General features: G+C 46.1%; 3 protein-coding genes across 6 annotated transcripts; 1 reads left to right on the top strand and 2 right to left on the bottom strand.

Annotated features, from left to right (window-relative positions):
• Positions 1 to 29996: 29996 nt before the first annotated feature.
• Positions 29997 to 76153, bottom strand: cylda (cylindromatosis (turban tumor syndrome), a). Its single transcript, XM_055648418.1, has 17 exons — positions 76072 to 76153; positions 72175 to 72837; positions 63825 to 64124; positions 60528 to 60627; positions 58540 to 58635; positions 55505 to 55630; positions 53460 to 53833; positions 51189 to 51354; positions 50208 to 50349; positions 49290 to 49412; positions 48491 to 48582; positions 46013 to 46079; positions 44615 to 44747; positions 39410 to 39518; positions 33778 to 33896; positions 32013 to 32229; positions 29997 to 31432 (listed from the first exon to the last, which is right to left on the bottom strand). Exons 2-17 carry the CDS (start codon positions 72676 to 72678, stop codon positions 31248 to 31250), a joined length of 2853 nt encoding a protein of 950 aa, XP_055504393.1. The 5' UTR covers positions 72679 to 72837; positions 76072 to 76153; the 3' UTR covers positions 29997 to 31247.
• Positions 76154 to 79683: 3530 nt separating this feature from the next.
• On the bottom strand, positions 79684 to 105807 carry nod2 (nucleotide-binding oligomerization domain containing 2). 2 transcript variants are annotated; one of them, XM_055648416.1, is made up of 12 exons: positions 105744 to 105807; positions 101065 to 101593; positions 98561 to 98663; positions 94317 to 96144; positions 92643 to 92726; positions 91205 to 91288; positions 88483 to 88566; positions 85223 to 85306; positions 85051 to 85134; positions 84192 to 84275; positions 82674 to 82757; positions 79684 to 80107 (listed from the first exon to the last, which is right to left on the bottom strand). In XM_055648416.1, exons 2-12 carry the CDS (start codon positions 101560 to 101562, stop codon positions 80035 to 80037), a joined length of 3090 nt encoding a protein of 1029 aa, XP_055504391.1. In that variant the 5' UTR covers positions 101563 to 101593; positions 105744 to 105807; the 3' UTR covers positions 79684 to 80034. The 2 variants fall into 2 exon arrangements, with proteins under 2 accessions (XP_055504391.1, XP_055504392.1); XM_055648417.1 differs by lacking the exon at positions 85051 to 85134.
• Positions 105808 to 109540: 3733 nt separating this feature from the next.
• LOC129705033 (sorting nexin-20-like) lies at positions 109541 to 129080 on the top strand. 3 transcript variants are annotated; one of them, XM_055648413.1, is made up of 4 exons: positions 109541 to 109662; positions 115632 to 115827; positions 119895 to 120046; positions 126295 to 129080. In XM_055648413.1, the coding sequence occupies exons 2-4, from the start codon at positions 115644 to 115646 to the stop codon at positions 126970 to 126972; spliced, it is 1014 nt and encodes a 337-aa protein (XP_055504388.1). In that variant the 5' UTR covers positions 109541 to 109662; positions 115632 to 115643; the 3' UTR covers positions 126973 to 129080. The 3 variants fall into 3 exon arrangements, with proteins under 3 accessions (XP_055504388.1, XP_055504390.1, XP_055504389.1); XM_055648415.1 differs by having other exon boundaries at positions 109558 to 109662; positions 115632 to 115731; XM_055648414.1 differs by lacking the exon at positions 109541 to 109662 and having other exon boundaries at positions 115472 to 115827.
• Positions 129081 to 144179: the final 15099 nt, after the last annotated feature.

Genomic DNA, 144179 nt, shown 5'->3' with positions numbered 1-144179 from the left:
TGGCAATTCAGACCGGGGCCCTAACTCAGGTCTGAAGAAGGGTCGCCACCTGAAACGTCACCTATCCATGTTCTCCGGAGATGCTGCCTGTCCTGCTGAGTTAAGAGCCTGTCCCACTTGCCCACGTGGTCGCTTGAGGCTTACGGGCACTGTATGGCCGCGCGGGCCGGTCCCACTTAGAAGCGCAGAGTTGTGCGGGGCTGGTCCCGACATCGCGCGGGGCTCCGAAAATCTGACAGTGTCCGAAATCTTCGCGCGCCAACGGCCTGTCGGCACGCAGGCGCATTGTGGTCGTACGCAGCGTCTTGATGGCGTACGCAGCGTCTTGACGGCGTCCGCCTAGCACGTGGCGTTGCGCGATGACGTCACCGCCCGACGCCGTGCGGCGCCCAAATTCAGTCGGCCCGCCTCCTGCCCAGCTGATTGGTCAGCATGACGCAAATAATGCCACGCGCAAACTTAGCGGTACTTAGCGCGAACTTCGCGTGATCTCCGCTTCCGTTTGATCGCGCCAAACGCATGCAATCGCATGCAAGTGGGACAGGCCCTTTACTCCGGCACTCTGTGTGTCCTTTCTTGTAAACCGGCATCTGCAGTTCCATGGTTCTACAAATAACAGGCGGTGTTGGCGGTGTCAACACAGGATTGGACTTGCAGCTGAACAACCCAATCAAATTGATTTACTACCTTGAGGGACACAGTGCCAGGAAGCTGAAGATGGATCTCCTTAGGATGGCAAAATAGCAGCAGTAGGTGCTGTAACTCTGAAGTGAAGACACACACCAGCTGAAATAAACAGCAGGACTAGCTGCGTACGAAAGGCATAAGTCAAAATAAAAATTTAGCCCATGACGTTCTGGCTGCACGGAATTCAATACATCGATTAACTAAACATCAGGTTATGGACGTGAATGAAATCATTCCCTTTTAGCAGTGCTGATTCTGCCTGTAAAATCCTTCCAAGTCTTTGCTGTTCACTCGTACTTAGTTAATGTGTAGGAAGGAACCGCAGGTGCTGCATGTTCCATCTGCTCCACTGCGAAATCTCCTCAAGGTGTGCCTACTATGAAGATGTTCACCTCGTCTCTCCGATTAGAGAGTCCTCCGACAACCCTCACTCGCTGCTCCACCTCTGTGATTCCAGCTCCACCATCTTTCCTCCATTTGTTCTATATCTCTCTACATCACCGCCTCTATCTCCCGCTTCCCTCTCCCCCCGACTCTCAGTCTGAAGGAGGGTCTCGACCCAAAATGTCACCTACTCCTTTTCTCCAGAGGTGCTGCCTGACCCGCTGAGTTACTGCAGCTTCTTGTGTCTCTCTTCATACTTAAGCAGTCACGGTGGCGCAGCGGTAGAGAATTGCTGCTCTGCAGCAAAATGCAGCGCCGGAGACCCGGGTTTGATCCCGACTACAGGTGCTGTCTGTAGGGAGTTTGTACGTTCTCCCCGTGATCTGCGTGGGTTTTCTCCGAGAACTTCTCCGAGATCTTCGATTTTCCTCCCACACTCTAAAGACGTACAGGTTTGTAGGTTAATCGGCTTGGTATATCTGTAAAAGTTCAGATTCAATTTTAATTGTTATTGTCAGTGTACAGTACAGAGACAAGTTGTCCCTCGTAAAGGACAGGGTTAATGTGAGGGGGTCGCTGGTCGGTGCGGGCTCGGTTAGGCCGAAGGGCCTGTTTCCGGGCTGTATCTCTAAACAAAACTAAACCAATTTGGCAATGGGTTAACCTTGTAAATGCATCGACTGGTGAAATCAGCAATCTGTCTTGTCTGACCTTAAGTTTGTTTGATAATACAATTTCTGTAGTGTTGCCACCATCATACAAGGGGCTGTCAAAAGAGAAATCTAGTCATTTCTTCGCCAATCAATAGTACATTTCTTTTTGTTAATTGTGGTTATATTGTAAGTTAATGTAAAATGTTTTTTTTCCCCCCCTTCAGATCTTTATTCCTATCCTCATTTCAAGTAGTCTGCTGTCAGGTAGACCTTTAATTTGCTGCCTTTGTATTGCGCTGATCAAAGTGACCTTTGCTTAAGAGCAGACACAAATCAATTTACTCTTACAAAACATTTGACAGATAGCAGATCAACATATAATAAATGACAAACCAGCACCAGCATTGGGAGAATCGAACTGCCAGCTGCATTTCATACCATCAATTCTAGACATATTTATTTGCCCATCTAGTAACACGAATAATAAATGTTCTTTTCTTGCACAAAAAGATAGAAACATGGAAAATTGGTGCAGGAGTAGGCCATTCAGCCCTTCGAGACAGCATCGCCATTCAACATGGTTATGGCTGATCATCCAAAATCAGTACCCCGTTCCTGCTTTCTCCCCATATCCCTTGATTCCGTCAGCCACAAGAGATAAATCTAACTCTCTCTTGAAAACATCCATTGAATTGGCCTCCACTGCCTTCTGTGGCAGAGAATTCCACAGGTGTTAGAAGATCTACAAGATTTAGGACTTTGCTGGAGTTTAGTTTTGTTTAGAGATACAGCGCGGAAACAGGCCTTTCGGCCCACCGAGTCCGCGCCGACCAGCGATCCCCGCGCACTAACACTACGAGCCACACACAAGGGACAATTTACATTTATACCAAGGCAATTAAGCTACGAACCTGCACGTCTTTGGAGTGTGGGAGGAAACCGAAGTTCTCGTAGAAAACCCACGCAGGTCACGGGGAGGAGAACGTACAAACTCCATACAGACAGCACACGTAGTCGGGATCGAACCCGGGCCTCCAGCGCTGCAAAGGCTGTAAGGCTGCAACTCTACCACTGTGCCACCGTGATGTGTACGTGGAGTTTGTACGTTCTCCCTGCGACTGTGTGGGTTTCCTCCGGGTGCTCTGAGTTCCTCCTGCAGCCCGAAGACATGCGAGTTTGTAGGTTAATTGGCCCTCTGTGGGTGAGAAAGTGGGATCACATAGAACCAGTGATGGAAGAAAATTTACCAATTCCTTTGAGGCATAGAGAGTTGTGTTCAATGGAATGCAAATGTTTAAATAGGAAACCTTTGGTCCACTAATATCGAGACAGTGGATTAGGCAGAGATTAAAGGGCCTGTCCCACTTAGGAGACACGTTCGGTGACTGCCAGCGACTGTCATATTTGTGGCAGGTTGCCAACAAACCGGCCACTGGACCCCCCTACAACAATGTCCACCTACGACAAGCTACCAACAACCAGCAACTCATTAGGACGTCCACCTACGACCACACCTACGACAACTGACGTCCACCCGTGACGAGCTACGACCCTGTCGGCGACAACTGAAGACATAGAAACATGGACATTTGGTGCAGGAGTAGGCCATTCGGCCCTTTGAGCCTGCACCGTCATTCAATATGATCATGGCTGATCATCCAACTCAGTATCCCGTACCTGCCTTCTCTACATACCCTCTAATCCCCTTAGCCACAAAGGCCACATCTAACTCCCTCTTAAATATAGCCAATGAACTGTGGCCTCGACTACCCTCTGTGGCAGAGAGTTCCAGAGATTCACCACGCTCTGTGTGAAAAAGGTTTTTCTCATCTCGTTTTTAAAGGATTTCCCCCTTAGCCTTAAGCTGTGACCCCGTGTCCTGGACTTCCCCAACATCGGGAGCAATCTTCCTGCATCTAGCCTGTCCAACCCCTTAAGATTTTTGTAAGTTTCTATAAGATCCACTCTCAGTCTCCTAAATTCTAGAGAGTACAAACCAAGTCTATCCAGTCTTTCTTCATAAGACAGTCCTGACATCCCAGGAATCAGTCTGGTGAACCGTCTCTGCACTCCCTCAATGGCAATAAAGTCCTTCAGTTGCCATTCAGTTGCCGGTGCCTGTCGCTGGTTGACGTAGGTAGTCGCCAATGGAATTCACCAAAGTCAGCATCGGCGGCAATCTATGTCACTTGGCGACAAGGTACTTCAACCTACGACAGCCCCTACGTCAGGAGAAGTCAAGCTACGCTCATTGGCATCAAGCCATCTGTCGGCGACTGTCATCGTGAACATTTCTAAATCTAGTGACGACCAGAAAGACGCCACGACTCTTTGGGCGACTGAGGAGACGACTCACGACACCCCGGCCTAGTCGCCTGTAGTCACCTAACAAATCACCTAAGTGGAACAGGCAAGTGGGACAAGTTGCATTATTGGTGAAATAAACACGTTGATTGGTGGACATAGTCAACAGGCCAGACCCACATCTGTGAGGGGAGAAGAATATAGTGCGCATTGCAGAGTGATGAGCTTTTCATCAGAGCTAACCAGGCCGGGATGCTTCATCGTCTGGTACAGCAACTGGAACAAAGGGAGTTGTGGAGGCTGCCCGCTCCATCACGGGTACTGACCTCGCCACCATCGCAGGGATCTACAGGAGGAGTTGCCTCAATAAAGGCAACCGGCATCGACAGAGACCCACACCGCCCTGGCCAAGCACTCATCTCATCTCACACCAGGAAGTAGGTACAGGGGCCAGAAAACTGTGAACACCAGGCAGCATCATAGGCGGCACGGTGGCGCAGCAGTAGAGTTGCGGCCTTACAGCGAATGCAGCGCCGAAGACCCGGGTTCGATCCCGACCACGTGTGCTGTCTGTACGGAGTTTGTACGTTCTCCCCGCGACCTGCGTGGGTTTTCTCCGAGATCTTCGGATTCCTCCCACACTCCAAAGACGTACAGGTTTGTAGGTTAATTGGCTTGGTAAATGTAAACATTGTCCCTGGCGGGTGTAGGATAGTGTTAGTGAGCGGGGATCGCTGGTCGGCGCGGACCCGGTGGGCCGAAGGGCCTGTTCCGCGCTGTATCCCTAAAAAAAACTAAAAGGCCATTGTTAGCTGTTTGTTGGGTTGAAATGAGAAGCTGGTGTGACTTGGGTGGGGGAGGGATGGAGAGAAAGGGAATACCGGGGCTACCTGATGTGTGATAAATCAATATTCATACCACTAGGCTGAAAGCCCACTATCTTGGGGACCCTTGGACTATCCTTGATCGGATTGCAGGCTTCGGATATCCTTTACCTTGCATTAAACGTTATTCCCTTATCATGTATCTACACACAGTAAATGGCTCGATTGTAAACATGTATTGTCTTTCCACTGACTGGTTAGCACGCAACAAAAGCTTTTCACTGTACCTTGGTGCACGTGACAATAAGCTAAACTGAACTGATGCTTGTACTGAACTGTGTACAAAATGAATTTGACTGTACCTCAGTATACGTGACAATAACGCACCATTGAGTCACTAGTTACTGGTCACTAACATACACATGGCCCGGCATCTATAGATACTTAACCATAGATGTTGTTAGGAATTCTTCTTGCATTTAGTTCAGATGATAACGGTTCAGATCGGTCGGTGGATGCTTTCAAGAGAGAGCCAAATAGGGCTCTTAAAGATAGCGGAGTCAGGGGATATGGGGAGAAGGCAGGAACGGGGTACTGATTGGGGATGATCAGCCATGATCACATTGAATGGTGGTGCTGGCTCGAAGGGCCGAATGGCCTACTCCTGCACTTATTGTCTACTATTCAAGAAGGAACTGCAGATGCTGGAAAATCGAAGGTAGACAAAATTGCTGGAGAAACTCAGGGGTGCGCAGCGGGTGCAGCAGCATCTCATGGAGAGAAGGAAAAGGAAATAGGCAACGTTTCAGGCCGAAACCCTTCTTCAGACTGATGCAGGGTGGGGGGGAGAGGAGGCGACAATAGACTATTGGCTATTGTCTATTGATTAAGGTTCCTGAATAACCCAAGGGGATTTTAATGTCTATTTACTTTAGGCACTGCCTGATTTCACGGCATGGACTAACTTGCGTAACTAAGAGCTTCTTACAATAGCAGCATGTCAAATTCATACCAGCAATTTATACCAGCACGCACAACATTGCAGGAGGGAGCCACCTATTGGTATACAAAACACTAGTCAGGAGGGCCATGCATAGACTGAGACGGGGAACAGACAGGCCTGAGTGAAGCTGATGTGAATATGATGGGATGGGGTCACAAAATAGGAGGAACTCGAGATCGTTCATCTCTCCACAAAGTCCTAAAAACCCAAAGTCCCAAAGCCCCGAAGATCATTTTTCATCAAATGGGAAAGGGGTGGCACGGTGGCGCAGTGCTACGGTCAGGCAAACGCCTCCGCTGTCATGCTGTGTAAACAGAGAGGATGAGACAGAGTTTCTTCCCACAGGCCATCAGGGCTGTAAACTCCTATCTCACCAGGGACTCATTTACTGTTGTGTTGTGTCTTTTTAAAATTGCTGGGGTTTTTTTCTAATATGTAAATACTGATTCTGTTCTGTTCTATTCTGTTCTGTAGTATTTTGCACAATCCGCAGGCACTGCCACTTTTATTTCACATCTTGCATGTGTATGTGACAAATAAAGTTGACTTGACGACTCTCAGCGCCAGAGACCAGGGTTCGATCCTGACCACGGGTGCTGTCTGTACGGAGTTTGTACATTCTTCCCATGACCTGTGTGGGTTTTCTCCGGGTGCTCCGGTTTCCTCCCACACTCCAAGGACTTACACGTTTGTAGGTTAATCGACTTCGGGAAAAATTGTAAATTGGCCAAAGTGTGTGTAGTGTGCGCTAGTGTAATGGGGATCGCTGGTCGGCACGGACTTGGTGGGCCAAAGGGCCTGTTTCCGTGCTGTATCTCTAAATTAAGCTAAACTAAACACATCCGTACCATTCATTTTTCATCAAATGGAAAATGGTGGCACAGTGGCAGAGCAGTAGAGTTGCAGCCTTACAGGGCCAGAGTCGCAGGTTCGATCCTGACTAAGGGTTCTGTCTGTACGGAGTCAACTAATTTAAAATATATATTTAAAGTATTTCAGGTCAATTCTATTCAAAGAAAAATCTGAAATCTTTCTTGCACCCGAAATAAATTAATATTGACCATCCTGTCTATAAACATGAAAAATTAATAACTAATAACATTTTAGGCTGTAAATTGAGAAGGATCCCAACCTGAAACGTTGCCTGTCCATTCCCTCCTCAGATGCTACCTGATGGGCCTGTCCCACTTAGGTGATTTTTTAGGCAACTACAGGCAACTAGTTTGTCACCACATGTTCGCCGGGAGTCGGTCGGGCAAAAAGTCGTAGCGTCTTTCTGGTCGCCACTAAATTTTCAACGTTGAAAATGTTTCAGCGACAGTGGGTTTGACACCAATGAGCGTAGCTTGACTTCTCCTGATGTAGGTGATGTCGTAGGTTGTCGCCAGGATGATGTAGAATCAATTGCCAGTCTATCTTGGCCCACCGAGTCCGCACCGACCAGCGATCTCCGCACACTAACACTATCCTACACACACACTGGGGACAATTTACAATTATACCAAGCCAATTAACCTAAAAAACCTGTCCGTCTTTGAAGTGTGGGAGGAGTGTATCACGGAGAGAACGTACAAACTCCGTACAGACAGCACCCGTAGTCGGGAACCCAAACCTATTGGCGCTGTGAGGCTGCAACTCTACCGCTGTGCCACCATGCCGGCTTAACTGCATAACAGAAATCAGTATATATATATGTGTGCGTGTGTGTGTGTGTGTGTATATGTGTGTGTGTGTGTGTATATATGTATATATATGTGTGTAGATATATATGTGTGTGTGTGTATATATATATATATGTGTGTGTATATGTGTGTATGTGTCTGTGTGTGTGTATGTGTGTGTGTGTGTGTATATATATATTGTGTATGTGTGTGTGTGTGTATGTGTGTGTGTGTGTGTGTATATGTGTGTGTGTGTGTGTGTGTGTGTGTGTGTGTGTGTGTGTGTGTGTGTGTGTGTGTGTGTGTGTGTGTGTGTGTGTGTGTGTATGTGTGTGTGTGTGTGTGTGTACGTGTGTGTGTGTATGTGTGCGTGTGTATATATATGTGTGTGTGCGTGTGTGTGTGTATGTGTGTGTGTGTGTGTATGTATGTGTGTGTGTGTGTGTGTGTGTATGTGTGTGTGTGTGTGTGTGTGTGTGTGTGTGTGTGTGTGTGTGTGTGTGTGTGTGTGTGTGTGTGTGTGTTTGTATGTGTAAACTCTATATAGCGCGGTTTCTCTGTAAGGTTACAGAAATATAAGTTGCTTAAAATTCTTTGCTTGGTCAGACTCTGTTGTTATATGGCAAATAAGCATACACAGTGAAATAATGACTCAAGGAGTGATATTTGATATTGTGGGGACATGATGAATTACGTTTGTGGTGCTCTTCATCCCATCCACTATAATCGTTCGATAAATATGTTTATTCAGTGTTGCTCCAGCCTCATCCATTAGAAATATTGTTTTTTCCAAACATGACATTGATTTAATTTAACACGAATCAATTTAAAATGGTTCTGACAATTAACAAAGCTTCAAATATGACCTTAAAGCAATACGATTCATTAACTATGATTAGGATTAAACTTTTCGTAATGGGACCATTTTTCTTCCGAGTATATTTTTCCAGGGACACTGTTGGTCAGTCAAAATGCAATCAATTATTATAAATTATACATGCAGTATCTGATTCCCCGGTACGCACTAATTTGTGTAATTAATAGCCTTTTACAACAGCAACAATGTATTCATAACTCTCGAACTACAGGCTGCATGCATATCTGCCATCTTTGTGTTACGGGAGTAAGGTCATCGGCTTGCCATGTTATATCATAATCAGTGGTGCCAAGCAAGTATGCTAATGAATCCACAAATTAAATGGACCAGTTATAATTAAAATCAACATTCTGTCAAGCCCCTCGTCCTATTATTCATGGCAATCCACAGGTTCAAAAGGCAGTTCTAATTAACAATTCATACGCTAGTTTATGGCTGATAATCTAACTGAGTGGCTGTGACCAGCTGCTCTCCCGGCCCGTCGGTCTAAGCAGGCAAGGACAGCACTACAACCTATCTGGCTTCATTCAGGCTTTTTGTCATCCTCTTTGGACTATGTCACCATGTTATTTCCCTCTTGAATACAGTTAAATGTTGTCATCTAGATCTGGATCAGCTGGATATGGGAGCCTGAAAACTGTAATATCCAGCTTCTTATGCCCCTGTCCCACTTAGGAAACCTGAACGGAAACCTCTAGAGACTTTGCACCCCACCCAAAGGTTTCCGTGCGGTTCCCGGAGGTTTTTGTCAGTCTCCTGACCGGCTTCCACTACCTGCAACCTCCGGCAACCATCTGCAACCTCCGGGAACCACACGGAAACCTTGGGTGGGGCGCAAAGTCTCCAGAGGTTTCCGTTCAGGTTTCCTAAGTGGGACAGGGGCTTTAGAGTCATAGAGTATATATCGTGGAAACAGGCCCTTCGGCCCACACCAGCTAGTATGGCTTCCCAAAAGCCAACAGCTATTAAACACCACAACCTCCAAATTGATAGAATTGATATAATTTATTTGCCACACAACCAGGGTCGGTGGAATTTTGGGTTGTCAGCAGCGGTACAATAATAAGGAACACACAACCACAATAAAAATGTAACACAAACATCCACCACAGCATTCATCACTGTGGTGGAAGGCACAGAACTTGGCCAGACCGCCTCCATTTCCTCCCGTGGTCGGGACCTCCACCCTCCGCAGCCGTTGCTGCGGGCGTCCAGATGATAAGGGACAAAGTCAAAGTCAAAGTCAAGGTAAGTCCAGGATCGACTCTTCCCCACCGGAGAACGCGGCTTCAGGCTGGTGTAGGCCGCAGGCCGGCGGTCGAAGATTTAAGGTTCCCGCCACAGCCAGAAGCACCGCAGACCGCAGGGCCGGCGGTCGAAGCTCCCCTCCAGGGGTGATGGTAAATCCATGCCACACCTGCGGTAGAAGTTGGCCTTGGGCCAGCAGTGATGGCTTCTTCTTACCCCGGGTCCCCCACGAGGGATCCCGGGCTGCAGACGCCGCGCCATCTGGAGCTCTGCAGACCGCGCGCGGCTTCAGGCTGCCGGCTGCCGCGGGCCAGCAAAACGGAGCGCTCCCCTCCAGCGAGGGCTCACCTGCTCCACGCCGAGAGTCCACGCTGCGCCTGCCGCTGAAGCCCCGGGCACGTCTCCGGGAAAGGCCGCGCCGATCCATGCTGTTAGGCCACGGGGGAGGCGACCTGGAAAAAGTCGCCTCTCCGTGGAGGAGGCGACTAAAGCGGTTTCCCCCTCACCCACCCACCCACACCACACACAAAACACACCGAGAAACATCAAACACATACTTTAAAACATACTAAAAAAACTAACACGCTGCTGACTGGGCTGCTGACACTGCAGCGCCCCCTACCTATCCACATAAGCTCCAAACCACGTAGACTTGGGGGCATTGGTTCTGCCTTTTTGCACTATTATTGTTTGTTTGTTTATTTTTATCTGCGTGCGTGTGTGAGTGTGAGTGTGAGTGTGTGTGTGTGTGTGTGTGTGTGTGTGTGTGTGTGTGTGTGTGTGTGTGTGTGTGTGTGTGTGTGTGTGTGTCAAGTCAAGTTTATTTGTCACATACACATACGAGACGTGCAGTGAAATGAAAGTGGCAATGCTCGCGGACTTTTGTGCAAAAGACAAACAACCAAACAAACTACAAACACAATCATAACACACATATTCTTTACATAATAAATAATGGAAGGAAAAACGTTCAGTAGAGTTAGTCCCTGGTGAGATAGGCGTTTACAGTCCGAATGGCCTTGGGAAGAAACTCCTCCTCAACCTCTCCGTTCTCACCGCATGGCAACGGAGGCGTTTGCCTGACCGTAGCAGCTGGAACAGTCTGTTGCAGGGGTGGAAGGGGTCTCCCATGATTTTATTTGCTCTGGAGTTGCACCTCCTGTTGTATAGTTCCTGCAGGGGGGCGAGTGAAGTTCCCATAGTGCATTCGGCCGAACGACTCTCTGCAGAGCCTTCTTGTCCTTGGCAGAGCAATTCCCAAACCAGATGGTAATGTTGCCGGACAAGATGCTTTCCACCGCCGCTGCGTAGAAGCACTGGAGGATCCTTGGAGACACTCTGAATTTCCTCAATTGCCTGAGGTGGTAAAGGCGCTGCCTTGCCTTACTCATGAGTGCTGAGGCGCGTGATGCCCATGTCATATCCTCGGAGATGTGGACTCCCAGATATTTAAAACAGTTCACCCTATCCACAGGATCCCCATTTATCCTCAATGGAGTGTACGTCCTCGGATGGTGTGCCCTCCTAAAGTCCATGATCAGCTCCTTCGTTGTGTGTGTGCTGCTGCAAGTAAGAATTTCATTGTTCTATCCGGCACACATGACAACAAAACACTCCTGGCTCCGACAGAATTTCTACAGAAAGTTCATTAACAACTGTTCAATTATTATCACCGTTAGTGGCCCGATGATTTGTGAGTCTGAATGAGATTAGAGTCATAATTTTGATGCAAGGATTTGACTTGAAATGAATCAATGTATTTACCCGAGGGTGAGAATTTCATATTGACGAGCGAACCATGTGTTTGCACTGCCAATGTTCACATTTAGAATCCTATCCCCCCCCCCCCCCCCCCCCCCCATCCAAATGATTAACTATGGAAAATAAACAATGAATGTTGATTTAGCCAATAGTTAATGTTAATTCCAATTTCCATTTGCGTTAAGTTAATTAGAACATAAAACTGCTGGCAGTTTATTTAAATCGATGTTACTTTTTAAAATAGTTTTAACTGGAAGCCATGGTTATATGGCACGGAAAATAAATATCAGTGGATATTTTTAAGGACAAGATACGAGGTTAGTACTGGTGTCAGGGGTTATGGGGAGAAGCCAGGAGAATTGGGGTTAGGCTTGATGGGCCGAATGGCCTAATTCTACTCCTATCACTTAAGGGCCTGTCCTATTTGGCGATTTTTTTCAGCGACTGCTGGCATCTTTGAGTGACGTATCTGGTCACTGAAAAAGTCGGGGCGTGGCGCAGCGTGACGCGGCGTGATGGCGTATTGACGAGCGGCGTTTCCTCAAGTGTTGCAACGTTTTTTTTTGTCGCCGCTGGATTTTGAAATGTTCAAAATCTTTCGGCGACGCTGACACGTCAGTCAATGACGCCGGCAGTCGCTGAAAATATCGCCAAGTGGGACAGGCCCTTTATGACCTTATGAACACCCTGGTAGAAGCTTTACGTTCAAAATGCTTAATAGAGAAAGGCCAACGAGCTTGATCAAATTAGCTAACCCGCTTATTGCCAAGTAACGCAAGGATCACCTCCCATACATTTTTAATTTAATTCAGGGCCGCACAGTGGTGCAGCGGTAGAGTTGCTGCCTCACGGTGCCAGAGACCCAGGTTCGATCCTGACCACGGGTGCTGCCTGACTGCAGCATCTTTGGAGAGAAGGATTCCCTCCATGTCCATATGCATCCCACTAAAAATAAATATGAGAGAAGGAATCCTTCTCTCCAGAGATGCTGCATGTCACGCTGAGTTACTCCAGCATTTTGTGTCTATCTTTGCTTTAAACCAGCACCTGCAGTCCCTTCATGCACATTATGTAGCCCTTAGCGCTTTAGAAAATGTCATATCCTCTTCTGGACGCATGCAGGTCATTTTCATAAGAAATGTTTCTCAGATAAAAGGTAGTTTACACCCCAGCGGTATGAACACTGACTTCTCCAATTTCAGGTAGTCCTTGCTTTCTCCTTCCTTCCCCTCCCCTTCCCAGCTCCCCCACAGCCTACTATCTCCGCCTCCTCCTTTCTTTTTCCTGCCCCCCCCACACCCCACCCCACCCGACATAAGTCTGAAGACCCGAAACGTTGCCTATTCCTTCGCTCCATAGACGCTGCCTCATCCGCTGAGTTTCTCCAGCATTTTTGTCCACCTTAAATATTTGACATGTATTTTGCTTACATTTATTTTTAGAGGGAAGCATATGGACATTGATTTCCATTGATAGCTTTGCAGATATTTTGTAGCTGAGCTGTGCTGCTATCAACGATTTAGAAGAATCATTTTATTAACATTACACCAAGCTGCTTCAGAATTTATTGATGCCTGTTCCCCCACTTGACTGATGGAACCCAGTTAACATTCTCAAAGCTTATTTTAGTTTAGTTTACATTAATTTAATTTTGTTTACTTTAGTTTAGTTAACTTTAATTATGAGACACAATGCGATAACAAGTCCTTTAGCCCGTGCCACCCAGCGATCACCCCGCACACTAGCACGATCCTAGATTCAAGGGACAATTGAATGGATTCTCACAGAGAGTGGTGAGTCTGTGGAATTCTCTGCCTCAGAGGGCGGTGGAGGCAGGTTCTCTGGATGCTTTCAAGAGAGAGCTAGATAGGGCTCTTAAAGATAGCGGAGTCAGGGGATATGGGGAGACGGCAGGAACGGGGTACTGATTGGGGATGATTAGCCATGATCACATTGAATGGCGGTGTTGGCTCGAAGGGCCAAATGGCCTACTCCTGCACCTATTGTCTAATTTACAATCTTTACCGAAGCCAATTAACCTGCAAACCTGTACGTCTTTGGAATGTGGGAAAGAACTGGAGATCCCGGAGAAAACCCACGCAGTCACAGGGAGAACGTTCAAACTCCGTACGGACAGCACCAGTAGTCAGGATCTGGTGCTGTCGGGCAGCAACTCTACCGCTGCGCCACCGTGCCACCCTTATGTATATATATATATATGTATATATATATATATGTATGCATATATATATGTGTATATGTATATGTATATATGTATATATATATATATGTGTGTGTGTGTGTGCATGTGTGTGTGTGTGTGTGTGTGTGTGTGTGTATATATATATATATATATACCATTTATATATATACACACACACATTTTTTTAAAAATTATATATATATATATATAGTTCAGAACCTAATTGGAAGTTGTCGTGTTTAGAGCCTGATGGTTGTAGGGAAGAAGCTGCTCCTGAACCTGGCCGTTACAGTTCTCAGGCAGTAAGGTCAGTGTTTACTCTGTGTTACCTTAACTCTAATTTCACACATCGTCAGTCCATGCACTGTGTTCTTAGCCTGCATTGAAACGGAAGAGAATGGCAGCACGGTGGCGCAGCGGTAGTGTTGCTGCCTGACAGCGCAAGAGCCCCAGGTTCGATCCTGACAACGGGCGCTGTCTGTACGGAGTTTGTACTTTCTCCCCGTGACCCGCGTGTGTTTTCTCCCCGAAATCTACGGTTTCCTCCCACACTCCAAAGACGTGCAGGCTTGTAGGTTAATTGGCTTGGTGCAAATGTAAACTGTCCCTATAGTGGGTGTAGGATAGTGTTAGTCATGGACTCGGTGGGCCGAAGGATGTGTTTCTGCGCTGTATCTTTAAACTAAACTAAATTGTAAATGGTGCACTTAGAATGCTGCAGTAAGTGCAGCAATGTGCTCTTAGTCTGATAATGACATTGGAAGGTTGTGCTGAAACAGTTCCAACGTCGCATGTGAAGACATTCCCTGAAGGAGAACAACATACAACTGAAGACGTTTCCTGTGAAAATCTTTTTTTTTTTTTTTTTTTTAAATCAAAACTAATTTATTAAATTATGATGCAAAATAATACTTTCAACAGAAAACAGTGGCAACGCAGAACCCACCACCTTAATACAAAATCACCAAATGATCTAAACACCTGATTTTCAAATAACTATATTACAATCCCTATTGAGGATACATTCACACAGAGAGTGGTGAATCTGTGGAATTCTCTGCCACAGAAGGTAGTTGAGGCCAGTTCATTGGCTATATTTAAGAGGGAGTTAGATGGGATGTCAGGACTGTCTTATGAAGAAAGACTGGATAGACTTGATTTATACTCTCTAGAATTTAGGAGATTGAGAGGGGATCTTATAGAAACTTACAAAATTCTTAAGAGGTTGGACAGGCTAGATGCAGGAAGATTGTTCCCGATGTTGGGGAAGTCCAGGACAAGCGGTCACAGCTTAAGGATAAGGGGGAAATCCTTTAAAACCCAGATGAGAAGAACTTTTTTCACACAGAGAGTGGTGAATCTCTGGAACTCTCTGCCACAGAGGGTAGTTGAGGCCAGTTCATTGGCTATATTTAAGAGGGAGTTAGATGTGGCCCTTGTGGCTAAGGGGATCAGGGGGGATGGAGAGAAGGCAGGTACGGGATACTGAGTTGGATGAGCAGCCATGATCATATTGAATGGCGGTGCAGGCTCGAAGGGCCGAATGGCCTACTCCTGCACCTATTTTCTATGTTTCTATGTTTCCACCCCCCCCCGCGGTGCCCAGCGGTCCCGGAAATCCCCCAGGGCGCCCGTGGACAGCGCGTAGTCCCTCTCTAACACCACCCGGGCACGGACGTAACCCTCGAAATGGGGCAGGCAGCCAGCTCGGGCAGAGCCCTCTTCCGCCTGGCTCCATGACTCGCGGATGGCCAGCTTGGCCAGGCCCAGGAGCAACTGGGCCAGGACATCGTCAGCCCTCTCCCCTCTCCCCTCCGCACAGGGTGTCCGAAGATGTGGGCGGTGGGTGTGAGGTGCAGCCAGAGAATCTCCGAGCAATGATTGACACGAGGGGGAGCCCAGGCTAGAGCCCGTCTAGGCACCCTCTCCGTTTTGCTCCCGTCTCGCACCCCACCACGTACTCCCTCCATCAGAAGCAGAGGACAGTTTTAGATGGAGCATTCGCTGATCAATGGGACAAAGTTAAAATTAACTTTGTCCCACTGTTCAAGAAGGAACTGCAGATGCTGGAAAATCGAAGGTACACAAAATTTTAAAATCGAAGGTACACAAAATTTTAAAATCGAAGGTACACAAAAATGCTGGAGAAACTCAGCGGGTGCAGTAGCACCCGCTGAGTTTCTCCAGCATTTTTGTGTACCTTCGATTTTCCAGCATCTGCAGTTCCTTCTTGAACAGTGGGACAAAGTTAATGACTCACTGAAAAGTATTTGTTGGCACAGGAGTTGACTGACAGCACTATTTTTTTTATTAACATCTTTATATGGCAACATATGCCAGCTACTCAGAGCATGTGAGAAACTGAGCAGGGCTGATAATGCACCAGCAGATGGGATGAAACATTGTTATTTGCACTCGAGCTCTAAACCCTAGAGGGATCACCCGATAAAAATCAAAGCATATGGACCATTACAAGCTCATTTGTGCTCGTGCCAAGCACCTTGCTCTACAATTTTAATAAACTGTAACACCTTTCTATCGAATAACATGGATGGTAACATGACTCTCTAGACAACATTGTCCCCCCATTATCAAACAACCTGGCAAGCCACTAAATATTGCACTTGCTGCAAGCATTTCTTCTGGCTCCTGAAAGCGATACTGTTGATTTTGTTTTTGTCACGGGTGTACAAACAAAACATACGAGTTGTAGTTTCCGCAGGCGACGTTAAGTTTGCGTTGGGTTCCACGTTCAGTCACACAGTAAGCACATCTACCACCAGGTGGCGCCGTGATGGCAGCCTCGCCAACAGTCTGTCTGTCTTTTCATCTTTTTTGTTATTTTTAGTGTGCTTTAAAAGTTTGTGTTAATGTTCTCTTGTTTGTTTTATGTGGGGTGGGGGCGGGGAAAACTTTTTTCAATCTCTTACCTTGTCGGAGACGCGATTGTTTTCCGGATCGTATCTCCGGTTGCTCTGCGGCCTAACATCATGGCGCTGGAGGCCTGGCTCGAGACTGACTTTGAGCCCCACCGCGGGGCCGTGGATTTACCATCGGAGCCCGCTATCCCTTGCCTGGGATCGACGCTCCAACCACGGTCTGCGGATTTCACCATCGAGGAGCTCGCAGCCTCGGGTAGAGACCGATGTCGGGAAGCTCCAAACGACAAAGAAAGTTTGAACCAGCCCCGACCTGGGGTCAGATCGCCCGGCGTGGGGGAGCTGACATCCCCCCGATGCAGGAGCTTGATCGCCCCGACCGCGGAAGGCCCGAGGCCCTCGACCGCGGGACAACAAAGAAGGGAAGAGATTGAACTTTGTTTCGCCTTCCATCACAGTGAGGAATGTGGAGGAGTCACTGTGGTGGATGTTTATGTTAAAATCTATTTTGTGTCTTGTTGCTTTTTATTGATATGACTGTACGGCAAATCAAATTCCTTGTCGGTTGCAAAACATACTTGGCTAATAAAGTATGATTATGATGCGTCTTGCACAGTGGTGAAGGATCCTCAAGTGGCAGACATACTGGGTGTGTTGAAGCCAGCCAGCATTTACTAATGTTTGCGTTGATCTGGTCATAAAAAGCAAAAAGGAATGAGGGTTGTTTTTAATCACTGGCGCTTTACAGTACAGGTCCACCATCGATTTTTTCCCGCAGGCAAAATTACGAGACCGCCTGGAAGTCCCCCCCGAAAATGTGGCACCCAGGCCGGGTGAGGCTGCCGATCTCGACCTCATTGGGACTTCCGCGACCGATCGAATTGGTGCCCCTGCTGCCGGGGCTCTGGAACTGCGGCCGGCAGATCCATTCACATGGCCGACTTCCAAGGCCGACTCTCGGCCCCGCTGTTAGTCCGGAAAAATGTGCTACTCCGGCAAGGCTCAGGAACCAACGGTGCCGGAAAATGGGTGGTGGACCTGCACTTCATATTTCACAAAGAATTAAACTCTGAGAGTGCTGGAATATATGGGGAATGCCGCAGTGCTGTCACAAAGTTCAAAACGACCACAAATTGCATTTGACCACACACAGGAAATGTTTTTTTCACGTTTCAATCATAAGTGCTTCATGGTGTTTTGGAAACGTTAATCCCTTGATCCTGTATCTGTACACCGTGGACCACTCAATTATGATCAATGTACAGTCTTTCCGCTGACTGGATAGCACGCAACACAAAATCTTTTCACTGTATCTCAGTAAACGTAACAATAAACTAAACTGGAGAATGTCTGTACAGAGTTTGTATGCTCTCGCTGTGACTGCGTGGGTTTTCTCCGGGTGCCCTGGTTTCCTCCCACACTCCAAAGACGTAGGTGAATTGGCTTCTGCAAATTATAAATTGTCCGTAGTGTGTAAGATAGTGCTAGTATATAGTGATCACTGGTGGGCTGAAAGGCCTGTTTCCTAAAGTCTCTAAAGTTAAAATAAAAGGTTTGGGGAGATATGGGCCAAGCGTGGGCAGGTGAGGATAGCATAGCTGGGGCATCTCAGACAGCATGAGAAAGTTGGGCCGAAGGGTCTGCTTCCATGCTGTATCTCTCGTCTAAAGAAAAGCTTCAGAAGATATGGGCGTAATGTGGGCAGGTGGGACATCTCAGACAAGTCGGGCCAAAGGGCCTGCTTCTGTACTGTATGACTATGAGTCTGGAGTCTTTAAAGGATATTTGTTTGGGCACCTTCAACAAGTTATCCCATGCAGCTTCTAGAGGCTTGCTGAAGACACCCAGTCGCTCCTCACCATTGTCATCTATCAAAACCCCTCCACAACCTTCACATTGCTAAACCACAGGCCTCATTCAGTCCTTAAACCCCAGTCCCACGGTACGAGTTCATTCCAAGAGTTCTCCCGAGTTAGATCTGATTCAAACTCGGAGATTTACGGTAATGGCCACTCGTCGGCACTCGGGGCTCTCGTGGACATTTTTCATCATGTTGAAAAAACTTCACGAGTCTTCCCGAGCTTACCTGCCGTTAGCGAATCTTCCCGAGTACCTGCCGTTAGCGCTAAGAGACATCCCGAGCTCCGACGAACCCGCTACGTTCATTCTCCGTGCTTACCACGAGTTTGATTTTTTTTTTTAAACTCGACAGAGCTCTTGGAATGAACTTGCACCGTGGGACAGGGCTATGACGACAATGCCATGTACGACAGTGATCGCAACTTCTACTGAAGTGTGGATGGCCGCTGGTTCGGTATGAGCTCACCCGCCCTTTGACAGGTCTTGTTTTTGGTCCTGCTGGGGGACCACAGCCCACTCCTCACCCGGCAAACCAGGTGGGGAAGACGGTTTAATCGCCGACTATCCGACCCTGGAGCAGGTAGCACGGGATAACATGGTACCCGTGGCGGGGGGGAACTCCCCCCGACCTGACCTGATCATTCAGTCCTGCATGAATCAAATACACTGTTCTGAGAGGTTTGCAAAGGGTGCAAGAGACAAATTATCTTTCTGCTCCGTAACATCTTACTGAATGTACAAGGGGAATAATTCATGTAGATACAACGAACTGCAGATGCTGGTTTATACCAAAGATAGACACAAAGTGCTGGAGTAACTTAGCGGGCCAGGCAGCATCTCAGGAGAAAGTGTCCCGACCCGAAATGTCAGTCAACCTTTACCTCCAGGGATGCTGCCCGAGCCACTGAGTTACTCCAGAACTATGTTTCTATCTTTGGAGTAATTCTCAGTCCATTTATAACAGCACAACATGATCAGAGGATACAAGGTATTGGAGTGGCTCAGTGGATCAGTTCAGCATCTCCAGAGAACATGGATAGATGATGAGAACATAGATAGTTGCAGATCAGGACCCTTCTTCAGGGCTGAGTCAAACAAGCAGTCTGACAAAGCATCCCTACCCAAAACGTCACCCATCCATGTTCTCCAGAGACGCTGCCTGACGCTCTGAGTTACTCCAGCATTTTTCATCCTTTTGGGTAAAGCAGCTTTTGCAATTCCTTGTTTCTACATGATCAGAGGGTTGAGAAGGGTCTCGACCTGAAACGTCACCCATTCCTTCTCTCCAGAGATGCTGCCTGTCCCACTGAGTTGCTCCAGCATTGTGTCTGCCTTCGTTGTCATTTCAATTTACATGCAACCAGAACCTTGGAGTAAAACGTGCAAATGGACACCACAGGAGAACCAGCCGATCTGAGCAGTGGTATAATGTCAGGATTGGAAGTCAAGTGTGGCTTGCCCCAATGCCACATACCTGCAGCGTCAATGTATTCTCGGTCTGTTTCATGTTTGTACCTTCTCCCCGTGACCTGCGTGGGTTTTCTCCACTATCTCCAAGTTTCCCCCCACTCTCCAAAGACCTACAGGGTTATTGGCTTCTGTACATAGTGCGCAGGATAGTCCAAGTGTACGCGGTGATCACTTGTCAACGCGGACCCAGTGGGCTCAAGGGCCTGTTTCCATGTTGCATCTCTAAAGTATAAAATCTACACAAAGTGTGGTGGGTATATGGACCAAACTGTCACAGCAGGTAGTTAAGGCAGGTACAATAACAATACTTAAGACACAAAATGCTGGAGTAACTCAGAGGGACAGGCTGCATCTCTCGAGAGAAGGAATGGGTGACGTTTCGGGTCGAGACCCTTCTTCAGAATTCTTGACCCGAAACGTCACCATTCCTTCTCTCCAGAGATGCTGCCTGTCCCGCAGTTACTCCAGCATTTTGTGTCTATCTTTGCGGTAAACCGGCATCTGCAGTTCCTTCCTGAACATTTAAGACATTTGGACAGGTACATGGATAGGAAAGGTTTAGCGGAATACGGGCCAAACGCAGGTAAACTTTGATGGGGCACCTTGGTCTACGTGAAAGAGTTGGGATGAGGGGCCTGTTTCCGAGCTGTAAGACTCCATGGCTATTTCCCCAGCAGTCATATCATTATTGGTGTGTTTTTAAGCAGTAATGGCTGGAGTGGTTGATACATTGAATTAAACCAGAGTACCCCACAAAGTGTTTTTGTAGCTTTATGAAAAACCTGACTACAAATTCTGCTGAATGTTAATTAAGCAATATATATTCAAAGCAAATTAGAAGATGGTCCATGTTACATACTTGATGAAAAGCTGCAATGATGTATTTATCCAAATGAAGGCACGGGTAAAATATTAAATGCTACAGAGGTTACAAGACTGCAATGTTTCAAACTCTTTTCTGATTCAATCCCGCTCTTAGATATCCTTCCCCTTCACGTCCAAGCAATTGAGATAAGTTACTTTGAAAGTAATGCTGTCTTTGAATAAGGATAGATTTTATGTTTACAACGAGCTTATGCCAGCTCCAGGAGCCCTGGAGAGCAATATTTACAACAAATAGATTCTTGTGGCACTGGAAATAGGGAAGAGGGAACAGCTATTACCCAGTATGCAGGCCGACAGGTTCTTAAAAAGAAAATCTGGCTCACAACCAAAGCAATAATCCTTTTCTTTCAGTTGCTGATGAGTGAATGTAGTCACGTCAAATTTACAAAATAATCAAAAGTTATGGCTATGTAAAGCATTCAGTCCACCATGTCCACTCCAGCAAACAATTACTAGAACATTAATCCCACTTGCAGATTGCCTGCTTAGAGACACAGCTTGCAAACAACCTTATGGCTCATTGAGTCCATACCACCATCGATCACCCATATGCTTGTTCCATCCCACACACTTGGGACAATTTGACAAACCTGCACGTCTTTAGAATGTGGGAGGAAACCAGAGTACCCGGAGAAAACCCACGGGGTCACAGGGAGAACGTGCAAACTCCGTACAGACAGCACCCGTAGTCAGGATCGAACCCGGGTCTCTGGCGCTGTAGGGCAGTAACTGTGTTACCCAACTTTCGCATCTCACACACTAGGGGCAGTTTGCCGAAGCCAATGAGCCTACAAAACCTGCTCGACAGTGGAATGTGGGAGGAGAGCGGAGCATCCAGAAGAGAACCCACGTGGTCACGGGCAGAAGGCGTAAACTCCACACGGACCTTCAAAGAATTAGAGTTGATTTATTATCAAATCTAATCTAAGTATTGACACCGAGGTTGAGGATTATTATTGCCATGTGTACCGAGGTACAGTGAAAAGTTTGGTTTTTGTACGTTCTAGGAGCAGATTTAGACCATTCGGCTCATCAATAAATAGGTGCAGGAGGCCATTCGGCCCTTCGAGCCAGCACCGCCATTCAATGTGATCATGGCTGATCATCCCCAATCAGTACCCCGTTCCTGCCTTCTCCCCATATCCCCGGACTCCGCTATTTTTAAGAGCCCTATCTGGCTCTCTCTTGAAAGCATCCAGAGAACCTGCCTCCACCGCCCTCTGAGGCAGAGAATTCCACAGACTGGAATTCCACCATCAAGTCTACTCCGCCATTCAATCACGGTACTAGGTATTAAGTGCTAAGAACGTTTGAAACTTTGTCGGTGGCAGGAACATGTCGACTCTTTGCACACTGCCCTGGTGAGGTCTGCTGTTTGATTTTACCAGTTTGTGTGGGGAAAAACACAGAATTTCACTGTACCTAGGTACATGTGACAATAAAGTATCATTGAAATGTATTTAAACTGATGTTTCATGGTTGATAACCCATTATTTTGTTTAAGGGTGGGACCCTTTTATTCAGAATGCTTTATTTATAAACTTAGAGTAACTTTCATTTTTAATTGGATGCATTCAGTGGATGCGAGGCTCGGACGGGAATGTTTAATGATCTACAGTACAGGTTTTGATGACATTTCTCATCAACACATTGGTCGTAGGCCTTTATACAATAACTCGGCACGTGCAACTTGACAACAAATAATTTATTGAGTTCAAATAATAATTTAAAAAAACAAAACATTCCTAGCATTTGCAGGAAATGCTGAAAATACTCAACAGGTCAGGCAGCATCCGTGGCAAGAGGAACAGAAGGTAGACAAAATTGCTGGAGAAACTCAACAGGTCAGGCAGCATCTATGGAGCGGAGGAAATAGGCAACGTTTCGGGCCGAAACCCTTCTTCAGACAGAAAACAGAAACAGTTATGCTTTCAGGTCGAAGGGCTTGGCCTTCTTATCTATCTCTGCCTTACCTTCTCTGCAACCTAACCATCTACCTATCAAATACCCCCCCTCCTTTCACCTGTACCCACCTATCACTCAGACACCAAATGCTGGAGTAATTCAGCAGGTCGGGCAGCTCATATTTCACTTGGGCAGCCCACCACCCAGTGGTATGAACGTTGATTCCTCTCATTTCAAGTAACCCGGTTACCCTGTTCCTTCTCCCACCCCACTCTAGTCATCCCACCAGTGTCAAGCTTCACACCCTTGTATCCTTTGTGTTATCACACCTTCCCCTGCCAACAATGGGTCATTACTATCTCCACACTTCCTGAGGTCATCTGTTGCTGGCCCTGATTTGTTCTGGCCTTTTCTCATGAGGATTCCGACCCAAAACATCACCTATTCTTTCTCTTCAGAGATGCTGCCTTTTGTGTCTGTCTTTCAGTATAAACCAGCATCTGCAGTTCCTTCCTCACCTATCGCTATCCTTCCCCCTCCTCTCTCCCACCTCAATCAGTCTGAAAGAAGGGTCCATGCTGCCAGACCTGCTGAGTTACTCCAATAGACAATAGGTGCAGGAGTAGGCCATTCGAGCCAGCACCGCCATTCAATGTGATCATGGCTGATCATCCACAATCAGTATCCTGTTCCTGCCTTCTCCCCATATCCCCTGACTCCGCTACCTTCAAGAGCCCTATCTAGCTCTCTTGAAAGCGTCCAGAAAACCGGCCTCCACCGCCCTCTGAGGCAGAGAATTCCACAGACTCACAACCCTCTGTGAGAAAAAGTATTTCCTCATCTCCGTTCTAAATGTCTTACCCCCTTATTCTTAAACTGTGGCCCCTGGTTCTGGACTCCCCCAACATCGGGAACATGTTTCCTGCCTCTAGCGTGTCCAAACCCTTTGCAATCTTATATGTTTCAATAAGATCCCCTCTCATCCTTCTAAACTCCAACACTTTGTATTATTTTTGCTTTTCCCTTCCCAGTTCTGAAGAAGTCTTTGACCTGAAACATGAACTCAGTTTCTCGTTCCACAGATGCCGCTTGGCCTACTAAGTTTTTCAGGAATTCTCTGCCTTTATTACGTACACACTGAGCCGCCAATCGTCTGATATTTATGTGAGAAAAACGTTTAAAATCAAAAAGCGCGGCTAAATCTAACAGTAGCTCATTCTCAAAATAAAAAAGATGTAATTCAAGTAAAACCCTTAAGATGGAGCCACGGGTCAAACTACCACAAGTAAATGTACAAATTTGACAACGTCCATTCTTCAAGGATGCCATTTCCTAAGGGAAACTATTCTCTTAAAAGAGTTTTAATTATAACTTTCTAGATAAACAATATATTCGACAAGTAACTGCAGTAATTGCAAACTTTGCTTTGGATTTGATATAAATATGGTGCTCACACAGAATTATAATTCAAGGAACGCACTGCAAGTCAAATGCAAGATTATATTTGACGCAAGCATCGCGACTGTTTTGGAGACCAAAAAAATGTAGACACCTTTAACCTGTTCAATGCAACCTCCCAGTATACTCAGGTCATGGCCAATAGTGGAAAAAACACACTTGGCAGTGAACAGGTTAATACAACATACCTGTGAATTGTCCAGAAAACAAAATACTGCCATTTAACACATTTTAGAGGTGCCAGTACCCTGTAGCATCCCAAAACAAGCATTGGATGCAAGCAACAATAACAACATTCTAAAGTGCTGAAAAGACATTGTCTATTTTTCAGTAAATCAGCATTGTGGTGTTTAATTTGAACAAAGTACCAAAGCATACATTTAATGAAGAACTTCCCTTCATAATCAGTCTAACAATGATGTACAAAACTTACCAACAGGCTTCTATTTAAAACTGTTCCAATGATTAGTGCACCTGTATTATCAAAGCACAGGTGCACTAATCAGAGTCAAAACTGAGCTGTACAATTGTACAGCGCGACCCGCTTCAAGCCTTTTTCTTGCCCTGAGTATAGGCATACAGCATGGAAAAGGCCCTTTGGCCCAACTTGCCCACACCGATCAACATGCCCCATCTGCCTGCGTTTGGCCCATTTACCTCTAAACGTACCTTATCCACACACCTGTCCAAAGAATCTTGGTGCCTCTGCATATTTGTATCATTAGCAATACTGAGTTCATAGTGATATAAAAAAAAAGTGTATGCTTTTCTTCCTGGTAATTTATACACCTCTAAATTCTATTTATTTTACATTTATACACCTATAAATTACCAATAGCTAGTTTGCCAAGCAAAACTATTTCAATTAAGCTCATGTGCTCAAAATAATTCTGAAAGGAAACAAAATAAGTGAGGCAGGATTAGTAGCTCAGTTTAAATAAAACGTATCTTGTTTTGGTGAAAGAAAGGTTAGAAAATTGCAAAGTTAATGCTAATTTGCCTATGGTAGCTTGTTTGGTCAGTAATAAGAATTTGATACAGGTAATATTCATAGTACTGATTTACATCACGTTCATAAGTAGGCCATTTGGCCCATCAAGTCTTGTCTGCCATTCAATCATGGCTGATCTACCTCACCCTCTTAACCCCATTCTCCTGCCCTCTCCCCATAACACCTGAACTAATCAAGAATGTATCTATCTCTGCCATTGACTTGGCCTCCACAGCCTTCTGTGGCAAAGAACTCCACAGATTCACATGATGACATGGGCTTGGCGGGCACAATGGAGATACAAGGAACTGCAGATGCTGGGTTTTTTAAGACACAAAGTACTGGAGTAACTCAGAGAGTCAGCATCATCTCTGGAGAACATGGATAAGTGACGTTTTGGGCCGGGACCCTTCTTCAGACCAAAGACCTGTTTCTATCTTTTAGAAGCCAGACTCAAGGTAAATTTTCAGATTATTAACTCAAGGCCTAGAGTAAGTGGTAACCTTTAGGAGATTCAAACAAGCATTAAAGTTTGTTCAAACACGGTTCTTCATTGACTGATCCAGGCCAGTCATGTTTGAGCCGTGAATTATTGAAAACATTACAGAGAAAAAGTTAACCGGTGCATCAGTAATATTGAAAAATGTCAACAAGTTCTGTATTTGACAAAACATCCTTCACATGCACTCAGTCACGAAGAATGTCATCTATGTTATAATAAATTAATTTTGTTAGTTTTGCACAAGATAATACATGTTACAACCCAGAGGTCAATTTTACAACATGTGTAAAAGCAGCTGAATGGTTGCAAACACGATTGAACAAAACGCTGTTTGGTTTTGGTTAGACAAAAATGCTGGAGAAACTCAGCGGGTGAGGCAGCATCTGTGGAGCGAAGGAAATAGGCAACGTTTCGGGTCGAAACACTTCTTCTAACCCTTGGTTAGTTTTGAGATACAGTGCGGCAACAGGACCTTTTCCCACCGAATCCGCGCTGACCAGTGATTCCCGTACACTAACACTATCCTACACAAACTAGGAACAATTTACAATTTTGCCAATTAACCTACATACCTGCACGTCATTGGAGTGTGGGAGGAAACCAGAGCGCCTAGAGGAAACCCACACAGGTCACGGGGAGAAAGTACAAACTCCGTACAGACAGCAGCCGTAGTCAGGATCGAACCCGAGTCTCTGGTGTGGTAATGCGGCTGTCCCACTGTACGAGCTAATTCAAGAGTTCTCCCGAGTTTCCCCTGATTCGAACTCGGAGAATTACAGTAATAGCCGCTCGTAGGTACTCGGGGCTCTCATGGACATTTTTCAACATGTTGAAAAATCTTCATGAGCTTAGCGCGTTTCCCGAGTACCTGCCGTTAGCGTTACGAGCCGCTAAGAAACGTCCCGAGCTCTGACGTACCCGCCACGTACATTCTACGTGCTTACCACGAGTTTGTTTTGTTTTTTTAAACTCAAGAGAGCTCTTGAATTAGCTCGTACAGTGGGACAGCACCTTAAGGCAGCAACTCTACCGCTGAGCCACCGTTCCACCTCAGAAAATGCAGCTTTGCATATTTCAGTGGTGCAGCAGTGTTACATTATGTCAGCAATTTGAAGTTAACGATTTAAACAGAATGCAAGATGAATGGACTCCAAGGCCAACAATACTGGGTGACCAATTTGAGTTTTGGAAGTTAGAAAGTCAATTCCATGGCAGCAACACCTAATTTATACTAATGGAAAATCTAGCAATATATAAAGTGGCCACAAGATCACATTTTAAATGTAGACTGGCATCAAACTGGAATTACATGCCACAAGGTGTCAAGGCCAAGTGAAGCGAGAAAATTTCTCCCACGGGTTTTTACACAACTAAATCAGTTTGACTGTGAACAAGATCAAATTATGCTGCCAGTCTTGTACTGCTACAAGAAGTGGAACTTTACAGAGCACCAAGTTACACTGTTTTCATCAAGAAAAGGAAGCAGTATTTTTCATTACTTTTTAGTGTGCATTCAATTTAAACTTTAGAGATACAACGTGGAAATAGGCCCTTCAGCCCACCGAGCACTCCTTCATGCCCTCCACATCTAAGAGGCTTTTCGATAGGCAGGTGGATAGAATTTTAGAGATACAGTGCGGAAACAGGCCCTGTTGTATGGAATAAAAACGGAAAACCCTCATCACAACAGACCATGGGGGGGGAAATGGTGTCCATTATTGCCGATTATCCGTTAAAAGGTAAGGAAATACTAACGGCTGTTTGTTAGTTACATTGTTAAGCGGCGATTGAAGGGATTGCCTGTCAATAACAATGCCTTGCCAATTTTAATAACCTCCACAGTGTAACAAGTAGCCTGTGTTTTTACGAGGCAGTCCGCTATAACAGATATCTGTTATAAACATGTCTGCAATAGCCAGAGATTACTGTACTGAGCTTTGTGGACACAAACATAACGGCAACTAATAAAAGACATTGCACCAAATCGCGAACACACCAACGATCCTTGAAAATAAAAAGGCAGAAAGTGCACGGATGCGTGACTGGTTTATTCAAACAAGAAGCATGTTGTTTTAAAGAGTTAATACAAATTAGCGGAGCAGGTAGGAACTGATGAAGTATCAAATGACAGGTGCAAAAGAGTAAGTGCAAGGAAGGACCCTAGATACATCATGTCTTTGCACTTCCGACAGTCAGCTTGGTTTTTTTTTGTTTCAAGCTCCTGTTAATTTGTCACGACCTGTCAGAATGCTGATGGCGCAGCTAGTTTGATCAAGTTCTCAGAGTTTGGAGTATCGCTTACCTTTTCACTTCCTGAACTGTGAAAAGATAGATTTAACTCCACGAGTTGCGGCTGGCCGCAGCATTGCTTGAAATGAACGCGTTGCCTTTAGTAGACGGAGACACACGTGCTGGAAGTTAGTGCAAGCTCCCAAAATAAGACAGAACATCGAACGTGCCCTTCTGCCCACAATGTTTGTGCTGAACATGATGATGCCAAGTTAATTTCAACCTGGCCTCTGAAGGAGCGATGCAGAAATACCAGCAATTCTCCGCTTAATGAAAAAACGTTTGTACACTGAGAGGAATTGCTGCGATTAGGACTCAGGCATGAATGAACAGTCACATGCGCTGGGGTTTGGATGAGAGAGGGGAGAAACGGATAGGAGAGGAAACTACAAGTTTTTTTCCAATGGTGTGTCTTTGACAATAGCAACCGCATCACAATTTGAAACTAGCAGCTACATTTAAGAAATGCTTAATCTTGGCGTATGAAAGAAAAGATGCTAAATTGCTAGGCTAGTTTTCAGAGGTCTAGAAACAACGCCAAAGTCATGAGTTTAAATGCCATCACTATTGTTGGTAAATTTGGGACAAGTTCATTAAATCTGGAGTTCAGGGAAAAAACATGGAAACAGGCCCTTCGGCCCACCGAGTCCGTTCCGACCAGCAAACACCCACACACTTGTACATGGAACAGTACAGCACAACAGCAGGCCCTTTGGCCCACAAAGTCTGTGCCAAACAAGACAAGACCGACTCCGATCCACCTGCACATAACACATATTCCACCATATCCATGTGCCTATCCAAGTCTCTTAAACGCCACTATCATATCTGCCTCGACCACCACCCCTGGCAGCATGGCGCAAACACGCACCACTCTCTGTGTAAAAAAACCTGCCCCGCACATCTCCTTTCAACTTCACCTCTCTCACCTTAAAGATATGCCCTCTGGTATTTGATCTTTCCATCCTGAATAAAAAGGTTCTGACGGTCTACCCTATCTATGCCTTCCATAATATTAAATACAGTGCCCTCCATAATTTTTACTACAGGCCCTTTGGCCCAACTTTCCTACATGTCCCAGCTACACTAGTCCCACCTGCCTGTGTTCGGTCCATATCCCTCCAAACCTGTCCTATCCATGTCCCTGTCTAACTGTTTTTTAAACGTTGTGATAGTCCCTGCCTTTACTACCTCCTCTGCCAGCTTGTTCCATTCATCCACCACCCTTTGTGTGAAGAATTTACCCCTCAGATTCCTATTAATTCCTTTCCGCTTCACCTTTAACCTATGTCCTCTGGTCCTTGATTCCCCTATTCTGGGCATCTACCCGATCTATTCCTCTCATGATTTTATACACCTCTATAAGATCACCCCTCATCCTCCTGCACTCCAGGGCATAGAGACCCAGCCTGCACAGCCTCTCTTCCTGTAGTTCAGACCCTTGAGCCCTGGCAACATTCTCGTAAATCTTCTCTGTACCAATCTGTGCCCTTTCCAGCTTGACAACGTGAGACAAGTCACATTGACAAGTCAGACTACCATTATCCACAGATCTTCAATACTGCGTTCTACACAGCTCAACAAACAACATGCAAACTCGGACAGATAGACATAGCAAAGAGTGCAATCATACTGTTGGGGAAACACAGATCCCTAAAGAAAGTTCCAGTGCCCATTTTCTCAGGGCTAGAAACAACGCTACATTTTCTAACAGTGTGTTTAGCAGCTAAACCAAACATGGCTGGAACACTAATCATGAAGGCCATGGGCTAATATCATATTCCACCTTAAAAAGTCATTACATTAATCTAAGGGATGTTTTGTTAATTCGTTATTTCTTTTCAAGTAGTATGTCAATATAAAAGTATGCCAAAAATACTAATTAAACATTCTCATCTGGAGTCGGGCTAAAAGCCTTTTAGACGAATGGCGTCATATATATATAGTTGATTTTCAAAGTTAATGCATTACAGTACAATGAACATTCTAATATACATATTTAATTAATGGTGCCTCATTTACTTTGGTTTTCTGAATTCACATATCTGCTGTTATCCTGTGGATCAATAAGTCAGATAACGTTTGCATTCTCCCCCCCCCCCCCCCCCCCCCCCCCCCCCCCCCCCCCCCCCTCCCTCTCTCACCCACCCGTCCGTTCTACTAGTTCCACTGTTCGCATGCCTGTATCTCTCTCGTTAGCACATCTTCCCCAGCCAACAATGGGCCATTGTGGACTCCACCCTTCCTAAGGCCATCTGTTGCTGGCCCTGATTTTTTCCGGCCTTCTCTATCTTTTCAGTCTGAAGAAGGGTCCAGACCTCGAAACGTCACCCATTCCTTTTCTCCAGAGATGCTGCCTGACCCATCTTCGGGATAAACCAGCACCTGCAGTTCCTTCCTACACCCGCTTAAGAAATACGATTCTATAACCTTAGGAAAGGTAAAATTATGCGAGCCAAGTCACCCTTAATTTTTCCTCCACTTTCCTTCAGTCAGTTTGTCCTTCAGATGTCCTGACATATCACAATAGTACACAAAAGGAAAAGTGCTTTCTGCACAGCAAAGATTCAGACGATTATAATTTAAAAGCCAAGATCAGCCTTACCACTGAAATTTGCTGCATTAGTAAATTTAAGGATTCAATTTGTTAAGCGTCAAGTATAAATGACAAGGCCAAAATATAAAACTATACCAAAAATATATACTTAGGTCAGTGCTGTTATGGGCCCTAATTTTCACACAACTATTTCTTTTCCCTCAAAGCTCAAGATTACAAAAATACAATCAACTTTCAAACAAAGCACATTTGCAGTTTTATCAAGTTTTCTGGATATATAATATTTTTAAGGGCCAAAAAAAAAAAAAAAAAAAAATTCAGACATTCATAAAACAGGAAGAATCAGGAAACAAAGGAGATTCAAATGAGACAAAAGAAAAGCTCTTGGGAGTGAAACAAAATCAAGCCGTCAGTCTGGCAGTAAAGTGAACGCATTTGCTGAAATGCCAGATTCATACCGAGCGACATTTGTCACATAGACAACAGGCAAGGTCAGCATTTCAATGACACAAGCAGCTAACACTATTCCAAATGACATGTGGGTGATAAAAGTGTTTCCAACGGTAGATCTTACAGAGCAATAAATGAGTGGGATTCATTAACAGGTTAGTATCCAGAGACATTTCCAAAACTAAAATGAAATAAAATTATTTACACATTGTCACTTTGTCTTTAAAAGAACTCCTACTTTTACGTTCAGCTGGTGGACATTTTAAGAAATGGCAGACATACTCTACAGTGAAAAGTTATTGCCATGCTCCCACTTTATTTTATGCAACTCAAACATTCTTTAAACATAATAAATTAGATGATGGGGTTGCTTCCAAGACTTAAAAGGTTGGCAGACTATTTGTACAAACTCATCGCCGGACTTTGGTACATGCACATGTACGCATCGCAAAGCAGCCTCCTCGCAAACCCTTGGATGCTTTTCGGATCCAATCCGTGCAGCTTTTCTGGTGACATTTTCAAGTACTCCCCTATCTCAGGGCACTGAATCACCTGAGGGATATTGTAACCATTCTGCCCACCTGTGAACAAACAAAAAACTGATTAAACATTCAAGATTTCCAAATCTATTTTGGATTTTGTAAAATGAATAATGTGAAACTCACTTGCAGACTGCTCTTAACTCAAATATATATATCACTTGCTACTAAACTGCCTATTTATGGCGTGCAAAAGAGCTCAGGATAAACTCAGCTTCTAGCACAAGATAAAAGACCCTGATAGTTCTATCCAGGATGTCTTTGGAAATGGGAGTTCTATACAGGACATACCTTTAGAAATTAGACAGAATTTCTTTAGTCAGAGGGTGGCGAATCTGTGGAATTCATTGCACAGACGACTGTGGAGTCCAAGTCTTTGGATATTTTTAATGCAGAGATTGACAGGTTCTTGATTAGTAAGGGTGTCAAAGGTTACTGGGAGAAGACAGGAGGATGGGATTGAGAGGGAATATGGGTCAGCCATGATCGAATGGCAGAGCAGACACGATGGGTCACATGGCCAAATTCTGCTCCTATGACTAATGAACACAACAGTAGCTAACAAGCAGCGTGAAAGTTCAACGGGGCAAACATGGCAGAGATGATGGAAGTTTTGCCGTACCGTCCCGGTCAGCCATGCTGTCAAAAAACAACCAAGCCGAGTCATCCGGGCCATATTTGACAAATGCCACATAGTGACTGGTTTCTATGCAGAGCACTGCAAACAGTTTCATCTTCTGCCTGGGCATGCAGCACTGCCTCCAGGAGTAGTCCGCCATCTGCTCGGGCAGAGTCACTTTCCTCTGCTCGTGTCCTTGTCTCTTTGGATGGAGATGTACCTGGAACAAAGCAAACTGCGTAAACGGCGACTCGAGAACCGGCAAATTGTGCAGGGAAGCTCCCGGCGAGGCGCGCAGGAGCGGCACGGGCGGCTGGCCGGGGAAGAGCCGCGGAGAGGAGAGGCGGTCGGGCCAAGGAACGGCTGCGGAGAGGCAATTGGTCCGAGGATCGGCCGAGGACAGCGTGATTGGGTTGCGCCACCGAGAACAAAGGTGGGAGGGGGGGCGGGGGAGGCACCGAGAACAACGAGGTACCGGGCGGACGATGGGCAGTCGAGAATGAAGGGGAACTTTAACGAGAACTTCTGTCACTTTGTCTGCACCACCAATCATTGATGTATTCAAGAAAGTTAGATGTAGCTCTTAGGACTCTCAGGAATCAAGGGATAGGGCGAGAAACAGGACCGGGGTACTGATTTTGGATGATCAGCCATGATCATAGTGAATGGCGGTGCTGGCTAAAAAGGGCTGAATGGCCTACGTCTGCACCTATTTTCTATGTTTCTAAACGTGGCGACTGTGTACAGCACGGTGGCACAGTGGTAGAGTTGATGCCATAACAGCGGCAGAAACATGGGTTCGACCCTGACTATAGGCGCTGTCAGTATGGAGTTTGTACGTTCTCCCCATGACCACGTAAAACGTCTCTGGTTTCCTCCCACACTCCAAAGACGTACAGTGTGCAGGATAGTGCTAGTGCACGGGGTGATCGCTGGTCGGCGTGGACTAGGTGGGCCGAAGACCCTGTTTCCGTGCGGTATCTCTAAACTAAACTAATAATTTCATTGTACCTAGGTACGTGTGACGATAATAATAATAATGAGAATAATTGAAACTAATGCAAACATCTTCATGCCAAGCATTAGAGAGGGAGGAAGTTTAACGGTCAATTCCTATTTTCCATATTAATTAACTTAATAATTAGTGATTATATTATAAATAAATGCATTATAATAAATTAGAATAATAAATAATGAATAACTGATTTTAACTTAATCAGAGCATCACTGGTGAGACAGTAAATATCCAACTTTCATCTCAACCTTCATAGTGCGGTCATGGTGGCACAGCGGCAGAGTTGCTGCCTTACAGCGCCGGAGACCCGGGGTGGATCCCGACCATGGACGCTGTCTGTACGATCTGCCACCTGCGCGGGTTTTTCTCCAAGATCTTCGGTTTCCTCTCACACTCCAAAGACGTACAGGTATGTAGGTTAATTGCTTGGTGTACGTGCAAATTGTCCCTAGTGTGTGTCGGATAGTGTTAATGTGCAGGGTGATCGCTGGTCGGCGTGGGCCAAAGGGCCCGTTTCCTCACTGTATCTATAAAACTAAAATAAATCCATGCAAACAAGGGGCTCATCAGTCCTCGAAAGAGGAACCGTTCAGTCAATTATGTTGACATGGGACTGGTGTCGCATTTAGGTAGATGGGTAAGGAAGAGATTCATTTTCTAAAGAACATTAACAAAATCACTGAAAAAAAAAATCAAGAGAAAATTCAATTCTATCCTTAAATAGAATTTTTAAATTTAATGAAAAATATGTACCTGGGTTGTGCAAGCTTTGCAGAATTGCTTAATTTTTCCAGCAGTTATATCAATGTCATTATAACATTCTTTGCATTCATAAAGTGCCAGACCTCCACAGATTCTACAGTCTCGCGGAGCTAAAATATAAAAAGGCAATATTATCAACCTTCTTATTTTTAAACCATTTTGTTACAATTAATGGGTGCAAATCCTTCCCCAGGGTTTCCCATCAATCCTTCCACCTACCTGGCACACTAGTAGAGCAACTAATCTCACTAGGTCCTCCTATGAATGCCAAATCAATATGGAAATCATGCCTTCAAATCAATGTAGATTTCGTAATTCAAAATGTAGATTTCAAAATTCAAATCAATGTAGAATTCATAATTCAACTCATTGTCAAGTCCATAATTGAAATCAATGTAGAATTTGCAATTCAAATCAACACAAAATTCATAACACGGTCAAATTCTTAATTCAAATCAGCCAAGAATTCATAATTCAAATCAATATGGAATTCATAAATATAATGAACTATTCATAATTCGAATCATTATGAATGAATAAGTTTATAGGCCAAGTATGTACACATACAAGGAATTTGCCTTGGTGTGCAGCTCGCAAGTAACAACACGACATACAGTAAACAATTAATAAAACATTACAGTTTAAACATGTGAAAGGAATAAAATACCAGAGCAAAATGAGGCGACAGACTTTTAGTTATTGAGTAGAGCTACTGCTCGTGGAAAAAAAGTTGTTTTTATGTCTGGCTGTGGCAGCTTTGACAGTCCGGAGTCGCCTTCCAGAGGGAAGTGATTCAAAAAGTTTGTGGCCAAGGTGAGAGGGGTCAGAGTTGATCTTGCCCGCTCGATTCCTGGCCCTTGCAGTGGTGGGAAGGTTGCAGCCCATGGGTGATAAGGTTGCTGGTTTAAGAGACTAACTTTAGATGGCAGCACAGTGCGATGTTCAGAGGTTCAAGTGGACACTGACCTCTAGAATATGTTCACTTTTAATGGGGAAAATGATTTACTAATTTGAAAACAATTATAACCTTAGAGCATTTAAAGAAATCAATTTAAAAAAGAGAGGGAGGAAGAGTTGATAGTCCACCTTCTCTGTGGGATATAATGAGGGCTTTCATCGTTGAAGAGCAAAGCTTCACTCCCTCTAGTGGCTGTCAATAATACTACAGCTGCAACCGCTTATGAATAAATTTAAATTGCTTTCATCGCCTCCAAGAGCCCTCTGTTTTATACAAGAAATGTCAACTCTATCTCAAAACCTGGTACACAACAGATTATCTCCGTCACCAAAGGATCCAAACCACGGTTAAAAATGATTGACCACAAAAAAAATGACAGTCACACAATCAACTTTAAAATATAGTATTTAAGAGGGAACTGCAGATGCTGGAGAATCGAAGGTTACACAAAAAAGCTGGAGAAACTCAGCGGGTGCAGCAGCATCTATGGAGCGAAGGAAATAGGCAACGTTTCGGGCCGAAACGTTGCCTATTTCCTTCGCTCCATAGATGCTGCTGCACCCGCTGAGTTTTCTCCAGCTTTTTTGTGTAACCTTTAAAATATAGTAACTAACTCAAAGGGACATCCGTAATGTCAAGTGTGTTTAAATGTCATTTGTACCGAAACAGAACAATTAAATTCTTACTTACAGCATTATAACAGATTTATAGATAACATAATAAGCAAAAAAAGTTCAATAATGTTTTTTTTTTAAAGCCCAAAGACTCCAGTGCAAGCAAGTTCATTGGCTATATTTAAGAGGGAGTTAGATGTGGCCCTTGTGGCTAAGGGGATCAGGGGGTATGGAGAGAAGGCATGTACGGGATACTGAGTTGGATGATCAGCCATGATCATATTGAATGGCGGTGCAGGCTCGAAGGGCCGAATGGCCTACTCCTGCACCTAATTTCTATGTTTCTATGTTTCTAAGACAATTTATAGTTCATAGTTTAACTGGCAACTAGAGTGCAGTCCTGAGCTACTGTCTACCTCATAGGAGATCTTTAATCAGACTTACTGTACTTCATCTTGCATTAAATGTTATTCCCTTTATCATGCATCTGTACACTGCGGATGGCTCAATTGTAATCATTTATTTATCTTACCAGACTGGTTAGCACGCAACAAAAGTTTTTCACTGTACCTTGGTACATGTGACAATAAACTAAACAAAAGGCCCTGTCCCACTGTACGAGCTAATTCAAGAGCTCTCCCGAGTTAAAAAAAAAATCAAACTCGTGGTAAGCAGGTAGAATGAACGTAGCGGGTACGTCGGAGCTCGGGGACGTCTCTTAGCGGCTCGTAACGCTAACGGCAGGTACTCGGGAAACGCGGTAAGCTCGGGAAGACTCGTGAAGATTTTTCAACGTGTTGAAACATGTCCACGAGAGCCCCGAGTACCTACGAGCGGCCATTACCGTAAATCTCCGAGTTGAATCAGGGGAAAACTCGGGAGAACTCTTGAATGAACTCGTACAGTGGGACAGGGCTTTAAAACTAAACTAATGTTGTGTAGTATTCAATAGGCTGATCAATGTTGAGCAGAAGCTGTTCCTGAACTTGGAGGTCACGGTTTTCAGATGCTCATGCCTTCTTCCCAATGGCAGGAGTGAAATGAGAGCGTTGGTCCTTGATGATACTGGTTGTCTTGGAGGCAACTCCTCCTATTGATCCCTTCGATGGTGGGGAGGTCAGTACTCGTGGTAGAGTTTTTGATGTCCCAAATGAAAATTTAATAGCCAGTAATGTTGTATTGGCTTGATCCCATTGTTTTAGTGGTGATGTTTGGGGTCAAGGAAAGAGCATTCACGTCGCGGCCCTGTTTCCATCAATCTTTCCACCACCACACACAAGAAGCACAAGACAGACACCATTGTATGCAGATGACGAGAAGTGTGTTCAGCTCTGGCTGTGTGTGAACTCGATAAGAAGAAGTGGTGGTGATGCTGCTGAACACAAGTTGAACAAGACTGTGACAATAACTATAGGAAAGAACTGCAGATGCTGGTTTACATCGAAGATAGACACAAAATGCTGGAGTAACTCAGCGGGTCACAGAAAAAGTCACCTTGTTTCGGTCCATGGGGGTTAGGCCACTCCTTGGGTCATCGCCCTCGGCTCTTGAGGAACAGGGACGATTGTCTGCCCACGGGGTTTCCCGGATTCTGCTCACGGAGTTCTGTGTGTTTTCCTGACCTCATCCAGGCCACTACAACTGGTGACCCCGACGTTCATCACGCATCGTGATGGAAAGCAACGCCGTTGCTCTGAAGCTCCCGACTTTGTGGACCGAAGAGCCCGATATCTGATTCCAGTATTCCAGGTCGACCGCGTCTCCGCTGCTCCCCGCGGCGGTGAAATCCGGCCGCAATCGGGCATTCCAGCGCAGGCTCGTCGCTCCAGCGCGGCCCGCCGGCAGTTCCATCCGACGCCAGCAGAGGTCGTTGTGGTTCATCTCAGCCAACTTCATCTGCTATTTCACCAGACGCCAGCAGAGGGGTTGGTGCTATTATCGCCGACGTGGGGAGCTGCAGCCAGGCAATGTCGCCCATCCTGCGCGTTCCCGGGAAACGCAGTGGCCGGTCGTCAGTGATTCCTTTGACAACGGCCATATTCATCGTGTCTTCGCCTGGTATCACCACACCGGGGGTCGGTTCCTCGTGGACACCGGGGCAGAGGCGAGTGTGCTGCCTCCCCCCATCCGTGCGGGCAAACGCGGCCCCCTGCTCACCGCGGCAAACGGGAGTACTATTCGCACCTACGGAGTTCGCACCATCTCCCTCAACTCTGGCCGCAGCTGCGTTTCGTGGGAGTTTGCCATCGCCAATGTTTCCCAGCCGCTGCTGGGCGCCGCCTTCCTTCGAGCCCATTCACTCCCCGTGGATGTCAAGCGGCAGCGCCTGGTGTACTCCGTCACGCTGGAGCCGGTCTTCCTCCGCATTGGTGATCTGGTTGCACGTCCTGATGGTCACCTGTCGTACGTGGATGCGACTTCCGCGCGCATCTTGGCGGATATTCCGGACATCCTCTTCCGCTCCTCCGCCCCCAAGCACGGGGTGGAACACCATATTCTGACTACTGGCCCGCCCGTGCACGTCGTCTCACGCCGGACAAGCCCCGTCTAGCTCGGGAGGAGTTCCGCCTGATGGAGGCAATGGGCATCTGAATGATGTGACCGTCGCCGACAGGCACCCGGCCCCGCACATTCAGGACTTCAAATCCCATCTGGCCGGAGCATCAGTGTTCTCCAAGGTGGACCTCGTACAAGGGTACAACCAGATTCCGGTCCACCCCGACAATATCCCTAAGACAGCAATTATTATACCGTTTGGACTGATTGAATTTTTGCGGATGTCGTTTGGGTTGAAGAACGCCGCACAGGCCTTCCAGCGGCTTATGGACTGTGTGCGGTGGCCTGGACTTTGTATTCGTCTACTTGGATGACATACTTGTGGCCAGCCGCTAGCGGCAGGAGCACTGCATCCACCTCCGTCAGCTGTGTAGGCGCCTCAGTGATTGTGGATTGGCTATCAACTCGGCCAAGTGCCGTTTTGGGGTGAAGACTTCCTTGGCCACCACGTAACTCAACAAGAGGTGGTGCCTCTGCCGGCCAGGGTGGACGCTGTCCACAGTTAAGGGCCTCCAGGAATTCGTGGGGATGGTTGCGTTTTATCACCGTTTCTTGCCGACCGCTTTTGAACCTGCCTGGCGTATGGCCTTTTCCTGACCTCACCCAGGCCACTACAACCCATCCTTTCTCTCCAGAAATGCTGCCTGCCCCGCTGAGTTACTCCAGCATTTTGTGTCTATCTTCGACTATAGATATGTATTGTCCAGACCCCTGGATATAAAGGGAATTCAGAGGTTAAGAAGTGAGAAATGTTCTGTGCATCTTTTAAGTCCAATTAACACAGAGCTGTGGGGTTAAAATAGGAAAGTGGGCCCAGTGAGAATAAATAATCAGGGCTGCACGGCAACACAGCCGTAGAGTTGCTGCCTTATAGCACCACAGACCCGAGTTCGATCGTGACCTCAGGTGCTGCCTGTACGGAGTTTGTACGTTCTCCCTGTGACCCATGCGTTTTCTCAGGTTGCTCTGATTTTCTACCACACTCCAAAGGCATGCAGGCTTGTAGGTTAATTGGCTTCTGTAAATTGCCTCTACTATTCAGGATAGAACTAGTGAATGGGTGATTGCTGGTTGGCACAGACTCGGCGGGCCAAAGGGCCTGTTTCCACGCTGTATCTCGAAACGGAAACAAACTGAAAAAGCCAAACTGCAAAACTACAAGATACAAATCTGTGTCTCAAAGGTCAGAGCTTTCTTTAGATTATTGATTCTAATCAGCCAAACTATTATGCAATGGAAAATACTGAGGCCATCTTTCCGTAATGGTTAGGCTTCTTCAAAGCTTACAACACTTAAAAAAAGTCATAAATGTCAACATCACATTAAATATGACATATTCAAGAGTTATATTCAGAAACATTGTCTGACTAATATAAAAATAGCACAGACAGTTCTAAGTTTAAACATAAACAGGACAATCTAAAAAGGGCACTTCCTGGTTCATAATAATAAATGAATTTGGAAAGCAAACAGAAATAGAATAAATATTACTCACTGTCTTCTAATAAATCAGTGATATCCAATTCCAAAGTTGGAAATATCTTCTTGAACATCTTGAAATCTTTACCAAATCGTGGCATCTGAACTATGAGACATGAAGGCGCCTTAAAGAAAAAATGAATCTTATCAAGTTTTCGTATTATTTATGCTAACCTTCAAAATCCTCAAATAAACTTAATTTCCATTAAATTGACAATCCTGTTGGCGCGTGGTCAGGTCATTCAAAAACGTTCAATTTCCTCAGGAAGAGACAAGCTGCTGGAGTGACTCAGCGGGTCAGGCAGCATCTCTGGAGGGAGACACAAGGAGCTGTAGATGCTGGTTCACAAAAAAAGACATAAAGCGCTGGAGTAACTCAGCGTGTCAGGCAGCATCTCTGGAGAACATGGATAGGTGACGCTTCGGGTCAGGGCCCTTTCTTCGAGACGATCAGTTCAAATTTCCTCACTTTAATTTCTACGTGCCTTCTTTTCACTCACTGAAAAAGTTCCGTTTTTATACAAGAAGAGATGTAAATGATTGCTTTAATTCTGTTTAAAATTCATAAAGGAGAATGAGATTTCTCTCCGAAGATATTTTATTTTATACAGGTGCTGGATAACAATTTTCACGAGGAAGCAACTCCTGTCCTTACCAAAGACAGATACAGAGTACTGGAATAACCCCGTGATCAAGGCAGTAAATCTGGAGAAAAAACCCTGGGCAACATATTGGGTCAGGACCCTTCTTCAATCTGCAGTTTAGTGTAGTTTAGTTTCATATTGTCACGTGGACCGAGATACAGCAAAAAGATTTTGTTTGCGTGCTATCCAGTCAAAGAAAAGGACTCCACTTGAATACAATCAAGCCATCCCCAGTGCACAGGTAAAGGATAAAGGGCACAGCAAAGATACAACATTGGAGTCATGTGTAGGAAGGAACTGCAGATGCTGGTTTTAAACCAAAGATAGACACAAAAAGCTGGAGTAACTCAGCAGGTCAGGCAGTTCTGAAGAAGGGTCTCAACCAGAAACATCACCTATTCCTTATCTCCAGAGATGCTGCCTGACCTGCTGAGTTACTCCAGCTTTATTATGTCTAACATTGGAGCAATATGGGTCACAAACCAAAGAGAGCTATGGGTTTTGCCAAAGGTCACCCTGTGAGCAACCACTAGAAACATAGAACATAGAGACATAGAAATTAGGTGCAGGAGTAGGCCATTCGGCCCTTCGAGCCTGCACCGCCATTCAATATGATCCTGGCTGATCATCCAACTCAGTATCCCGTACCTGCCTTCTCTCCATACCCCTGATCCCCTTAGCCACAAGGGCCACATCTAACTCCCTCTTAAATATATAGCCAATGAACTGGCCTCAACTACCCTCTGTGGCAGAGAGTTCCAGAGATTCACCACTCTCTGCGTGAAAAAAAAGTTCTTCTCATCTCAGTTTTAAAGGATTTCCCCTTTATCCTTAAGCTGTGACCCCTTGTCCTGGACTTCCCCAACATCGGGAACAATCTTCCTGCATCTAGCCTGTCCAACCCCTTAAGAATTTTGTAAGTTTCTATAAGATCCCCTCTCAATCTTCTAAATTCTAGAGAGTATAAACCAAGTCTATCCAGTCTTTCCTCATAAGACAGTCCTGACATCCCAGGAATCAGTCTGGTGAACCGTCTCTGCACTCCCTCTATGGCAATAATGTCCTTCCTCAGATTTGGAGACCAAAACTGTACGCAATACTCCAGGTGTGGTCTCACCAAGACCCTGTACAACTGCAGTAGAACCTCTCTGCTCCTATACTCAAATCCTTTTGCAATGAAAGCTAACATACCATTTGCTTTCTTTACTGCCTGCTGCACCTGCATGCCTACCTTCAATGACTGGTGTACCATGACACCCAGGTCTTGCTGCATCTCCCCCTTTCCCAATCGGCCACCATTTAGATAATAGTCTGCTTTCCTATTTTTGCCACCAAAATGGATAACCTCACATTTATCCACATTATACTGCATCTGCCAAACATTTGCCCACTCACCCAGCCTATCCAAGTCACCCTGCAGTCTCCTAGCATCCTCCTCACAGCTAACACTGCCCCCCGGCTTAGTGTCATCCGCAAACTTGGAGATATTGCCTTCAATTCCCTCATCCAGATCATTAATATATATTGTAAATAGCTGGGGTCCCAGTACTGAGCCTTGGGGTACCCCACTAGTCACTGCCTGCCATTGTGAAAAGGACCCGTTTACTCCTACTCTTTGCTTCCTGTTTGCCAGCCAGTTCTCTATCCACATCAATACTGAACCCCCAATGCCTTGTGCTTTAAGTTTGTATACTAGCATCATGTTCACTGTGTCCACTACACTGAGCAGCCAGAACTAGGCAGGGTTTTTTTTCGGTAGGAAAGCCCAGTTTGGGTTCTGGTGGAGTGGGGCAAGAGGAAGACTTGTGTTCCCAGGTCTTGGCCATTGAGACGAGTGGAAGAGTTGCAGTGAGAGGGTGTGTAGCAAAAAAGCATTAAGGTCAACGGGAAGCATAGAAAATAGGTGCAGGAGTAGGCCATTCGGCCCTTCGAGCCTGCACCGCCATTCAATATGATCATGGCTGATCATCCAACTCAATACCCTCTGATCCCATTAGCCACAAGGGCTACATCTAAATATAGTTCAAGTAAAGGGATTGGAATGCGAAAAGAGAAATAAGGCAGGAACTGAGGGAGGGAGAGACCACTGTAGGTGTGAGGGATTGTGGTCAGACTGCGAGAGCACAGACAGCCCACAATTTCCACAGACCTCGAATCAGAGTTCACGCCGAATGCACGACACAAGTGCTGAAAGGAGCCAATGGATCTAATTATTCACCATATTAACAATGTAGTTAATTGCAACCAGCAGGCATAGAATAAGTGGACCAGGAGATCACTATTACATCAAACAGAGGACATGTCTAAAGAACGAGCCATAGTCACAGAGTCATCCAGCACAGAAACATGTCCTTCGGCTCAATTTGCTCGTGCCAACTTAGATGACCCAGCAACACTGTCCCACCTGCTCATGTTTGGCCAATATCCCTTTAAACCTATTCAGTCCATGTCCAAAAGTTTTTGTAAATGCTGCTATAGTACCTGCCCCAACTGCCTCCTCTGGCAGTGAGCCAATGATTCTAGGTCATGATGGACAAAAGTTCCTGATTACTGTTCCTGAAAGGCTGTACTTGAACGCCAACTTTCAGTGACTAGTGTACAAGGACTCAGGTCTCTCTGTACCTCCCATTTACCTAACTTAACCCCATTGAGATAATAATCTGCCCCCTTGTTTTTGCCGCCAAAGTGGATAACCTCACATATCTATATTATACTGTATCTGCCACGCATCTGCCCACTCACTCAACCTATCCAGGTCACACTGCAACCTCCTAACATCCTCTTCACAGTTCACACTGCCACCCAGCTTTGTATCACCCGCAAACATGCTAGTGTTGCTCATAATTCCCTCTTCCAAATCATTAATATATATGGTAAACAGTTGCGGCCCCAACACCGAGCCTAGCGGCACTCCACTCGCCACTGCCTGCCATTCTGAGAAGGACCCGTTCACTCCTACTCTTTGCTTCCTGTCTGACAAACAATTTTCTATCCACATCAACACCCTTCCCCCATACAATGTGCTCGAATTTTAGTCATCAGTCTCCCGTGCGGGACCTTATCAAAGGATTTCTGAAAGTCTAGATACACTACATCCACTGACTCCCCTTCATCCATTTTACTTGTCACATCCTCAAAAAATTCCAGATTAGTCAAGCATGATTTTCCTTTCATAAATCCATGTTGCCTTGGACTAATCCTTTTACTGCTATCCAAATGCCCCATTATTACATCTTTAATAATTGACTCCAGCATCTTTCCCACCACCGAAGTCAGGCTAACTGGTCTGTAATTCCCCGTTTTTCTCTCTCGCTCCTTTCTTGAAAAGTGGGATAACATTAGCTATCCTCCAATCCACAGGAACTGATCCTGAATCTATTGAACATTGAAAAATGATCACCAATGCGTCCACTATTTCTAGAGCCACCTCCCTGAGGACCCTGGGATGCAGACCATCAAACCCAGGGGATTTATCGTCCTTCAGTCCCATTAGCCTACCCAATACTATTTCTCGCCTAATGACTATTTATTTCAGTTCCTCTACCCCCTTAGATCCTCTGTCCTCCAGTACTTCTGGGAGATTGTTTGTGTCTTCCTTAGTGAAGACAGATCCGACATACCTGTTCAACTCTTCTGCCATTTCCTTGTTCCCCATAATAATTTCACCTGTGTCTGCCTTCAAGGGACCCACATTTGACTTTGCTATTCTTTTTCTCTTAACATATCTAAAGAAGCTTTTACTGTCCTTCTTTATATTCCTGGCCAGCTTCCCCTCGTACTTCATCTTTTTAGCCCGAATTGCCCGTTTTGTTTCCTTCTGTTGTCCTAAGAAAGTTTCCTAATCCTCTGGTTTCCGGCTACTCTTTGCTGTGTTATACATCTTTTCTGTTAGTTTTATTATATCCCCAACTTCTCCTGTCAGCCACAGTTGCCTCCTACTCCCCTTAGAATCTTTCTTCCTTTTTGGAATGAAATGATCCTGCGTCTTCCGGATTATGCCCAGAAATTCCTGCCATTGCTGTTTCACCGTCATTCTTGCTAGGATCCCTTTCCAGTCTACCTTGGCCAGCTCCTCCCTCATGCCTTCATAGTCCCCTTTGTTCAACTGCATCACTGACACTTCCGATTTAACGTTCTCCTTCTCAAATTGCAGATTAAAACTAATCATATTATGATCACTACCTCCAAGCGGTTCCTTTATCTCTAGTTCTCTTATCCAATCTGGAAGTATCTTTCTGAAAGTAATCCAGAAAGGCTCTGGAATCGAGGGTGCCATAAAATCGGTGGTAATATGAGTCACAAACCTAAGTGGGCTATGGGTTTTGCCAGAGGTCATTCTGTGGGTAACATGACTCTCACAACATTGAGCAACTGGAACTAGGCAGGAAGCATGGGATAATAAGTTACAATTATCCCTCTGACTAACAGCGTGCAACTCCATGGACTGAATACTCGCCTCTGGCTTGGTGATCTTTGGCTTATGATCACTTTATAACCTCGATACATCCCAAATTACAACTGCATTCCGAGTCAGACATTACGAGTTGTTTTTTAAAAAAAAATTAAACATGTTTCACCTCAGCAAATTTAAGATCACTGGTAATAAACGACCACTCAAGCAACTGCTGAATTGTAGGAACACCGACATCTTCGTTTTTATCCATGAATATTTGGTAAAAGAAACAGTCTTGTACTTTTTGCCCTGCCGATCTATTGGGAAAGAAATAGGAAAAAAAAAAAAATCAATGACCACTTCAAAAATGGGATCTGTTGGCGATTTTAATTATGTAGATAGCTGCAATTTCAGTGATTTTGCCCAAAATACCTGTGATCTTTAGGCGAAGTTAGTATTTAACTCCATTATAATGTATGATGTTGGACTATCCATTAGTTACTTTGCAATCTTCTACACTGCCTGTAGTGTCATCACAACAAAGGGAACAAGAAGCAGGGGTGGCACGGAGGCACAGGGGTAGATTTACTGCCTCACAGCGCCAGAGACCCGGGTTCTATGTCTGTACGGAGTTTGTATGTTCTCCATGTGACCTACAAACCCACATGTTTTTTGGGCTGTGGAAGCTGACCCGGAAGAACTCTCGGCGGTCACAGGATGAACATGCAAACTCCCAACCGACAGCAGCCGAGGTCTGGATCGAACCCGGGTCACTGGTGCTGTGAGGCAGCAGCTCCACCACTGAGCTCCAGTCTATACAGCTGCTCCTCGACCTACCATGGGGTTACATTCCGATAAAACCCAGCGTAAACGGAAAATATCGCAAGCCAAAAACGCATTGCGATATATTGCGATCGCGTGACCGGACGTGACGTGACGCGCGGCTCGCTGCCGTTGCCGAGCGTCTGCCGATCGTAAAGTCGAAATATCGCAAGTGGAAGCATCGTATATGCGAGGAGCACCTGTATTGGTATATCGCTCCCTATAATCTCCAGCTTCCACGTCCTTCTCCCTGGTAAATACCAAATGAGACTATTCCTTTAGGATTTCATTCTTAATTCCGAGACCCAAACATTTGAACTGCCTTTCAAATTTGTTGACACATTTGCCAAGTGATGAAATGGTTACAGCCTGGGGAACAGTACAGCACAGGAACAGGCCCTTTGGCCCACAATGTTTGCGCTGTACATGTGGCCAAGTTTCATCAGACATGTTTAGACATTTGGAATATGAAAACACTGCAGACAAGTACATTTGCTTACTTTTTTTTAATCAAATACACCTGAATACGAGAAAGGGAAGAGAAAAACTCAACCAATGTGCTGCTATAATAGCTGGTCAAAACATTAAGCTTATCTACTTATCTACTCCAAACATAGACTGTTTCTGTTCTGAGCAAATTAACATCATCCTTTTGTTTAGGCTGAAGCAATTTAGCTTAATGTTTTGTATCAAAAATGGTTAAACTGTGGGTGGAGGAGTGGATGAATCCAAGGTTTGATACAGATACAAATGTGCCTACCTGATTTTTAACAAAGGCTCGACTTTCAATATATGATGAAACAGGATGTTGAGAAATTCTTCAGGATCTATAAAACATGTTGCAAAGTAGTTGAGGTAATCAAAACCCATTATTTAGTTGGCATCTTATAATGCAAGTAGACTCTGCAATTCAGTAATTACCCAAACGACCATCACATAAATATTTATAGTGTCATGGAGTCATACAGCATGGAAACAGGACTTTTGGCCCAACTTGCCCACGCCGACCAACTTTTGGCCCAACTTGCCCACGCCGACCATCTCCACTCGTCCCACCTGCCTGCTTTGGATCCATATCGCTCTAAACCTGTCCTATCCATGTACCTGCCTAAATGTTTCTTAAATGTTGCTATAGCAGTTGCTAATAAGTTGCAATAATACTTGCTAATGTACCTCCAGGGATGCTGCCTGACCCGCTGAGGTACTCTGGCACTTTGTGGCATTCTATCTCTACAGATGCTGCCTGACCCGCTGAGTTACTGCAACACTTTATGGCATTCTATTTCTACAGATGCTGCCTGACCCGCTGAGTTACTGCAACACTTTGTGGCCGTCTATATTTGTAGGGCAGTTTGAATCAAATTTTGACTTTGATGGAAATACTTAAAATTTTAAATATCTCAACCAAAAGTGCCTAGTGAATAAATTCAAATCACAAAGCTGCAGGAGTACAGTAGATTGCACCACAGGAAGACCTCCAAGATTTATTCTGACCAACAAAGATACAGGCAAATCATGGAAGTTTTACTGTAAGTCTGAATTACAATGACTGGCACATTGTGAATCCTAAATGTGTTCTTTAAGCAAAAATCCAATGGATTGAAAAATGAGTTTTGGATGTCTCATTCTTCATTGTATCTATAACATTTATTCCGGGTACTCTATGAGTTTCATGAGAACAAGGAATTTCATTGCACCCTGGTGTATGTGACAATTAACTCATCTGGCTCTAGAACCAGGGGCCACAGGTTAAAAATAAGGGGTAAGCCATTTAGAACGGTGATGAGGAAACACTTTTTCACACAGAGAGTTGCGAGTCAGTGGAATTCTCTGCCTCAGCGGTGGAGGCCGGTTCTCTAGATACTTTCAAGAGAGAGTTAGATAGGGCTCTTAAAGATAGCAGAGTCAGGGGATTTGGGGAGAAAGCAGGAACCAGGTACTGATTGGGAATGATCAGCCATGATCACATTGAATGGCGGTGCTAGCTCGATGGACCGAATGACCTACTCCTGCTCCTATTGTCTATAGGATGCAAGGAAATACTTTCAAAGATAATAGCAAAATCACAATACAATGTATAAAACGTTACATAATAGTTTCATAACAGTTTAACAAACTACTTAAAATATTGTGAATCTTATATCTAATGGGAAAAAATTAATAGAATTCAAAGAAAAACTCAAAATGCTGGAGGAACTCAGCGGGTCAGGCAGCATCTGCAGAGGGCGAAGACTGATGACGTTGGAACCCTTCTTCAGACTGACGGAGCAGGGGGGGGGGGGGGGGGGGTGAGAGCAGGATTTCTCCCCCATACTCCGTCAGTCATGTGTCTATTCCCTCCACGGATATTCTGACCTGCCGAGTTCCTCCGGCACTTTGTGTTTTGCTCAAGATTCCAGCATCTGCAGTTCCTTGTGAATTCTTTATCGAATTCAACACTGCTGCAATGCAGAGGTGGTCCTTTGAAAATGTGTAGAAAGGAACTGCAGATGCTAGTTTACACCAAAGATGGACACAAAATGCTGGAGTAAATCAGTGGGTCAGGCAGCATCTCTGGAGAAAACGAGTAGGTGATATATTGGGTCGTCTGAGTCTGAAGGGTTTCGACCTGAAACCTTCCTTATTCCTTTTCTCCAGAGATGCTGCCTGACGCTCTGAGTTACCACCACAGCATTCTGTGCCTAACTTTGAAAATGTCATCTATTTTAAAATTGCTCCTTAGTTGCAAAAGTATAGAATACACACAATGAATCCTTGAGATATACAAAAATGCTGGAGAAACTCAGAAGATGCAGCAGCATCTACGGAGCGTAGGAAATAGGCAACTTTTCAGGTCAAAACCCTTCTTCAGACCTAGAGATTACTGTAACACCTCTCATTTTAAACAATGGTGTCCCCCCCCCTGCCACAGGTACCATGTAACCCCGTGCTACCTGCTCCATGGTCGGATAGTCGGTGCCTAAACCATCTCCCCCACCTGGTTTGCCAGGTGAGGAGGGGGCTCTGGATCCCCAGCAGGACCAAAAAACAAGACCTGTCAAAGGGCCGATGAGCTTCTAGCGAGCCAACGGCCATCCACACTTCAGTAGAAGTTGGGATCACTGTCGTACATAGCATTGTAAGGTGTGAAGAAAATCCTGAAATATAATTCTTCCCTCTCCTTGCATCTCAAAAGAGAAGTTGTTGTTGTTGTTGTATAGACACAGACACACATCATTAAAATACAAAACGGACACACCTTTCTCTTCTGAGGTAAATCCTGAAGCTGCCTCAACCTTTTCAAGAATTCTTCGAAGCTTCATTATTTTAGTAGCAGACACATAGCCATGACTGAGAGAGAAGATAAATTTTCAGGTATCAATTAAGGACTGCAGCACGCCATACCACACGGCAAAAAAGAAAACAAACATTTTCTTCAAATAATCCAAATCCTACATGATTTTTAACAAGTTAAAAAAGTCTTTGATAATTTAGAAATCACATTCTCCGACAGAAACTGTCACTCTACTAGACATTTTTTACTTTCCCCAAGGAACAAAAACATCTTTTCAAGTTAACATTCCTCAGCAATTTGCATTTGCTTGTGACTCCATGTCAATGAAGACTTGGGATTTAGTTTAGAGGCACAGAATGGAAACAGGCCATTTGGCCCGGCGAATCCACGCCGACCATCGATCACCCGGATACGAGTTATCCCAAATTTCGCAAACTACACACTGGGAGCAATTTGCAGAATCCAATTAACTTACAAACCAGCACGTCTGTACAATGCAGGAAGAAGCCAGAGAAACCGAGAAACCCCCAGGGTGTACGTACAAAATCCGCACAGACCAGGATCGAACCTGGATCTCTTGGGCTGTAAGGCAGCAGCTCTATTGCTGTGCCACTGTGCTGTCCCCAAACATGCCTTCCCAAGACATACAATTCTGTTTTAGGCTTCAATTATTTCTGGAATGCAAAGTAGTTCAATTAGGTTTCTATAAATATTTCTATATTAAGTGTAAGACACGAAGGGCATGAAGATACGCTGCACTTACTTTCTTAAAGGATTGACTATTTCTGTCCTCAGCAGATCCTGAGTTTCAGTGTAAAATTCAACATCATCCTTTTCTTTAGGCCTAAGCAGTACAGTATCCAATACCGAACTAAAAGCAAACATACTGTGGGGAAAAGAAATATTACGCCATGAGGAAGTATTTACGATTTTCGCATCACTCCATACTGTTTCAGCTATGAATGTGTCACATATTACTGAGATTCATCTATTTCCCCACATGTACAATAACCAGTATCTATGCCTCTGCCACCCCACCATCGCAATGATCTTTGGTTAATGTTCTTCCAATCTGAGGACCTGGACAGAAGGGTGGTGACTATAAAGATGTTATATTTGCCCATGCCGTCTCAGAATGGTTGGGTTACTATATGATGAGCGTTTAACGGCACTGGGCCTGCGCTCACTGATGTTTAGAAAGATGAGGGGGAGGGAAACCTCTGAAACTTACGGAATAGTGGGAGGCCCGGATAGAGCGGATGTGGAGAGGATGTTTCCACTAGTGGGAGAGTCTGGGACCAGAGGGCATAGCCTCGGAACAAAAGGATGTACCTTTAGAATGGAGATCGAGGAGGAATTTCATTAGTCAGAGGGTGGTGAATCTGTGGAATTCATTGCTGCAGACGGCTGTGGAGGCCAAGTCAGTTGGATATGTTTAAGGCGGAGATTGACAGATTCTTCATTAGTACGGGTGTCGAGGGTTATGGGAAGAAGGCTGAGGAAGGGGGTTGAGAGGGAACAACAAATGATCAGCCACGATTGAATAGAGGAGCAGACTTGATGATGGAAATGGCCAAATTCTGCTCTTATAACTTATGAGCATGAATGCGAAACTAGGTTAGGAGGAAGTCGCACTTCGAGTTCAGAACCGCATACTGCAAATGTGATTGCAAATGCTTACCAGAACAAAGTGGAGTCTAAATAACAAGAATTGTAATGCCCTTGAATGCCCTTTTTCTTTCCAACCATTATGGCTAAACCTTCCTTCTCCATCTTTGGAGGAGTGTTTTCTTTAACCACTTCACTTCGATATCCACCAAATGCTGAAACAAAAACAAGCAAGCAATTTTTTTCAGCATCACTGATTGACAAGAAATACATAGCATGGAATTTAGTGAATTTAAAGAACAGAGTGTAGAAGCAAGGAACTGCAGATGCTGGTTCAAACACAAAAGGGCACAGTGTTTAGTTTAGTTTAGTTTAGTTTAGTTTACTGAGGTACAGTGAAAAGCTTTTTTTGTTGGAGTAACTCAGCATCTCTGGAGAACAAGGATAGGTCATGTTTTGGGCCAAGACCATTCTCCAGGCTGAAGCAGGGTCTCAACGCAAACCTTGCCTATCCATGTTCTCCAGAGATGCCGCCTGACCCGCTGAGTTACTCCAGCACCTTGTGCCCTTTTGCGAATTCAAAGAACAATTTTGTGTGCAGATATAGTTAAACGATTGCAAATTGGACGCGAGGAGCAAGGGCTGGTAGGAGGGTGAACTGGGGTAATGCCTCCAGGTAGGCTGCACGAGGCGCCCCGGGATACAAAGTTGGCCAGGAGATGGCGTTGGTTTGCGGGAACTGTTCCAGTATATCGAGCACGCGGGCCGACCGGACTTTGAATAATGCCGCCAAAAATGGCGGTGCCCTCAAGTATAATATAGACAAAATGAATTTCACTCTGCAGTTGCATATGTGACAAATAAAGCACTATTGTCTATTCAACGGTGCGTTTAAAAAAAAAATTAACATGAAAAATAACTTTAAATTAATCTAGTCAGGAAGCTTGATCGGGATCAGTGAGAGACAATGCGGCATTATAGAAAGCACACAGAAGAAACATTGACAGGAAAAACTTGCTCAATGGAAAGGCAAAATAACATCCCAAAACAATACCAATTGAATTGCATCTTTCAATTTGATTGGAGTGATGAGGCAACGATGCAAATCTTGAGTCAGGTCGGCAGCTTTTAAGCTTGACAAATAACGCCTTCTTTGAAGCACATGCAAAGTACCGCACTCCTTTGAAGGTGCCGTCTGTGCAGCCTGCACTTTCCTCTTCCTGAATGAAGACAAGAATTTCGAACCATCATTTGTTAAATTAAGGACAGCAGTAGCTCTACTCTTATAACTGTGAGAGTTGTATTTATCGACTGCTGACAATTGGTTGAATAGGAATTCTCACCAATTTTCTGTTCAAAAATATGGAGTTCACTCGGTGAAAATTGCCTCAACTCTCAGTCAGAAGGCTGTTGATCCATGTCCCACTCTGGTGCCTTACGCATAAAAATCTAGATTGTCACTCCCATGCAAAGGAAACAAAGTACTTAAGTAGACAAAAATGCTGGAGAAACTCAGCGGGTGAGGCAGCATCTATGGAGCAAAGGAATAGGTGACGTTTCGTGTCAAGACCCTTCAGTTTATCCCTCAGCTAAGGCTAGTCTTTATCAGATAGCTATTTGTAGAAGGTTTGAACTGAATACCTTGCTTCCCTGTTTTACAACAGTCACTAGAATAGTTTTTAACAAAAGGACTTAATGGGCTGCACAGGACTTGGACATCCTGGCATAGTTGACATTGATGCAATTAAATACATTTGTTTTCTCTTTACAGAGGGGATAATTAAACAATGGCCTTTCACCTCTGCGATCAATGCATTAACTTCAGTGCATCGAGATTAATTAATTTAAGGAGACACTAAGTGCTGGAGTTACTCAAGGGGTCAGGTAACATCTCTGGAGAACATGGGTCGGTGACATTTTGGTCAGAACCTTCTTCAGACTAATTATGGTGGGAGGAGAAAGCTGGAATAGAGAAGGTGCAGGACAAAGTCTGGCGAGTGATAGGTGGATCCTGACTGAGGACACGCGTTTCATCCTACACACTGGGGATAATTTGCAAAAGATGCATTTTCCCTTTAGTCCGTCAATATTAAAGCAGGGATGAATGGCATGCAAATGGAGCCACTGTCACTGTGGAAGGGGATCCTAGTCATTTCACTTCAAGTCAAGTCAAGCCAAGTTTATTCGTCACATACACATACGAGATGTGCAGTGAAATGAAAGTGGCAATGCTCGTGGACTTTGTGCAAAAGACAAACAAACAAACAACCAAACAAACTACAATCATGTTTTTAATTAATTAATATCTAATAAACGGAGCGGAGGAGGAGGACATCGTCACATTGCCAAGCCAGGCTGACCCCTGCAACTTTGAGGCAGTGCTGCTGTCATGGCAGCGGGCCTTTATGGCCAAGCTAAGACTCAACATTTATTTTTAATTTTGGACTTGTAAGGTACAAGATGGCACCTAAAACATGGCTCAGTTGTATTCTACTACCGTGCTCACTGTTATGCCCAATGTACAGTAGGATTGTCACTGAACTGTATGCAAAAAGAGAATTTCACTTGGGTACACATGACAATAAAGTACCATTGAACAATAGACAATAGGTGCAGGAGTAGAGGCCATTCGGCCCTTCGAGCCAGCACCGCCGTTCAATGTGATCATAGCTGATCATCCCCACTCAGTACCCCGTTCCTGCCTTCTCCCCATATCCCTTGACTCTGCTATCTTTAAGAGCCCTATCTAGCTCTCTCTTGAAAAAATCGAGAGAACCTGCCTCCACTGCCCTCCGAGGCAGAGAATTCCACAGACTCACCACTCTCTGGGAGAGAAAGTGTTTCCTCGTCTCCGTTCTAAATGGCTTACTCCTTATCCTTAAACTGTGGCCCCTGGTTCTGGACTCCCCCAACATCGGGAACATGTTTCCTGCCTCTAGCGAGTCCAAGCCCTTAACAATCTTATATGTTTCAATGAGATAGCCTCTCATCCTTCTAAACTCCAGAGTGTACAAGCCCAGCTGCTCCATTCTCTCAGCATATGACAGTCCCGCCATCCCAGGAATTAACCTTGTAAACCTACGCTGCACTCCCTCAATAGCATGACGAACCATTGACAATGTTGAGCAGTTAATAGCCACCAGGTCAAGTTCCACAGTAAAGCCCAATGCCCGAGCCTCAGTCACTACCAAGAGCCATTCTGCCATGCAGACTGCCTCTTGGGTGCAGAGGGTGGGTTTGTGCAATCCTTCCAAGATAGCAGGTCCAGGCTAGAGCATGATCTGCCTCACCAATTTTACAATAAGATTATGTCCATTCTACTTACAAGTTCAAGTCCAGCAATCTGCTCATTAACTCCAAGAGGCTGACCGATCCAGCGAATCACTCCATACAGAGGGGGATTTTCCTTTACTTGTACCAACGAGCCCTCCTCCAAGCCGGGCTGTTCTTTGAACGGCGCTCTAACGATTTCAGTATCTTGACTTGCACCTTGACTTGCATTCATGTCCATCATTACTGACTGAACAGACAAGGAGAGGGGATGGCCAATGCTTCCATTTACACTTGGCTTCTTGGTGAGGCTGAAGGGCAAGGAATGAAATTTATTTTCATTTGAAAGCGAGGCTTGAAGCGATGATGTGGGTGGCGACTGACTCAAGTTTGGCTGCGTATCCACTAGTGATTTTGCTGAATCTTCACCTGAAAAAGATGAAAGAAAATTACCTTACAATGTATTCTAATGTATTTTCAATAACAGCTGTGAACAATTGTGAAATATGGATTGGACATGAATCAGTCTTTAGTTGGAGTGCAGAAAATGTGAAGAATTGCAAAGATCAGTAAAGGAAATAAACGGCAGATGCTGGTTTGTGCTAAAAAGACACAAAGTGCAGCAGTACCTCAGCGGGGCAGGCAACATCTCTGGAGAGGAATAGGTGACGTTTTGTGTTGGAAAGTGTCAAGAGGGGTTCCGATCTTATAAACGTCAGCTATTCCTTCTCTCTAGAGATGCTGGCTGACCCGCAGAGTTACTCCAGCATTTTGTGTCCATCTTCGATAAGGATGACATACGCCTTCAACTGCCTGAACAAAAATCCTGAGATTTTTGGTGATGGTGGCGCAGCGGTAGAGTTGCTGCCATACGGCGGCGGAGACCCGGGTTGGATCCCGACTACGGGTGCCGTCTGTACGGACTCCCCCCGTGACCTGCGTGGATTTTCTCCGAGATCTTCGGTTTCCTCCCACATCCCAAAGACATACAGGTTTGTAGGTTAATCGGCTTGGCAAATGTAAAAATTGTCTCTAGTGGGTGCAGGATAGTGTTAATGTGTGGGGATCGCTGGGCGGCGCGGACCCGGTGGGCCGAAGGGCCTGTTTCCGCGCTGTATCTCTAAACTAAACTAAAAAAAAAACACAGAAATGCCAGCAAATCATGTTAATACAAAAGAACCAGGAGCTAGCACAACACAAAAAAAATCTATTAATACTTTGTTATTGTGATCTGAGCTGCATTGTTAAACAAGTGATGAAAGCCAATTTGATAGCAGCCTTCACAAAAGTGAATATGAAAGTACGTCAGAAAAATACATTTGGAAGATGTGATACTGTGAGAATAATTGTCAACATTATGGGACACCTCTCCCAGTTGTTGACAGGTACTCGATGTAAATGGCTATCATGGGTTGAATTGGCCAGGTGGCCCTTTGTCAAGCTAGGAGCCTAAGTTAATGCCAGATTGTCCCCTGTATTTTTATTTATGTTTTGAATAAAACATCAGCAGCTTGCTTAGGCGGTTAAGGATCAATCGCATTGATGTGAATCCTGAGCCGTGTGTAAACTGGATAATTGATGCTAAGAACAACTGATTTCCTCTCCAAAGGGTCCATTTAAACTACCAACCAGCATTTATCTTTGTTTATGTTTAGAGAGACAGTGTGGATACTGGCCCTTTGGCCCACCAAGTCCACACCGACCATCGGTCACCCGCAAACTAGTTCCACGTCATACACACCGGGAGCAATTTATAGAAGCCAATTAACCAACAAATCCGCGAGTCTTTGGAATGTGGGAGGAAACCGGAGCATCGGAAGAAAACCTACACGGCCACAGGGAGAACGCACAAACTCCGCACATACAGCACCCGTGGTCAGGATCGAACCCGGGTCTCTGGCGCGGAAAGTCAGCAACTCTACCGCTGCGCCACCCTGCACTGGGATGAAATCTGAGCACCCAGACGAAATAGACACACCGACTCCACAGAGGTCAAGATCTAACCTAGGTCACCGGAGAGTTGCTACGGCAGCACATAATTGTTTGCTACTGTTCCACCCCCAATGTGCAGATAAAATCTGGTGGTGCTATGTTCAGTACCTTCATCGATATACCATGTACTTTTGGATTTTGTTTGTGCATCAACCGATGTGCCATTTAACGTGCAGCGTAACTCTGACCGGCTCAGATTATGGGCTGGAGATTTTCCCGGTTGTGAAACAAGCCCTGCCGATGACAAAGTTAAATCCTATATTAAAGATCAATACATTTCCAACTGTGGGTAATGTGTAGAACAATGATAAAAAAATCACAAATAATCAGTAACGATTTACTGGATGTAGTTGACTTTGGAAGAAACAAGGTAGAAAAAACAGAGGACATAGGTTTAAAGCAGTGGTTCTTAACTCGGGACGGGACCCACATGGGGGTCATTTGGGGCTTTACTGGGTGACATGTAGGAGTCATAAATAACACATCCATTTGTTGAGCCCATTTTTAGGAACCTAACAAAGGTACATACCACATACGGTGTTTTGTTCGCGTATATGCGTACGTATGCCATTCCAAATGCTCCGTGCAGGAAGGAGCTGCACTTCACGAAATGGAACTATGCCGTTTCGCAGAGACAAAGCGACAGCACCGTAAGGAGAGAGAGAGAAGGGGCCTGACGGCTACCAACCACCGCCAGTCTCCACTGCCCACGTTACACCAAGGTGTGTGGATCGCGGATCGGCCTCAACAGGCATCTGCAGACCCACAAGTAGACGACCCTATGGAGAGGAGAGAACAGTCGTTTCGAGGGACCGCCGATGATGATGCCAAAAAGGTTAAGAACCACTGGTTTAAAGTGAGTTGGGAAAGATTCAATAGGAACCCGTGGGGGAACTGATTTTACACAAAGGTTAATGGATGTGTGGAACAAGCTGCCAGAGGAAGTAGATGAGGCAGGTACTATTGCAATATTTATGAAACATTTAGACAGATGCATGGATAGGATAGGTTTAGAGGAATATAGGCTAAACACAGGCATGTGGGACCAGTGTAGATGGGGCATGTGGTCAGTGTGGACGTTGTTGGAACAAAGGGCCTGTTTCCATGCTGTATGACTCAAACTGCCAAAAATGGAAGGGGAATTGGAAAAACATACTGAAGCCATTGATTATAAATGTGCTATATTAACATAGGTGAACAAAACGATGATCATTCTATAGCAATGCCAATCTAATTAAATGATTCATTTGATTATAAATTTTAAAAACATTATGCAATTTTATTTAAGTGCTTAAATTAGTAGACTAATTTTATATTGTTAATGAGTATAGATCTGTTGATTCCCTTTTTAAATATAGAGCCATTGATTCACTCATTATTAACACATTTACACCTGTTAACCTTTTTTGAAAACATTTGAACATTTTGTAAATGCTTTGTGCACCTACTAAGTTTAAAGAGTCTGCACCCAGCCAGTCAAAAGAGACACTACATATATTGACAAACCACTGGGATTTGCAGAAAACTGAACGATAAACTATCAGAGAATAGAAACAAATAACTGCAGATACTCAAATTCAAACAAATGCCTCAAAACTTATTGGCCGGCGGTTCATTCTACAGCAAGACAATGATCCCAAACATACTGCAAAAGCAACAAAGGAGTTTTACAAAGCTAAAAAATGGTCAATTCTTGAGTGGCCAAGTCAATCACCCGATCTGAACCCAATTGAGCATGCCTTTTATATGCTGAAGGGAAAACTGAAGGGGACTAGCCCCAAAACAAGCATGTCTGAAGAAGGGTTTTGGCCCGAAACGTTGCCTTTTTCCTTCGCTCCATAGATGCTGCTGCACCCGCTGAGTTTCTCCAGCTTTTTTGTGTACCAAGCATAAGCTTGGCTGCAATACAGACCTGGCAGAGCATCACCAGAGAAGACACCCAGCAACTGGTGATATCTTTGAATCGCAGACTTCAAGCAGTCGTTGCATGCAATGGATATGCAACAAAATACTAAACATGACTACCTTCATTTACATGACATTGTTTTGTCCCAAACATTATGGTGCCCTGGCATGGGGGGGGAGGGGGGGCTATGTATAAACACGGCTGTAATTTCTACATGGTGAAACCAAAATGTACAAAAATGGCCTTTATTATCTGACAATGTGCACTTTAACCACATGTGATATTTTTTCTATTACAAATCTCAAATTGTAGAGTACAGAGGCAAATAAATAAATGATGGATCTTTGTCCCAAACAATATGGAGGGCACTGTAGGTGCGTTTTGGGTCAGAAACCTCCGCAGACTCCGATCCGACCCAAACATCACCTATTCCATTTCATAGACACAAAAAGCTGGAGTAACTCAACTGGGCAGGCAGCAACTCTGGTGAGAAGGAATGGGTGACGTTTTAGTTCCGAGACCCGTCTTCAAATCCGAAACATCACCCATTCCTTCTCACAAGTGATGCTGCCTGCCCCATTCCTGCTTTTTGTGTCTATCTTCGGTGTAAACCAGCATCAGTAGTTCCTTCCTGCCTGTCCCACAGAGTTACTCCAGCATTTAGTATTTATATTCAGTATAATCTAGCATCTGCAGTTCCTTCCTACACGCTGTAGCCTTGCAGGTTTGGGCACCTACACACTCCAAGCACAATTTAAGGTACGGAGTTTCAGATCTCCACCACTTTCCACGGCCAAAATTATCCCTCAATTTACTAATTACCCAACACATATGCCGCTTATTAATAAGCCCTTAGGGAAATAGGTTCTTTATATCCACAGAGGCCAGAACTAAATCTTCTCTCAACGTCACATCATGGCATTTGAACGGAGATGAACAGAGACGAGGAAACACTTTTTCTCACAGAGAGTTGTGAGTCTGTGGAATTCTCTGCCTCAGAGTGTGGTGGAGACAGGTCCTCTGGATGCTTTCAAGAGAGAGCTAGATAGGGCTCTTAAAAATAGCGGAGTCAGGGGATATGGGGAGAAGGCAGGAACGGGGTACTGATTGGGGATGATCAGCCATGATCACATTAAATGTCGGTGCTGGCTCGAAGGGCCGAATGGCCTACTCCTGCTAATTGGCATTTGAAGGTGGATCCTTCATGGTGTGGAATGGAACAGAAAGTGACTCCTACCTTTATTCTTTGATCTGGCAGTTATATTTGAAGAGATTTTTTCATTGCACGCTCTCGATTCAAAACATTGTTTGAAAGGTCTTGATTCAGAATTATCTGAAAAAAAGGACAGAACAGTGAGCATCTTCAACAGGTTAACAATGAACAATTGTTAGGTTCTGTAGGGCTTTTACAATTGTCAATTTACGATATGGCAGTTTGTGTCAAAAATATCCAATTTTGATTCCAATTGACAAATGCATCAGATGCAAATTATTTATTATAATATAATGGATGGGTAAAAACATTATGAAGCCATTCATTGTAAGGACATTGTGATCACAAAACGCTGGAGTAACTCAGCGGGTCAAGCAGCATCTCTGGAGAGAAGGAATGGGTGATGTTTCGAGTTGAGACCCTTCTTCAGACTGATCAGTCTTGCCTGCGATTTTACCAGCATCTGCAGTTCTATCCTACTACATTATAAGAACATTTAAAGAACTTTAAATAGATAATTAAATTGGTAATATTTTCCAGGATATCAAATATATTTAAAGTTAATAGCCAAAATATAATTTCAAACTGATTACTGTTGTCGTCTGTCCCAAATATTATGACATCTTAAATTGTCATCCTGGTTGTTGTTTGATATATATGATAATGCCATCACAAACTCATAATTTCACTGGATTCCATTACATTTCAAGCAATGTCACAATCCTAACAATAAATAGGTTAGTATTTCAAGCTTGTTCTACCATGCTTAAAACAAACGTTAAATCAAAAGCTATGCATATCATTGGACCATTTAACTCCATTTATTCCACATTCCTTAATATCCTTGTCTAATATGGACGGATGAATCTCATTTCCTATTGACCATCGGACCTTATAGATTTAAGATAAGACTTATCGTTGATATTTAAATTCTCCCCCATTGTAACACCTTCTCAGAGGAAACAGTTCCTCTCCACCTACCAGACAGTTTTCGCACATAAAATCTTCCTCAGTCATTCATCTCAACCATTGGGGGTACATATTGTTCAAAACAAGACACAAATATTCTGACTTTAATATTTTTCCTGGATTTAGTTTCTACCTAATCTTGAAAATCGCTAATACATACATGGAAGAAACTCTGCCTTCAATGGTATCATCCACTTAAACAGATTGTGGACAAATATTGTACTGACCTAAATGGATTGTTAAAAGGATAGAGCTCTGTGACATCACAAAGAACATTGCAACATACACTTATGTTTCTGCAACAGCAATCTTAGACAATTGTTGGCTTCTGTAAACAACTTGTGGATTCCGTGAGGAAACACTATCAATTTATGATTTCAAAAATACCAACAATGCAAAAACAAAATATTAAGAGTAGACACAACGAATTGCAGATGCTGGTTTACAAAAAACGACACAAAGTGCTGGAGTAACTCAACGGGTCAGGCAGCATCTCAGGAGATGATAGCTGACATTTCAGGTTCGGACCCTTCTAAATGAAAGAAGAAGCTTATGACCTTGGATGCTGTCTGTGCGGAGTTTGCACGTTCTCCCTGCAACCGCATTGGTTTCCCCGGGGCATTCCGGTTTCCTCCCACACATTGGGGCCAATTAACCTACAAACCCGCACGTCTTGAGGATGTCGGAAGAAACTGGAGCACCTGGAGGAAACCCACTAGGTCACAGGGAGAATGTGCAAACTCCTCATGGATAACACCCAAGGTCAGGATCGAACCCGGGTCTCTGATGCAGTGAGGTGGCAGCTCGACCAGCTCGACACTGAGTCGTGGCAACTCAAGCCTGTACCGTCACGTTGAAAGAGATGTTTGTACAAAGTGAAAGAAGCTAAATGAGCGAGCATCGTGTCCAAATGACTATTTATAAAATATATTCTTTCATTGTGCCACATGATCCATTATACTTCGTAAACACAATATAAATGGTATAGAAAGTCTCCATTGGAGAACTAATTTTCTTAACTTTTCAAATCTGAAGATGTATACCTGGCACGACATCTTCAATCCAACGAAGAGTCAACGCTTGCAAATGTCTGCATAATACTTTCCCTTTCCACATGCCATCCCAATCACAGAAGCCATTGTCCTGAAAACACAAGTTTTACTATTAAATAACATTCTTATACTGATCATATAACGAAAGGTATCTAAGCCTTCAATGAGTAATAACAGCGAAGTAAATATATATATATATATATATATATATATATATCTTGAATGTTTTTACTCACTACCCACACAATTTGGTGGTTTTATTTTCTTACTGATAACTATGACTAATCTTTTATTCCCCATTGTCCTTAGATTTGTTCCATCGCGGTCATTCCTTCTTCTCCCTGGTCCTGTCCCACAGAAGGTGCAAAAGCTTGAAAGCGCGCACCACCAGACTCAGAAACAACTTCTCCCCCTCTGTTGTCAGGCTTCTGAACGGTCCTTGCATATGCTAGGTACTGTCCGATTCACCTCTACCCCATTGTGGACATTGAACTTTGGAACTGATGCACTACAATGCTGAGAACTATATTCTGCACTCTGTATCTTCCATTTTGCATTTTCTACTTTGTTCTTGAGTTTGACGATTGTATTTATGTATGGATAGCAAAGCTTTTCACTGGACCTCATAATAAGCCTAAACCTAACTCTTCTCCACTACTAAAAGGGTGGCTGGGGATTTGAGGATGGAATGAGCATCCTACAGTTCAGTATTAGATTTGGTACAATTTCCAATCTACACTGTTGAATTTAGCAACTCATTGTAAAGTAAGTTAATTTGGTGATGACCTCAATCTACAAGGACATTAAATTCAGAGAGCACAACCAAAAATAAAATCAGAACAGGTTGGGCAAAGTACTTAAGATAGAGTAATGACAGGTAAAATGTAACATTATTTAGTGCAATTAGTGCAAAGAGAATAAGGAAATAGACTCTATACGTCTATCGATCTATTCCTCTCAAAATGGTCAAGAAATGCTCAAGTGTCCTACTGAACGCAATAAAGATGTGAAGGCAATGCAGAGTAACAAAGTCGTAGGAACAGTCAATTAAACTTGTATAACAGTGGAGTACGTCAGATGAGCTAATACTCAAACTGTGGTGCATCCTGTATAGTGAATCTAACGCTGATAACCAAGAAACCATTCCAGTCTTCAAAGAACTACCAAGACTATCCCAACCTTTAAGAAACAGTTAGACAGGTACATGGATAGGACAGGTTTGGAGGGATATGGACAAAGTGCAGATAAGTGGGACTAGTGTAGCTGGGACATGTTGGTCGGTGTGGGCGGGTTGGGTCAAAGGGCCTGTTTCTACACTGTATCACTCTATGACTACTACGAGTAGAACACAAAATGCTGGAATAACTCTGCGGATCAGGCAGCTTCTCTGGAGGACATCAATAGGTGACATTTCGGGTAGAGACCCTTCTTAAGACAGTGAATATGCACTAGTTAGAAAACTACAATCACAAATACTGTCCAAATTGTTATCCTTCATGTAAAGAGAAAATGAAATTGCAAAAGTAGGGAAGTTTTAGTAAACTCTTGCTTTGGTAATCATTATTGCACCCATATTGGGCTAATATAAGAGTGATGGTTAATGGCTTTGAACCTGTACTCGTGGAGTTTAGAAGAATTGGGGGGGGGGGGGGGGGGGGGGGGAGAATTGACACTCCTCAAACCTACCAAACATTGAAAGGCCTGGATAGAGTGGATGCGGAGAGAAAGTTTCAGGTGATGGGTGTCTAGGACCAGAGAGCACAGCCTCAGAATAAAAAAATATGTACTTTTAGAATGAAGATGGTAGCGAATCTCTAGAATGAATTGCCACAGGTAGCTGTGGAGGCCAAGTCATTGGGTATTTTTAAAGCAGAGATGGATAGATCAGCCATGATCGAATAACGGAGCAGACTCGATCACCCAATGGCCTAATTCTGCTCCTATGTGTTATGGACTTTTGAATTCTTTGGAGGATAAAGAAGTGGTGTTAACTTTTACAGTGGTCGCACTTTTAAAGTGGACAATAATGCAGCTGGGAATCTCTCTTCAGATACTCAATCACACAGCACAGAGGTGGTGCCACACGACCTTATCTAATATCTTTTGGAATAAGGTTTTAAAATGCATCCACATGTACAAATGTATATGATCCGTTATCCTAATCGACAAGCAGAAGGTGCTATATTTAAGAGGGAGTTAGATGTGGCCCTTGTGGCTAAGGGGATCAGGGGGTATGGAGAGAAGGCAGGTACGGGATACTGAGTTGGATGATCAGCCATGATCATATTGAATGGCGGTGCAGGCTCGAAGGGCCGAATGGCCTACTCCTGCACCTAATTTCTATGTTTCTATGTTTCTAATTCTTCAATTGCTGCAGCCCACACATAGTCTGTGATGAAGAAAAATATTGTTTCCATATACCCTATTGTTATTTTGGTGGGATCGGGTCAGCCTAAAACTGGTTGAATATTTTCTTACAACAGTAAAACAGTGGAGAAAAAAAATAATTCAGAGGTTGAGATGATCTTTAAAAAATTAGACAAGTACAAATTCCTTCTTATAGTACCTCGTAGTACGCTATGTTTGAGAAAGAATTGCAGATGCTGGAAAAATCCAAAACTGCTGGAGGAACTCAGTGGGTGAGGCAGCATCTATGGAGCGAAGGAATAGGTGATGTTTCGGGTCTGAGGAAGGGGCTCGACCCGAAACGTCACCTATTCCTTCGCTCCATAGATGCTGCCTCACCCGCTGAGTTTCTCCAGCAATTTTGTCTACCATAGTACGCTATAGTTTCTCTGGTAGTCCCACAATTTCCTCATTTCCAAAACGTTTTACACTAGCATACTTCTCTGAAACATTAGGCTCGGTGAGTGCTAAATCTTTAAACTAAAGGAAGTATGCAAATCATTGAAAAAAACAAAAAAGCGAAAGATGTGTAGGACGGAACTACAGATGCTAGTTTAATACGAAGATAGATACAAAAAGCTGGAGCAAGTCAGACAGCATCTCTGGAGAAAAGAAATAGACGCCGTTCTGGGTAGAGACCTTTCTTCAAACTGAGAATCAGGGGGAGAGGGAACCGAGAGATGTAGTCGGCACATAAGACCAGTGAATGAAAGATATGGAAAAAACAACAATGATCAAGGAAATGTGGAACCCACAATGGTCCATTGTTGGCTGCGGGGTAGGTGATAACGAATTACACAGACACTGAAATTCAATAGGCACATGATGTTCCACGCCACAGTGAAAATAATATCAGAATGCAGATGAAAGAAATCTTCTCACCATGTGAACGCCTAAAAAGTAGCCGTAGTCTTCTTTTCCTGGCAGGAGACCACAGAATACGACTGTGCCAAGCATGAACTCATCCTCGATCAATGTACCCACCCTGGAGTTGATCGGCAAGGCAGATTTTTCACTGTAACAAAACCTCTCGGAGATCACAGTTTCGTGTTCCATGCCACTTTCCTCTTCCACAAGCTCCAGTTTGTCAAAGGGGAGAAAAACCCCACAGTCTTCATCGCACTCAAACAATTGTTTTTCTTTGTACGAGCCATCGGTGTAGCCTTGACCCCGGCCTTCTTCCTGTTAAATCAGTGAGAAACACATTGTTATTCATTCACTGAAGCATATTTTGACAGATTTTATACAAATTAAACAACTGGCTACACGTTCAAACTACAATAACAATGACAAATTCATAGACATTAAAACACATGTACAAAATCATGAGGAATAGACCAGGTAGACACAGTCTCTTGCCCAGAGTAGGGGAATCGAGAACCAGAGGACATGCTCACCAAGTGCACGCTGCCCATCGATCACCGGTACACTAGCACCATCCCAGACGCTAGGGGCAATTTTTACACAAGCGAACAAACCCGCACGTCTTTGGTATGTGGGAGGAAACCGGAGCACTCAGAGAAAACCCACGAGGTCACTGTGAGAAGGTGCAAACTCTACAAAGTCATCATCCGAGGTCAGGATCGATCCTGGGTCTCTGGTACTGTGTGGCAGCAAATCGACCAGCTGCGCCACTGTGCCGTCCCTTCAGACTGAAAAAGGGTCCAGACCCAAAACGTCACCTATCAATTAACCACTGAGTTACTCCAGCACTTTGTGTCTTTTTTTAAATTTAAAATGTATTTTGTTTTCATGCCATCAATTGCAGGAGGAAAATAGAACCCAAGCCACCCAGCCTCATGTATCAAACGAGAAGCAACGATCCTGATGAATAATTCAGCACAGCCAAGTAGGCAATAGGGAATTAACAAATTCATGGATGGCCATTGTGTATTGAAGCTAAAATGTATAAGAGCAGCAAATTACAGCAGATTAGACAGATCCTGATGTAATGGGAACTGGGCAAGCATCAGACCAACTCAATTTAAAACAAATAAATGCAGTCTTAGGAATTTAAGTGGCACAATCTTAATGCTATTAAGCATGAGAAATACTGAGAGATTTGTGAACTAAAATACCTAACCAGGCTGGAAGGACTTCAGAAATATGGATTAGTACACTCTGCTAGGAGGATTAAATATCAATACAAATATAGTGGCGGCACTGTTGAGCGGCTGCAGCTCGCCTGCAGTCCGTCTGTCTTGACTTTTTTTTGTTCTTTTTTTTCTCTTGTTTTAGTTAGGTTGTGTTATGTGTGAGGGGGGGATGTGAAACATGTTTTTCTGTCTCTCCCTTCGGGGGAATGCGACTCTTTCTGTTGTATCCCCCCTTCTCAGCCTCCGTCTGCGCTGAGGCCTAATGGCGGAGCTGGCGGTCTCCAACTGCGACCAACCTCGAGGCTCCGGAAGCAGAGCCAGCCAGGACTTACCAACGTGAGGCTGGCCGTTTTCCGAGCTGCAGCGGCGTTCCGGTGGCAGCGGCACGACTCGGGGATGAGACAGTGTTCCGGTGAGGACAGCCCGGCTCGGGGCTGAGACGGCGCTCCGGTGGCTGAGGCGGCGTTCTGGCGTTCTAGCAGCGGCGACCTGAAACCGGGGCTCGGCCGCGGGCCAGTGGATGACATCGTCGGGAGCTCGCAGGTCACAAATTTGTGTTTATTGTGTGTTTTGTTGTTTATTATTATATGTATGGCTGCAGGCAACGACAGTTCGTTCAGACTGAAAGGTCTGAATGACAAATAAAGGATCTAATCTAATCTAAAATTATCTTTATGCAAGACCTTGTGCACAGTACTTATGTCCAATTTGCTTCAGTCGTTTGTTGGCTGATGCACAAATTATGGAAGAAGTTCAAAGATTGATCACTAAATTATAATGTTATCAAATGCCGATGTATTGGAGACATGGTCAGAGAACAGCAGATGGCGTTTAATGCTGATAAATGTGAGGCAAAGCATTATTGACGTACTAAGGAGGCTAGGATATACACCGTGAATGGTCGTGTCCAAGGCAATCCTGAAGAACGTGGGGACCAAAGATCCTTGAAGGTGCCCTGTTTCCATCCTGTGCAACTCTGGGTGATACTCCTTTTTGTGAGACCGTGTCAAGATAATAACCTCCCCTTCAACATTACGGGTGCTGGTGGTGTGGACTTTGTACGTTCTCCCTGTGCCAGTGCGGGATTTCTCTGGGTGCTCTGGCCTCTCCTACACCCCCAATAACGTGCAGGTTTACAGGTGAATTGGCTTCTGTAAACTGTCTTTACATTAGTATTCACCAAGATTTTTTAATATTTTTTTTAAAGTGCTACAATGTAGCCCTAGGGATTAAGCAGCTAATTTATAGTATTTTCCATAGAACAGTACAGCACAACCACAGATGCTACCGCCCACAATATTGTGCCGAACATGATGGCAAGCCCATCTCTTATTTACCCAGACATAATCCATATCTCTCCATTCCCTGCGTATGTATATGCCTATACAAGGGTTTCATAACAGCCACTATCATATCTGCCTCAACCACCACCCGGTTAAAAAAATTGCCCTATGTACCTAAACTTTGCCCCCTCACCTTAAAGTGTGCAAGAAGGAACTGGTTTACACCGAAGATAAGACACAAAATTCTGCAGTAACTCAGCGGGTCTGACAGCATCCCTGTAGAGCATGGATAGACAAAGTTTTAGGTCGGGACCCTTCTTCAGACAGGCACATCAGACCTACCTAAAAAATTACCTATCCATGCATTCTCCAGAAATGCTGCCTGACCTGCTGAGTTACTCCAGCACTTTGTGTCTTTTTTCTCTAAACCACCCACTGCGATTCTCTGTTTCTCCTTGCACCTAGAAATCATTTCACGATCTGACTCAGTGTTAAAAAAAAAAGCAAGAGGAAATGAAATCAAAATACTTACTGTAAACACTTCACAGAATAGAATGCTCCTATTAGAATAAATTACCCTGCCACTAAGTTGTCATATGTGCAAAAGCAGAAGTTTCCAAATTAACATTGTGCCCTCGAAACAAGAATTTGAATCTGTAAAAGTCTGAAGTGAAAAATAATTTTAACATGCAGACATTGGTGCCTATTGTAGTTAAAAATCCTTTCAAATCGAAGAAAGGCTGGAAAGTGAGTTATGAAGAGGAAGTAATGTTACTCAGGGCTATAGATAGGATCAAGTCAAAGGACACGGACCTTGCATCATAGCAAAGCATGGGTGGGAGATTGCAACCTACACGTGGTCCACCCTGTTTCGACGAATGCAATCAACCTGGCGTGCACGAACAGAAGATCAAAGAACAAGTTGTCTGGTGTGTGCCCGCCATATGCAAGAAGAAGATAGCAAAGCATAGAGAATTTGACTATTTTGGCACAAATGGTTGTTTTAAATACAAATGGTGAGGGATTGCTTAGCTCTGACATAAAGGGATCTGAATCTTTCGGTGTATGATTGGCAAAAGGCTAGTGGTAAAATGCAGCAAATAGGAGAACAATGTTATTGCTTATTGCAAAGGGAAGTTAATACAAAGGTTGGGAGGCACAAGGAACTACAGATGCTGGTTTACAAAAACAAAAGACACCGTGTCTAAGGGCGGCACAGTGGCGCAGCAGTAGAGTTTCTGCCTTACGGCGCCTGTAGACCCAGGTTCGCTCATGAATATGGGTGCTGTCCATATGGAGTTTGTACATTCTCCCCGTGACAGGGTAGGTTTTCTCAGAGAGCTCCCGGAGGAATCACACACGGTCACAGGGAGAACATACTAACTCCATCAAGGCAGCACCCACAGTCAGGATCGAAACCGGGCCTCGGACGCTGTGAGGCAGCAACTCCAATAAAACAAACATATTTAAAATCATCAGCTTCGAACAAAGAACCTGGGCTTGGACAATGCATCTCCTCAAGACCAGTGCTTCAGATGCACCTGGATTTCCTAACTACCCGGTTAAAAACCCGGTTAGGTCTTTATTCTCTGGAGCGCAGAAGGTTAAGGGGGACTTTGATAGAGGTCTTTAAAATGATGAGAGGGATAGACAGAGTTGATGTGGACAAGCTTTTCCCTTTGAGAATAGGGAAGATTCAAACAAGAGGACATGACTTCAGAATGAAGGGGGACAGAAGTTTAGGGGTAATATGAGGGGGAACTTCTTTACTCAGAGAGTGGTAGCGGTGTGGAATGAGCTTCCAGTGGAAGTGGTGGAGGCAGGTTCATTGGTATGACCGATAAGATCAAACACAGAGAGTGGTGAATCTCTGGAACTCTCTGCCACAGAGGGTAGTTGAGGCCAGTTCATTGGCTATATTTAAGAGGGAGTTAGATGTGGCCCTTGTGGCTAAGGGGATCAGGGGGTATGGAGAGAAGGCAGGTACGGGATACTGAGTTGGATGATCAGCCATGATCATATTGAATGGCGGTGCAGGCTCAAAGGGACAAATGGCCTACTCCTGCACCTAATTTCTATGTTTCTATCATTTAAAAATAAATTGGATAGGCATATGGATGAGAAGGGAATGGAGGGTTATGGTATGAGTGCAGGCAGGTGGGACTAAGGGGAAAAAAAGTTGTTCGGCACGGACTTGTAGGGCCGAGATGGCCTGTTTCGGTGCTGTAATTGTTATATGGTTATATCAGTTGTAGAAAAGGTTGGAAATTTGGCAGGCGTGTGGGATAAATGGACTAAGAACCAGAGTGCACAAAAAGAGAGAGTTGTAAAATAAATTAAATTTGATAACTTTGAGGAACCCGAGTCATACAGCATGGGACAAGGACCTTCAGCCCAACTTACCCATGCCATACCCCATCAATACTCGTCCCACTTGGCCATGTTTGGCCCATATCCCTCTAAACCTTTCTTATCCATGGACCTGAACAAATGTCTTTGAATGGAAAATGGACAGGAAGTTTAAAGAGAGTTAGGGAGGGAAGAACAGAGTAAACATACAGTTAGTTAAGGGAAACGATATTTAAAACATGAAGAACAACGAAGAGGAAGTAAGATTAGGTCGTACAAACAGGGCTTGACATTGAACTATAATAAGACCAGTGTCATGGAGCAGAGGTAAGGAAGTTCAAAGGTAACCCCCTCTCCTGGCACTTTCTCTTGCAACCACAGGAAATGCTACACTTGTCGCTCCTTCCCTCAAGTGTTTCAAAGGTATTTTATTGTCACATGTACCAATTAAGGTACAGTGATATGCAAATTACCACACAGCCAAGTTGAGATGCTGACTGAAAATGCTGGGGAATTCCACAGGAAATACAGATGAAACAGACAGGAAGCCAGTAGGCGAGGGCGCAGCCTACACATTCTTCCGATCGCAACAAGTATATAGTTTGGAGACACAGGAAACGGCAGACGCTGGAATCTTGGGTAGAACACAAAGTGCGAGAGTAACTCAACGGGTCAGGCAGCATCTGTGGAGGGAATTGAACGTGTTGGGTTGGGGAACGTTCTCAGAGCTCAGACCACCATATCAAGCTATATGGAAGTCCCACCCAAAGGGAAAGAAAGACAAAACAAATGACAAGAAATTAGGGGTTTAAACAAAAATAGACAATAGACAATAGGTGCAGGAGTATGCCATTTGGCCCTTTGAGCCAGCACCGCCATTCAATGTGATCATGGCTGATCATCCCCAATCAGTGCCCCGTTCCTGCCTTCTCCCCATATCCCCTGACTCCGCTATTTTTAAGAGCCCTATCTAGCTCTCTCTTGAAAGCATCCAGAGAACCTGCCTCCACTGTCCTATGAGGCAGAGAATTCCACACTCACCACTCTCTGAGAGAAAAAGTGTTTCCTCGTCTCCATTCCAAATGGCTTACTCCTTATTCTAAAAACTGGCCCCTGGTTCTTGTCTCCCCCAACATCGGGAACATGTTTCCTGCCTCTAGCCTGTCCAAGCCCTTAACAATCTTATATGTTTTAATGAGATTCCCTCTCATCCTTCTAAACTCCAGAGTGTACAAGCCCAGCTGCTCCATTCTCTCAGCAGATGATAGTCCCGCCATCCCGGGAATTAACCTTGTATACCTACGCTGCACTCCCGCAATAACAAAAATGTCCTTCCTCAAATTAGGGGACCAAAACTGCACACAATACTCCAGGTGTGGTCTCACTAGGGCTCTGTACAACTGCAGAAGGACCTCTTTGCTCCTATATTCGATTCCTCTTGTTATTATTATTCATAAAAATAAATCATAAAACAAGAGAGGGAAGAGTATAAAGAGTATAAAGAAAACCAACACAATAATAACAAAAAAAACTGATGAGAGACATTTGCTTTCTGAACAGTTATGGCCGATCCATTCATCATTCTTAACTCACAATCTCTATTTAAGATTTGCAATCAAATTTTGATGGACATCCCAGTTAAAAACTGGAGTCATTTACTATGTAGGCTGAAGGAACTGCGGATGCTGGTTTACAAACAAAAAAGACACAAAGTGCTGGAATAACTCAGCGGATCGGGCAGCATTTCCGGAGAACATGGATTGTTGATGTTTTGTGTCAGGACTATAGTTTACAGATAAACTAATAATCTGCTAGCCAATCATTCAGAAATGCTGTTGCTAGGACACTGGATTCACCTGATGCAGGTTCCTAGGCTCCCTCTCACACAGCCAAACCCTATGTTCTCGCAAAACTAGTCCATTTTCATTTACCACGTACCCTTAAAACCTACCTGGGCCTCATTTCCAATATTCCTAACTACCCGTTTCATAACAATTTTATTACTCTATTGTCTAATATCTAAAAAACAATGATTTAAAATGTGTTGGTGGATTAATAAGAATAACATCCTCAAGATGAGAAAATCTGGTAATTAAGAACCAAGCCTGCTGGATGAAAGAGATTATATTCTATTTTAAAAACAATTTCTCTTTTGAGGTATTTCATTAGTTTCTGGACCAATTATTTTCCCTTAGAAAATAACAATTTGGATTTAGATAGGAATCCATGAATACTTCATGCTACTGAATAAATAATTCCTATGACATAAATACAATAATGTAATCACTTGACCTTGTTGTAATGCTGGATCTAATTAACTGCGCCTGAACGGTGTGTTCTAATTTTATACGTCCCAGAATCTTGCTCAATATTAATAAACCACTAATTATAACCAAGATAGCAAATTAGCACGTTAAACGAATGCACGATTGTGACAAATGAACTAACGGACAGATTAATGACCATCAGCATGCACTGACAAAACACATCAGAAAGAGAAGAGACGCAAGGAACTGCAGATGCTGGTTTACCAATCAGAATCAGAATCACACTTTATTCGCCAAGTATGCTTTGCAACATTCGAGGAATTTTAAAAGAGATACAAAGTGCTGGAGTAACCAAGTTGGTCAGGCAGCTTCTCAGGAGAATGTGGATAGGCAACGATTCAGGTCGGGACCCTTCTGAAGGACAAGGTTCCATACTGTATCTATCCAATCAAAACCAAAAGCTTTGCTATTTAGAACCAAGAGCACTATCTCACAGCACTTAATTATTTCATGCAACGTGTGGGGTGATATTCAAAGGTGTTAACTCCCTTGCTGTAGCCTGTGCTGTACAGTCTCAGCAGAAGACAGGGGAGAGGTTATCAACGATTAGCAACTGGTGCTTACCTCTGTCCACCTATCCTTCACCAGGCTTTGTCCTGCCCACACCTCTCTTCCAGCTTTCTCCACGCCAATCACAATCAATTTAACGCAGGGTTTCCGACCCAAAACATCACCTAACCATGTTCTCCAAAGATGCTACCTGACCCACTTCTTTACTCCGGCTCTCTCTCTCTTCTCAGAGAAAGAATTGTTCCTAGTCAAGAAGACTTGCAGAATAATTATGGAAGCAGCGGAGTCAACAGGCAGCGGAGTTCTATCATTCAAGTTAGACAGAACAAGTAGACATTTTATTGTTGCACTCCACCAAAGCCCCCATCACAGCACCAGAGACACAGTTTCGATCCTGACCTCGGGTGCTGTCTGTATGGAGTTTGTACATTCTCCCTATGACCACGGGGGTTTTCTCCGGGTGCGCTGGTTTCCTCCACACTCCAAAGACATATTATTGGTTAATTGGCCCGTAAAAAGTTGTAAATTGTCGCTGGTGTGTAGGATAATGTTAATGTACAGGATGATTGCTGGTTAGCACGGATCAGGTGGGCCAAAGGGCCTTTTTCCGCACTATATCACTAAACTCTAAAATGTACACAGTGTATAAAACACAGAAAAGACTTACCAATAACTCCACTCCAAAACACGTTTCACACAGCAACATACTCTGCAGCAGCGGTCCCTTAAACCGTACGATTCCAGGTATTTTTTCTTCACCGGGTCTCAACTGAACATTGACGTTCGATCCACAATTAATCTGTAGAGCTTTCTGCAACCTTGCTTTGTTTTTGGACAGAATGTGCCTCTCCTCACTGGTTGAAACAGCAAACAGCAGTTCAGCAATGCGTGGCTCAACTTCCTGCAATTCCTTCTCGTCCATGAGCATGATGGTGTACGGGTCTTCCAGGCACTGCACAATAACCGACCCCCTTTTGATCTTGTTAGCGTGAATGTTCGGCAGCTGAGAACCTCGTTCGCAAAGCAACACCATGGTCCCCTTCACTAGTCTGACTAATGATAGGGTGGGTTTTTCAAATGCGGTGCATTCCTGAGCAACAAGGTAATATCTGGCCTCGTCACGAGTCACAGCGTTGGGTTTATCTTTGTTCCACGGAGCCGCAGTATTCATGATGCAAACTTCAGGTGCTTAGCCTAGACTGTGTCTCAAAGTCACTGTGTTGCTACGAGTGCTGGGACCAGGAGCAATGTCGACATTACATTATTGAATGTATTAAATAGATTTCATTTGGAAAAAACCTCAATTCTTCAGTAAACACAAGTCGTTCACCTAAATGGGTAAAAAAAAAAGAAATGTCAATAATTATCCCAAACATTTCATGCATTGTGATCATAACTTCAAGGAGCAGAATTACTCCATCTGGCACATCGTCTACTATGCCGTTCAATCATGGCTGATCTATCTTACCCTCTCAACTCCATTCGCCTGCCTTCTCCCCATAACCCGATACCCGCACTAATCAAGAGTCTGTCAATCTCCGCCATAAGAATACCCATTGACTTGGCCTCCACAGCCACCTGTGGCAATGAACTCCACACATTCACCACCCTCTGACTAAAGAAATCCCTTCTTATCTCCTTTCCAAAGGTACTTCCTTTTATTCTGAGGTTACGGCCTCTGGTTCTAGACTCTCTTCCACTAGTGGAAACATCCTCTCCACGTCTACTCTATCCAGGCCTTTCACTATTCAGTAAGATTCAACAAGGTCCCCCTTCTAAACTCCAGCGAGTACAGGCCCAGTGCCTCCAAACACTCGGTTAACCCAATCATTCCTGGGATTATTCTCATAAATATCCTCTGGAGCCTCTACAATATGTGTGTATTGGATACATAGTTATCCAATAACTATGTATCAGTTCCTCCTTAAAATAAGGAAAACATGCATCGTAAATTATGCAAAGATAAAATCACGCCAGACTGAGTGAAAGCAAGATTCAGGTTTCCAAAATACAATGCAAGCCACATTTGTTATTGAATTATACAGCTATAAAGATTTTACAAATATCAGAGCAAGGCTTTGAGGTGCAGCTTCATGGTAGGAATCAAAAACATGTTTGGTTCTAACCCAATGAAACTGAACAGAACTAGTTGAACAGAACTCTGCTTTCAATTCCTTTGTAGATGAGGGCTCGAAAATAATCTCTTCCCAGGGATCAGGCAAAGATTGGTTTAGTTTCAAATCTAGGTTTTCCTCAGTCCGCCTGGACCTACCTGATCTCCCGGTTGCCAAACACTTTAATTCCCCTTCCCATTCCCAAACTGACCTTTCTGTCCTGGGCCTCCTCCACTATCAGAGGCCAATCACATATTGGAGGAACAGCACCTCAAATTTCGCTTCGGCAGTTTACAACACAGCAGTATGTTTTGATTTCCCCAACTCCAAGTAACTCTTGTATCCATCCCCCCCCCTCTTCATCCCACCCCCACCCAAGTCATACTAGCTTCAAAGTGGTCTTGTTGAATCTCATTGTCTGTGGCTCGTTCACACCTAGCTCACAGCTAACAATGGCCTGTTTCCTTTATCATCGTTACTTTTTTTGCATATAGTCATATAGTGTAGAAACAGGCCCTTTGGCCCTACTTGCCCACACCAGCCAAAATGCCCCAGCAACATTAGTCCCACCTGCCCGCATTTGGCCCATATCCCTCCAAACCTGTTCTATCCACGTAATGCATATCCATCTTTCACTCATTTGTTCTAATCTCTCTATATGACCATCTATATATCTCTTGGAGCGAAGGAAATAGGAAACCTTCGGGTTTCGGCACGAAACGTTGCCCATTTCCTTCGCTCCATAGATGCTGCTGCACCTGCTGAGTTTCTCCAGCTTTTTTGTGTACCTTCGATTTACCAGCATCTGCAGTTCCTTCTTAAACAATCTATATCTCTCGTTTCCTTTTCCCCTAACTCTCGGTCTGAAGAAGGGTCTCGACCCAAAAACTATTCTGTTTCTCCAGAGATGCTCTCTGGCCCACTGAGTTATTCGAGCTTTTTGTGTCGATCATAGGTTTTCCTCCTGCAACTGGATAGGATTATTTTTGCACTGAAGTTGGTATGTGTGTCAGGATGTATGACAGCTGTCAATAAAATATTTAATTAACTGGTATGAAGTGCATTAACCATTCCATTTTGGACAATGTTGAATAAAAGATGATTTAAGATGTTGATGATTACAATCTTGGCCTTGAAACGCAACTCCTGTGGTAGCTAGCCACAAGATTGACAGTGGGTGGTGAATCTGTGGAATTCATTGCCAAAGAAGGCTGTGGAGGCCAATGGATATAATTTAAAGGCAGAGATGGATAGATTCTCGATTAGCAGGGGTGTCTGGGGTTAAGGGGAGAAGGCAGGAGAATGGGGTTTGCGAGGGAAAGGTAGATCAGCCATGATTGAATTGTGGAATAGAGTTGATAGGCCTAATGCTGCTCCTATCACTTATGAACTGATGAAACACAAAATGCAGCATCTCTGGAGAGAAGGAATAACACACGTCAACTGTGCTTTAGTGTCATATGTCCCAAACAGAACATAGAGATGCTTACTTTCAGCAGCACAACATAATATGTAAACATAGTACACTGTAAACAATATAATACACAAGTAAAACGTTCAGTTTGTGTGTACAGTATATACACATATACAACTATCCTGGGTCTCCTCCACTGTCAGAGTGAGGCCCAATGCAAACTGGAGGAACAGCACCCGATATTTTGCTTGTGCAGCTTACACCCCAGCGATATGAATATTGATTTTTTTCTAACTTCAAGTAATCCCTGATAGACACAATATGCTGGAGTAACTCAATGGGACAGGCAGCATCTCTGAAGCGACATACATACACACACACAGACATACATACACACAGCCATACACACACACAGACATACACACATACACACACACAGACATACACACACTTACATACACACACACAGACATACATACACACACTTACATACACACACACAGACACATACATACACACACACAGACACACACATACACACACTTACATACACACACACACAGACATACATACACACACACACACAGACATACATACACACACTTACATACATACACACAGACATACACATACAGACATACACATACTTACACATACTTACATACATACACACAGACATACACATACTTACATACATACACACACATACATACAGATATACACACACTTACATACATACATTCACACAGAAATACACACTCACACACATCCACATCCACACACTGATACAGAGACACATACAGACACACACACTCACATACAGAGTTTGAGATAGAGGTACATTTGAGATGTTGAACCAAACTTCTTGTCTGGTTTACATCCCTGACACAGAGCTGTAGAGCACAGGGACAGGCCCTTCGGCCCACAATGTCCGTGCTGTACACGATGCCCTCGGCCCGCGGGTTGCTGCGATGCCACAGACAGCGTCTCCCCGTCTCCCCCCCTCACACACACACACACACGCGCGGACACTCACCGGCGCCGCCTGTCCCCGGGCTCCATCCACATCACTCGCTCCTCACGGCAACGACCGGAAACGACAACCGCTCCCCCTTCCCCCACCCCCGCGCCTACGAGATCCGCATTGGTCCAGGCCGCTGTCCGTCACCGAAGTCCGGCCGCTTCCGCCGGCGAGGTGACCCAATAGGAGCGCGCGGTGGGGGGAGGCGGGACTACCGCGGACGGACAGGCCGACCGTCCAATCGCCACCGGTGGTGGAGGGGGAGGGGGCGGTACTGTTCTAATTAGCGGGCTGGCCGCCCAATAGGAACGTGCGGAGGGCGGGACATGCTTGACTGACGGGTGGACTACCCAATCGGCACCAGGTCGACGAGAATGCTGGAGAAACTCAGCGGGTGAGGCAGCATCTGTGGAGAGAAGGAATAGGCGAGTTCGGTATTCGGACTGCGCATGCCCGGGTCATAGATCACTCGCTATAGGGTGATTTCACCAAAGGTCAAATGAGCGTAGATCCCCCCCTCACGTGACCGAAAATTTTAACTGGAGGACATATGTCAGATCGGTACATGTAAGTGAATGGTGAAACACGCACTTTCCCACCCGTTAAAAACATGGAAAACGGCCGATTTTTGAGCTGAAATGTTCTGTGTTGGTCGGGGTGACCGTGAAGCACAGCGACCTAAATTTTCAGGCAAAAAAAAAGATAGAAAGTAAGGTAATTACAAGAGGGAACTGAAGGTAGAAAACAGCGGAAGTGAACAGCTGACATTTGCCGTGGAGATTTTAAGATCCAAAATATCGGGAATTATCGCGTTTGCTCGCTGAATTTCATCAAAAGTAAGGAATTATTAACTTACTTTTGATGGAATTTAGGTCGCTGTGCTTCACGGTCACCCCGACCAACACAGAACATTTTAGCTCAAAAATCGGCCGTTTTCCATGTTTTTAACGGGTGGGAAAGTGCGTGTTTCCCCATTCACTTACATGTACCGATCTGACATATGTCCTCCAGTTAAAATTTTCGGTCACGTGAGGGGGGATCTACGCTCATTTGACCTTTGGTGAAATCACCCTATAAACATTCTCGGTAACTGTGCTACTACGTTGTGTGAAGGCTTATGTTTTGTCCAGGGTCGGGGTCGGGGTCGGGGTCAGGGTCTGTTGAGTTGAGTTGAGCTGTTGAATTGCTGCTGGGCCGTCCCTGTCCCCTCCCGGGTGTCCCGTCCTGTCCGGGGGCTGGTGGGGACAGGGTAAACCTTGGCGGGGATGGTGTGATCGGGATCGATCCCAAATCTCCGGTGCTGTAGGGCAGCAGCTCTACCGCTGCGACACCACATTTAAAAGAGTAGACCGATTGCATCGGGTGATCCTCTTATTGGTCCTTTCCTGGGAAGAGCATGCAAAAAATCGCCATGCTCCGCCACCAAGCTTTTCCCAGGGTGGAAACGTCCACCAGTAGAGGGCATAGCTATACAGTGAGAGGGGAATATGAAATGGAAAGGTATGGAGTAAGTTTTATCTGGGGTTGGGGCATTGGGTTGCAAACTAGATAGATTAGATATAATTTAATTGCCACACAACCAAGGTCGGTGGAATTTGGGTTACCAGCAGCGGTACAGTAATAAAGAACACACAACCACAATAAAAATTTTACACAAACATCCACCACAGCATTCATCACTGTGGTGGAAGGCACAGAACTTGGCCAGTCCTCCTCCATTTACCCCCCGTGGTCGGGACCTCCACCCTCCACAGCCGTTGCTGCGGGCGTCCAGATGGTAAGGGACAAAGTCAAAGTCAAGGTGAGTCCAGGATCGGCTCTTCCCAACCAGAGACCGCGGCTTCAGGCTGGTGTAGGCCGCAGGCCGGCGGTCAAAGTTTTAAAGTACCTGCCGTGCCGCAGCCGGAAGCACCGCAGTCTGCAAGGCCGGCGGTCGAAGCTCCCCTCTAGGGGAGATGGTAAGTCCATACCGCGCCCGCGGTAGAAGACGGCCGCGGGCCGGTGGTGGAAGCTTCTTCTTCCCCCCGGGTCCTCCACGAGGGATCCCGGGCTGTAGACGCCGCACCAGCTGGAGTTCTGCAGACCGCTGCTTCAGGCTGCCGGCTGCCGCGGGCCAGCGTAACGGAGCACACCCCTCCAGCGAGCCCCAGCAAGGTCTCACCCGCTCCGCGCCGAGAGTCCACGCTGCGTCCGCCGCTGAAGCTCCGGGTAAGTCTCCGGAAAAGGCCGCCCGATCCTCGATGTTAGGCCACGGGGGAGGCGATCTGAAAAAAGTCGCCTCTCCATGGAGGAGGCGGCCGAAACGGTTTCCCCCTCGCCCCCCCCCCCCCCCCCCCACACATAACACACAAAGAAACATTAAAAACAGACTTTTAAACATACTAAAAAAATAAAAAAAGTTGAAAAAAAAACATTAGGTTGCAAACTATCCAAGTGGAATGTGAGGAACAGCACCTCATATTTGGCTTGGGCAGCTTCCAGCCCAGTGGTATGAATCTTGATTTCTCTAATTTCAAGTAACTCCTACATGCTCCCCCCCTTCCCCACCCTAGTCACCTTGCCAGTTCCACCGTTCACATCCTTGTATCTCTCTCATCTTCAACAACCAACAATGGACCATTATGGGCTCCACTCTACCTGAGGTCATCTGTTGCCGGCCCTGATTTGCTGTGTCCTTTGCTCACCTGCAACCCCCCCCCCAAATCTTTCAGTCTGAAGAGTTCCGACCCGAAACATCGCCTATTCCTTCTCTCCAGAGATGCTGCCTGGCTCGCTGAGATAATCCAGCATTTTGGGCCTATCTTTGGACTATAAGGTGCTGTTCCTCCAGTTTTCGTGTGGACACACTGTTGCAATGGAGGAGGCCTACCTGAAAGGTCAGTGTGGGAATGGGATGGGGAGTTAAAAGTGTTTAGCAACTGAGAGATCCAGTAGGCCTTGGCAGACGGATTGTGTTGGAATACAGTTGAACACAATTCTGCAATTCCAAGTATCCTTCTTAGCCTTCAGAAACACAAATGGCTAGATCTGTACTGAATATATCAAGAATATGATTGTTGTAGGAATCGTTATGTAACAATTGACAATGAAAAAGTTAGATATAAAAATGAATGTTCCTGCATTCACAAACTACTTGTGAACTCAGCGGGTCAGGCAGCATCTCGGGAGGGAATGAACAGGTCATGTTTCAGTCTGAGGAAGGGTCTTGACCCAAAACATCACCTGCCCATTCCTCCCCAGATGCTGCCTGACCCGCTGAGTTCCTTCAGCTCTTTGTGTTTTGCTCAAGATTCCAGCATCTGCAGTTCCTTGTCTCAATGTTTCTGTATTATCTTACAGGATGATAATAGTTGTCAGAAACAATAAAAGAACATTGTTGATAAAAATGGAAATCATTGCTAATCACATATACATGCACACGCACACAAACACACACGCATGCACAGACACACACAAGATGCACACACACGCTCACACACACACAGACACACAAACCCACTCAGTCACACACAGATGCCTAGACACAGACACACGCCTACACAGACATGCAGGCACATGGAGACACAACACACAGACACACACCACCTTTCCAGTAAGTACAATTAGTATTCAGCCAATTGATAAAGTAAAAATAGTTTATTAAAGTGCCAACATTCGTAAATATGACCAGAACCATTATAAAATTGTAAATAAATAATCAGCCCAGTTCATTAAGTCATAGAAACACAGAAACATAGAAAATAGGTGCAGGAGTAGGCCATTTGGCCCTTCGAGCCAGCACCGCCATTCATTGTGATCATGGCTGATCATCCACAATCAGTAACCCGTGCCTGCCTTCTCCCCATATCCCCTGACTCCGCTAGCCCCTAGAGCCCTATCTAACTCTCTTTTCATCCAGTGAATTGGCCTCCACTGCCTTCTGTGGCAGAGTCCAGCAACAAAAGTTCAACGTTAACTTTTGAAGTATCTGGCTTGTCATCAAAACGTCAGTCTTGCTTCTGCTTTGGTCACCTCTTCAATCTCCTCAGCAGTCGCCTGATTTCCACCTAACCTGAAAGCAATAATAAAATCAATATATAATGCGCAAGTAAACTCTGTTTAACATTCAGCTTGGGTTGTACAATCATTTTGCTGCAACTTCCCGGCAGCGGGTAGAGCTGCTGCCCGCAGCACCAGAGACCCGGGTTCAATCCTGACCTCAGGTGCTACCTGGGTGGAGTCTGCACACTCTCTCTGTGACCCCGTGGGTTTCCTCCGGGTGCTCTGCCTTCCTCCCACATCCCAAAGACATGTAGGTTTGTGGCCCCTGTCAAATTGCCCCGAGTGGGGAGTGGGTGACAAAGTGGGATTACATAGAACTAGTGTGAATGGATGATCGATGGTTGACGTGGGCCGAAGGGACTGTGTCCATGCTGGATCTCTGAACAAAGCCATCCCTTTTCTTCAAAGTCCAACTCTTGTTTCTGTATCTTCTATAAGACACAGATTTAAGGGGAGAAGTTCAAAGAAGAAGCGGGGCAAGTTTTTATACAGAGTGTTATAGAGCCTAGGCTGGTGGTGGAGGCAGATACAAGAGTGGTGTTTAAGAGGCATTTAGATAAGCACATGCATAGGCAAGGAGTAAGAGATACGGATCACGTGCAGGCACAGGAGATTAGTGTATCTTAGCATCATGTTCTGCACAGACATTGTGGGCCGCATGGCCTGTTCCTGTGCTGTACTTTTCTATGTTGTCAGAATTTTATATGAACGGTCTTCCAACAGTACTTTGCTACCTGTACAAAACCTGGACCTTAATCAAACGTCGCCTATTTCCTTCGCTCCATAGATGCTGCTGCACCCGCTGAGTTTCTCCAGCATTTATGTGTACCTTAATATCATAGTTCAGTTCAGTTTTTATTTGTCATATGTAGGTTAACACAGGGTCAACGATACAATGAAATGTGTTAGACAAGACAACGGGTCACCTCAGCAATGATATTACAAGGATAAAATGAAGGTAAAAAAAGATAAGATAAAAGTGATCATAGGAGAATGGGAAAGTAAGCAGCAGGATATCCAGCAACAGACTGGTTCATAGAAACATAGAAAATAGGTGCAGGAGTAGGCCATTCGGCCCTTCGAGCCTGCACCGCCATTCAATATGATCATGGCTGATCATCCAATTCAGTATCCTGTACCTGCCTTCTCTCCATACCCCCTGATCCCTTTAGCCACAAGGGCCACATCTAACTCCCTCTTAAATATAGTCAATGAACTGTGGCCTCAACTACCTTCTGTGGCAGAGAATTCCAGAGATTCACCACTCTGTGTGAAAAATGTTTTTCTCATCTCGGTCCTAAAAGATTTCTCCTTGATCCTTCTTCCCTGTGGCTATCAAACTGTACAACTCCCCCCCCTTCTGTCATGGGGTAGACTGCCCCCCCCCCCCCCCCCCCCCCCCTCCCTCCCCACAACCTTCCCCCTCCCCCATAATCTTTGTACATCCCTAATCCTGGACTTTCCACTCATCACTTTAATTTTGTGGTTCATGTATCTTGTTGTGTTTTGTGACAGACCAAATTCCCTCCTGCGATTAATGAAGTTCTATCCTATCGTATTGTATCGAGAGATCCTTAAGGGGTTGGACAGGCTAGATGAAGGAAGATTGTTCCCGATGTTGGGGAAGTCCAGAACTAGGGGTCACAGTTTAAGAATAAGGGGGAAGTCTTTTAGGTCTGAGATGAGAAAAAAAAATTTACACAGAGAGTGGTGAATCTGAGGAATTCTCTGCCACAGAAAGTAGTTGAGGCCAGTTCATTGGCTATATTCAAGAGGGAGTTAGATGTGGCCCTTGTGGCTAAAGGGATAGAAACATAGAAACATAGAAATTAGGTGCAGGAGTAGGCCATTCGGCCCTTCGAGCCTGCACCGCCATTCAATATGATCATGGCTGATCATCCAACTCAGTATCCCGTACCTGCCTTCTCTCCATACTCCCTGATCCCCTTAGCCACAAGGGCCACATCTAACTCCCTCTTAAATATAGCCAATGAACTGGCCTCAACTACCCTCTGTGGCAGAGAGTTCCAGAGATTCACCACTCTCTGTGTGAAAACAGTTCTCCTCATCTCGGTTTTAAAGGATTTCCCCCTTATCCTTAAGCTGTGACCCCTTGTCCTGGACTTCCCCAACATCGGGAACAATCTTCCTGCATCTAGCCTGTCCAACCCCTTAAGAATTTTGTAAGTTTCTATAAGATCCCCTCTCAATCTCCTAAATTCTAGAGAGTATAAACCAAGTCTATCCAGTCTTTCTTCATAAGACAGTCCTGACATCCCAGGAATCAGTCTGGTGAACCTTCTCTGCACTCCCTCTATGGCAATAATGTCCTTCCTCAGATTTGGAGACCAAAACTGCACGCAATACTCCAGGTGTGGTCTCACCAAGACCCTGTACAACTGCAGTTGGGGTCAGGGGGTATGGAGAGAAGGCAGGTACGGGATACTGAGTTGGATGATCAGCCATGATCATATTGAATGGCAGTGCAGGCTCGAAGGGCCGAATGGCCTCCTCCTGCACCTACTGTCTATGTTTCTATGAGAGTGACGTGAAGAGACCATGCATGAAAAACTCACCAAATAGACGCAACGGTAACATTGTGCTTTAGCGCAGAAACAATGAATTCCATTCCTTTTTTGGTTATCTTATTATTAGACAACCTGTAGAGAGAAAGAAATAAATAAAAGGTCATGGTATAGCATTCACAAGTTATAGGAGTAGAATTAGGCCATTCGGCCCATCTAGCCTCCTCCGCCGTTCAATTATGGCTGATCTCTGCCTCCTCATCCCATTTTCTTGCCTTCTCCCCATAACCCTTGACACCCGTTCTAATCAATAATTTGTCTATCTCCGCCTTAAAAACATCCTCTGACTTGGCCTCCACAGCCCCTCTGTGGCAATGAGTTCCACAGATTAACTATCCTTCCCTTAACTTTCCTTCACATGCAACAACATTATCCTTGCAACTCAGGTAGCGCCTGGTATTATTTGCCCAAAATACTTTCGTCCAAGGTCAACCGTTGTGTAACAGATTTCAGTTGAAAGTTCTTGTCACTTTACCGAGGTACAGTGGCAAGCTTTTGTTGCATGCTATCCAGCCAGCAGAAAGACAAGACATGATTACAATTGAGCCATTTACAGTGTATAGATACATGATAAGGGAATAATGTTCAGTGCAAGAAAGCCCAGTCAAGGATAGTCCAAGAGTCCCAGATGAGGTTCATGGTAGTTCAGCACTGCTCTCTGGTTGTGGTAGGGTGATTCAGTTGCCTGATAACAGCTGGGAAGAAACTATCCCTGAATCTGGAGGTGTGCGTTTTCACGCTTCTGTACTTTTTGCCCGATGGGTGAGGGGAGAGGAGGGAGTGGCCGGGGTGCGACTCGTCCTTGCCAAGGCAGCGTGAGGTATAAATGGAGTCAATGGAAAGGAGGTTGGTTTGTGTGATGGTCTGGGCTGCGTCCACAATTCGCTGCAATTTCTGCGGTCTTGGATGGAGCTGTTCCCAAACCGTGCCTTATGCATCGTGATAAAATGTTTTCTGTGGCACATCTGCAGAAGGAAATTTGCTGACTATTGTTAGGGAGGAGTGTATTGCCTCTTCAATGACACATGCTGGATGGATTGAAAGATACAGAGTGAATAGAAACATAGAAACATAGAAATTAGGTGCAGGAGTAGGCCATTCGGCCCTTCGAGCCTGCACCGCCATTTAATATGATCATGGCTGATCATTTGCAGCCAGCCCTTCGGCCCACCCAGTCCATGCCGACCATCGATCACCCGTTCATGCTAGTTTTGTGTTATCCCACTTCCATTCCCTTCACACTCCGGGTTATTTAAAGAAGCCAATTTTAATCTGCTACTTTGTGATGCGGGAGGAAACCGGAGCACCATGAGGAAGCCCGCGCGGTCATGGGGAGAACGTGCAAACTCCACACAAACAGCACCCGAGGTCAGGATCAAACCCGGGTCTCTGGCGCTGGGAGGCAGCAGCTCAACCCGCTGCTCCACCGTGTACAGCAGTCAAATCACTCCCCCTCGATATTGCACTGTTCTTGAGGAATCGTACATTAGGCAACGTTTCAGTACGTACTTGAGAACCCTCAAGCTGGTGTTGTTCTGCAGTCCTTCTGCAAAATGCTGCACATCCTCATCAATTAAACTGTTCTCCTCAAGGCTGCAACAACAACAAAATACATAAAATAAAATCAATATCAAATCTTCATTTTTATTAACACTTTAAATCATTGAATCTAACAACATTGATTATAGCTTCAGGTTCAGGTTTATTGTTGTCACGTGTACTGAGGTACAGTGAAAAGCTTTGCTTTGCGTGCTAAACAGTCAGATTAGATAATGCTATACCTAGATACAATCAAGGCATACGCAAGTACAATAGGAAGAGCATTGGGGAAGAGGCTGAGTGCAGAATATAGTTCTCAGCATCGTGGCGCATCAGTTCTCTAGACATTAACGGCAGCACGGTGGCACAGCGGTAAAGTGGCTGCTTTATAGCGCGAGAAACACGGGTTCAATCCTGACAACGGGTGCTGTCTGTACGGAGTTTATACGTTCTCCCAGTGATCATGTGGGTTTTCTCCGAGATCTTCGGCTTCCTTCCACACTCCAAAGGCACACAGGTTTGTACGTTAAATGGCTCGGTATTAATGTGAATTGTCCCGAGTGTGTGTAAGAGCATTAGTGTGGCGGGGTGCTTGCTGGTCGGCTTGGACTCAATGGGCCAAAAGGCCTGTTTCTGCACTGTGTCTCTAACCTAAGCTCAAAATAGACTTAGAACTGAATCTTACTGAATTGTGTGCAAAAATAAAGAATTTCAATGTGCCTAGTACATGGATCAATAAAGTATTATCATCATAATAATCAAAAAATCCAGGACCATCATTGACCTGATGATGAATCTCACACCAGGCACCTCTGTTAATTAATCTCACCACAGTTCCTGCAGGGCAGTGTTCCTTTTCAACATGGAAGCCAAACCTCTGGCACCTCGACCACCGATGTTATTATCGACGAGGCTAGCGGTCAAAAGAGAGAACTTAACTGAACACAACAGGGTTTTGAAAAAGCACTGCATGCCAACCATTTGACTGTCAGCTTTGTTACCTCAGCCATATCAGACTAGTGTTATCTTCAAGGGCTTTAGCTAAGGCCGAGGCTCCTGCATCTCCGACCTTGTTTCCCCAAAGCCTGCGGAAATATCAAAGGAAAAGCTAATGAATCCTATTTAAATATTAGTACATAATCCGAGCAAATATAGTGAATGCTTTGAAATGACTCGGTTATTCTCTGAAGGAAACGGAAGTTATTTTAAGCTATAGTGATTAAAATAATTAAGGGGTTGGACAGGTTAGATGCAGGAAGATTGTTCCCGATGTTAGGGAAGTCCAGGACAAGGGGTCACAGCTTAAGGATAAGGGGGAAATCCTTTAAAACCGAGATGAGAAGAACTTTTTTTCACACAGAGAGTGGTGAATCTCTGGAACTCTCTGCCAAAGAGGGTAGTTCAGGCCAGTTCATTGGCTATATTTAAGAGGGAGTTAGGTGTGGCCCTTGTGGCTAAGGGGATCAGGGGGTATGGAGAGAAGGCAGGTACTGGATACTGAGCTGGATGATCAGCCATGATCATATTGAATGGCGGTGCAGGCTCGAAGGGCCGAATGGCCTACTCCTGCACCTAATTTCTATGTTTCTATAATAATAGATTTTATCATGTCGAGACCCTTATTTAGCATTTATGGGCTGTGGGGAGAAGGCAGGAGAATTGGGGTTGAGAGGGAAAGATGGATCAGCCATGATTGAAGGTAGACAAAAAAACTGGAGAAACTCCAGCGGGTGAGGCAGCATCTTTGGAGCAAAGGAATGGGTGGCGTTTCAGGTCGAGACCCTTCTTCAGACTGATGTGGGGGGTGGGTTTGGGGGGCTGTGGGAGAGCTGGGAAGGGGAGGGGAAGGGGGGAGAAAGTAAGGACTACCTGAAATTGGAGAAGTCAATGTTCATACCGCTGGGGTGTAAACTGCCCAAGCGAAATATGAGGTGCTGCTCCTCCAATTTGGGGTGGGACTCACTCTGGCTGTGGAGGAGGTCCAGGACAGAAAGGTCGGATTCAGAATGGGAGGGGGAGTTGAAGTGTTGAGCCACCGGGAGATCAGGTTGGTTATTGCGAACCGAGCGGAGGTGTTGGGCGAAGCGATCGCCAAGCCCGCGCTTGTTCTCACCGATGTAGAGCACCTGACACCTAGAGCAGCGGATGCAATCGATGAGGTTGGAGGAGGTGTAGGTGAACCTCTGCCTCACCTGGAACGACTGCTTGGGTCCTTGGATGGAGTCGAGGGTGGGGGGTAAAGGGACAAGTGTAGCATTTGCTGCGGTTGCAAGGGAAAGTGCCCGGGGAGGGGGCGGTTTGGGTGGGAAGGGACGAATTGATTAGCCATGATTGAATGGCGGAGCAGACGTGATGGGCTGAATGGGTTAATTCTGCTCCTACAGTATTACATGAACTTATGAGAACATGGATAGGTGCCTGGCACGCTGGGTTACTCACAAACACATGGCCCAATTTGCCCCTTCCGACCAAGATGCCCCATCTACACTAGTCCCACCTGCCTGTATTTGGCCCATAGCCCTCTGAACCTTTCCTATCCATGTACCTGTCCAAATGTTTGTCAGTTGCTGTTAGAGTTTCTGACTCTGGCAGCTTGTTCTGTACACTCATCACCCACTGAATGAAAAAGTTGCCACTCGAGTTCCTGTTTAATCTTCCCTCTCTCACCTACTTGAGCACTTTGTGTCTTTATTTTCACATCTCTGGAAAACGTGGACAGGCGATCTACCCGATGCGAATCCACCTGCTGTTTGTTCAACACTGTGTCTGATTTTATTCTGCATTGATTTAAAAAAATCCACAAACACTTAATAAGTGATCCCGTTTTCATTTTTGTAATTCCGTGACTTGATTTAGATTTTTTAATCTGTTGAAAAGAAAATGTATTTTTATAGTATGGGGACGGGCAGCACGGTGGCGCAGCGGGTTGAGCCGCTGCCTCTCAGCGCCAGAGACTCGGGTTCCATGCTGATCTCGGGGTCTGTCTGTGTGGAGTCTGCACCTTCTCCCTGTGACCGCCCGGGTTTCCTCCCCCCATCCCAAAGACGTTGGCAGGTTAATTGCCCGCTGTAAATTGCCCCAAGCGTCAGGTGAGTGGAGAATGAATAACCATATAGAGAATAAAGATGAATTGGATTAATGTAGGATTAGTGTAAAATGGGTGGGAGAGAGTCAGTGTGGACTCGAGAGTATCATTGAACTGAAGTCATGGTGGCACAGCGGTAGAGTTGCTGCCTTACAGCAAAATGCAGCGCCAGAGACCCGGGTTCGATCCCAACTACGGGTGCTGTCAGTATGGAGTTTGTACATTCTCCCCATCATCTGCGTGAGTTTTCTCCGAGATCTTCGGTTTCCTCCCACACTCCAAAGACGTACAGGTTTGTAGGTTAATTGGTTTGTTTAATTGGCTTGATAAAAATGTTAAATTGTCCAAGTTGTAAATATGCAGAGTACTGCCCTGCTGACTACAAGATTCAGAAGGTGCAGAATTGATGGGCCAAAGGGCCCCCATATCCTGCTGTTTCTTTCTGTCTATCTTGGAGCAAGATTAACTACCAAAAACAATAGAAATTCAGCATGGATTATTCCAATCATTTCATAAATTCATTCCGTAGGAGCTGAATTATGCCATTCTGCAACTTGCAACTACTGCTTGCAACTCTAATCGTACCTTAGTGCCATCGAGTCTACTCCACTATTCGAGCACCCGCAGGAAACCCACGAGCAGGCAGGGAAAACGTGCAAACTCTATACAGACAGCATTCAAGGTGAGGATTACGTACAGGATTGAACCCGGGACTCTGGCGCTGTGAGGCAGCGGGCTCTACCCGTTGCGCCACTGTGCTGCCCTTCGGGCTAGATAAATTAAGTTGCTTTCCATGTCAATATTATTTATTTAAGGTGCAAACTAATGAAAACACTTTATTCATAAGTTCCAGGAGCATCTCAGGAGAACATGGAAAGATGATGTTTCGAGTTGGAACCCTTCTTCAGAGGAAGGGTTCTGACCTGAAACGTCACAAAGCCATGTTCTCATAAGTTCATGTCATAGGAGCAGAATTAGGCCATTCGGCCCATCAAGTCTACTCCGCCATTCAATCATGGTTGATCTATCTTTCCCTCAAACACCCCATTCTCCAGCCTTCTAACCATAACCCCCCCAACATGACCCCCATAATCGAGAACATTTGTGAATGGAGCGTAACGTTTGGCGCAGCAACGTGCAAAAGGAGAAGAAAGAATTGAACAGAGACGGACCTACCCCAAGAACTGGATGGAGTTGTTTTGTTTCAAACCTTCTGCCAGTGCCACTGCTCCAGTGGCTGTTAGGTGGTTGTTACCCAGCCTAGGAAATGTTCAAGAATGAATGTGAAAGTTGAACCAACCGCCTGGCTGCCTGACTATAAACAAGTAGCTTCCAAGATGGAGCCCAGCCCAGACTACTATTTGCCCGCTAGCTACAGAAGCAGATCTACAGTCACATATTACAATCCCTCCACACTCTTAATTCTCTACTCCTACAGCAACATTTCTAAAGGACCTGTCCCACTTGCACAACCTTTTTTACTCGTGGACATTTTTCATCAGGCTAGAAAAAAATGCCCCGACCTACTTGATGCCACGAGTACCTACGACTCGCATCACGACCTGCTGCGACCTCGTGACGACCATGCTGCGAGTACGAGTCAAGGGCAAACTCGGCAGAGGTCGCGAATTAGGTCTTGAAAGTGGGACGGGCCCTTCACTTTAACTGTGATCTTCCCTTATCATGTGTCCACCCACTGTAAACGGCTCGATTGTAATCAGGCATTGTCTCTCCGCTGACCGGCTAGTACGCAACAAAAGCTTTTCGCTGTTCCTTGGTGCACGTGGCAACACCCTAAACCGAAACTGAAACTGAATATTGATTGTAGAAAAGAACTGCAGACGATGGTTTAAATTGAAGGTAAACACAAAATGCTGGAGTAACTCAGCGGGACAGGCAGCATCTCCGGAGAGAAGGAACGGGTGACCTTTCAGGTCGATACCCTTCTTCTGACCCTTCATCAGTCTGAAGAAGGGTCTCAACCTGAAACATCATCCATTCCTTCTCTCCGTAGATGCTGCCTGTCTTGCTGAGTTACTCCAGCTTTTGTGTCTACCTTCTGAATAATGATTTCTCTAACTTCAAGTAACCCTTGCTTTCCCCCTCTCTCGGTTTCTAGTGTTTCCAAACTATAATGATAATAATGGATGGGATTTATATAGCGCCTTTCTAGATACTCAAGGCACTTTACATCGCATTATTCATTCACTCCTCAGTCACACTCGGTGGTGGTGAGCCACTTCTGTAGCCACAGCTGCCCTGGGGCAGACTGAAGGAAGCGTGGCTGCTAATCTGCGCCTACGGCCCCTCCGACCACCACCAATCACTCACACACATTCACACACAATCACACACAGGCAAAGGTGGATGAAGTGTCTTGCCCAAGGACACAACGACAGTATGCACTCCAAGCGGGATTCGAACCGGCTACCTTCCGGTCGCCAGCCGAACACTTAGCCCATTGCGCCATCTGTCGCCCCTATGTATTTGTAGGGTTTGGAAGAATGCGCTGGAAGGCACCATCGTGTGCAGTTTAGACTTTAGACTCCAGAGAGACACCGCGGAAACAGGCCCTTCGGCCCACCAAGTCCATGGGAACGCCGACCAGCGATCACCCCGTACGCTAACACTATCCTACACACCCTAGGGACAATTTTACAACTTCACCCTAGCCAATTAACCTTAGAGTAGTAAAAAGGTACACTCAGCTACCTCAGGTCACTAAAATCCAAAACCAGATGATATACAACACGATAAGCTGTAGTAACTCAGCGGGTCAGGCAGCAATCTCTGGAGAGAAGGAATGGGTGACTTTCTTCTGGTTGAAGAAGGGTCTCGACCTGAAACGTCACCCATTCCTTCTCTCCAGAGATGCTCCGTGCCCCGCTGAGTTACTACAGCTTTTTGTGCCGATCTTCGTTTTTAACCAGCACCTGCACTTCCTTCCCGCACAAAATCTGAAGCCAGACCTACATTCAAACAGAATCTTGAAGAAACGCAGCCTCCAACCAAATTCAAATCCCTTTCCGAAACTACGCACAAGTCACATGGAGTCATACAGCGTGGAAACAGGCCCTTCAGCCCAACATACCCACACCAACCAACACTAGTCACACCTGCCCACATTTGTCCCATATTCCTTTAAACCTACCCTTCCTATGTACCTGTCCAAACATCTTTTAAATATTGCTGTAGTATCAGCCTCAACTATCTCTTCTGGCAGCTCGTTCCATACACCCACCACCCTCTGTGTGAAAATGTAACCCCTTAGGTTCCTATTAAATCTCTCCCCCCCCCCCCCCCCCCCCCCCCCCCCCCCCCAACCCCTCACCTTAAACCTATGTCCTCTGGTTCTTGATTCCCCTACTCTGGGTAAAAGCAAAGACCCTGCAGCGAGCAAGATAGTCCACTCGACGAAAAAGACGTAGTACAGTCATGGGCAGATTCATGGGTAATATTCGGCCCCATTTCCGTAACCGGCTTCCGTCTCCGCACCAAAGATCCCATCGTAGCGGAGCAAAGATACTAGTGCGGAGACGGAAGCCGGTTACGGAAACATCCTCGTAAAAATAAACGTTATTTGATAAAAATTTCTACTCATTTTCAGAATTTTAATTTATTAACACAAACTGTTCCCCCGCATTGTTGATGACACTGCGAGTCAGATCGGGTCGGGTCGGGTCCGGTTACGGAAATGGATGAAAAAAAGTCCCACGTTCCTCTCCGTTGCGTACTACACGTCAGCCCATTGCATTTAGCAGGAGTGGTCTATCACGCTCCGCTATAGGATCTTTGAGTAAAAGACTCATCTACCACATCCTGACCCCTACCCCAAATGTCAGGCTTAATTTGTTCGAGTACTTCCTTTGTTAAGTACCGCTCGCAATGCTAACCATACCTTAGTGCTAGAAAGTTATCCTTGTGTTTCAGAAGCCTCGCAAAATTCTCAGCGCAGTCATCGGTTAAATTGTTATGAAACAACCTAAAGAAATAAAGAATTTGAATGGCAAATCGAATAATATCCACTGAACTTCTAAATACCAGTTTCCTACAGAACACAACTTCCCATCTTCCCTCTTCCCATCAGAACTGCCCCCTCCATCGACTCCTTTAAGTCAAGACTTAAAACCCATCTCTACTTCCAAGCCTTGTCGTCCTCTGATTGAGGGCTATATGTATGTATTTATGTATGTACTTAATCTATGAACCACTGTTGTAATAATGTTAGTACCTCCACCAATGTAAAGCACTTTGGCCAACGAGAGTTATTTTTAAATGTGCTTTCGAAATAAAAGTGACTTGACTTGACTTAACTTGACAACCTATTCTGGTCAGGAAGTCATGCTGCAACATTATAGGACTTTGGGGCAGTCCACACTTGGAGTATTGTGTGCGGTTCTGGTCAACCCATTACAGGAAGGATGTAGAGAGGCTTTGGAGAGCTGTCTGGGTTAGAGGACATTAGCTTTACGGAGAAGTTGGGCTAACTTAAATTGTTTTCACGGGAGCGTCAGAGGCTGATAGAAGTATTAAAACATTATGAGAGGCACAGATAGGGTAGATAGTCAGAACCTTTTCTCCAGCGTGGAATGTTAAAGATTAGGATATATATAGCTCTAAGGTTGGAAGGACAAAGTTTAAAGGTGGTGTGTGGGCCAAATATTTTCTTATCCAGAGTGTGGTGGGTGCCTGGAACATGTAGCCAGGGGTAGTGGTGGAGGCAGATACAACAGTGGCATTTAAGATGCTTTTATTTTAGTTTAGTTTAGAGATACAGCGTGGAAACAGGCCCTTCGGCCCAACAAGTCCGCACCGACCAGCGATCCCCACACATTAACACTTTCATAGAAACATAGAAAATAGGTGCAGGAGGAGGCCATTTGGCCCTTCGAGCCTGTACCACCATTCATTGTGATTATGGCTGATCCCACAGAAATGTAAAATTGGCCCTAGTGTGTGTGGGATCAGCCATGATCACATTGAATGGTGGTGCTGGCTCGAAGGGCCAAATGGCCTCCTCCTGCACCTATTGTCTATTGTGTAGGAAGTAACTGCAGACGATGCTGGTTTAAACCGAAGATAGACACAAAATGCTGGAGTGACTCAGTGGGACACTCTGGAGAGAAAGAATGGGTGACGTTTCGGGTCGAGACCCTTCGTCAGACTGACAGGTTTCGATCCGAAACGTCACCCATTCCTTCTCTCCACAGATGCTGCCCGTCCCACTGAATTACTCCAGCACTTTGTGTCTATCTTCACTGATTCCATTGTTGATTTCTGGCAGTTGTGGATGCCAGCCCAACTATGACAGAGACAAGCAGGAATCTCGTTCTTACGCCATCTTTTGTAAGTTGCTGCACCCGAGAGCTTGTTCGACCAGTGTGGCAGCTCCCCGATCACAAATGTTATTTGCCCGGAGGCTGTAAAATATAAAAATAAACTTGGTTGCACGATATACTTTGCACAAATAGAAAGAGACTTTGCAAAATATTCTTTTCAACACTGTGCCCCAATTTTGTGATTTAAGTAGTTTTCTATCATGGTAATATTTGCAATGTATTGTAATCTCACCGCAAATTGGAGGAGCAGCATCTCATATTTCGCTTGGGTCGTTTGCACCCCAGCGGTATGAACATTGACCTCCAATTTCAGGTAGTCCCTGCTTTCTCCCTCCTTCCCATCCCCTTCCCAGCTCTCCCACAGTCCACTGTCTCCGCATCTTCCTTTCTCTCCCCCCCCCCCCACATCAGCCTGAAGAAGGGTCTCAACCCCGAAATGTCACCAATTCCTTCTCTCCGTACATGCTGCCTCACCCGCTGAGTTTCCGCAGCTTTTTTTGTCTACTTTCTAAGTATTGTAATATTCTGTAATAAAATGGTTTCTTTTGGTAATTTATCAGTTCGTAAGTGATAAGACCAGAACTTACAAAATTCTTAAGGGGTTGGACAGGCTAGATGCAGGAAGATTGTTCCCGATGTTGGGGAAGTCCAGAACAAGGGGTCATAGTTTAAGGATAAGGGGGAAATCTTTTAGGACCGAGATGAGGAAAACTTTTTTCACACAGAGAGTGGTGAATCTCTGGGATTCTCTACCGCAGAAGGTAGTTGAGGCCACAGTTCATTGGCTATATTTAAGAGGGAGTTAGATGTGGCCCTTGTGGCTAAAGGGATCAGGGGGTATGGAGAGAAGGCAGGAACAGGATACTGAGTTGGATGATCAGCCATGATCATATTGAATGACGGTGCAGGCTCGAAGGGCCGAATGGCCTACTCCTGCACCTAATTTCTATGTTTCTAATAATTAGGCCATTCGGCCCATCAAGTTTACTCCGCCATTCAATCATGGCTGATCTCCCTCTCTTCCCTCTAACCCCATACTCCTGCCTTCTCTCCATAATCCCTGACACCCGGACTAATCACTCTTGAACTTATAATTTATTTTAGAGATACAGCACGGGAAACAGGCCCTTCGGCCCACCGTGTCTACACCGACCGGTGATCCCCGCACACTAACACTGTCCTACACACAGCCAGGGACAATGTACATTTTTACCGAAGCCAATTAACCTGTACGTCGGTGGAGTGTGGGAGGAAACCGGAGAAAACCCACACGGTCACAGGGCAAACGTGCAAACTCCGTACAGACAGCACCCGTAGTCAGGGTGGAACCACGGTCTCTGTTGCTGTGAGGCAGCAACTCTACCGCTGCGCCACCGTGCCGCCCGAATGTCACAGGAGCACGTTAACATTTATTTATATTAATATCGTCAACTCTAGTTTTCAACTGGAAGCACTCTTGGCTTGGGCAGTCTGCACCCTAGCGGCATAAACATTGAATTCACCAATTTCCGGTAGCCCTTGCGGTCTCCTCCCCTTCTCAGCTCTCCCCTCAGCCCACGGGCTCTTCCTCTTCCTTTCTTCTCCCCGTCCCGTTGCCTATTTTCCTTCGCTCCATAGATGCTGCTGCACCCACTGTGTTTCTCCAGCATTGTCTACCTTGGAAGCACTTACTAGATGGACTGGCAGTTTCCCAGGCAAGGCAGGAGCTGTTCAATGCCGATATCGCCGACTGAGTTGTAATCCAATTGTAATCCGACGGGATTTTTCAAGTGTCTCAGAACGTAGGCCAGGGCAGTGCACTCCAATGGTCCTATCCCACAATAGGTCAGCTTCAGGTGATCCACCTCCAGGTTGCTCACGGCCTGCTTGGCCAAATCATCATCCTGCATTTCATAAATGCATTTGATCCACCACACAAACTCAGGCAAGGCATGCATGCTCTTTTTCTCATCCCTGACGGCTGGCGGTATGGACAGGAAGTGCTTCTCGATGCCCTTTGCCATGTAGCCCTTTACCAGTTTGGACTTCTTCGACTGCCTCGGGCTGCCTGAGAATTTGTGCATCAGGTGTTTGTGTCGGCCGGACAGGAGCCCGGAGACAAAGCTCGCTGTGATGTGGAGATTAGACTTCTCTGCGTCCCTGAACATCGCTTTGCACCTTCTGTCCGTTTGCAGGCCGCACCGGAGGCAACTGAGTGAGAACCTCTCGATGCGAGCTGCGGACTTCAGACAAGTCGACGTTTCCTTCTCCCTGGCTCTGAACAAAGAGGAGAGGGCCGACTCCCCGACATCCTCGCTGGATGCGATGTGAAGAGCAGCGAAGAAACACTGGATGGTGATGTGAAGAAACTCATAGTTCCTATTTCTGGTGGCGGCCCGGACACGGGAGAAACTGCGGCTCTGGACGAGAAACCCCATGGAGATGTCTTCTTCCGATATCTGAGCCTCCTGCAGTTGCGAAGCTGAAAAGACATAGTTGCAGGAGAGCAGGCCGTCCATGGCCAACTTGCCGAGATGGAAGATGGTGCTGATGTGAGCGGGGAGGATATCGTCTCCTACTTGTGCGTGATGCGTACAATGCAAGAGGGCGTGATCCAGGACGAGCAGGTAGATGTCGGTCATGGTCTGAGCTGGAGCCTCGCCGCCCTGCATCAGCTGCTCATGGCACTTTGACACGATCCAACAGAAGAAGGGGACGTGGCAGAGGCCGTGGACGGCGGGGTTGGCCTCCACGAAATGCAGGATGTGCTCCGCGTCCGAGCCGCTGCCGCCGCCGTGGCGCCTCCTGATGAACGCCTGGATCCCCTCGCGCGAGAACCCCTTCAGGGCGAACTCCTTGCGCAGGTACTTCCTCAGCGCAGCGTTGACCGCGTTGGGCCGGCTGCTCACCACCTTCCTCGTGTTCTTCAGCAGGTTCCCCTGAAGGAGGTTGGAGATGAGGTTGAGGGCAGGGGCGGGCTTGGTGGGAGAACAGTGCTTCACCTGCTCCGTGAACTGCAACTTCAGCTCGTCAAACCCATCCAGGGTGAACAGAACCTCCTCGGGGTGATCCAGGATATATTGGAACACCTCGTCCTGATGATGGTCTGGCCAACAACAGTATTCAAACAGTAACATCTTGAGCGAGACTTGCCCGTCAATGAAGTTTAACCTTCGGCAGCTGAACGCAAACACAAATGTGAACTCCTGGAAGTGCTGCCTCATGGCCCACAGCTGTTGCAGTCGCTGCAGCAAGGTGCTTTTCCCACTTCCGGCATCCCCCACGATTAACACCACATCTGCGTCTCTATTGAACACTCCCTCCGATCCAAAGATGTCGTGCAGCCCGACTGAAGACAGCAGGCGGCCCCCCCCGGAGGTCGTGTCAGTCGTTTCCAAGGTACAGTTGACGTAAACATCCTCCAGGCACATGTTTTCAGTCCCCGCGTAGTTAGTCAGAAACCGCGACTGGGCGGCGAGCGTGGAGCTCAACTTCTCCTGATACTTTAACCGTGCGTTATCTGAAAAAAAGATAAGTCTTCGTTATGAATGGCAGGAAGTCAACTGCAACCTTTGAATTATCTTGGTGCATCACTGTGCCAAAGTGTAACCAGCACCAGCCATAGATTCAGTTTTAAACCCCTGTCCCACGGTACGAGTTCATTCCAAGGATTCTCCCCGAGTTTGCCCTGATTCGAACTCGTAGATTTACGGTAATGGCCGCTCGTCGGTACTCGGGGCTCTCGTGGACATTTTTCATCATGTTGAAAAATCTTCACGAGTCTTCCCGTGCTTACCTGCGTTAGTGAGTCTTCCCGAGTGCCTGCCGTTACTGTTACGAGCCGCTAAGAGACGTCCCCGAGCTCTGACGTACCCGCTACGTTAATTCTCCGTGCTTACCACGAGTTTGATTTGATTTTAACTCGGGAGAGCTCTTGGAATGAACTCGTAGTGGGACAGGGCTATTACACCAGCGTTTTGTATCTATAATAGGAGCAGAATGAGGCGGGCCAGCTCAAGAGTTTTGGCCCGCGCCCCCCAGACTTATTAGATGAAGCCATGAAGATAAAGGCTGAATCAGCAAATCTAATATCATACTTATATAATATTATATTGAATATAGAAATACCTACAACAGATAATATTAGAAGAGACTGGGAACAAGAACTAGCTATAAAAATGTCAAAAGAGAGCTGGGATAAACACTTATTATATGTGCATAAATGCTCGATCAACGTACGACATACTCTAATCCAATATAAAACATTACATAGACTATATTATTCAAAAACTAAAATAAATAAACTCTTCCCCAATGTCTCACCCATTTGTGATAAATGTCAGGTACAAGAAGCTAACATAGCACACTCTTTTGTTTTCTGTATAAAAATCCAAAAATTCTGGAACGAAATATTTGAAATCTTCACAAAATTATTTAAAACCTAACTACTACCCAGAGTAGAATGGATCATTTTTGGAATATCGGAAGGTAACCCAGAATTAAATATGTTTCAAAAGAACTTACTTAATTATGGGCTAATAATGGGAAAAAAGCTTATACTTAAATTTTGGAAAAATGCTCCAATACCAACAACAAAAATGTGGATTTCAAACATGTTCGAAACACTACACTTGGAAGAGATGAGACTCCTCCTAGCAGCCAAAGCAGATCACTTCCAAAAGACGTGGTCTGCATTTATGGAACTATTACAAGCATAAGGTGCAATAATAAGTTAAAATATAAAGGCTACCAGGACCTGGTAACGGGGGGGTATAAAATAAATTTTTAATAAAAACACGGTTGGTATATCCCTTTTTTGCGGAGTTTTGTGTTACAATAGAGCGATTGTTTTTCCTTCTTTTTTTTCTTTTCTTTCTAGGGTCTTATTTCTTTTCTTTACTTCCTTCTCTAATTCCTTCCCTAAGGGGTTCTCTTCTCCCAACACTTTCCTGCACCTTCACGATTCTTGCTTACTTTCCTTACTGCTTTTATTTCTATCTTTTTTAAAGCTCAAAAAATGAAGTGGTACAACATAATGTAATAAGATATATGCGATGTATTAATGTGATTTACTGTACTGCTAATAAAAATAAAATAAAAAAAAAAAGAAAAGAAAAAAAGAGTTTTGGCCCGCGCGACATGGTCCAGCACCCCATCCAACTCCTGAACCGATGATTGTCCATGAGAAGGAGGGGTGGTGGTGTTGGCGGCAAGCGAAGGTCCGAAGATCAGACGGCTGGCCGGGCTGTCGACCGACGGGCTCAAGGGCGAGGCGCTGCTGCTGCACTCCATGGGCTGCTCCGACCCAACAGTCCCCTCGACCCGAGTAGTAGCGGTCAAATACGTGATAAGGGCGGTCCCGTATGGGACAAACCAATTTAGCCCCATATACGGGATGTCCCGGCTAATACGGGACAGTTGGCAACCCTAACGAGGGGCGATCTTGTAGACGTGTACAAAATCATGAGAGGAATAGATCGGGCAGACGCACAGAGTCTCTTGCCCAGAGTAGGGGGAATCGAGGACCAGAGGTTGAAGGTGAGGGGGGGGGGGGGGGACAGATGTCATGGGAACCTGAGGGGTAACCTTATCACACAAAGTGTGGCTGGTTTGTAGAACGAGCTGCCGGAGGAGTGGAGGCAGGGGCTATCGCAACATTTAAGAAACGTTTAGACCAGTGCACGGAAAGGACAGGTTTTGTGGGATATGGGCCGAACACAGGCAGGTGGGACTCGTGTAGGTGGGACATGTTGGGCCGAAGGGCCAGTTTCCACGGTGTATCACTATGACTACATGCAACGGACCAAAACAATGACATTCTTACTTGCCACCACGATAGGGCTGATAGTTTGTGAGTTTACTTATCACCTTCACAAAATCACCTTTAGACAACGTTGCAGTACTGATAATAAATCACTTAGAACAATATTTCTTACCGAGCACAGACTTGATGGGCGAGGGTTCGGATTCAATATATTCTAGGAGGACCCGAGCTGCATCGTCCCCCTTTCCTTTAGTGAGATCTAGAAGCTTCCGTGCCTAACAATGAAATATTAATCACAACAAAAATAGTGTGTTATGAAATGGCAGGAACGGATCAGCCCATCTACATCAGCGGCCCAGATTCCAATTAATGTATTGCAGCAGAAATGATGACAACTCATTTTAACTACAACTTCCTCCGAGTCCGAACACACATAGTGGGCTGGCACGGTGGCGCAGCTGGTAGAGTTGCTGCCTTACAGCGCCAGAGACCCGGGCTCGATCCCGACTACGAGTGTTGTCTGTACGGCGTTTGTACGTTCTCCCCGTGGGTTTTCTCCGGGTGCTCCGGTTTCCTACCGACACTCCAAGGTTCATTGGCTTCGGTAAATATCGTAAATTGGCCATAGTGTGTGTAGGGTAGTTTATGCCCTTGTCCCACTTAGGAAGCCTGAACGGAAACCTCTGGAGACTTTGCGCCCCACCCAAGGTTTTCGTGCGGTTCCCGGAGGTTGCAGGTAGTGGAAGCAGGTAGGGAGACTGACAAAAACCTCCGGGAACCTCCGGAAACATTGACCTACGGCATCACTTCCTGGTTCGGGAGCTGCAAGGCGTACGAACGGCACCAACTAGACAGGATTGTGAAGACCGCCAGCAGGATTATTGGTGCTCCACTCCCTTTCCTGCTGGACTTATACAGGAAGAGATGTATCAGCAGAGCCATCTCCATCATCAAAGACCCCTACCACCCATCGCATGACATTTTCTCCATCCTGCCATCTGGGAAGAGGTACAGGAGCATTAGCTGCAAAACCAGCAGGATGCTCCTCAGCTTCTTCCCGCAGGCTATAAGACTGCTAAATGGACTTTGCCCCCTGCCAAAGTATCGCGCACCAACCACCAACCTGGACACACTGCAGCAGAGCCACTGTTGTGCCGCTGCCGATCGGAACGCCTGTTAAATGTTTAGTAGAGTGTTAAATTTGTTCATGATATATGGTTGAGCAACGTTTTTTTGTTTCCTCTGGGTATGTGAATACTCAGGAAATGACAATAAAGATATACAATACAATACAATACAACCGCACGGAAACCTTGGGTGGGGCGCAAAGTCTCCAGAGGTTTCCGTTCAGGTTTCCTAAGTGGGACGGGGCATTAGTGAGCGGGGATCGCTGGTCGGCGCAGACTCTGTGGGCTGAAGGGCCTGTTTCCGCGCTGTATCTCTAAACTAAACTAAAGATGAATGAACTTTCCCGACAAAGTCAGAGACTGAACCAAACTATCAATGACAAAACTGCAACAATATCTAGATACAACTGACTAAATAGTTTTAAAACAATACATGACTATAATTCTATCAAATATGATACATAAGCTGTTTCAAGGCAAAGGATGTGTTTTTTTTTGTGTTCATTGTAGAGCCAGACAAACTGATGTGAATACTGAGCGAGATACAGCACGGAAACAGGCCCTTCGGCCCACCAAGTCTGCGCCAACCATCAAACTCCCTTGATAGTAAACTAACATTATTTGCAATTCATTCTCTCCCCCAATTCTCTCCCTCACCTGCACTCTCGAGTCAATTTTACAGAGGCCAATTTACCTACAAACCCGCACATCTTTGGGATGTGGGAGGAAACCGGAACACCCGGAGGAAACCCACGCGGTCACGGGGAGAACGTGCAAACTCCGCACATTCGGCCCTTCGAGCCAGTACCGCCATTCAATGTGATCATGGCTGATCATCCCCAATCAGTGTCCCGTTCCTGCCTTCTCCCCATATCCCCTATTTTTAAGAGCCCTATCTAGCTCTCTCTTGAAAGCATCCAGAGAACCGGCCTCCACCACCCTCTAAGGCAGAGAATTCCACAGACTCACCACTCTCTGTGAGAAAAAGTGTTTCCTCGTCTCCGTTCTAAATGGCTTACTCCTTATTCTTAAACTGCTGCCCCTGGTTCTGGACACCCCCGACATTGGGAACATGTTTCCTGCCTCTAGTGTGTCCAAGCATTTAGCAATCTTATATGTTTCAATGAGATATCCTCTCATCCTTCTAAACTCCAGAGTGTACAAGCCCAGCTGCTCCATTCTCTCAGCATATGACAGTCCCGCCATCCCAGGAATTAACCTTGTAAACCTACGCTGCACTCCCCCAATAGCACAAATTATGCTGCAATCCCATAATAGCAAGAATAAAGCCCCTGTCCCACTTAGGAAACCTGAACAGAAACCTCTGGAGACTTTGCGCCCCACCCAAGGTTTCCGTGCGGTTCCGGAGGTTGCAGGTGGTTGCCAGAGGTTGTAGGTAGTGGAAGCAGGTAGGGAGACTGACAAAAACCTCCGGGAACCGCACGGAAACCTTGGGTGGGTCGCAAAGTTTCCAGAGGTTTCCGTTCAGGTTTCCTAAGTGGGACAGGGGCATTACACTGCACTCCCTCAATAGCAAGGGTCCTCGTACCTGTTGGGACGGAGTATATATCGGCAGTTGAATCTCATCGCACTCGTATTGTGTAAAGTGGCCGCAGCCATGCAGTAGCAGCAATGCAGCAGCGGTGCGCCCATGCAGCCTCCGCACCACGGAGGGTCTGCATCGCTGCAGGGTCCGGGCCGACTGCGTTGCTGCCGCGCTTCTGTCCGTCTCGTCCGGCGGTTCATAGTCCTTCAGTTCGATACCCAGGAACTGGGATCTGGGAAAGACTTGTCTCCACACGAGGATGAAGAGCTCGCATGCTCTCGCCCCTTTGCACATCACCATGTCCAGCAGGGCGCGGCTGGAACTATATAGCTGCCCCGGCGACCTGACCGTTTCATATTCCTCCCAGTTCAGAAGGTCCCAGGCTAGCAGGTGATCGAGGATTGTCTCAAAGTTTTCCACGGAGCCTCCTCCAAGAACGGTGATGAATTGGTATCTTTCTGCGTTCAGTAGCTGGTCGGCGCTCATTCCCACACTGCCCATGCATTGGGGCGTTTTAAGGTGAGGGGATAATCTGCCAGGACCAAGAAATAGATCAATCATTAAGTTTTACACCTCCGCTCAGTCCGCCTAAACCTACACGATCTCCCGGTTGCTCAACATTTTAACTCCCCCTCCCATTCCCACACTGACCCTTCTGTCCTGGGCCTCCTCCACTGTCAAAGTGAGGCCCAGAGCACATTGGATGAACAGCACCTCATATTTCACTTGGGCAGCTTACACTCCAGCGGTATGAATACCGATTTCTCTAACTTCAAGTAACCTTTGTTTTCCCTCTCTCTCCCCCCCCCCCCCCCCCCCACATTCCTAGTTTTCCGACTGTCCTCCTGATTATATTTTTATCTTTGTATACTTCGTTGTCACCTTCCGCTGGCTAACAATGATCTATTCTACATCGTCCTTGAACCTCATCCCCTTTGATATCTCGTTTTCACACCTTACACTTCCATATCTCCGTGTCTCCCTCTCCCCTGACTCTCAGTCTGAAGAAGGGTCTCGATCCGAAACGTCACACATTCCTTCCCTCCAGAGATGCTGCCTGTCCCGCTGAGTTACTCCAGCATTTTGTACCTATCTTTGGTGTAAACCAGGGTCTGCAGTTCCTCCCCACACATGAAGGTTTATATGCTGTGTCTATATTTTAGTTTAGTTTAAAGACACACCATGGAAACAGGCCTAACCAATACTAACAATTCTTCAAGGTTCCCCACAGCACATACCTCACAGAACAGACCTCCACACAAATTATAGGCGAATGGTATGTTAGTTTTCATAGCAAAAGGATTTGACTATAGGAGCAGGGAGGTTCTACTGCAGTTGTACAGGGTCTTGGTGAGACCACACCTGGAGTATTGCGTACAGTTTTGGTCTCCAAATCTGAGGAAGGACATTATTGCCATAGAGGAGTGCAGAGAAGGTTCACCAGACTGATTCCTGGGATGTCAGGACTGTCTTATGAAGAAAGACTGGATAGACTTGGTTTATACTCTCTAGAATTTAGGAGATTGAGAGGGGATCTTATAGAAACTTACAAAATTCTTAAGGAGTTGGACAGGTTAGATGCAGGAAGATTGCTCCCGATGTTGTGGAAGTCCAGGACAAGGTGTCACAGCTTAAGGATAAGGGGGAAATCCTGTAAAACCGAGATGAGAAGAACTTGTTTCACACAGAGAGTGGTGAATCTCTGGAACTCTCTGCCACAGAGGGTAGTCGAGGCCAGTTCATTGGCTATATTTAAGAGGGAGTTAGATGTGGCCCTTGTGGCTAAGGGGATCAGAGGGTATGGAGAGAAGGCAGGTACAGGATACTGAGTTGGATGATCAGCCATGATCATATTGAATGGCGGTGCAGGCTCGAAGGGCCGAATGGCCTCTACTCCTGCACCTAATTTTCTATGTTTCTATAGCTTTAGATTCCAGCTACTGACTTAGTTAAAATTCAAGAGTCAGGCGTGTTTTATTGTTTTATATCCCGAAATGGAACAATGCTGCTCTTGCAGCAGCATAACAGATATGTAAAAAAACGTACTCTTTTAGTTTATTTTAGATTAGTTTAGTTTAGTTAATTTAGTTTAGTGATACAGCATGGAAACTCATTCGGCCCACCGAGTCCATGCCAACCATCAAGCACTGGCTCATACTAGATCTGCGTTATCCCACTCTCTCGCCAACTCCCAACATACTAGGGGCAATTTCACAGAGGGCCAATTAACCTACAAACCCACACGTCTTTGGGATGTGTGGGAAACCGGAGCACCCGGAGGAAACCCAGGGAGAACGTGCAAACTCCACACACAGAGACAGCACCCAAGGTCAGGATCGGACTCGGGTCAGCAACTCTATCAGCTGCGACACCGTGTCGCCCAAAATAGAGAGTATCTGGGAAAAAAACGCAATGATGCAGCTGCACTTTCTCAATCAGCATTCAAAGAAATAGCTTATCATGACAAAAACGTCACGTTATATCACAGACCAAACTAATGGCTGCAACATTTAGTCTTCAGCATATAAAGGGAAGTGAAGAAAGAGAATGGCATGTTGGCCTTCATAGCAAGAGGTTTCTGTTCAGGTTTCTGTTCAGGACTGTTCAAGTGGGACAGGGGGCTGTATTCTTGCTATTATGGGATTGCAGCATAATTCTTGCTATTGAGGGAGTGCAGCGTAGGTTTACAAGGTTAATTCCCGGGATGGCGGGACTGTCATATGCTGAGAGAGTGGAGCGGCTGGGCTTGTATGCTTTGGAATTTAGAAGGATGAGAGGGCGGTGGAGGCCGGTTCTCTGGATACCTTCAAGAAAGAGCTAGATAGGGCTCTTGAAGATAGCAGAGTCAGGGGATATGGGGAGAAGGCAGGAACGGGGTACTGATTGTGGATGATTAGCCATGATCACATTGAATGGCAGTGCTGGCTTGAAGGGCTGAATGGCCTAGTCCTGCACCCGTTGTCTATTGTCTATTAAGTGGCACGTGCCTTCCTCATTAGACTTACATAACAATGTCATGTGTCATTTTATGAATTCCAAAGGCCTGTCACAAGGCTTGGTGGAATGGACCTAATGTGAAAGATTTACTATTGTAATAAATGATGAGAAGGCTCTGTTTACAGACCAACGTTAAAGTGAAACCCTTGTAAATCGCTCAGGCTCATCTCACGGGGCATCTTGGTCGCCATGGATGAGTTGGGCTGAAGGGCCTGTTTCCGTGCTGTATCACTGTGGGCGGCACAATGGCGCAGCGGGAGAGTTGCTGCTTTACAGCGCCAGAGACCCGGGTTCGAACCTGACTATGGCTGCTATCTGTACGGAGTTTGGACGTTCTCCATGTGACTGCGTGGGTTTTCTCCGGGTGCTCTGGTTTCATCCCACACTCCAAAGATGTGCGGGTTTGTAGGTTAATTGGTTTTGGTAAATATATATATACAAATACATATATATATATATATATATATATATATACATATACATATACATATATATATATATACACATATACATATATATACATATACATATATACACACATATACATATATAAATTTGCGGTCACGTGAGGGAGGGATCTACGCTCATTTGACCTTTGGTGAAATCACCCTATATATAGATGAAAGAACTGCAGATGCTGGTTTACAGCCATAAACAGTACAGACAGCATCCCTGGAGAGAAGAAATGGGTGACGCTTCGAGTAGAGACCCTTCAAAGGGTCTCGACATGAAACGTCACCCATCCCTCCTCTCCAGAGATGCTGCCTGCATGTCCCGCTGAGTTACTCCAGCATTTTGTGTCCGCCTTCTAACTTATATTTTCCTCTTTCTCGGTTTTGGCGGTGGGGTTTTGACCTGAAATAGTTACTGTTTCTCATTGACGTTTCTCACTGGTGTTGCCTGACCTGCAGAATGCTCCCCCCCCCCCCCCGCCCTTGAATTAACTAATGCCTAGGGACACACACACTCACTGAGCGAGGGCTATATGTATGTAGTTTGTTTGTTATACTATTCTTATACCAATTGTTACTATTCTTATACCAATTGTAAAGAACTTTGGCCAACGAGAGTCGTTTTTTAAATGTGCTATATAAATAAATGTGACTTGACTTGACACACACACACACATACACACATACACACATACAATTACCAGACGTTCAGAATATTTCTATCCTGGAAGGAACTGTAGATGCTGGAAAATCGAAGGTAGTCAAAAGTGCTGGAGAAACTCAGCGGGTGCAGCAGCATCTATGGAGCGAAGGAGATAGGCAACGTTTCGTTCTCCTTCGCTCCATAGATGCTGCTGCACCCGCTGAGTTTCTCCAGCACTTTTATCAGACATTCAGAATACACTTCCAGTTGCAGACAGAATTAAAACAGCAAACGTAAATATTCCATAAAGTCCTGAAGGGTCGAGATATCCCAAGGAATGGAGGAAACTACAGGTTCGGGGAGGATGAGGACACATAAGTTTGCATTGAATCACAGAGAGAGTTGATCATTGGAAACAGCGAGGGTCAACAATGTGTTGGAGTCAGGGCAGGCAAAGTCTTTGGTGGGAAGATGTTTTTTTTAAGATAGAAGAGCGCTGGAGGGTGGCCTGGACTGTGTTGCGGGTAGAAGGCGTGCGGATTGCTGTAGGGACAGGAGTGTTTAGCAGAAGGCGAAGGTTTTTGACTTACCCTGCGCTTGTTCCCTGGCGCTGTGGGGAGGACGGGGAAAGCCCGGCGCTTGCACCGCTCACACCGCGCCGTCTGTCTCGCTTGCGCCCGCACCCAGCCCATCTCCGGCAACGCCTCTGCTGCAGAAGCTCCGGCGCCGGTGGGAGGAAAGACATGCATGCCCTAGCGATGGCCAAGTGTAACCCTTTCCAACTTGCAAACTCCGTGCAATGTGCTGGAGGGAACTGCAGGCGCTGGTTTACACCGAAGATAAGATACTAAATGCTGGAGTAACTTAGTTGGTCAGGTTAGAAATGCTGGAGTAACTCAGTGGGTCAGGATAGAACTGCTGGAGTAACTCAGTGGGTCAAAATAGAACTACTGGAGTAACTCAGTGGGTCAGGGTAGAATGTTCAAGAAGGAACTGCAGATGCTGGAAAATCGAAGATAGACAAAAAAATGCTGGAGAAACTCAGCGGGTGTGGCAGCATCTATGGAGCGAAGGAAATAGGCAACGTTTCGGGTCGAAACCCTTCTTCAGAAGGGTTTCGGTCAGGATAGAATTGCTGGGGTAACTCAGTGGGTCAGGATCGTAGTAATGGGGGACATTTCAGGTTGAGATCCTTCTTCAGACTCAGGGCAGAGGGAAGCTGGAGATATGGAAGAGTGAGGTGTGAAAACGACACATCAAAGCAGATGGTAATCAAGGAAATGTAGAATGGTTCATTATTTGGCCGAGGGGAAGGTGACAACGAGGAGTACAAACAGTAAAATTAATCAGGAGGAGAGTGAAACTCGGGTGGGGGAGGGACGGGGAGAGAGGGGGAAAGCAAGGGTCAGTGAAGTCAATGTTCATACTGCGGGGGTGTAAGCTGCCCAAGGGAAATATGAGGTGCTGTTCCTCCAATGTGCGCTGGGTCTCACTCTGACAGTGGAGGAGGCCCAGGACAGAAAGGTCAGTGTGGGAATGGGAGGGGAAGTTAAAGTGCTGGGCAACCAGGAGATGGCGTAGGTTTCGGCCGGCTGGGCGGAGGTGTTCAGCGAAACGACCGTCGAGACTGCGCCTGGTCTCGCAGGAGTCCACACCTGGAACAGCGGCTACACCCAGTCTCTCTCAGTGCAGTTTGACTGGTTTTACACAACGCATTCAGGCAACTGAATCTGTATCTACACTGATCCTTGCATCTGGTGCATTGCATCTGTGTGAGAGAGAGAGCTAGCACCTATATACGCTGTGCCGGGGGACTGATATTTGGCTCTTGGATTTCCTTGGGAAAGCACCCTAGACCTCACTCACCCTTGTAACTTATCCACACAAGGCTGACTTCTTCCTGCTCCGCAATTTCCTGTTTTTTTTTACCATTTTCTTGCAGAATTGAGCGCGTGCAGGGGATTTCTATTTGGGCGGGTTAGTAGCAGGAGGTATGTCGTCACAAATGGTTATGGAGGCCAAGTCAATGGATGTTTTTAAGGCAGAAATAGATGGATTATCATAAGGTCATAAGGAATAGGAGCAGAATTAGGGCATTCGGCTCATCAAGTCCGCTCCGCCATTCAATCATGGCTGATCTATCTCTCCCCCCCCCCCCCAACCCCATTCTGATTAGTATTGGCATCAGGGGTGGTGGGGAGAAGGCAGGAGATGGGGTTGAGAGGGAAAGATAAATCAGCCACTGTTGAATGGTGGAGTAGACGTGCTATATTTAAGAGGGAGTTAGATGTGGCTAAGGGGATCAGGGGGTATGGAGAGAAGGCAGGTACGGGATACTGAGTTGGATGATCAGCCATGATCATATTGAATGGCGGTGCAGGCTCGAAGGGCCGAATGGCCTACTCCTGCTCATAATTTCTATGTTTTCTATGTTCTATGTTTGATGGGCCGAATGGCCTAATTCTGCTCCTAGAACTTATGAATAAAGTGCTTTCATTATTTTGCCCCTTAAATAAATGATGTCGCAGATATGGAAAGCAATTGAATTTATTTAGTCCAAAGGATGGCACAGTGGCGCAGCGGGTAGGGCTGCTTCCTCACGGCGCCAGAGACCCCAGTGTGATCCTGACCTCGGGTGCTGTCTGTGTGGAGTTTGCACGTTCTCCCTGTCTACACGTGGGTTTCCTCCGGGTGCTCCGGTTTCCTCCCACACCCCAAATACGTGCATGTTGGTAGGTTGGTTGGCCCCTCTGTAAATTGCCCCTCGTGTGGATGTGAAAATGGGATAGCATAGAACTGAAGTGAACGGGGTGATCGATGGTCTGCTTAAACTCGATGGGCCGAAGGGCCTGTTCCATGTTATATCTCTAAACTAAAAGATTATTAAGGGCTTGGACACGCTAGAGGCAGGAAACATGTTCCCGATGTTGGGCGAGTCCAGAACTAAGGGCCACAGTTTAAGAATAAGGAGTAAGCCATTTAGAACGGAGACGAGGAAACACTTTTTCTCACAGAGAGTGGCGAGTCTGTGGAATTCTCTGCCTCAGAGGGCGGTGGAGGCAGGTTCTCTGGATGCTTTCAAGAGAGAGCTAGATAGGGCTCTTAAAGATAGCGAAGTCAGAGGATATGGGAGAAGGCAGGAACGGGGTACTGATTGGGGATGATCAGCCATGATCACATTGAATGGCGGTGCTGGCTCGAAGGGCCGAATGGCCTACTCCTGCACCTATTGTCTATTGTCTATTGTATATTGACAGACAGCATCTCTGGAGAGAAGGAATGGGTGACGTTTCTGGTCGAGACCCTTCATCAGTCTGAAGAAAGGTCTCGACCCAAGACGTCACCCATTTATTCCTTCTCCCCAGAGATACCGCCTGTCCCGCAGAGTTACTCCAGCGTTTTGTGTCCAACTTCGGTACAAACCAGCATCTGCAGTTCCTTCCTTATTATCTAAATGGTGGCCGATTGGGAAAGGGGGAGATGCAGCGAGACCTGGGTGTCATGGTACACCAGTCATTGAAGGTAGGCATGCAGGTGCAGCAGGCAGTAAAGAAAGCGAATGGTATGTTAGCTTTCATTGCAAAAGGATTTGAGTATAGGAGCAGAGAGGTTCTACTGCAGTTGTACAGGGTCTTGGTAAGACCACACCTGGAGTATTGCGTACAGTTTTGGTCTCCAAATCTGAGGAAGGACATTATTGCCATAGAGGGAGTGCAGAGACGGTTCACCAGACTGATTCCTGGGATGTCAGGACTGTCTTATGAAGAAAGACTGGATAGACTTGGTTTATACTCTCTAGAATTTAGAAGATTGAGATGGGATCTTATAGAAACTTACAAAATTCTTAAGGGGTTGGACAGGCTAGATGCAGGAAGATTGTTCCCGATGTTGGGGAAGTCCAGGACAAGGGGTCACAGCTTAAGGATAAAGGGGAAATCCTTTAAAACCGAGATGAGAAGAACGTTTTTCACGCAGAGAGTGGTGAATCTCTGGAACTCTCTGCCACAGAGGGTAGTTGAGGCCAGTTCATTGGCTATATTTAAGAGGGAGTTAGATGTGGCCCTTGTGGCTAAGGGGATCAGGGGGTATGGAGAGAAGGCAGGTACGGGATACTGAGTTGGATGATCAGCCATGATCATATTGAATGGCGGTGCAGGCTCGAAGGGCCGAATGGCCTACTCCTGCACCTAATTTCTATGTTTCTATGTTTCCTACACATAAAAATAACACAGTTTGCAAACATTTTGAACAACGAGAGTGGCTCTTTAAAAGAAGAGCTGCAGAACACTTTTTACTCTGCATAGACTCCTCCTTTGTGTGATCTAACCGCGCACTATTATTGTATTTCCTCCAACATCGGAAGCACAGTCTTTAAGGGCGAGTACCCACGGAAATGTGTGTCCATTGTGCAAATTAGACCTCGCGTCTCCACATCCAAGTCCCAAGATCACAATAGTTGCCAAGAGCAAGACTGTGTTTTGATGTTTCAGTTCCAGGAGGGGATTGAAGGTCAGTTTATGTTTTAGATTCAGCGCGTTCTATGGTGAGATCGCTATGATTGTATTTTGTAATGACATAATTCAGAGTTTGAACTGTCTATGACTTTCTCATTGTTTAACAAGTACAGACTTTGAACCCATTTCTCATGGGCATTTTTTAAATTGTTCGGTCACGTATTTTGGTTGGGTAATTGTATTTTTGCGGAAATGTTACTGAACGATCAAATTTTGACGTAGGTGGGAAAGACCCAGGGGTTTGTGCTGTCGAGAGATGACTCCGTTTTACGGCTGTGATCAGATATCTGGAGCTCAGCAAGTTCCTTTTAGTTTCGTTTAAGGACATAAGTGATAGGAGTAGAATTAGGCCATTCGGCCCATCAAGTCTACTCCTCCATTCAATCATAGCTGAACTACATCTCCCTCCTAACCCCATTCTCCTGCCTTCTCCCCATAACCCTGACACCCGTACTAATCAAGAATCTTTTTCTTACAGAGAGTGGTGAGTCTGTGGAATTCTCTGCCTCTCTGATCTCTGGATGCTTTCCAGAGAGAGCTAGATAGGGCTCTTAAAAATAGCCGAGTCAGGGGATATGGGGAGAAGGCAGGAACGGGGTACTGATTGGGGATGATCAGCCATGATCACATTCAATGGCAGTGCTGGCTCGAAGGGCCAAATGGCCTACTCCTGCACCTATTGTGAATTGTCTATCTACCTATCTCTGCCCTAAAAATATCCACTGACTTGGCCTCAAAGGCCTTCTGTGGCAAAGAATTCCATAGTTGTTTGGTTTAGTTTAGTTTAGTTGAGAGATACAGCGTGGAAACAGGCCCTTCAATCCACCGAGTCCGCACCGATCAGCGATTCGGGCACATTAACACTATCCTACACACACTCGGATCAATGGACAATTTTTATTTACAACAAGCCAATTAACCTACACAAACCTGTACGTCTTTGGACTGTGGGGAGAAACCGAAGACCTCAGAGAAAACCCAGGCAGGTCACGGTACACGGCATATTCCTGCACCTATTGTCTATTGTCTATTAATTTCATAATTTCATAATTATAATCGTAATTTGCATCATGATTAGAAATAACTACTTTGCAGAAAACGAAGGAAAAATAATTTACATTTGTACTTTGCATAAACTCAGCCTTTTTTTAAAAAACGTTCTCAAAACCACAGCCTCTTTATTACAACCGGAATAACTGCAGAAATGTTTCTCAATTACACAATTAGTTTAGTTTGTTGTCACGTGTACCGAGGTACAGTGAAAAGTGATTTTGTTCCTTGCTAACATGTCAGCAGGAAGACAATACACAATTACAATCGAGCTGTCCACAGTGTACAGATACAGGATAAAGGGAATAACGTTTCAAGTCCGATTAAAGATAGTCCGAGGGTCTCCAATGAGGTAGATGGGAAGGTCAGGACTGCTCTCTAGTTGATGATAGGATTACAGAGCAGACCTGATGGGCCGAATGGCTCCTATCACTTATGACTTCTGCTCCTATCACTCATGGACTTATGAGGAACGTACTCTAGCTGAAGAGAGGACGGTTCAGTTGCCTGATAACAGCTGGGAAGAAACTGTCCCTGAATCTGGAGGTGTTCGTTTTCACACTTCCGTACCTCTTGCCTGACGGGAGAGGGGAGAAGAGGGAGTGGCCGGGGTGCGACTGGTCCTTGATGATGCTGCTGGCCTCGCCAAGGGCATTGTAGACAGAGAACAGTACAGCACAAGAACAGGCACGTTCGTTGACGGGACAAACCCGCACGTCTTTGGGGGAAACCGGAGCACCCGGAGGAAACCGCACGCAGGTCACGGGGAGAATGTACAAACTCCCTACAAATAGCAACCGTAGTCAGGATTGAACCCGGGTCTCCGGTGCTGTAAGGCAGCAGCTCTACCGCTGCGCCACCGTGCCGCCCACATGTGTACTTCCAACATGCAACATCTGGATATGCCCACCCCCTCCCAACTGTGGTCACAGATGAGTTCTCCCTGATAAGTATCATGTTTATATTTAGCAGATTCACTTCACATTTTAAAATGTCTTCACGTACACGTGGCTGGCAGGCAAATTAGTTTTTGTGGCTTTAGGTTTCAAGTTTATTATCAACATATTATGAAAGGAAAATCATGTTTGACTAATCTCCTGGTATTTTTTGAGGATGTGACAAGTAAAATGGATGAAGGGGAGCCAGTGGATGTGGTGTATCTAGACTTTCAGAAAGCCTTTGATAAGGTCCCGCATGTGAGACTGGTGACTAAAATTCGAGCACATGGTATTGGGGTTAGTTGGCAGACAGGAAGCAAAGAGTAGGAGTGAACGGGTCCTTTTCAGAATGGCAGGCAGTGGCGAGTGGAGTGCCGCAAGGCTCGGTGTTGGGGCCGCAACTGTTTACCATATATATTAATGATTTGGAAGAGGGAATTAGTAGCAACACTAGCAAGTTTGCGGATGACACAAAGCTGGGTGGCAGTGTGAACTGCGAAGAGGATGTTAGGAGGTTGCAGGGTGATCTGGACAGGTTGAGTGAGTGGGCAGGTGCGTGGCAGATGCAGTATAATATAGATATGTGAGGTTATCCACTTCAGTGGCAAAAACAAGGGGGCAGATTATTATCTCAATGGGGTTAGGCTAGGTAAGGGGGAGATGCAGCGAGACCTGGGTGTCCTTGTACACCAGTCACTGAAAGTTGGTGTGCAGGTACAGCAGGCCGTGAAGAAAGCTAATGGAATGTTGGCCTTCATAACAAGAGGATTTCAGTATAGGAGTAGAGAGGTTCTTCTGCAGTTGTATAGGGCTCTGGTAAGACCACAACTGGAGTATTGTGTACAGTTCTGGTCTCCTAATTTGAGGAAGGACATCCTTGTGATTGAGGCAGTGCAGCGTAGGTTCACGAAATTGATCCCAGGGATGGCGGGACTGTCATATGAGGAAAGATTGAAAAGACTAGGCTTGTAGTCACTGGAGTTTAGAAGGATGAGTGGGTTCTTATAGAAACATATAAAATTATAAAAGGACTGGACAAGCTAGATGCAGGAAAAATGTTCCCAATGTTGGGCGAGTCTAGAACCAGGGGCCACAGTCTTAAAATAAAGGGGAGGCCATTTAAGACTGAGGTGATAAAAAACTTTTTCACCCAGAGAGTTGTGAATTTGTGGAATTCCCCGCCACAGAGGGCAGTGGAGGCCAAATCACTGGGTGGATTTAAGAGAGAGTTAGATAGAGCTCTAGGGGCTAGTGGAATCAAGGGATGTGGGGAGAAGGCAGGCACGGGTTATTGATTGGGGACGATCAGCCATGATCAGAATGAATGGCGGTGCTGGCTCGAAGGGCAAAATGGACGCCTCCTGAACCTATTTTTTATGTTTCTGTATTTCAATGTTTCTAAAATATATGCAGGAGTAGGCTATTCGGTCCTTCGAGCTAGCAACGCCATTCAATATGATCATGGCTGATCATCCAAAATCAGTACCCCGTTCCTGCTTTCTCCCCGTATCCCTTGATTCCTAGCCCTAAGAGCTAAATCTAACTCTCTCTTGAACACATTCAGTGAATTGGCCTCCACTGCCTTCTGTGGCAGAGAATTACACAGATTCACAACTCTCTGGGTGAAAAAGTTGTTCCTCATCTCAGTCCTAAATGGCCTACACATTATTCTTAAAGTGTGACCCCTAGTTATGGACTCCCCCAACATGGGGAACATTTTTCCTGCACCTAGCCTGTCCAATCCCGTAAGAATTTTATATGTTTCAATAAGAATCCCTCTCATTCTTCTAAATTCCAGTGAATATAAGCCCAGTTTTGTTAGCATTTCCAAGGTCAAATTAACACCCATTTCTCCCCTTCCACCTCCCCCCTCCCCCATCCCCTGGCGGCTCGGTGGCGCAGCGGTAGAGACCCGGGTTCGATCCCGACTACGGGTGCTGCCTGTACGGAGTTTGTACATTCTTCCCGTGACCTGCGTGCGTTTTCTCTAAGTGCTCCAGTTTCCTCCCTCATCCCAAAGACGTACAGGCTTGTAGGTTAATTGTCTTCTGTAAGTTGTCCCTGGGGTGTGTCGTGGACGGTGTGATCGATGGTTAGCGTGGACTCGGTGGGCCGAAAGGGCCTGACTCTGCGCTGTATCTCCAAACTAAATACCAGCCATTAAATGTGTAAGAAAGAACAACAGATGCTGGTTTAAATCAAAGGTAGACACAAAATGCTGGAGTAACTCAGCGGGTCAGGCAGCATCTCTGGAGAGAAGGAATGGGCGACATTTCGTGTGGAGACCCTTTTCTTCAGACTCTTCTCCACCCATTCTTTCTCTCCATAGATGCTGCCCCACCCACTGAGTTACTCCAGCATTTTGTGTCCACCAACAGCCATTAGACGTTTGGGATGTGTAGGAAGGAACTGATCAAACCGAAGGTAGAAGGTAGAAGGTAGAGAGTACAGAGGAAATTTACTAGAATGTTGCCTGGGTTTCAACAACTAAGTTACAGAGATAGGTTGAATAAGTTAGGTCTTTATTCTCTGGAGCACAGAAGGTTAAGGGGGGACTTGATAGAGGGCTTTAAAATGATGAGAGGGATAGACAGAGTTGATGTGGACAAGCTTTTCCCTTTGAGAATAGGGAAGATTCAAACAAGAGGACATAACTTCAGAATTAAGGGACAGAAGTTTAGGGGTAACATGAGGGGGAACTTCTTTACTCGGAGAGTGGTAGCGGTGTGGAATGAGCTTCCAGTGGAAGTGGTGGAGGCAGGTTCATTGGTATCATTTAAAAATAAATTGGATAGGCATATGGATGAGAAGGGAATGGAGGGTTATGGTATGAGTGCAGGCAGGTGGGACTAAGGGAAAAAAAGTTGTTCGGCACGGGCTTGTAGGGCCGAGATGGCCTGTTTCCGTGCTGTAATTGTTATATGGTTTTATATAGATACCATATAAGTCCGGTAGGCGGCGCGACTCTGGTCAGCAGCAGCCTCTGCAGCCTGTCCGCGTTTTTATTATTTTTGTCTATGTTTATATGTAGTTTTTGTTATTTTATGTTGGGGTGTGTGTGTGGGGGGGTGGGGGGGGGTGGTGGGAGGGAGGGGGAAACTTTTAAATCTCTCCCTGCACTGGAGACCCGACCTTTTCTCGTCGGGTCTCAGTTGTCGTTGGGGCTGCAACGAGGAGCGGCCTCCAACAGGAAGAAGCCGGGGACTCTGGTGCCGACTCACCTCACCGTCGCGGAGCTGGCCGAGACCGGAGCGGGTGGAGCGGTGGAGGAGCGCTGCCGCTGCCGCTGCTGCGGAGGCTGCAACTGCGGGTCTGCGGACGGCGGCACCGGGAGCCCGCGGGTCCCTGGAGGGAGACCGCTTTTCAGGGCTCCTGCAAGGGCGACTTCTCCCGCCCGAGTTGCGGGGTCGAAGAGCTCCTGGAGCGGGGCCTACATCACTGCCCCGCGCGGCTTGGAATGGCCGCGGGACTCTGCGAGCGCACGCCGGGGGCTCCAACATCAAGAACCCAGTGTGCGACCTCGCACCACCCGGCGTGGCTTTAATGGCCGCGGGACAATCGCCATCGCCAGCCGGGGGCTTTGACTTTGACTCTGACATCGGGGGTGGGGGGGGGGGGGGGGGGGGGGGAAAGAGTGCAGTGGAGAGATAAGTTTTTTTTTGGCCTTCCATCACAGCTATGTGATGGATGTTTATGTAAAATGTAAATTATGTTGTGTCTGGGGTCTATTTGAGTGTAATGTATGGCTGCAGAAACGGCATTTCATTTGGACCTCCAGGGGTCCAAATGACAATTAAATAGACTATTGACTATTGAGATACACAATGCTGGAGGAACTCAGCGGGTCAGGCAGCATCTCTGGCTAAATGTTAATTTGTAAGGTGCCCGGCTTGGGCACCATCTTGTCTCCCTTCCATTCAATCGACTGACTACCGTAATATCTCAGCGTGAAATCCAATTCTGCTTTCACTTGCAGGTTGTCATAGCAATGGAAGATGGCGACAATGATCAGACCAACAGACTACAACGTTTATCAATGAGCGATGATCAACCTGCCGCATCCTGTGGGAACGAGGGTGAGTCTGTTCCGGAGACGGGAAGCTCAGATATCCGAGGTCAGGGATGTCACCCAATGGATGGAATCCCATCACAAAACCAAGCCAATCCAAAAGGTGGGATGACGGAACGTAATGGAGGATGCGTCCACTGTCAAATTTAATTCCAAATTGTCTTATTATAAAGATATTGCAAAATCGGAGAGCATTCCAACTTTACCTTCAGTTTAACAAAAAAAGGAACTGCAGATGCTGGTTTATACCAAAGAAAGACACAAAGTGCTGGAGTAACTCATTGGGTCAGGCAGCATCTCCAGGGAACATGGATTGGTGAGGTTTTGGGTCAGGATCCTTCCTCAGACACAAGTCAGAACAATCAGTCTGAAGAAGGGTCCCGACAAGAAACGTTGGTTCTCTAGAGATGCTGCCCGATCTGCTGAGTTACTCCAGCACTTTGAGTCTATCTGTCATTTTAGTTTTTAGTTATAGAGATACAGAATGGAAACAGGCCCTTCAGCCCACCGGGTCCAGACCGACCATCAAGATTCAAGAGAGTTTATTGTCATGTGTCCCAGATAGAACAATGAAATTCTTGCTTTGCTTCAGCACAAAAGAACATAGTAGGCATGAATACAGAACAGATCAGTGTGACCATATACCATTCTATAAATATATACACACATGAATGAATAAAACAGATAAAGTGCAAATAAGCAGATAATGGGCTATCAATGTTCAGAGTTTTGAGATGAGTTTAATAGCCTGTTGACTGTGGGGAAGTAGCTATTCCTGAACCTGGACGTTGCAGTCTTCAGACTCCTGGACCTTCTAGCTGAAGGTAGCGGGGAGATGAGTGTGTGGCCAGGATGGTGTGGGTCCTTGATGATGCTGCCAGCCTTTTTGAGGCAACGACTGCGATAGATCCCCTCGATGGTAGGGAGGTCAGAGCCGATGATGGACTGGGCAGTGTGTACTACTTTTTGTAGTCTTTTACGATCCTGGGCGCTCAAGTTGCCGAACCAAGCCACGATGCAACCGGTCAGCATGCTCTCTACTGTGCACCTGTAGAAGTTAGAGAGAGTCCTCCTTGACAAACCGACTCTCCGTAATCTTCTCAGGAAGTAGAGGCGCTGATGAGCTTTCTTTCTGATTGCATCAGTGTTCTCGGGCGAGGAAAGATCTTCAGAGATGTGCACACCCAGGAATTTGAAGCTCTTGACCCTTTCAACCATCGACCCATTGATATAAACGATCACCCGTTCACACTCGTTCTACATCATCCCTCATTCACATCCGCTCCCTACAATACACACCAGGGGCAATTTGTACAGAGGCCAATTGATCTACAAAACCTGCACGTCTTTTGGACGTGGGAGGAAGCCTGAGCACCCGGAGGAAACCCACGAGGGGGCAACTCTGCACAGACAGCACCCGAGGTCAGGATTGAACCCGGCTCCCGGAACCGGGCTCAAGTCAGGCTTCGGCCTAGTAAATCACTTAGTGCAGCACAGTGGCACAGCTGGTAGAGTTGCCGCCTCACAGCGCCAGGGACCCGGGTTCAAACGGAGAAGTCCGCATGCCCTCCCCACTGCTGAAATGTCTACCGTTGTAAGAAGTTCAAGGGATTTTGTTCGCAAAATGTCGATAATACATAACAGACGGGAGCAGAAGTCGGCCATTCGGCCCATGTTTTAGCACCATCAGAAGAATTGGAATACTAGAATACGGAACGGCACACCACAAGAACAGGCCCTTCGGTCCACAATGTCCATGCCGGACATGATGGCCACACCAACTCTCAGCTGTCTCCACATAATCCATCTCCCTCCATTCCCTGCATATCCATGTGCCTATCCAAACGTTTCTTAAACGCCACTATCGTATCGGCCTCCACCACCACCCCTGGCAGCGCGTTCCAGGCACCCACCGCCCTCTGTGTAGAAAAACCTGCCCCCACATCTCCTTTAATCTTTGCCCCTCTCACCTTAAAGCTTTGCCTCCTAGTATTCAGTTTTTTACAACCTGGGGCGAAAAAAGGGATTTTCTCATTCTGGGAATAATCTTGCAGGTGATTTCCTGGATTAATTGAATCTAAATGAGAAGTAAAATGCTGCAAGGTATTTGTTTTTCCGATGAGCCAATACACCCTTCACCCTCCCCTTCCCCTTCCCCCGACATTCCTTCCTCCCGCCTCACTATTCGCAACTCTTTAATCCTTTGTCTCACGCCTTCTGGTTTTTATATCTGACCTTTGACCAACCATTTTGTCGTAAAAACATTCCTCACCTGCCTCCACCGATTACCTGTGCTGGAAGGAACTACATATGCTGATGTATACCAAAGTGAGGCACAAAAGGCTGTGTAACTCAGCGGGTCAGGCAGCATCTCTCTAGCTTCTACAGGTGCACAGTAGTTGACCGGTGACCAGTTGCATCGTGGCTTGGTTCGGCAACTTGAGTGCCCAGGAGCGGAAAAGACTACAAAAAGTAGTAACCACTGCCCAGTCCATCATCGGCTCTGACCTCCCTTCCATCGAGGGGATCTATCGCAGTCGCTGCCTCAAAAAGGCTGGCAGTATCATCAAAGACCCACACCATCCTGGCCACACACTCATCTCCCCGCTACCTTCAGGTAGAAGGTACAGGAGCCTGAAGACTGCAACGACCAGGTTCAGAAATAGTTACTTCCCCACAGCCATCAGGCGATTAAACTTGGCTTGGCCAAAACTTTGAACATTTATAGCCCATTATCTGTTATTTGCACTTCATCAGTTTATTTATTCATGTGTGTATATATTTATATAATGGTATATGGACACACTGATCTGTTCTGTAGTCATGCCGACTATATTCTGTTGTGCTGAAGCAAAGTAAGAATTTCATTGTCCTATCAGGTGCCTATAATAACATGATAATAAACATGATAATAAACTCTCTTGAGTCTCTCTTGAATCCCTTGAATCATCTCTGAAGAGAAGGGTGAGTCTGAAGAAGGGTCCCGACCCAAAACCTGTGACTTATTCCTTATGTCATAAGATGCTGCCTGACCCGCTGAGTTACTCCAGCCTTTTGTGTTTATCTTCGGTGTAAACCAGCATCTGCAGTTCCTTCCTAACATTGACTTAAAATATGCACCTATCACCTGCCAGGCTTTATCCTGCCCTTGTGCCACCAAAGAACTGTAGATGCTGGTTTAAACTGAAGATAGACGCAGAATGTCAAAATGCTGGAGAATTCAGTGGGTCAGGCAGCATCTGAAGAGGAAATTGCAAGGTGACATGTTGACTAGACATAGAGGTACAAAGTTGAGGTGGTTAGTATCAGTTTATTGTTAAGTTTAGTTTAGAGATACAGCAAGGAAACAGGCCCATCGGCCCACCATGTCCACACCGACCAGCGATCCCCGCACACTAACACTACGCTACACACACTAGGGACAATTTTACAATGACACCAAGCCAATTGACCTACAGACCTGTACGTCCTTGAAGTGTGGGAGAAAACAGAAGAATGCGGAGAAAACCCATGCAGGTCATGGGGAGAACGTACAAACTGCGTACAGACAGCGCCCGTAGTCGGGATCGAACCCGGGTCTCTGGCGCTGTGAGGCAGCAACTCTACCGATGTGCCGCCCCTGTTGGCAAGTTTATCGAGATGATGAGAAGCTTTTGTTTGGGCGCTATCCCACAATAACAGATCATTCTATACGAGAGTACAACCAAGCCATACACAGGTATAACAGGCAGTGCATAGAGAAAAATATCAGCATGCAGAAATGGACACACCCTAGTCCGGAGTAATGGAATATGGTTTAACAGCATTGTAAAAAGTGCTGCAAAATGCTCCTCTGTTCCCGTTCCAGAGAAAAATTCCAAAATACACAACGTTACTTGTTACAAGTTGGAAGAAGGGTCTCGATCCAACGCATCCTACCCATGTACTCCAGACATGCTGAGTTACTCCAGACATGGTATCATTTTTTCTCCAGAGATGCTGCCTGACCCACTGAGTTACTCCAGCACTTTGTGTCATTCTCTCTCTAGAGATGCTGCCTGACCCATTGAGTTACTCCAGACTTGGTGCCATTTGTTCTCCAGAGATGCTGCTTGACCCGCTGGTTTACTCCAGCACTTGGTGTTGTTTTCTGGGCTAAAGTTGAACTAATTTTCTCTTTGCTCCTCTCAGCGCTGTGCGGCAGGGCTCTGCCAGAAGCTCTGCTGACCACCAAGCAGCTGTTTCAGTACTGGAACACCATGAACAAGAAGGTGAAACCCATCCGCCTGCTCTTCGAGATACCAGAGACCAGAACTGTGAATGAGCAGTGCTCCAGATATGTGGTGAGTTTGGCCCCAACAGGCTAGAGGCCTCTTGTGTGTACAGTAGACAGTGTACTAGGAGTCGTCACACCAACATCTCAGGCATTTAGCAATTGTCTCCTCAAACCTCAGATAATTAGTATATTCTACTTAAAGGGCAGCACAGTGGCGCAGCGCCAGAGACCCGGGTTCAATCCTGTGCGGCACGGTGGCACAGCGGTAGAGTTGCTGCCTCACAGCGCCAGAGACGTGGGTTCGATCCCGACTACGGGTGCTGTCTGTACGGAGTTTGTACATTCTCCCCATGAGTTTCCTCTGGGTGCTCTGGTTTCCTCCCGCACTCCAAAGACATGCAGGTTTCCGCCCACCGAGTCCACGCCAACAAGCGATCACCCGTACACTAGTTCCGTCCTATGCTCCGGGGGCCATTTTACGGAAGTCAATGAACCTACAAACCCGCACGCACGTCTTTGGCGTGTGGGCGGAAACCGGAGCGCCCGGAGAAAGCCCACACTGTCACAGGGAGAACGTGCAAACTCCGTGCAGATGTCATTAATACTTGGAATATTCTTGAGAATAAGTAAAAGTTCATTTCTTCAAATGTCCTTTCAAAATCAATTATTTCCCAGGGCATAATGCTTATTAATCAGATTATTGCATGAAATACGTTTATCCAAAAAAAGGCGACACAGCACGGTGCCGCAGCGGTATAGTCGCTGCCTTCAGCGTTGCAGCGCCGGGGACCCAGGATCGATCCTGACCACGGGCGCTGTCTGTACTGCACGTTCTCCCCGTGACCTGCGTGGGTTTTCTCCAAGATCTTCGGTCTCCTCCCACACTCCAAAGAGGTCCAGGTTTGTAGGTGAACTGGCTTGGTGTAAACATAAATTGTCCATAGTGTGTGTGGGGTAGAGTTAGTGTGCAGGGATCGCTGGTGGGTGCGGGCATGATGGGCTGCTCTATCTCTAAACTAAACTAAACAATTTTTTAAAATTAGAAAGTGATGAAGCTACTTGTATTTCACATGGAATCACCTAGTTCTTCTGAAAATGACCCATGAAAGCAAAATAAGTCTCACTTTTTTCTCTAAAAATTGCTGCGATTAGATCTATTTCAAACTAATTTCACTGGAAATGTATTTCAATTGGTATAGTACTACTTTGCTACCACTTCCCCCATTAATAAGGGAAATGGGTTACATGCAATAAACCTTCAAGCATTAACTATAGCAGCAGAAAGAGGAAGATGATAATTTCAGGAGATGTGATACTGTGTGAATTATTGAAAGCCTTGTTTACTGGAAGTTTAGTAAAACTTGCTGGAGATTTGGGTGAAAGGAGAAGTCTAACAAGGGCTACTGCACAAGATGTTGTGCATTTGCATTCCTCAAATCCAAATGAAAGTGTCCAAAGAAACTGGCCATTCGGCCCACCGAGGCCATGCCGACCATTGGTCACCCGTTCACAAGAGTTCTATGTTATCTCACTTTCCCTTCCACTCCAGCGGTGTGTCAACTGCCAGCCCACCAGCCGTTAGTGAGCTGCGTGCACATCAGGCTTGAGTGACTGAGCTGCCACCCCAAGAATCCATTTGACCCACAATATTCATACTAGCCCTCTGGAAACCAGTCCCTTCAGCCCACACCACCCATACCAGCGCTCCAGAAAGCCTCCCCACCCGCCCCTCCCCACTGGCCACCAATATTGGAATTGGTGGAGAGGTGGAATATTGCGTTAGGGGACCAGCCCTTCCGTGTGAACATGAGACCCAACGGGTCCCACTCAGTCTAGTATATATAGATATATGTGTGTGTGCCCCCAGGTCTATGTAGTTTGGAGCTTATTTGGAGGTTGCTGGGTTTAATAACTGTAGGAAGGAATTGAGTGTGTAAGTTCATGATCAAAACAGAATAAGAACATGCAGATGTAGACTGTGGAGCAGATGGAAAGCCCCAAGACAGTTCTGTCTTGTTACACACATTGGCCCATGATATCATCATGGGTTACGGGGACCTGGTTAGATTCACCACCGGCGAACAAGTGGGATTTTCACTCATAACGATGATAGAGAAGCTGGGGAAACGCTGCCTAGTTTCAGAGTTCCACTCTCGTGCGAAGTACTGTGGTGGGGAACCTGATATTGGCATTTAAAGTTGGCTTGTGTTGTAGTGCACATGCTGCATTTAGTCTGATGCCAACTCGAAAATGAGGAAGTCAATGAGGAAGTTTGACACAAAAAGCTGGAGTAACTCAGCGGGACAGGCAGCATCTCTAGAGAGAAGGAACGGGTGACGTTTCGGGGTCGAGTGCTTCTTCAATCAGGAAGTCTGAAGAAAGGTCCCGACCCAAAACGTCACCCATTCCTTCTCTCCAGTGACGATGCCTGTCCCACTGAGTTACTCCAGCATTTTGTGTCTCTCTTCGGTGTAAACCAGCATCTGCAGTTCCTCCCGACACATCAAAACACGAGGTCAGATTTTAGACTGCAATTGTTTGCCCCAGTTGCGGAAATTGGTAAAACATAAACTCACAGGTTTAGCATCGAAACGCTGATTCATGGCACACATTTGTGTGTAATGTCTTGTGTGTAAAATCAGGAGGGGGATAGATGGCCCAAAGGGCCTGTTTCCATGCTGAAGCTAGACACAGAATGGTGGAGTAACTCAGCAGATCAGGCTGCATCTCTGGAGGAAAAGTTCATAAGTGATAGGAGCAGAATTAGGCCATTCGGCCCATCAAATCGACTGTCATTCAATCATGGCTGCGCTCTCGCTCTCCCCCTCTCCCCTCTCCCTCTCTCCCCCCCTCTCTCTCACTCTGTCCCCCTCTCTCCCCCCCCTCTACACCATTCTCCTGCCTTCTTCCAATGACATCTGACACCCGTACTAATCAAGAATAGTGATGTTTTGGAACTGTAAACAGACACACCCGGTGACTAGCTACCAAGCTAGCCCCTGTTGTGTGGGGGAGGGGAGGGGGGGGGGGCGGAGAATAATCTGGAGGTGGGAAAAAGTCCAGAACAAATCCGAGCCGTCAACTGATGACCTCAGGAAGAGTGGAGTCCATAATGGTCCATTGTTGGCAGTGGAAGAGTTGCTAACGAGAGGGGTGCAAGGATGCGAACAGTGGAACTAGTAGAACGCTGAGGGTGGGGAAGGGAGAGGGGGGAGAGGGAAGGAATGCAGGAGTTACTTGAAATGAGAGAAATCAATGTTCATACCGCTGGGTTGTGAGCTGGCCAAACGCATTACACGTTTGCACGTTCTCCCTGTGACCGCGTGGGTTTCCTTCGGCTGTTCCGTTTTCTACCACATTCCAGCGACGTGTAGGTTTGTGGGTTAATTGTCTTCTGCAAATTGGCCCAGGTGTGTAGGATAGATCTAGTGTGAGCGGGAGACCGTTGGTCAGCCCGGACATGAAGGGCCGAATGGCCTGTTTCCGCGCCGTATCTCCAAACTAAACTAAACTAAACTAAACACACTAGGGACAATTTACACATACACCAAGCCAATTAACCTACAAAACTGAACATCTTTGGAGCGTGGGAGGAAACCAAAGATCTCGGAGAAAACCCACGCAGGTCACGGGGAGAATGTACAACCTCCGTACAGGCAGCGCCCGTAGTCGGGATTGAACCCGGGGCTCCGAAGCTGCAAGCGCTGTAAGGCAGCAATCCTTTGTGTCTCTGCACTGTACACAAACCTCAGGGAATAAGCTAGGTTTCAAATGCTAATGAATATGATGCAAAAGGAAAAAAATATTCTCAAGAAACTGACACAAAGTGCTGATGTAACTCAGGCTACATCCCTGGAGAACATGAATAGGTGACGTTTCGGGTTTCATATCAAAAAAGATGTGCATTTGCAGTGCACCTGCCTCTAACGTGTAGGGGGTGGATGAGAAAGTGGGATAGCATTAGGCTAGACTCGATGGGCTGAAGAGACTGCTTCCTCGCAGTATTTCGAAAACAAAAACCAAAAAAAACAAAACTTGCGTTTTTCCCGGGAGTGTAGAGGCACTGAATTATTTTTATGTAGAAAATCCGTTGTCCTGGTTGTCACAAGATCGATGAACCTACAAACCTGCACATCTTCGGGACGTGGGAGGACAGGGAGAACGTGCAGACTCTGCAAAGACAGCACTCGTAGTCAGGATCGAACCTGGGTCTCTGTGTAGATAAGTAAGGGTATCAAAGGTTACGGGGAGAAGGCAGGAGAATGGGGTCGAGAGGGAAAGATAGATCAGCCATTATTGATTGTCTCAGTAGACTGGATGAGCCAATTCTGCTTACTTTTTCCTTTTTTATTCATTTATCCATATATTTATTTATTGATCTGTTTATTTATCTATTTATTTATCTCTCTTTCTATCTATTTATTGGTTTATTGGTCTACGTAGTTATCTATTTATTGTCTAACTGTCTAACTATCTGTCTAGCGAATGGAATCTTACAGAAACATAGAAAATTCTTCGAGGATTAGACAGGGTAGATGGCAGGGGAAAGTTCCCGATGTCAGGGGAGTCCAGAACCAGGGGCCACAGTTTAAGAATAAGGGGTAGGCCATTTAGGACTGAGATGAGGAAAAACTTTTTCACCCAGAGAGTTGTGAATCTGTGGAATTCTCTGCCACAGAAGGCAGTGGAGGCCAATTCACCGGTTGTCTTCAAGAGAGAGTTAGATTTAGCTCTTAGGGCTAAAGGAATCAAGGGATATGGGGGGAAAGCAGGAACGGGGTACTGCTACGGTCAGGCTATTGAATGGGGGTGCCTCCGTTGCCATGCGGTGAGAACGGAGAGGTTGAGAAGGAGTTTCTTCCCAGAGGCAATTCGGACTGTAAACGCCTATCTCACCAGGGACTAACTCTACTGAACGTTTTTCCTTCCATTATTTATTATGTAAAAGAATATGTGTGTTATGATTGTGTTTATAATTTGTTTGGTTGTTTTGTTGTTTGTCTTTTGCACAAAAGTCCGCGAGCATTGCCACTTTCATTTCACTGCACATCTAGTATGTGTATGTGACAAATAAACTTGACTTGACTTGATTGGGGATGATCAGCCATGATCATATTGAATGGCAGTGCTGGCTAGAAGGGCTGAATGGCCTACTCCTGCACCTATGCAGGTGTTTCCCCATGGCCCCAGCGAGTTCATCTCCAGTGTGGTCAATGTTGAGGGTGCACATTCTCTCCATGACACCACAGACTTCACCCACATGCTCCTGTGGCCAGCAACGTCCAAAGGACATGCTGGTCAGTAATTTAAGTGGCTCTGGTAAATTACTAATAGCACAGGTGATAGGCTTATGAGAGAGATACAGTGGGGAAATGAGAGTGTCAGCATCGGCTTGATGGGCCAAGTAGCCTCAGAAGAACATATGATCAACGACAGCAAGACTTTAGCTTCAGTAAACACTCACTAACTGCACAGAGTTATATATCGTGACTTTCAGCCTGAAGAAGGGTCTCGACCCGAAACGTCACCCATTCCTTCTCTCCAGAGATGCTGCCTGTCCCGCTGAGTTACGCCAGCATTTTGCACCTGCCTTGCGCCGAATGGCCTACTCCTGCACCTATTTTCTATGTTTCTATCTTCGGTTTAAAAGCAGTTCCTTCCTACACACGTCTGTCAGTCCATCTGTCTATTTGTCTATTACAAGATTCAAGATTCAAGATTCAAGAGAATTTATTGTCATGTGTCCCAGATAGGACAATGAAATTCTTGCTTTGCTTCAGCACAACAGAATATAGTAGGCATGAATACAGAACAGATCAGTGTGTCCATATACCATTGTATAAATATATACACACATGAAACAGATAAAGTGCAAATAAACTGATAATGGGCTATTAATGCTCAGTTTAAATTAATTATCAATCAGCTGAAGGATAAGGGGGAAATCCTTTAAAACCGAGATGAGGAGAACTTTTTTCACACGGAGAGTGGTGAATCTCTGGACCTCTCTGCCACAGAGGGTAGTTGAGGCCAGTTCATTGTCTATATTTAAGAGGGAGTTAGATGTGGCCCTTGTGGCTAAGGGGATCAGGGGGGATGGAGAGAAGGCAGGTACGGGATACTGAGTTGGATGATCAGCCATGATCATATTGAATGGCGGTGCAGGCTCGAAGGTTTTCTATGTTTTTATGTTTCTAAGTTGTTTCAGCTGTGCTGAATTTGCTGGGATATTCATTGGGATTATGTTAGAATGAATTGTGAATCATTTTCTGAAGTCGTCCTAAGCTAGTCTGCCATGTCTTTTCCACTCATCAGATGTACAAGGTGGTGGTGATCAAGTCGGGCACCTACGATGGCAACCAGGCCTACATTGAACGGCGATACTCGGACTTTGAAAAACTGCACAGGAATATCCTGAGGAACTTTAAAGAAGAGGTGGAAGAGATCACTTTTCCAAAGAAAATGATGGCGGGGAACTTTCTTCCCGGGAAAATCGCCGAGCGGAAGCTGGCGTTCCGGGACTATCTGGCGCAGTTGTACGCAATCAAAGACATCCGCTTCTCCGATGAGTTTATTGAATTTTTCTATCTGCCAGAGGTGCAGGAGGGATACGGGTGCCTGAGGAGTGGACAGTACACCAGGGCTCTGAAGGGTCTCCTCAATGTGTTCAGCTTACAGGAGAAGCTGTGTATGCATCGCCACATTACCCTGGTCCTCACTCTCAGTGCTATTGGACTGTGTTGCAGAGACCTGGGGCATATAGAAGATGCCTATGTATTTTGCGAGAAGGCTGGGCTTATCTTGCACGATTTTAGTTGCCACCAGTACTATTACCCTCTGATGAAGATTCAGGTCGCCCTGGGAAACGAGTTGGGGAGGAACATGCGGCACTTACAGGACAGGCTGATCAAAATGGAGGAGCGCCACGGAAACCAAAGCAACCAGCCGTCACTGAAAGAGCTGGTGGTGCAGGAATACATACAGGACGGCTGATGGGGACGCAAGGACTCCTGCGTGGAACCCAATGTGCCGGAGTAACTCAGCGGGTCAGGCAGCATCTCTGGAGAGGTGGCGTTTCGGGGATTGGAAGCCTTCCTCGCTCGGATGGGCGAGATTTCAGATCCGGAGCCTTTCTCAGACAGAAGAAGGATCCCGACCCCAAACGTCACCTTTCCATGTCCTCCAGAGATGCTGCCTGACCCGTTGAGTTACTCCAGCACATTGTGTTCCACATCAGCGCGGTGGCGCAGCGGTAGAGTTGCTGCCTCACAGCACCAGGGACCCGGGTTCGATCCTGACCATGGGCACTGCCTGTACGGAGTTTGTACGTTCTCCCCATGACCTGCGTGGGTTTTCTCTGGGTGCTCCGGTTTCCTCCCACTCTCCAAAGGCGTGCAGGTCTGTAGGCTAATTGGCTTGGTAAAAGTTGTCTCCGCGCTGTATCTGTAAAATAAACTAATTAAGACTGAAGAATCCATCTTCACCAGATTGTTAAATTGCCAAAAATGTTATTGCTGGAATTTCTGCCGTGTCTCATTAACTTGGCCACTTTTGGGGTGATTTATATTTCAACTTGTTCGCTCACAGAAATGCAACAAATAGTTTATTACCTTCTTATGATCAGACATGATCACATTGAATGGCGGTGCTGGCTCGAAGGGCCGAATGGCCTACTCCTGCACCTATTGTCTATTGTCTCATCTCCGTTCTAACCATATAACCATATAACAATCACAGCACGGAAACAGGCCATCTCGGCCCTACAAGTCAGTGCCGAACTACTTTTTTTCCCTTAGTCCCACCTGCCTGCACTCATACCATAACCCTCCATTCCCTTCTCATCCAATATGCCTATCCAATTTATTTTTAAATGATACCAATGAACCTGCCTCCACCACTTCCACTGGAAGCGCATTCCACACCGCTACTACTTTCTGAGTAAAGAAGTTCCCCCTCATGTTACCCCTAAACTTCTGTCCCTTAATTCTGAAGTCATGTCCTCTTGTTTGAATCTTCCCTATTCTCAAAGGGAAAAGCTGATCCACATCAACTCTGTCTATCCCTCTTATCATTTTAAAGACCTCTATCAAGTCCCCCCTTAACCTTCTGCGCTCCAGAGAATAAAGACCTAACTTATTCAACCTATCTCTGTAACTTAGTTGTTGAAACCCAGGCAACATTCTAGTAAATCTCCTCTGTACTCTCTCTATTTTGTTGACATCCTTCCTATAATTGGGCGACCAAAATTGTACACCATACTCCAGATTTGGTCTCACCAATGCCTTGTACAATTTTAACATTACATAACATTCCCAGCTTCTACACTCAATGCTCTGATTTATAAAGGCTAGCATACCAAAAGCTTTCTTTACCACCCTATCTATATGAGATTCCACCTTCAAGGAACTATGCACGGTTATACCCAGATCCCTCTGTTCAACTGTATTCTTCAATTCCCTACCATTTACCATGGTTCTAAATGACTTACTTATTCTTAAACAGTGGCCTCTGGTTCTGGACTCCCCCAATATCAGGAACATGTTTCCTGCCTCTAGCGCATCCATAGTCTAGATTGTTGCTTAATGTGTTCTGCTGACTCCTGTTTGTAATCAGTTGCTAGCATTGGATTTACACCGAACTTTCCCGGCTCTTTGTGCAAGGAATTATAACAGTTTTGCCGTGGCAAATGAAAAGAAAACGTCTACTTTAGCGCTGAGTTTCAGGTGAGACTATGTTGTGGTCTCGACAAGGGAAGGTTACACAATAAACATTTTCCAAAACATGAACTTGAAATGATTTATGTCCAAAAACATCCCCTTTGGTGATATTTATTCCGTCATGATAAAGGATCATGCGTGTGAATGTAATGTTCTAAAACGCCACAAAGCTGTTAATTACTTTAATTCACAGTTACAACAATGAAACAGGCAATTCGGTCCATCAAGCCCGTGCCGACCATTGATCAGCTGTTCACACTAGTTTAGTTGTAGCTTAGTTTAGTTCAGTTTACTTTAGTTTAGAGATACAGCGCGGAAACAGGCCCTTCGGCCCACCGAGTCCACACCGACCAGCGATCCCCGCACACTAACACTATCCTACACACACTAGGGCCAACTTACATTTATACCAAGCCAATTAGCATACAAACCTGTTCGACTTTGAATCGAAGATCTCGGAGAAAACCCACGCAGGTCACGGGGAGAATGTACAGACTCCGTACAGACAGCACCAGTAGTCGGGGTCGAACCCGGGTCTCCGGCGCTGTAAGGCAGCAACTCTACCAATGCCACTTTCCCATTAACTCCCTACACACTAGGGGCGATTTACAGAGGCCAATTAACCTGTAAAGTCACACGTGTTTGGGATGTAGAAGCACACTGGGTGCCAAACCAGTCCAGACTCCATACAGATAAGCACCCACAGACAGGGTGGAACCCGGCTCTCTGGAGCTGCAGGAGTTGTAAAGCAGCATATCTACCGCTGCACCACCGTGTCGCTGTTATAACCTTGCGCATGGGCCATGCTAATCTTCTCTGTACAATAGACAATAGGTGCAGGAGTAGGCCATTCGGCCCTTCGAGCCAGCGCCGCCATTCACCGTGATCATGGCTGATTATCCCCAATCAGTACCCCGTTCCTGCCTTCTCCCCATATCCCCTGACTCCGCTATCTTTAAGAGCTCTATCAAACTCTCTCTTGAAAGCATCCAGAGAATTGGCCTCCACTGCCTTCTGAGGCAGAGAATTCCACAGACTCACAACTCTCTCGGTGAAAAATTATTTCCTCATCTCCGTTCTAAATGGCTTACCCCTTATTCTTAAACTGTGGCCCCTGGTTCTGAACTCCCCCAACATTGGGAACATGTTTCCTGCCCCTAGCGACTCTAATCCCTTAATAATCTTATATGTTTCAATGAGATTCCCTCTCATCCTAAATTTCCAAAGTTCTAATGTTCCAATTAGTTCCTGTTCTCTGCATCCTGCCCCCCGACTACAATCACATCACATTTCAAGTCCACAAGCAAACTTCTGAGTAAACACACAGGTACTCCTACTCTCTATCCCCTCCACACCCCATCCTAGTTCTCCAACCAGTCCTCCTGATTAAAGTTTACCTTCGTTGTCACCCTAACCCTAGCAAACAATTATCTATTCTACAAATCTAGTCCCCTTTGATCTGTGTTTTCACACCTTACCCTTCCACATCTCTGCGTTTCCCTCTCCCCTGACTTTCAGTCAGAGGAAGGGTCTCGACCTAAAACGTCACCCGTTCCTTCTCTCCAGAGATGCTGCCTGTCCCGCTGAGTTACTCCAGCCAGTATTTTGTGTCAAGCTTTAGAGTGATATCCCTCTTATTCACCATGGGATGGCGCTGATATATTGTCAGACAAGCATTGGGAAACCAGTTGTGTAAAGGCCCTGTCCCACTGTACGGGGTAATTCAAGATCTCTCCCGAGTTTAAAAAACACGTGGTGAGCACGTAGAATGTACGTAGCGGGTACGTCGGAGCTCGGGACGTCTCTCAGCGGCTCGTAGCGCTAACGGCAGGTACTCGGGAAAGGCGGTAAGCTCGTGAAGATTTTTCAACAGGTTGAACAATGTCCACCAGAGCCCCGAGTACCTACGAGCGGCTATTACCGTAATTCTCCGAGTTCGAAATAGTTAAGTGATGTTTTATTATTCACTAGTCAAGAATATTTTTATCATCGTGTGTCCGATAGAATAATGACATTCTCAATTGCTGCAACTCAACACAATATGTAAGCTTAGTACACTATCAACAATGTACTAAGTAACATAATAAACAAGAAAAAACACACACACACACTCAATATGAAGAAGGGTTTCGGCCATAGATGCTGCCTCATCCGCTGACTTTCTCCACACACACACACGCACGCACGCACGCGCACACAATATGAAGAAGGGTTTCGGCCATAGATGCTGCCTCATCCGCTGAGTTTCTCCAGCATTTTTGTCTACCTTCCGAATCTGGAGGTGTGCGTTTTGACACTTCTTGTACCCCTTGCCTGATGGGAGAGGGGAGAAGAGGGAGTGACCGGGACGAGACTGGTCTTTGATGACCTCAAAAGAGGGAACCACAGATGACTTTGATCCAACGGGAAGCTCATTGCACTGATTGAAATGATTCTTCAGGTGTTGCAAACCCTGCAGGTTCACTACCTGGGCCAACTCACCTGCCGGTCGGTACGTCCGCAGTGTCCCTGACATGTCTGCCCTTCTTCACACTAGCATCCTAGCAAGGTCTCTCCATGTAAGCCACCAAACTAATCTCCTGCAAGCATACCCGAGCCGATTGTCTACAGTGTCTGCAGTGGCGCAGCGGTAGAGTTGCTGCCTTACAGCGCCAGAGACCCGGGTTCGATCCTGACTACGGGTACGGAGCTTGTAGCTTCTCCCCGCGTTTCGGTTTTCTCCGAGATCTTCCGTTTCCTCCCACACTCCAAAGACATGCAGGTTTGCAGGTTAATGGGATTGGCATCAATGTAAAATTAGTCCCTAGTGTGTGTGGTGGGATAGTATCAGTGTGCGGGGAACGCTGGCTGGGCCGAAGGGCATGTTTCCGCGGTGTATCTCTATAATGAACGAAATCCACCTTTCCCAATTCACATCTGCCGCGGGAGATCTCACCAGCCTCAGTAACTGTTGCTGCCAATTAAGTTACAAACATGCACGTCCATAAAACATTGGGGGGGGAAACCGGAGCGCCTGGAGAAAACCCACTTGGGCACAGGGAGAAGGTGCAAACTCCACACATGCTCCCATTATAGAAACATACAAAGTTATAAAGGACTGGACAAGCTAGATGCAGGAAAAATGTTCCCAATGTTGAGCGAGTCCAGAACCAGGGGCCACACAGTCTTAGAATAAAGGGGAGGTCATTTAAGACTGAGTTGAGAAAAAACTTTATCACCCAGAGAGTTGTGAATTTGTGGAATTCCCTGCCACTGAGGGCAGTGGAGGCCAAGTCACTGGATGGATTTAAGAGAGAGTAAGATAGAGCTCTAGGGGCTGGTGGAGTCAAGGGATATGGGGAGAAGGCAGGCACGGGTTATTGATTGGGGACAATCAGCCATGATCACAATGAATGGCGGTGCTGGCTCGAAGGGCCGAATGGCCTCCTCCTGCACCTATTTTCTATGTTTCTATTAACGTGATGGTTTAGGAACATCCAGCATTTACTGAGTTGTTGCCGGCTCTCTGGCTCACACTCAACAACCAACCAATTTTGTGCGAAAACTCTTATTGAAGCAGGAAGGTGCTAATTGAATCCATGCCTGATGGAGGTTCTTTACGGCTCAGATGAAGGCGATGAAAGTCATCTCACAGAGATTTGCAGCTGAACCGAAACCATGGCTGAGGGAATGGAACAACAATTATTCCACGTGTAGGAAGGAACTGCAGATGCCGGTTTAAACCAAGGATAGACACAAAATGCTGGAGTAATTCAGCGGGACAGGCAGCATCTCTGGAGAGAAGGAATGGGTGCCGTTTTGGGTCGGGACGTCTGAAGAAGGGTCTCCACCCGAAACATCACCCATTCTGTTTCCCCAGAGATGCTGCCTGTCCCGCTGAGTTACTCCAGCAATTTGTGTCTATCAACAGTTTTTCTTTGTAGCCCTTGGATGATTCTGATTAAAGATACAGCATGGAAACAGGCCCTTCGGCCCACTGAGTCCATGCTGGCCATCGGTCAACAGTTCACACCGGTTCTATGTCACAACCACTCCCTACACACCAGGTACAATCGACAGAAGCCAATTACCCTACAATCTGCACTTCTCTGGGATGTGGGAGAAAACCGGAGCACCTTTGGACAGAGATGAGGAACAGCTTTTTCACCCAGAGCTGTGGAATTCCCTGCCACAGAAGGCAGTGGAGGCCAATTCACTGCCTCAATCATCCACAATCAGTACCCCGTTCCTGCCTTCTCCCCATATCCCCTGACTCTGCTATCCTTAAGAGCCCTATCTAGCTCTCTCTTGAAAGCATCCAGAGAACCTGCCTCCACTGCCCTCTGGGGCAGAGAATTCCACAGACTCACAACCCTCTGAGTGAAAAAGTGTTTCCTCATCTCCGTTCTAAATGGCTTACCCCTTATTCTTAAACTGTGGCCCCTGGTCCTGGACTCCCCCAACATTGGGATCATAATAGTGTTAGTGTGTGCGGGGATCGCTGGTCGGCGCGGACTCGGTGGGCCGAAGGGCCTGTTTCCGCGCTGTAGCTGTAAACTAAACTAAACTAAGAACATTCCAAGCCTGTCCAACCTCTCCCTGGAACTATTTCCCACTAATTCAGGCAGCATTCTGGTAAACCTTCTCCAAAGCCACCACATCCTTCCTGTAACGGGACGATCAGAACCGCACGCGATGCTTCGAGTGCACTAACTTAGGGAATACCAGACGCCGCCACTTCTATTATACCATGATGTTTACCGCAAAACTGATCTTGCCGGGAATCCTTAGCATTTGGAACAAAGTGGGAATGAGCTCGGAATTTGTTTTAATGCTCTTAATTACTTCTGTGCTGCGCGGAATTTTAAATCATACTCCTTGCATGACTAGGAAGACCAGACTGAAGTGTAGAGCCACGAGATGCTGTCTTCTCACTGTGTACAGTTTCCTCCCTCATCCCTACAAAGTGCCTTTGGTTTAATAGACCAGGGTAAATTATTTTTTAATGTCGAGAAGGGGCAAAAGCGTCAAACAAGAGTGAGTTCATACGTTTTCGGAGCAAGATTAGAGCATTCGGCCCATCGAGACTACTCCGCCATTCATTCGTGGCTGATCTATCTTTCCCTCTCAACCCCATTCCCCTGCCTTCTCACCATAACCCCAGACACACGTACTAATCAAGAAGCTGTCAATCTCCGCCTGGTAAATATCCACTGACTTGGCCTCCACAGCCTTGTGCGGCAAAGAATTCCACAGATTCACCACCCTCTGACTAAAGAAATTCCTCCTCAGCTCCTGTGGTCTGTGGAATTCTCTGCCTCAGAGGGCGGTGGAGGCAGGTTCTCTGGATGCTTTCAAGAGAGTACTTCCGGTGGCGCTGGTGCCAGCAGCCTCCACCTACAGCCCGGTATCTTTTTGTTTTTTTGTTTATTTAGTTATGTTAAAGTGTGTTTTTTTTTTGTGTTTTTTGACGTTTTTATGTGGGGGAAGAGGGCACGGTGCGGGGGATACCGTACTTCAGCCGCTTCCTGGTGAGGACGCGACTATTATTCGAGTCGCGTCCTCGCCCCCCCCCCCTCCCCCCACAGCGGCCTACCTACCTGGATTGGCGCGGCCTTTCCTGCCGGGATCGACCGGAGCTCCAGCAGCGGCGGGACAGCGCTGGAACATCGCGGGAGCCCGGAGTGCTGGACCTGCTGCACCGACATCCTGGAGCTGCGGTTTGCGGAGCTCCCAACGCGGGCGGCGCTGATGGACAGCGCGGGATCCTGCGACTCTGCCCGGCTCGACCTGTGGACTCGGGAGCTGCGGACTCCGGCTGCGGGAGGCGGCTGATCAGAAGGTCCGGGCCGCTGAGGAGGAAGATGCTCACTGTCGGGGATCGGCGTCGGCGTTCCACCAGCCCGGCGTGAGGGCCTGAACATCGGGCCACCCGGGGCGGCGACTGCGGGTGCTCGGAAGGCCCCGACCACGGATGAACATGGAGGGGAGGCTGGCTGGACTATGGTGCCATCCTCACCTTGGTGCCATTTATGTTATGTTGTGTCGTGGACTTTCTGTGTTTGTGCTTTTTTTAAATTTTTTAATTTTTAATTCAATTTCAATTTTATTTTTAATATGTTGTATTATTTATTTATTATTTATTTTTATTATTTTTTTTGTGATTTTTTTATGATACTGCCTGTAAGGGAAATTCATTTCGTTGTCTCAAATTGAGACAATGACAATAAATTTGAATACAATACAATACAATACAAAAGAGAGCTAGATAGGGCTCTTAAAAATAGCGGAGTCAGGGGATATGGGGAGAAGGCAGGAACGGGGTACTGATTGGGGATGATCAGCCATGATCACATTGAATGGCGGTGCTGGCTCGAAGGGCTGAATGGCCTACTCCTGCACCTATTGTCTATTGTCTACTGTCTATTGTCTCCTTCCTAAAGGAATGTCCTTTTATTCTGAGGCTGTGACCTCTGGTCCGAGACTCTCCCACTAGTGGAAACATCCTCTCCACATCCACTCTATCAGGCCTTTCACTATTCGGTACATTTCAATAAGGATCCCCCTCGTACTTCTAAACTCCAGCGAGTCCAGGCCCAGTGTCGGCAAAAGCTAATCCTTTGTTAATCTGGTCATCCCTGCGATTGTTCTTGTAAACAAACTCTGGACCATCTACAGCGCCAGCACACCCGTCCTCAGATGCGGGGCCCTGTGAGGGGGGAGATGTCCCTGGTGAGGGAGAAAAGGCAACAAGGAGACAAGAAAGGGAATTGGATTGAGGGCATTGTTTTGCTGTGAGCCAGCATGGAGTTTATGGGCCAAATGGCCTCCTTCCGAGACTTAACAGCCATGTCAAGATAGAGAAGGCAGCCCTTGTCCCCCTTCGATTCATCTGATACGACCCGTCAAATATGGAATGGACACAGTCTGAGTGAACCATTCACACTTTTAGTTTTTAGTATAGATTTTTAGTTTAGAATTCGGTTCAGTTCAGTGTATTGTCATGTGTACCGAGGTACAGTGAAAAGCTTTTGTTGCGTGCTAACCAGTCAGCAGAAAGACAATACATGATTACAATCGAGTCATTTACAGTGTACAGATAGATACATGACAAGGGAATAATGTTTAGTGTAAGGTAAAGCCAGCAAAGTCCAATCAAGGATAGTCTGAGGGTCACCAATGAGGTAGATAGTAGTTCAGGACCACTCTCTGGTTGTGGTAGGATGATTCCGTTGCCTGATAACAGCTGGGAAGAAACTGTACCTGAATTTCGGCCCACCGAATCCGTGCCAACCAGTGATCCCCGCACTATCTTACACTCTAGGAACAATTTACAATGTAAGTGCCTGTCCCACTTAAGCGATTTTTTTCGGCGACTACAGGTGGCTGAAAAATTTCAAAATGGTGAAAATCCAATGCCGACCAGAAAATGGTACGTCTCTTTGGGCGACTACTCACGGTGGGTCATCCCGCGTAAGTGGGACAAGCCTTTGCAGAAGCCAATTAGCCTACAAACCCGCACGTCTTTGGAGTGTGGAGGAAACCGGAGCCACCGGAGAAAACCTGCGCAGGCAGGGCTGCCAACACTGGGCGCCGAGAGACCAAGCCCGAGGCAGCACAGCTACAGGGGGGGGGGGGGGGGGGGGGGATGGGCATACTGTAGCGAGTCTTTTAACTTACACTTGAATACAGTATATATGCTTTAAATTGGATGGGAGCGTTTTTGAAAGGGGGGAGGCTGTGCGATCACTGATCACTGGCCTTGGGGGTACCCGATGAGGGAGTGGAGCAACCGAATGGGGAGAGGGTGTGGGAGAAGGGGGCCCCCCCCGTCCCAGGGTAGGAACTATTTGAAATTTGATGCATTAAAGTCATGTTTTAGTGCACTGTAGAAGTGTGATTTCAATGTTTTTTGTATGAAGTATTTTTAAGAGGTCACTTTTTAAGGGGTAACTTTATCCACACAAAGGGTGATGGGTGTATGGGACAAGCTGCCAGAGGAGGTAGTTGAGGCAGGGACCATCCCAACATTTAAGAAAAAGTTAGACTGATACATGGATAGGACAGGTTTGGAGGTATGGACCAAAAGCAGGTGGCGTAGCTGGGACATGTTGGCGGGTGTGGGCAAGTTGGGCCGAAGGGCCTGTTTTCACACTGTATGACTCTATGACTACATTATACCTCCACCATGCATGAATGCTTCAAAATCAAGTGATCGAGTTTTATTGCCATATACTCAAGCATAGAAACATAGAAAATAGGTGCAGGAATAGGCCATTCGGCTCTTCGAGCCAACACTGCCATTCAATATGATCATGGCTATTCATCTAAAATCAGTACCTCTTTCCTGTTTTTTTCCCCATATCCCTTGATGTCGTTAGCCCCAAGAACTAAATGTAACTCTCTCTTGAAAACATCCAGTGAATTGGCCTGCACTGCCTGCCTTCTGTGGCAGAGAATTCCACAGATTCACAACTCCCTGCGTGAAGAAAGTTTGTTCTCATCTCAGTCCTAACTGGCCTCCCCTTTATTCTTAAACTGTGACCCATGGTTCTGAACGCCCCCAACATCGGGAACATTTTTCCTGCAGTTACAGTAAGTGAAAATCTAGCAGGCAAGCAGGATGCTTTCACCAACCACCCCATTTGAAGTCCACGACCTTCCACCGTTTCTACCCAGTGCTTGGTACTTACTTCCAGCAGCCACTGGTTGTCCTCCAGGATGCACTCCCTCTCCCCTCCCCCTCTCTGTCTCTCCTCTCACCCCCTCTCTCTCCCCTGTCTCCCCCTCTCACTCCCCCTCTCCCCCTCTCCCTCACTCTCTCCTTTCTCTCCCCTCTCTCCCCCTTCTCTCTTCCTCCCCCTCTCTCCCTCCCTCTCACTCTCCCTCCCTCTCCAACCCCCTCCCCCCCTCCCTCCCCCACCTCACTCTCCCCCCCCCTCCGCTCCTCCCTCCCCCCCCTCTCTCCCCCCCTCCTCTTTCTTCTTTCCCCCCCCCTCTCTCTCTCTTAGCTTCTCCCCCCTTTCTCCCCCTCTCTCTCCCCCTCCCCCCTCCCCCTCTCCCCTCTGTCTTCCTCTCCTCTCTCTCTCTCTCTCTCTCTCTCTTCTCCCCCCTCTCTCATCTCTTCTCTCCTCCTCTCTCTCTCTCCCCCCTCTCTCTCTTTCCCCTCCTCTCTCTCTCTCTCCCACTGTTCCCTTCTCTCTCTCCCCTCTCTCTCTCTCCTCTGTCTCTATCCTCCTCCTTCTCTTTGCCCCCCATCTCTCTCCCCTTTATCCCGTTTCTCTCTTTCCCCCTCTCCGTCTCCCCCTCTCTCTCTCATTCTCTCCTACTCTCTCCTCCCTCGCCACCCCCTCTCTCTCTCCCCTCTTTCTTCCTTCTCACCCTCTCTCTCTTCCCCCCTACTCTCTTTCCCCCTCTCCCCCTCTTCACGCCCCCTCTGTCTCCCCTCTCACTCTCCCCCTGTCTCCCTGTCTCGTTCCCCTCTCTCACTCTCTCCACCTCCCTTTGAGAGTCTGTCCCTTCGGCACAGAGACTCTCGCGGCAGTGGCAAACGCTTCCGACGGCCCGGGACACTTGCACTGCCCGGAATGCTCCATGGCCAGAGTTACAGCGAACGACTCGCTAGCCGCGCAAATACTCGTCAGCCCCGCACTCACCAGCCCCGACTCCCCGCATCTGTCCCCGCCCGCTGCTCCCATCCCTCCCTCAGCCCACGGCTCACCAACACCCGCGGACCATGCAGTTTACCCGAGTTTTGAAATTTTCGTTCATCACAGAATTTCTCACCACAGAGCGTGAGAAATGTCTGATCAGCGTGAGGGCGTGAGAGTCGGCAGCCCTGCGCACAGGTCACGGGGAGAACGTGCAAACTCCGTACAGACAGCAACTGTAGTCAGGATCGAACCTGGGTCTCGGGCACTGTGAGGCAGCAACTCTACCGCTGTGATACCACCCTTCATTTAGCAAAGCACCAAGTATGAAAGGACAATTTTCAGGCTCATGAGGCTGTTTTGACCAAACACATTACCTTTCACTCTTGCCTTCAATGTGATATTAGCAGCGTAAAAGTGAGAATTTACGAGGTTTTAAACAAATATCCAGAATAGCACATTGCTTCAGTTTGATGCGTTAGCCAATGCAACTTCTAGGTTTAAATCACCTTGCACGGAATGTTGATTTTTCCATGGGATGTGCCCGCATTGTGCATGTGGTTTTCCATTGAGGATCTCAACACTTCTGCATGTAATCAAGATCAAATCCAGACAAGAACTGCCAGGTGTTACTTCGAGGAAGTTTCAGTTTGTCAAAGGGCATCAGCAACACAGAGTGTTACGGCGTGGAAACAGGCCCTTCAGCCCAACTTTCCCATGCCGACCCAACCCGACATGCCCCATCTGCACTAGTCCCACCTGCCTGCGTTTGGCCCATATCCGGGTGCTGTCTGTACGGAGTTTGCACGTTCTCCCCGTGACCTGCGTGGGTTTCGTCCAGTTGCTCCGGTTTCCACCTGCACGCTAAAGACGTACAGGTTTGTAATCAGCTTCGGCAAATTGTCCCTGGTGTGTCGGGTAGAGCTAGTGTACGGGGTACACAAAATTGCTGGAGAAACTCAGCGGGTGCAGCAGCATCTATGGAGCGAAGGAAATAGTCAACGTTTCGGGCCAAAACCCTTCTTCAGACGGATGGGGGGTGGGGGGAGAAGGAAGGAAAAGGGGAGGAGGAGGAGCCCGAGGGCGGGGGGGGGGATGGGAGGAGACAGCTCGAGGGTTAAGGAAGGGGAGGAGAAAGCAAGGGCTAGCAAAATTGGGAGAATTCAATGTTAATGCCATCCGGATGCAAGCTGCCCAGGCGGAATATGAGGTGCTGTTCCTCCAATTTCCGGTGTTGCTCACTCTGGCAATGGAGGAGACCCAGGACAGAGAGGTCGGATTGGGAATGGGAGGGGGAGTTGAAGTGCTGAGCCACCGGGAGGTCAGGTTGGTTATTGCGGACTGAGCGGAGGTGTTCGGCGAAACGATCGCCCAACCTGCGCTTGGTCTCCCCGATGTAAATCAGCTGACACCTAGAGCAGCGGATGCAGTAGATGAGGTTGGAGGAGATACAGGTGAACGGGGTGTACGGGGTGATCGCTGGTCGGTGTGGACCCGGTGGGCCGAAGGGCCTGTTTCCGCGCTGTATCTCTAAACAATACTAAGCTAAATCTGCTGCCTCATTAGTAACAGGATATCAGGAATGGCTGATCATCGGGTTTCTTAAGAGAAAAATAAACTGACCAACATATTTGCCCCAAAATCATTCGCTTTCTTCCTTACATAATAAGACGTCTGTATGCATTTTTTTCATTGTATTTCACAACAGTACATAGCTCTTTCTGTATCTTGACGTACAATCACCATCATTGATTGTCACGTACGTTAGGATGCTCATGTACAAAGTCGCAATTAAATATTAAAGTGGGCTTTAGAAGCCAGCGTCTTAATATCGATTGTTTTAAGGATAGGATACGGCCACTTGTAAAAGATTAACTCCACTGTACCTCTGTGACATATAAAGTGCCATTAAACATATTTTAATTCATGTTCGGAAGGAACTGCAGATGCTGGTTTATACCGAAGATAGACCCAAAAGTGCTGGAGTAACTCAGCGGGCCAGGCAGCATCTCTGGAGAACATGGATAGTTGGTGTTTGTAGAAGGGTCTTGACCCGAAACATCACCCAGTGATGGCTAGATTCTTGATTAGTTTGTGCGGGTGTCAGGGGTTATGGGGAGAAGGCAGGAGAATGGGGTTAAGAGGAAGAGATAGATCCTCCACGGTTGAACGGGGGAGTAGACTTGATGGGCTGAATGGCCTAATTCGGCTCCTAGAACTAATTAACTTTTCCTTTTGTCCAGAGATGCTGCCTGACCCGCTGAGTTACTCAATAGACAATAGATGCAGGAGTAGACCATTCAGCCCTTCGAGCCAGCACCGCCATTCAATGTGTTCATGGCTGATCATCCCCAATCAGTAACCCGTTCCTGCCTTCTCCCCATATCCCCTGACTCCCCTATCTAGCTCTCTCTTGAAAACATCCAGAGAACCTGCCTCCACTGCCCTCTGAGGCAGAGAATTCCACAGACTCACCACTCTCTGTGAGGAAAAGTGTTTCCTCGTCTCCGTTCTAAATGGCTTACTCCTTATTCTTAAACTGTGGCCCCTGGTTCTGGACTCCCCCAACATCGGGAACATGTTTCCTGCCTCTAGCGTGTCCAAGCCCTTAACAATCTTATATGTTTCAATGATATTCCCTCTCATCCTTCTAAACTCCAAGTGTACAAGCCCAGCTGCTCCATTCTCTCAGCATATGACAGTCCCACCATCCCGGGAATTACTCCAACATTTTGTGCGTCACCTATTCCTTTTCTCCGGGGATGCTGCCTGACTTGCCGAGTTACGCCAGTGTGTCTACGATAGCTTCATTCACCTTAGCTTGAATTAGTTTGGGTCCCCGTAGCCTGATGCAGTACTGATGGAGGCGAGGCATTTAAACTGATGGAAGTAGTTACCCAACAGAGACTTCCTGCCATTGCCATTCAGACGGTTCCTGGACATTGATTGTCAAACACTGTGTTTGCCTTTTATCTCCAAGTCTGATCTGGTGTTCTGCACAAACTACATGGAACTCCATGCAACCTGGCATTTCTGCATTCAGGTAGAACCTTAAACCCCACCGAGCTAGCACTTCAAAGAGACAGCATTGCCTTTTGATGTGAGGGAAAAATCAAACAACATTTTCAGACAGTACTTTAAAAAAAAAAAACCTATATACTTACTTGATATTTATTGTGTTTTATTCCACACCGTCCTGCTAGCCTCGGCTCTCAGTTTAAATCAAGCAAATATATTCAGGAACTTCAATGCAATCTTTTTTAACCATTTGAGAGCTTTATAGCTTGCATTGATGCAGGATCGGTAGGCGGCGCGACTCTCGTCAGCAGCGGCCTCTGCAGCCCGTCTGCGTTTTTATTATTTTTTGTCTATGTTTTTATGTAGTTTTTGTTATTTTTTGTTGGGGTATGTGTGTGGGAGTGGGGTGGGAGGGAGGGAGGGAGGGGGTAACTTTTAATCTCTCCCTGCACTGGAGACCCGACCTTTTCTTGTCGGGTCTCCGTTGTAGTTGGTGCTGTAACGAGGAGCGGCCTCCAACAGGAGGACCGGGGGCTCTGGTGCCGGACGACTCACCTCACCGTTGCGGAGCTGGCCGAGTCCGGAGCGGGTGGAGCGGTGGTGGAGTGCTGCTGCGGCCCGACCTCTGGAGATTCGGAGGCTGCTACTGCGGGTCTGGCGGACGGCGGCACCGGGAGCCCGCGGGTCCCTGGAGGGAGACCGCTTTTCAGGGCTCCCGCAACGGCGACTTCTCCCGCCCTAGTTGCGGGGTTGAAGAGCTCCTGGAGTGGGCCCTCACAGCACCGCCCCCCGCGGCTTGGAATGGCCGCGGGACTCTGCGAGCGCACGCCGGGGGCTCTAACATCAAGACCCGGTGTGCGACCTTGCACCACCCGGCATGGCTTTAATGGCCGCGGGACAATCGCCATCGCCAGCCGGGGGCTTTGACTTTGACATCGGGGGGGAGTGCAGTGGAGAGATAAGTTTTTTTGGCCTTCCATCACAGCGATGTGATGGATGTTTATGTAAATTATGTTGTGTCTTGGGTCTATTTGTTTGTAATGTATGGCTGCAGAAACGGCATTTCGTTTGGACCTCAAGGGGTCCAAATGACAAATAAATTGAATCTTGAAACTGTAAAGGATACACAATTTCACAAGGGGGGCGGGAGGGAGTGGCACAGCGGTAGAGTTGCTGCCTGACAGCGCCAGAAACCTGGGTTCGATCCTGTCCACGGGTGCTGTCTGTACAGAGTTTGTACCTTCTACCAGTCTGCATATCTCCCTATGTACCTATCTGCGAATTTCCAATCCTAAAAGAAGCCAGACGGGGCAATGACTGGGCATGGTCAATTATTGCAGACCCTGGATCCCAAATATAGCTCCAGAAACCAAGGAGTTAACACCTTACACCAGCAAGGAGGGCGAATTTAAATTATCAAAGGAGGCACAGGAGGCATTTGAGAACTTAGATCATTGATGCGAGCTCCGGCATTGGGAAGGCCATTATACGATCACCCTTTCCAGCTGTAGAGTACAATTCTAATCCATTATGCCACTTCAGTACTAATGCAAAAGCATGGGGTTAGACATTAGACCAGTTGCATATTACTCCTCCAAATTAGATCCAGTAGCTGGGGGACATCCTCTTGGTACTCAAATCATAATTGCAATTTACAATAGTTTCCAATCGGCTGTTAATTTGACACTCCAACAGGAAATCATAGTGTACAGTTCACATTCTGTATCGGCATTGTTGAGGCAACTCCAAATCCAGCGCTCGACAATGGCCCGCCAAATTAAGTATGAGATCTATCCGTTGAACAATCTGAAATTGCAGTTCCAACACTCTACATTGATTAACCCAGCCTCTTTTCTTATTTCACCACCAGAAGAGCAAGCTGAAGCAGGACACAACTGTAACGGGTATAGCTTGGACCCAATAGCAGCACAGAGTAGTAACACAGGAATGGGTACACCATACTCACACAGAGGCTCAGGATTGAGCGAGGGTTCCGAAGAGGGACAGGCAGGAGACGTAGTCGGGGTAGCGGAAGGTCCGGTAACCAGGAGACCCAACACACGATGCAATCAAACCAGCGAGGGACAGGCGGAAGGACGGAATGGTCAGGGGCAGGCAGGTTCGAATCCGTGTAGGCAGTCGGGAAATCGCTGGAGAGTCTTGCATGAATGCTGAGAACAATCTGGCACTGTGTGAATGGTGAGGAGAGTCAAAATACCGGGTTAATTGGTGATCAGAGGCAACTGAGTGCAACAGGTGAGGAGAGTTAGGCTGATGAGAGGGGAGTGGCAGGCAGGCAGGTGAGGAGAAGGAGGGATTGGTGGAAAAGTACTGGGAGGTGAAGTGGATGAGAATGAGGAGAGGGCAGACTGTGACACACAACTGTTTATTTGTTATAGAGGAAGAAACATCAGTGAGGAAGGACTTGAGGGATGTACCCATGGAAGAACCTGACATCACATTATATGTGGACGGTACTGCATCCATTGGTGAGAGGTTGGCTGGGTATGCAATTATTAATCAAAAAATGGAGATTGTAAAGCAGCTGCTTTTGAATTACCCTATTCAGCACAACAAGCCGAATTATTCGCTTTAGTTCGGCCTTGTATTATTGGGGAAGATCTAAAAGTAAATATTCACACTGATTCTCGATATGCATTTGGGGTGGTGCATGATTTTGGACAATTGTGGAAAAATAGGGGATTCCTAATTTCTGCGGGAACCCAAATATCACACAAACAATTGGTGACAAATGTATTGAATGACTTAATGCTACCCAGACAAATCTCTGTAATAAAATGAAGCGCCCATACTAAAGGACTGACCCCAGTAGACA

This window comes from Leucoraja erinacea, chromosome 17 (assembly GCF_028641065.1).
Source record: "Leucoraja erinacea ecotype New England chromosome 17, Leri_hhj_1, whole genome shotgun sequence".
Taxonomy (NCBI): Eukaryota; Metazoa; Chordata; class Chondrichthyes; order Rajiformes; family Rajidae; genus Leucoraja; species Leucoraja erinaceus.
The sequence above is the reverse complement of the archived record's forward strand: the minus strand, read 5'-3'. Positions and strand labels throughout refer to the sequence as shown.

Bases quoted from the DNA above. Each gene is read 5' to 3' on its own strand.
- cylda (XM_055648418.1), bottom strand. From the start codon at position 72,678: ATGAATACTGCGGCTCCGTGGAACAAAGATAAACCCAACGCTGTGACT. The intron at 48,583-49,289 runs GTAAGTGCAGCG...CTTCTCTCTCAG, and splicing joins ATAGTCAATCCTTTAAGAAA to TCATGGCTATGTGTCTGCTA. The intron at 32,230-33,777 runs GTACATATTTTT...GCTTTGTTCCAG, and splicing joins GCAAAGCTTGCACAACCCAG to GTACATCTCCATCCAAAGAG.
- LOC129705033 (XM_055648413.1), top strand. From the start codon at position 115,644: ATGGAAGATGGCGACAATGATCAGACCAACAGACTACAACGTTTATCA. The intron at 115,828-119,894 runs GTGGGATGACGG...TGCTCCTCTCAG, and splicing joins AAACCAAGCCAATCCAAAAG to CGCTGTGCGGCAGGGCTCTG. The intron at 120,047-126,294 runs GTGAGTTTGGCC...TCCACTCATCAG, and splicing joins AGCAGTGCTCCAGATATGTG to ATGTACAAGGTGGTGGTGAT.
- nod2 (XM_055648416.1), bottom strand. From the start codon at position 101,562: ATGGGCAGTGTGGGAATGAGCGCCGACCAGCTACTGAACGCAGAAAGA. The intron at 88,567-91,204 runs GTATGGTTAGCA...AACATTTCCTAG, and splicing joins GATAACTTTCTAGCACTAAG to GCTGGGTAACAACCACCTAA. The intron at 85,307-88,482 runs GTAGGTCCGTCT...ATATTTCCGCAG, and splicing joins AACTCCATCCAGTTCTTGGG to GCTTTGGGGAAACAAGGTCG.